This window comes from Zosterops lateralis (assembly GCF_965231275.1).
Source record: "Zosterops lateralis genome assembly, chromosome: 13".
NCBI classification, from domain to species: domain Eukaryota; kingdom Metazoa; phylum Chordata; class Aves; order Passeriformes; family Zosteropidae; genus Zosterops; species Zosterops lateralis.
In genome coordinates, this window is record NC_139773.1 from 14,610,658 (window position 1) to 14,752,254 (window position 141,597).

General features: G+C 46.6%; 2 protein-coding genes and 1 long non-coding RNA gene across 12 annotated transcripts; 2 read left to right on the forward strand and 1 right to left on the reverse strand.

Moving 5' to 3' along the window:
* The first annotated feature begins 3,848 nt into the window (after positions 1-3,848).
* Positions 3,849-34,330, forward strand: LOC310914731. 5 transcript variants are annotated; one of them, XR_014591083.1, is made up of 5 exons: positions 3,849-3,875; positions 23,643-23,715; positions 24,386-24,472; positions 28,515-28,575; positions 33,936-34,330. It is a non-coding gene; the product is annotated as an uncharacterized lncRNA (long non-coding RNA). The 5 variants fall into 5 exon arrangements; XR_014591084.1 differs by lacking the exon at positions 3,849-3,875 and adding an exon at positions 6,140-6,384; XR_014591085.1 differs by lacking the exon at positions 3,849-3,875 and adding an exon at positions 20,943-21,046.
* A 2,052-nt stretch (positions 34,331-36,382) lies between these two features.
* On the forward strand, positions 36,383-90,840 carry CHD2 (chromodomain helicase DNA binding protein 2). Of its 6 annotated transcripts, none has more exons than XM_083871097.1 (39): positions 36,383-37,102; positions 37,434-37,567; positions 50,871-51,078; positions 53,784-53,870; positions 58,745-58,806; positions 60,096-60,218; positions 60,531-60,677; positions 61,574-61,707; positions 62,368-62,593; positions 63,306-63,406; positions 64,045-64,089; positions 64,246-64,421; positions 65,102-65,226; positions 65,827-66,043; positions 66,667-66,756; positions 67,620-67,810; positions 68,807-68,995; positions 69,489-69,651; positions 70,020-70,172; positions 70,670-70,741; positions 71,845-71,994; positions 72,591-72,739; positions 73,236-73,332; positions 74,063-74,155; positions 74,640-74,813; positions 75,727-75,902; positions 77,364-77,405; positions 78,390-78,529; positions 79,233-79,374; positions 79,514-79,664; positions 80,919-81,041; positions 81,364-81,492; positions 82,233-82,373; positions 83,506-83,640; positions 84,716-84,894; positions 85,452-85,551; positions 86,031-86,247; positions 86,978-87,227; positions 87,338-90,840. In XM_083871097.1, exons 2-39 carry the CDS (start codon positions 37,506-37,508, stop codon positions 87,669-87,671), a joined length of 5,493 nt encoding a protein of 1,830 aa, XP_083727223.1. In that variant the 5' UTR covers positions 36,383-37,102; positions 37,434-37,505; the 3' UTR covers positions 87,672-90,840. The 6 variants fall into 6 exon arrangements, with proteins under 6 accessions (XP_083727223.1, XP_083727222.1, XP_083727224.1 ...); XM_083871096.1 differs by having other exon boundaries at positions 36,383-37,098; XM_083871098.1 differs by having other exon boundaries at positions 36,384-37,098; positions 79,236-79,374.
* A 2,525-nt stretch (positions 90,841-93,365) lies between these two features.
* On the reverse strand, positions 93,366-111,657 carry RGMA (repulsive guidance molecule BMP co-receptor a). Its single transcript, XM_083871071.1, has 3 exons — positions 111,060-111,657; positions 98,748-99,259; positions 93,366-96,516 (listed from the first exon to the last, which is right to left on the reverse strand). The coding sequence occupies exons 1-3, from the start codon at positions 111,139-111,141 to the stop codon at positions 95,821-95,823; spliced, it is 1,290 nt and encodes a 429-aa protein (XP_083727197.1). The 5' UTR covers positions 111,142-111,657; the 3' UTR covers positions 93,366-95,820.
* Positions 111,658-141,597: the final 29,940 nt, after the last annotated feature.

Below are 141,597 nucleotides of genomic sequence, written 5' to 3' on the forward strand. Positions count from 1 at the left end.
GCCTCTGAGCAGGATTCCAGATGGCCACGCTCACAGGCTTCCCACCCAACTGTCTGGGGGTCAAGTGGGAAGAAGGAGTTTTCAGGAGACACACAGAAACTTCTCTTCAGTTCTAAAATGTGTCTTTCAGGGGCAGTTGGATGTGGCATTGGAGCTTAAAGCGTTTTAGCAGGCACTGCCTGAACGTGCAGTGCAGCATTCCCTTCCCAGGAAAGCAGGGCTGGACTGGGCTGGCTGCTGTCTTGCCTGACTCCACAGAGCCTCTACTGCATCTCCCAAACATCTTCAGCAAGTCTGGAGCTGCAGATGTCGTCACACCAGAACAAGCTCCTGTTGGCTGGAGCCTGACCTGTTTCCAGGCTTTGCCTTTTCTGGGGTAACACAGGAATACATGCTGAGCTTAGGGAATGTGTAAATATTGAAACCAGTAGTGTGGTAACTTCTTTGTAAGAGTGAAAGAGTTTGTAGGCTCCCTCTTACAGGTTGTCTTCCTGCAGTTCCTCTAACATCTGGGGTGGCAATGCAGAGAAGGCCATGGGCTCTTTTTGCCTGCTGATTTCATGGTGCACACGCTGTGTGCTGCGTGCTGGATTCAGAAAGACAAACTTCCCCAAATCCTTGGTTCTGCTGGCTGCAGACATCTTGCACTCCTCTGTCTCAGTCCCCTGTCTCCACTCTGTGTGTGCTGGCTCCTGTGCTCATGGAACTGATCCAGCTCAAAAGTCAAGAAAAAAAGGAAAAATATGGAATTTGAGCCTGGATTAATCCATCAGTCTGGCTGACAGCACGGCCACTCCATAGCAAGTGTCTCCACAAGAGAAGGGACTGCTTTGTCTTTGAGCAGCAGCTGATCTAGAAGCCAGCTATTGAAAAACATGTTCCATGAGCATTCCTGCTTCCCTCTCCAGCCCCATCTGCTGTGTCCTAACCCAGCATTGCCCCTGCTCTGCTGTCGGGTGGTTTCAGCCAGGGCTGAGCTGGCTGGAAGCTCCTGGTGAGTCGTCAGCTAAATTAATTCCTGCCCCGGCACCCTGGGTGGCTGTGTGTCACCAAGGGTGGTGAGAAGGACATTCATCTCTTCCCTTAACACTACAATGGATTTGTGCCCAATTAAAATTACTATTAACTGTGGCCCTCATTAGTAGGGCTGACAATGGAAACTTTTAATCAAGTGTTTGGCTTTCAAAGAGGCGGAGGAGGGAAAGGATCACTTCTCCATTTACAACGGGTAAATTACAAAAAAAAAAAAAAAAAAACAAAAAAAACCAAAAAAAACCAAAAAAACAAAAAAACAACCAAAAACCAAAAAACACCCAACCTAAAAAAATTTCCCCGTGAGTAATTTGAGTGCAATACAGCTGAATTTTAAAATTCATGATTTAGGCGTGGGAGGGAGAAAATAAATTTTAAATCCCTGCTTTCTCCACCCAGCCAGATAAATTGAGCAAGGATCAGGTTAAGATGGTGACTGTTTTCCTTGTTGGCTCGAGTGTTTCTGACAGAACTGAATTTTTATGTCCCACTTATAAGGGGGCTGGAGCAGGGGAAAGGTGCTGTAATGGAAGTGCTGACATCACTTCAGCACAGGGCAGCCCTGCTAATGGTGCCCACAGAGCTGGAGGAGCTCACTTGGCAGCTCATACACGGCTTAGCCTGACAGAAAGGCTCTTTGAACATAACTTAGTGCTCCAAAAAATTTTTTTTGTAACAAAAAGTCCAATCTTCTTTACACTGAACGGGAGGCAAAACTGCTCTCAGCTTTATGGGAGTCCCAGGACATTGTCCAGGGCTTCCCCAGCCAGCTCTGCCATGGGATAGGGTTAATTGCTTGAGGCGTGGTGGGAATTGTTGGGTGTGATTTAATAACACTCTACATCTAAAATAGGAGGCAGGAAAAACCAGCTAAGCTGGAATAGCCCTGGCCTTGCTGAGGGTGCAAGGGTAAAGGTGTCTTACCTATGCTGTGTCCTTCTGTCCCCAAGGAGAGCTGCTGGCTATCAAATGTCCTCCCAGCCCCACAGCCCACCCATCCAGCCTGAACCCAGGCTGCTGTGGTTCCACTCTTGGCTTCCTCACATATTTTTCATGACTGTGATCCCTTTTGTTTGTGTGGAGTGGAAATCTATTCCCAGAGAGGAGGAACAAAGGCTGGGTGCTTTAAGCCACCATGCTGTGGGCTTTGGGAAGTTTCTGGTGATGTTTTTGGAGGAGCTGCCTTTCTCTTTCCTCCCGTTGGAATGCATGTTGTGCCACAAACCACAGGGCAGGGCAAACCCACTGCAGGTGTGGGTAGCAACCACCCTGCTCCACACAGCACAGACCCAGGAGAGCTGGGCTACAGCAAAAAAGCTGCTCTTTAACACTATATGAAAGTGCTTCAGCTGAGGACACCACCATTTATCTGATTTTTCAGGAAAGCAAGTCCAAAACTGAGTTTAAAGCAGTCAGCTGTTTGCAGAGGGGAGAACTGTGCAGAAATCAGGAAGTTCTCAGGGTTGCTGAAGCAGAAACACTCATTCAAACCACAGAATCTAAAGGGAAGTTTAACGGAGCATGGGCCTTTCAACAATAATTTGTTCTTTTTACATAAATGAGTGTTTCAGCAGGGAGGTGACAGTTCACCAGCAGGACTCAGAGCACTGGGAATCCGAGGGGTGCTCAGGAGGTGGGAGAGCTGTGGGGCTACCACAAGAGTTGGGAAAATGAATTGAAAATGTGTATTTCAAGTGAATTTCTATAGTTTAGAAAAGTGATGAGGTTATTTGAAAAGCAAGCTGTGAAGAGATGTTTTAAACTCAAACCACGTTAAGGTGAAGAGCCCCAAGACAGGGTTGTGCTCAGTGAGGCCCCAGCACAGTGCAGCACATTGTTCACTGCCTTGCCCTCCCTTTCTGTAGAAAATGTGTTTATTTAGTGGTGGCCAGTGCTGTGTTTATCCACTATGCTGTGACAACAGTGTCCACTGTGTGGAAACCCAGGTTGCATTAGCAAGCATAACAAAGCTGGGGCATCTTTGCATTCCTTCCCTTGTCTGTGTTGACTGAGATGAAACCCCTTTTGCTTTCTTTGTTTCAGAGCACAGCCTTGGAAATGCAGTAGAAAATCCCCTCAATTCCCTCCAGCCAAGTGGAGGCTGCCACAGGGGCAGGTCCATGCCTGACCACAGGTCCTCTGTGCAAGATGTCTTTATGTAACCCCAGCCTCCGACCAAGATTAGCTTTCACCGAAATGCAGGTCTGCAGCTATTCCAGGGAAGCTCTGCAGGAAGCCCTGTGTGCTGCTGGAGGGTTTTATTTCACTTCTCTGTACAGCTTGTAAAAAGCTTCTTGGAAACCAGATCTTTGCATTTTACTTTGAGTTCACTTATCTGCCAAAAGCTGTTTCAAGTTACTCTTTCCGAACCATATTAAATTAATCCTTAGGTAAGAAGGAAACAGCAACAAGTACTGTGTATCTTTGTTGAGAACTCACCGCTTCTAATTACGTTTCCCTCTTATAAGGTTTAATATCGAGGACTACAAAATGAGGTCAACCTCTATTAAATATAATGACTTTCCCTGTGGAGCTTGCAATGAAAACAGCTTCACAACAAAGGTTTCCATTTAAGAGAGAGGAAGTTTCTATTACAAAGCAGTCCCCTAACTTGGTGCAGGGGCTTTGTTTTCATTTGCTGGCTACAACAGAGTGAAAAAAGATTTGAGTTAAGGCTTTAACCAGTGCTTATCTGAGAAAAAACAGGCAAGTTAATACATGAAGATAGGGAAGAACAAAAACACTGTTGCTGCAGGAGCTGACCTAGCACCAGTCTGGCATGCAACATCTGTGATCCTGAGCCACACCAGGCCCACCAGGAGCTGCATGCAATGAGCAAAAAGGTAAAAGCAAGAGCCCCAGGTCTGCCTTTCTCTTTTTGCTACAGGCTGGACACAGTTCCCAATAGGTATCCCAGGACCAGGCAGTGTGGTGTGCTCCTGCAGGAGACGAAATGATCCAGGAGCTCCTTTTGAGGGCTGGGAAAGCACCGTTTGGTGCTCTGCTGTCTTGCTGAGCAGCTCCTGTGTGCTCCGGGGGGGCAGATCCTGCCCTGCCCAACCAGTAGATCTGCATAGCTCTGATTTTTTCAGAGGTGCAGTGGCTCAAACTGGCTGTTTGGCTGTAGCTATTTGTGTGGCTTTTTGGATGGATATTAAAAGCTAGGTAAGCACAATGCTGTCTTATTAACTAAATTCTCTTTTACACCAGAAATGGAGAAAACGCGGCCATTTTTTTTTAATTGCCGGTTTTTTTCTGATACCATCTTAACCACTGCCAAAGTTTGCTTTTTTTTTTTTTTTTTTTTTTTTTTTTTTTTTTTTTTTTTTTTTCTTCCTGCAGCCTTGCAGGCAGGAATGTGCCAGGCAGGAGGGTTATTTTGGCATCAGCCCGCAGCCCGTACCAACTGAGGTTGCCACATTCGAGCCGCGTCGAGAGCAGCTCGAGAACGGCAGCCCTCGGTTGTTCAGCTCCGGCCGATCTGCTCCCTCCTTTCCTCGCTCATTTACGCTCCTGGTCCCCGCAGCCGGCTGGAATAGCATGCAAATGATATTTCATTGTGTTAATGCCCCGGCGCGGTGACGCACTGCAGGAAACACAGGCTTGACCCCGAGGCGCGCTGGGGAAGTGGGATGCGGAGCAGCCTTCCCCGCCAGCGGCGGTGCTCGCCCTTTAAGAAAAAGCCTGCAGTAATTTTCCATTAGCCTGCACGGTCCTGTCTACGTGGCAGGAATTGTTTGTGGAGGCTGGAGCATCGCGGGTGAGGCGCAAGCCCCAATCCGGCTGCCGTTGCCTGGCTACGCGCTCGGCATGCCGGCAGCACGCCAGGCTCCTGGGAAGCACCTTTGTTCCCGAGGAGGGATTTGAGTTGTGTTTTCGTGCCGAAAGCTGGGGACAAATGCTGCTTTTCTCAAGCAGCCCGGCAGAACTGGGCTTTGCAAACAGCACGAGCCGGCCAAAATGCTCAGTAGTAATAATATTAATAATAAAAATACGCGTGGAGTCCATCTCTTGCGGAGGTTTCTCTTCCTTTGCACAAGGAAATATCTTGTAATGAGCTCGTGATGTTTGTTTGCTGTTGCTCTGATCATAACAGTCACTTAATGAAGGTAGAAGTACTGTCAGCAAAATCCTCCCCCGCTCTTGTTCTTTCCATCTAATAAACCAGACGGATCACTGTTGTTCTGCAACTTGATAAACAGGTTGGGGTTTTTTGGTGGTTTTTTTATGTAAGCTCTGGAGTCCTGATAGGAGAATAGTCTGAAATGCCTAAAATATTTCAAATGCCGTCAGCAGAATCTGCAGCAGCAGGAGGAGCAGGTTTGTGTGCTGTCCCTGCTTGCTGGGGCTCAGCTTTAAGTATGGCAGCAGCGTCAGTGCAACAGGCGTTTCCATGATGTCTGAGCACGGCTTCAGCTCCAGGATAGCTTGTTTTATCTGTTTTAGGCTTGATACTTGTCATTAAGAAGAGTTCTGTGTTCCTGCTCGCAGCCCATGCTGCCAAGGTCTCTCCCAGCATCAACAAACAAACTACACTGGTAGTTGTCACACAAACAAGTGTGCCACCCCACAAGGCCCCCCCACTTAGGTAAGGCTGCCACTTCCTTTCTGCAGCAGCTCCAGGAACCCTCAGAAGTTGCTCCCCAGGAGGAATGAATGAAGATGACTTTGGTGTGTCTGTCTACCACTGGAAACCTGAGAATTCAAATACTTGGTATAAAGTGGAACGTGCTGAGCATCAGCCTTCATTCCGCTTCATGGAGTATGCAGCCAGAGGGGAATTTTGTGCTGCATTTTACCATCCTTCATTGCACAGATGAGAAAACCTCACCCAACAGAGCCCTGGAACAGCTACTCAGGAGACCACCTACCCAGCCCCACTCCTTGGGGAGCTCCACTTGGGTCGTGGCTTTGAGGCATCTCTCCTGGGCACAGGCATAGCCCTCCCTGCAGCCCTGTCACCCTGACGCCTGTGTCTCCTAACCACAACCCCTCTGAGGTTTACAGTTAAGAGATGTCGGTTTCCTGCAGTTTCTCTCTCTCAAATCAGCAACGTTCTCTGCTTTCTGGGCTCCTTTTTGGTTCTGTTTCCTCACACCCAGCCTTTCCACCACCTCCTCCTCATCCCTGCTGCTGAGGGCTCTGTTGCTACCACCCAGCAGCTCGGTTGATGCCCCGACCATCTGGGGACTTGCGCAGTGTTCCTCACCTCCAGGACAGCCATGCAGGAAGGGTGGAGCAGGGCATGTTTAGCAGTTTGGCTACATGCCATCCATCACCTGGAATATGCTTGTCCTCCATCAGTGAAGTGTGCCTTGTCTGATGGGAACGACTGAGCAGACGTTTGGGAGGGTGAGTTTCCAAATCCCGAGGTCAATTTCTACCATATGGGTAACTTGATGGTTAGAAACAGTACCTTATCCACGTGACACACTGCTTGGCTCTCTGCTCAGTGAACTTTTTTTATGTGTCCTTGGATTGGTTTTTGTTTGTTTGTTTGGATTTTTTAAAGTAAACTACTGCCTCTTAGTATTAGAAAAATGTATCTAAGAAAAGATGGGTTTGGCTTTTGAAAACTGGTTGTTAGGAGTAGCCCTTTTCCTTTTCAGTGTGTTTTCAGAAGTGACAAGCTGTACTTGGGAATTCTTTATTTTTTTTAAGAAGGCACATAAACACAGAGGTGTGCAAAAGAAGGTCCCTTTCCAAAGTCCATCTGCCTTGTCTGCTATAACACACCACCACAACCGGCTTTACGTGGGATTTGCTCCATGCAGGAAAATGTGGAGGCTCCTAACTGCCAGAGGAGGGTTTGCCTCCCTTGTTTGTGCAGTTAGGAATGTGGGTGAGTCATTGCCTTTGAGGAATGAAACCTTCCATTCCAACCCCTTATGCCTTTGTTTGCTTTTAGAACTGCAGTGCTGTTGAAGGTAACTCACACTCCTGTGGCTTCTCTGGGGCTCAGGTTTAACATCTGGTGTCACGTTTTGTATTCCCTTCTTAAAAGCACAGAAATGGGACTACATGTTCCCACATGTGGTCCAAAATCCAGAGGATCCTGAAGACCTTAGGAGATCAGAGCAGGCAAACGCCCAGCCGGTCCCCAGTGAGCGAGGCTGGTTTCCAGCACCACCAGTGCAGCAGAATGTGGCTCTTGAACAGCAACGTCCCTAATTAAAAGAGGCAATTTTCAACTACAAAATTAGAACAGTTTTTGAGGTAATTTTGTTTCAGGAAGGCAAAAAAAGCAGAGAAAGAAAAAATGTGCTAGAAAGACATAAAACCCAGAGCACAGTTTTCTAACTTTTCTAGCTTTCGGTGATTTAAGCTTAGGGACCCGTGGCCATTTTACGAATCAATTATCTGATATCAAAGGTTTTAAAATTCCTTAAATGATATTCCTACTTTAGAGAATTAAGTCCTTACTTTATGGAAATGCTTAAGTATCAGTTTCAGTTCTTTCTTTTATGTTCTGCAGATTGAAATATATATATATATATATATATATATATATAAAATACTTCATACATAATTGTGCCATATTTCTCAACTGCAATTTGACATCTAAACCTGATCTTTTTTTCCATATATAATAGATGGTTTCATTCTTGGGTTGTTGTGTTTTTTTGGTTTTGTTTTTTTTTTTACACTGTAAGTCTGCAAGTTATTCCCAAAAGCCCAGTATTTATATTTATTCCATAGCAAGGATGTGAGTAGTGTGACTGCATAATTATATCAAAATGAATTTGAATTCCTTTTGTTGCAAAATGTTCTGGGGCTACAGATACGTTCTGAATGCGTAATAAGCTCCGGGTATTGAGATTACAAGAGAAACTATCTGCAAAATCCTACGGATTAAGGTCATGCATGAGATATTTAATTCTCTCTCCTGTGAGGTTTGATTGCAAGATAGTGTGCTCCCACTGACTTCTTAAAATGAGACAGCTTGAAAAATTGACTAGATTCTGTCAAATTTGCTTCGCTGCTAGTGGAACTGGAGGTGTTGAAGAAATGGGGAACTGTGAGGAAAGGAAGAAGCAGGGACCAGGAGGGTCAAAATCCCTGCTGGTTCACAGCTTGGAAGTGAGGAAAGACACCAAGATGACTCTTTTTTTCTGCCACAATTTGATCTACTATAGAATTCACTGTATGAGAAGGGGCAGCTCTTCTCTCTGTTGCTGTGACTGCAGCAGTGTCTCAAGGCTGCAGTTGGAACCAAGGTTCTGTTTTGTCGGGCCAAAGGATTGTGTCCTTGAGGGTAAAGGATGCAAAGTGTGGCTGGGAAAAATGCAAGGAGCAGAATGAAGGTTGTGGGGGCAGCACCTCGGTCCTGTGGAAATTCAGTCATATCTTTTCCCCCCACGCCCCAAATGGAGGTATGTTCAGTCAATACACTACAGAAACTTGATGGAAAGTAAAACTGGGTAAAACTCTCCGGGGGACCAGCCAGTCCCCAAGACCATTGCTCTCCTCCACATTTGCCAGGAGGTAGATTCAGTGAATTCTTTTTTTACATAGGTGGCTATTCTGTTGTTTGGTTGTTTTGTTCTGGTTTTTTCTCCCCATAAACTATTGAAAATCATCTGATGGGAATAAGTTCCAGTAACTGATTATGTCATACAAATGGGGAGTATCCTTATAGAGAACAAACCACCATGGGTTTAAAGTTAAATATGGATCAACTGCATGGACTCCCTCTCCAAAAAAGGTGTGGGTAGATATAACAATTTCACCCTGTTGCAGACACGATTAGTCACTTGTGCCCTTCATGCCGTCTGTAACTAGGGCAGTGCTGCTGCCTCACTGCCAGTCCCCAGGGGCCTGGGTGGTGTTTTTGCAAACGCGATTGGGCTGAGCAAGGGGTGGAGAAATGCAGCTCTCAGCCCGGGATATATTTAGTGAATGCAGCTGTGGGAGGCAGCACGAACAAGAGAGCTTTTGTATTGCCTGTGCTCTGACAGCTCACATGCCTAAATAATCTGCTAGTTTCTTACCCATATGTTTCCTTCTCTGGTCCCCAATGTTTTCAATTTGAATGTAAAGTTATACCTCAGCCAGAATCCTTCCTATAGCTTAAAAGTGAGAGATGTTTTACAGTGTCAGCCTTGGTACAGCACTTCAGCCAGGGTAACCTGCAACTTTCACAGGCACTGGACTTTCTCCATGGCAACTAGGGAAATTTGACTTCATCTTTTAGGGAAGGTAGTGATGCTCGAATATGCCTTTCATGTGCAATGCAGAGTTTGCTTGGGGTGGGAGCAGACCTGCAGTGCTGCTGCAGCCCCTCCCAAGCTAGTCAAGTCTGCTTCTTGCCTGGGCTGCTGAACTGGGGTGCAGAGCCTGCTTTTGGCACCCTGGGCACTTCATTGAGCTGTACAAACTGCCGGTCCTCCTGGCATCCCTGGGAGTCTGATCCAATATTCCCTAGTACGTCATGGGGGAAAAAAAAAAAAAAAAAAAAAAAAAAAAAAAAAAGGAGGATAAAAATAGGTTTACTGACCCGCTGGATCAAGCGGGAGCAGGTTACTGTTGCTGTGCATTAGGACTAATTCGCCTGTGCTCTGGCAGTGCTCAGACTTGCCCCCAGAGAAAAAGAACGAGGCTGAGGATTCCCTGTGCGTCTTCTTCCCTGTCAGTGGCACACAATGAGCCACGAGCTGGCCTGCCTCCGGCTTTAAAGGTTTATAACAAATTATACTGCAGAATATAATTTATTTTTTTTTTTTTTTGGTCTTGTTCTGATGTGGTTAAGGGGTTGAAAAAACGGTTCTGGTGCAGGGTAGTGCTGTCTGGATGACGGAGACATCACATTTAGAGGGAGACAGGCTCTGCCATTGCTTTCCTAGAGCTTGTCCCACCTTACAGTGTTTTTCCACCCACAGCAGCATTGCTGGGAGATATTGCAGTGACACATCCGTCCTTTGGCAGAGCAGCACTCTGACCCTTCCCAGCCGTCCATGGACAGCAGGGATTTGCTGTTCCTGTGGCAGGGACCCGATATCCGTATCGGAAATGCACCTCCTGTGGGTGGCTTTTATCGCTCCACCACAGGCTTACACTGATCCCGAAACACATCCAGCTTCTATTAAAACTGTGTGGTGTACAGGATATAGCTGTCCCACCTTTGCATGCTGTGATCTAAGGGAGTTTCAGTGGCCAGTTTGCCTATCCAAAGTATTTGTTATTAAAGTATAGGGGAAAAAAAGCATCTATGAAAAAATCTGTACGAACACGATGCCCTGGGGAGCCCACACCACCTTTTCTGTCTCCAATCCCGCGGACTGGTGCCTGGGGCTGGCTTTGTTTCCGCAGTTAAATGGTTAACTGGAGCACTAATTGGCTCTGGGCGCTGCAGCCCTTTGCAACAGATTATTGGCATGCTGGTGGAGCAGCTCCTTCCTTCCCTTCCCCCTTCATTATAAAAACATGTACTGTAGAGAAACCAAATACCACATGGCGCCCTGCGCCGAGCCCGTCACCGCTCCCGCTCCGCGTTCAGCACAAAAAGTCCTTTTATATTTGGGAAGCGGAGGGAGAAAATTCTGGAAAGGCAAGATCGTGGCGATAGCGGCTGAATCGGCACATTTATTTACGATGTGCAGGGGCTGGAGCCCACAGCCCCACACACCCACACCCGCGTGGGGAGCGGTCCCGGCTGGGGGGGCCTTTTATGAAAGAGAACTTTCCCCTTCAGGTTTTGCCTTTGCGGAGGGTTCTCGGGAGGTACCGAGGGGCTGAATGTGAAGAGAGAAAAATAAAAGCTTTGCGGGGAAAAAAACAAATAAAAAAGAAGTTGCATTTGTGTTTTCCCGAGGAGCCGGGGGCGTTCTGAGGCAGCTGTCTGCAGAGGCAGGCGCCATTTCGTGCGGCGGCGTTAAGGCAGCGGGAGGAGACATGTTGTGTTCGTGCGGTTGGGATTTTAAGCTTTTTCTCCTCGGTTTGAAGCAAGAGGCTTGCTCATTCCGCCTTCACTCTCCTTCAGTCCAAAGGCTTTCGGTTTTTAAAACTTGAAGGAAGAAAGTAATGACAAGCGGAGAAAAATAACAGGGAAAAGGGGAAAAGTTCTCTTGAGGGTATCACAGTGTGCCAGCTAAATCATGTTTCTCTCTAGGAGACAAAAAAAACAACCAACCAACAAAAAAAAAAACCAACAAAAAAAAAAAAAAAAAAAAAAAAAAAAAAAAAAAAAAAAAAAAACCCACACACAAAATCCCCCAATCTTAGGGGGGTACATGGTTCCAAAAATGCCATTAAGGGTGTAGGGAGGATAAGCAGGATGACAGTCTGGCTGTACACTCAGCCCAGGTGTGCAGGGAAAATGTGGTACATCAGGCATGTTTTAAATAGAGGAATTTTTTTTCTCCTACAAAAAAAAAGGTCTGACTGGTCTGTACACACACAAAACCGGCCTTTTGTGATTTACACGAGCTGACTTGACTTCCAGGTATTGAGATGCTAGTTTTGATCTGAAAGCCCAGACTACTGCTAGTGCTGCAGAACTGCTCCTTTGATCAAAGGAGAAAATAGGAATCATGGCAGGAGTGAGCTCAGGCTGATGCCCCTCAGTGCAGAACTGGAGTGAGCTGCAGCATTTTCATTAAGGGCCTTCGGTATGGGAGTTGACTTTTTACCACTCTGGGACCTTTCACTTGCAAAATGCATTATAAGGCTCATTTGTTTAACAAGTCTCTGGGAGCTAGAAGAGGGAGAATTAATGCTGGCATTTGGGAATACAACTGATAGTGCTGCATTTGATTTTGGTTTCATGTCATTATTTTCTGGTTTCAGAGTCAGGAAAAGCTTGCTCATTTATTTTTCATGTAGCTGTATTTTTTTTTTTTTCCCTCGGCTTCTTAAGGAGGCAGAGCTCATGAAATTGTGCTGTTAAAGGCCTGGAGCTTTTGATCTGATGTTCAGTTTCAACAAATTTCTGTTCTAGAGGTTCTGCACTTGAGGGAAGGCTGCACCTTCCTGTTATGAGATGAATCAGTGCACCTGATTTTGTAGAAAAGAACTACAAAATTAATGTAGAGGGTTCTGTTCACTTTCCTTGCTGACCCATCCATGAGCATCTCATTGCAGCTGACGGGTCCGTAATGTGCAGCTCGGAAATGTTGCAGCCTCTGCAGGCACACGATGTGGGATTGGGAATGGGAATGCTGCAGCAGTGCAGCACACTTGGGTGTGGGGCTGGAGACTCCTAGGAAAGCAGCCGTTGTTATTTCAGCTGCTCACAAAAGACTTGAAAACTTCCAGCCACAGTATTCAAATCCCAGCTAGGTTTGCAAGGAGTATTTAGTCATAATTAAGACTCCTCCATGTTATGCGCAGCTGAATTTTGCAAGGTCTTTGATCTTCTCCTCGGTCTGGGTCTAAAAGTTCCTTTTCAAGCTTGTCACCTGCAAAGATTTATTTGAGACGGTGGTTCCTTTATTACAGAAAAGCCTCTGCCTCCTCACGACCATTATTTTCTTGATTGCCTTTTTTACTCTGCTAAGGTTACATTCCATCTGCAGTTCAAACATAACCTGGGTGCAGTGCACCGATCACCAGCAATAGATTTAGTGAAGAGCTCTAGTGTGACATTCATGCATATCCTTGGTTTGTCTAAGACTGTGCATTATAATAATAATATAAAGCATAAAATAGTTTCCATATATAAAAATCACTTTTTCAGCACATACTTATATGCCTTTTGGAACCTCATAATTAGGTTGTTTTCTAAACTTAATTCCACATTATTAACAGCACTTGAGTAGACTTCAACATTCCAATTTTGGTTACAATTTTCATTCTGTTCAGTGTATGTATATATATACATATATGTACATACAAGAAGATAATCCTTTATTAATCTTTTGAGCAGAACAGTTTTCATTTGTGCAGCAAAAGTCCTGTGCCTGAATGTTCATTATCAGCACCTGATATGCTAGCCTGGAGCAAAATAGCCTAATAATTGGAGTTTAAGCGAGGAAAAAAAAGCTAGTTATTAAAGTCACAGTTTCATTTTCATGCATGTTACAATTTTAAATTATTCAAGCATTTGCCTTTAGCTCCTACACATACGAACTTATTCTCCCCACACATTTTTTTCCCCAAAGTGTCTATGGTTTCCTTTGTCTTACATCCTGGGTTAGAGTATTCAAATGTACTGTTTAGTACCAGTAGGATGTGTGGCTCATTACAAGAAAATCTGAGATAGTTTTTCAATTAAAAGCATTTGCTTCTACTTCTGTCTAACATTTGGTCTCTTCATAGTCAATATTCAGTTTTATGGAAGAGTTTTAAAGGTGTACTGAAGGAGAGGAGTAAGAGGTAAAGTACCTAGCACAATTTATATTCTTTCTTTTGCCATTATTAGTAAAAATGTGAAAGAAAAAGACGTGTTGGTGAAAATTAAAGGAATGGTGATGCAATTATAGCTGTATGTGCAAAGCTACAACATGCTTGATCTTACTCTTGAAATTTAGACCTCTGCTTCAGGTTTTCTTTCCCTTCTACAGACTGGATTAGTTCATTTCAGTTGCATTTTCCAAGTACTGCCATACATGTTCATCCCTAAATTCACTTCATGTGCTTCCAAATCCTTGGGACAACATTCGGTTTAGACACTAAGAAAAAACTGGAGTGGTTCCACGGGCCAAAATGTAATCACTCAGCCCTGATTTAAAGGGACAGGCACACAAGTTAAGTCCTGTGTGTTTGGAGTAACAAGAAGAGATAAAAATTCGACATTTTGTCATTGAAGTAAATGTTTCTACACTTAAGACACATTTGTAGAGAGAGATGATAGATTCTGGTTAGATGCATGATTAAATCTTGAATAAATAAATGTTGTTTTGGGCACATAGAACCTTGTAGGGATCTTCCTCTGGGTGAAATGGCAATAAAGGTGGCAGTCAGATTTTTCAGGTGGTGATCAAGCACTGTGCGTGTCTCAGCCAAGATGTCTTGTGTTTGCTCTGCTGCTTTAATTGCACAGAAAGCCATTGACCTAATTTTGTGACAGTTTTGTACCAACCGCATTTTCTAGGGCTGCTGATGTTTTGTCACAGCTTACCACCTAATACAAAACTTAGACTGTTAAAAAAAAAAAGTGCACTGTGGATGGTTTTAAGCTGAGACAAGATTGTCACCCTTAAACGGCTTGGTCAGAGAGAGGGGGAGTATTTGTTTCAGCGTGAAAATTTCTTGTCTGCAACAGTTAAGGCTGGTAATTCCGGAGTTTATGTGCCTGACATGCCTAGAGCTGCTCTAGTCCCTGGGCTGATGAGCTCTCTGAATTGGGTAAAGCTCTGGCAGGAACCAATTTATAATGAGTTGACTGTAGGAAGAACATATAAAAGCTCATGGGAAACATCAGCCTGACATAGAAGCTGTTTCTGTTCAGGTGACATTCTAATCCAAGTGTGTCTGTGCATCACTACAGCAAAAATTGATTGGACTCCATATCTAGCAAGTATTGACAAATATGAAGAAGTTTGTTTTGAGCTACTGCATAAGGCGTCTTTTATATGTATGGTGCATTACAACAGGGTGATTCAGTGCTTTGTCACACTGTCTGTGAAATAAAAAACGTGTATGCTCGTAAGATTTCAGAAAAAAAGGTACCATTTCTTTTCCCTGCATGTGGCAATTTACTGAATAATGCATCATTTTGTCAACTTTTATATAGCAATCAATAAATGCCCTACAGTGCTACCTGCACACTGGAGACAAGAATGAAGATCGTTATGGAAACAGGCTTGAAACTTGCTCGAAATAAAAACCCTAGTTCTATACTTGTGGTTTTGGAGGCCTGGGCTGTTTTTCTTTTCATTCTAGAGTAGCTGTAATTCATCTTGTTCAATCTGAGTGAAATTTCTCATGTTTGCAAGGCCAGTATGAAACCCTTTGCCTCCAAAACTCCAAGGGGATTTACCAAGAAAATATAGTTTTTGTTATAATCACCACCATAACTTTCCAAAGTCTCCATTAGAACTCAAATGGAGCGTGAGTAAAAATAAAAATTAGAGCTTAGAGATGGAAATTTTTTTTGCCCTCGATTTTGACGTGTAAACACATATTTTTGCTAAGCCTGTTTTCCCTTTTCTGAGTGTATTCCTCAAACACTTAAGCAATCAATCTATACTTGCTTTTGTTTGCAGGAAATAAGTTTCAAGGATGGTCAGGTAAATGCTTTTGGAAAATGAGCTTTAAATGTGCATAAGGAAGTAATCATGATAGAATTTCAAATTATCTGAACTTACAAAAAAACCCCAATGTCATTGTCTGTATCCTCTAAAAATTTGATTTTGCAGCTACATTTAAAATCCCGATATTCTAAAGATTTGTCTTAAAATTTATAAAATGTTCTGATTCTTTATGTAACAATTCCATTACATATTGGAAAATGGGAGAACAGTATCTATTTTGAAATGTAAGATGGGATTAGGCTCCTTTAATTGTGCTGATGTTTTCGAGGGGTTGTTTTTTGTTGGGTTTTTGGGTTTTTTTGAACAAACTCTTGATAGAACAACGACCACAAAACACTCCCGTGATTCTGCAGACTCTATTTTCAGCCGGAATGGTGAGATAAAGAACACTGCTTGCAGCTTCTACTTTTTAAAGTGATTTTAAACCTTATCACCATGTCTAATCCTTGTATGGTTCCAGTCCTGCAAGTTTCCAGGCAGGGAACTTGATCAGTGCAGAGCAGTTCAAGTGTGGAAGCAAGGTCACAGCACCTGCCTTGGTGTGCTCTACCTCTGGCATTACAGTCCCTGGGAAAGGTGCACATTAGTTTCTTATTTGTTTTCAAAGGTGATGTCAGCAGTAAGCAAAGTTGCATCATTATTTTTTCATGTAAGGAGACATGTAATACCTTGTTAACAGTTTTATAAATTCCAGTGTCTACGTGGAGACAGGTAAAATGGTCAGTATTTTTCTACCATGTCCCAGTCCTCTTATAAAAGTTTTCCAAGCCAAGCAGAATAGTCTGTTACCTAAAAGGTGACCTTGAGAAAACAGAACATTGCATACATGAAGCAGGGGCTAAAAGGGGGGTTAAAGAAACAGATCTGTTGTTCCAAGCTCCAGTGGTTTACTTTAAGAAGCAATTAAACATATTATTACCCAATTACCCACATTATTTAAGTTTGAAACAGTCTAGATTTTAAAGTGTTATAAGACTTCACCAAAATAAGGACTACTGGAGCTTTCTGACTTTTCTTATACTTTCAAGGCTGCCATTTAAGGCCATAACTGTGTGTTAGACATTGACCAAAACCAACATAAATATACCTTGACTGAGATGGTCTCTCTTTCTTACATCCAGTTAGGATGACAATAAGGGTTAGTTTGAAGATTATCTGTAATAAAAATGAAGAGCTTCAAATCTCAAACCTCCTTAAGAAGAGTGGATTTGATTTCCCAAGAAAAATCTGTGTATATTCCCTAGTGGAGTTAATATAAAGCATAATAATTAATCCTCTCGGTAGACAATACTTGCTGGTCTGTTATTTGCTTTATTGTATACAGGAACTCATGCAAAACTGAAACAGTGAGGTGTGTCGGTTGTTAAGGAGCTCTTAGAGCTAAAATTTGAGCTCAGGCCACAAGATCACGTGTACAGTAACAGTAACTGACTCTTTCATACACTGTGACCAACAAGTTTAAAAATTGCTTAGGAGAGACCATTAAATCCCACAAAATATGTTGAATCCATTTCTGACTTCTATTTTGTCTTTATACTTTTTATTAATAACTTACTTTTCTTTGAAAGCAGGTATAGAAAAAGCTGAATCTTGGTTAAAATTGCTTCATTTTGAATAAATTGAAAAAACACTGGGGTTTGGCTTAGACTGAAAGATTTTTTTTTCTTTACCATATGTTTATAACACTGATAAGAATTTGTTTCTAATTATTCATGCCAATAAATCTCTTGCTTGCTGCTCGCAAGGTTCATCGTTCTGTATATGAGCCCCATAAAAGTGCCAGCAAACCCCCCATATTAACATAATCTCAGTTTTCAGTGTTAAAGCCTAGGAACAAAAAGGGCATAGGTAAAAGTTCTCTTTATGTGTGTCGATGTGTTTGCAATTATTCATTACCGGCTGGAGCAAAAGTGTGGATTTCAGTTCCAGTTCCAGACTTGGAGCAGAATGAACAGCACAAGTTCATTGCTAGAACTGAGTTTTATCCTTGCTGCTGCTGGGTTTATTGCTTGTCTTGTGGCAATTGCAAAAAGCTTTAGCTGCGATCAATACACCCAAATCATCTTCACCAGTCTCACAGGGAATGTGGTTCCATGCTTAGACGGTGAATTTGTATCTACCTGAGCAGTTACTGTGATTTTAATAGTGAATTACCGAGGAAGGAAACAGAAGAGAGGGCGGGGGGATAAACAGATTGTTTGTTTTACCAACATGTTACAGGTTACATACAAAATCTGAAAACAGAGCGCCTGCTTAACTCAGGACAAAGTGACAGTTTCTATAAACACCCAGTTCACAGGAAGTTAAACCTCCCACAAACAGCTCGCTGTGCTCAAAGGGCATTCCATATCCAGTTTGCGTAGTCTCTGTCCAAGTATTCCAAATTACTCTGTTTGGCCTAGGAAATTTGCATTTATTTCTTCTGAAAAGTGAGAGTTTTGGCTGAAGAAAAGTTTGGTAACATCTCTCAGTCTTGTTCAGACTCCTGTTTTCTACTTCAAAAGGCGGATACAATATTTAACCATTTTGTCCAATATTTGCCTTTCCATTATATTTGTGTTTCCAAAGATCTGTGGGCTACGCTGTATAACAGAGTAAACTGCTTCACCAGTCTTTTGGTGTCCTCTGGTACAGAGGGCAGGTTAGGACAGGTGGGGAAGAGACACTGCCCTGTGGGATCACAGTGTGCCTTTGTATGTTGTCCCTAAGGGATAATAACATGGGAAGGAAGAAAGGTTCAAGAAAATAAGAGTACCAGAAAGTCAGGTTCTATGCCTCCATCTGGAATTCCAGCCACAGACACAATCTCAGAAAATAGTTCCCAAATTAGTAATGGAAACATTAACTTGTGTCATTATTTTCAGGCGTGTGGTTCATAAAACATGGCTGAAGTGTTTGGTCTAATGATACATAAAGGAAGAGAGTGTGTAATTTAAAAGAGAAGGAATAAACTTTATAGAAGAACTGCAGTGTAGAAATGCTGAATTTAGGAGGAAAATAATGGGCTAACTACAGAGGAAGTAGGAATGAGAATTTTGTTCTCAAAGAGTCTGTTCCTGGTAAGGAACAGCAACACCCTGTGAGGAGAGCCCTGGCTCTGCAGACAGTGACTGTACTTGTGTTCACCTCTATGCAACTTGCTCAGGGCCAAGGAACAGAGCAGGTCGTGGGTATTTGTGTAAGGTTTTTTGGAGCTGTATCAGGTCTTGGTACCCAGGAATCAAGAGCAGTGCTGCACATATTTAATGAAGATAATAGACTTCAAGTAATTTTTTGGTTACATGTAGCAGCAATAGAGTGACTTCCAAAAACATTTGTCTATAAATGTACATAGTTTGTTTTTTTTTTTTTTAAGAGGAACAGTCTATTACACTTGACGGGCTGGTATAGCTAGAGAAAATCAGAGAACAGTCTGAGCACACAGGTTAGGTCTTGTTCAGGTACAATCTTCAACTCTCCTGGCTGGAAGCACACTACTCTAACAAGGCACAATTATGTCTAGAATTCTTGATCTCTTTTCTCTCTTTCATGTGGTTATTGCAAGTGATCACACATATATTCTTCTAGGAACGTACTTATGTTTTGGGAAGAAACAAGATAAAAGCTGGAAATTGTACATGGAATTTCTAATCTTGGCCCTTGCTGTGAAGTTTCACCACACAGGATCAGCTGAAAATGCTGACATAAGTGCTGTTGCTGCACTCTGCTTTCATCTGGAACCTGCCTCATCCTTCCCCCTTTTTTCACTGCTGGTGGTTTTCCAAGGAGGACAGCATCTGGGTTCTGTACATGTAAACACCTTTAGAGACAGTTGTATGCGAGCAGTTACACTGAGAGCAAGAGGATTGGCCTTTGTACAAATCTAAATGGGAATGAAGTTGCAGAACAGGCTTTCTGCTATCCATAGTCTCCATAGACCAGAACTTCAATAATTCTTCTTGTGAGAGGGGAAAAAAAGGCCACTTTTCACTGAGAAGCTGCATTGGCTCTTTCGTACCACGACTGATTCCCTGACTGGAGGTTCCTGTGTTGTGGTACCTTTATGTGGGTCACCACCATCCCTTCTCTGAAGATTGTAACACCTTATCCCACTGTCTACAAGTAGTAAATATATCCTGCTATCCTATACATGAGGTCAGCTTTTCTCTGTATTTTGAAAGGAAATCTGTTGGCTCAAAGTCATAGGGATTGATTCTTTTCAGCTGGCCACTTCCCTGTGGGTTTTCCAGGTCTCAGCTCAGGAGAGAGCTGCCGAAGTCCAACTGTGTGATCTCAAGTGCCAGACTGGATCATAAGGCCTTCCATAATAATTTGAAGTATTGTTAGTTTAATTCTGTCATAATTACCCAGGTTCATTAATATGAAAAAGGAAGACTTAGACAATTTCTTTCTGCTTTTAATGGAGTCACCTGGGCAAATGAAAGAAGGTGAAAGGTGCGTGTATCATTCAAAGTGATGCTGAAGTGTATAAATATCAGTTCTGTCATGTTTGCTGTGTGTGCTTCTTGCAGAGGAGCACCATAACTGGGGCTGGGAACAGGATTCACGGCAGTGACCAGGAATGTGAGGGATGCCTTTCTGTCTTGCTGATATCTGAAGTGGTTTCCATGGCTGTAGTCAAAATAAGAGACAGTGTCCTGGTGAAGCTGGCACACCAGACAGTTTCTGTGGCGTTGGCTAAAAAAAGCAGGATACCTAGTTTTATTTGTGTGTCTGTGCTGTTTCTGAGCAGCAGTGACGGGGGATTGATGTGGCAGACAGGCAGGTGCCTGGTTGTGCTGGCTCTCTGCTCCAGCCCGGCTCGGGAGCTGAGGGTGCCCAACAGCGGTGTGTATCCCATCGGAATAGAGGGGATCGTGGCCCCACTCCTCCGTGGGGACCCTGGCGGGTGAGCTGTCCCTGGGCTCACATCAAGGGCTGATGACAGAGGTGGTGTCTGTGGAATGGCGGCAAACGGGGCTGTAAGATGCGGGGCGCCAGCAGCCAACTGAAGGGACTGAACCCCGCTCCATGTCAGTGCAGGCAGGCTGAGGCACGAAGAGATCTCTGTAGTGGGGTCTGGCAGCGCTCGGGCCGAGCGGGGTCAGAGCTGTGCCGGGGCAGGACAGGTGGGACGGCCCGGCCAGGTGGGGCTGGGAGGGGGCGGTGGCCGCCCCTGCTCCCACTCCCGCCTCCCCCTGAGGGGCGGCTGCTGCGGCCGGCGCGCGAGGAGGCGGCGGGAGCCAATGGGGGGCGGCCGAGGCGGGGAGCGCGGGCCAATGGGAGGCGGCGGTGGCGGAGCGCGCGGGGCCCGGGCGGGGGGAGGCCAATGGGGAGCGGCGCGCGGCGCGCGCGCAGCCGAGGGCGGGGAGGGAGGGGTGGGGCGCGCGCGCGGGGCCGCCCCTTCCCCGCCGCAGTGAGGAGCGACCGGGCGGCCATGTTGTGCGGGGGGAGGGGAGCAAGGAGTTGAGAGGAGACGGCGGAGGCTCCCTCACACACACGGCACAAGATGGCCGGGGAGCAGCCGCGGCTCCCGCCCGTCTCCCGCCGCCGTCCCCGCCGCTCGCACCCGGAACGCCCGGCGAGCGCCCTCGGTTCCGCTCCCGGGCGCCAAATAGGGCCCGGCGCTCTGTGGGCTCCGGGGCTTCGCAAGGCGGCGAGCTGGGCTGCCGAGCGGGGCTGCCGACGGTCGGGCAGCAATGGCGCCGGGCTGCGGAGCGCTGCCCGCGCCGCTCCCTCGCCGGGCGGGCTCGGGGCCGCCCTTGAGCGCGGGCAGGGAGAGCCGGGAGCGGCGCCCCGTCCTCGGGGCCTCGGGTGTCTGCCAGCGGGCTGCTCTTCGCCGGGTAAGTGCCGGAGTCTCCGGGCTCCTCATTGTCCTTTGTCCTTGGGAGGAAAAACAAAATGTCCTTGGAGCCGGGAGGGGGAGGGGGCGCTGCCTCCCCCTGCCCCCCGCTTCCCCCCCCGCCGGGCGCTGAGGGGACCTGCGGGTACCCTCGGGGACCCCCGCCCGTGTCCGTGCCCGAGACCGGGCTGTGCTGAGGGGGAGCGGCGGGACAAGGGGAGCCCCGGTGACCCTCGGCGGCTGCGGGCGCTCCCTTCCCTCTCCTGCGGCACCCGGCGGGCTCCGCACGCCCCGTCCCCGATGCCGCCCCGGGGGAGGCAGCGGCGGGTTTTGGCTCTCCTGGGCAGCACCGAGCACAGGGGGGCTGCAGAGCGGTTCCCCCCAGCACGGCGGGCGAGGGGGGTGTCTGCAAACCAGCCTGGAACTCCAATGCAGCAGTGCGGGGAGGGGGGAGAGGTGAAGGCTGTACGACAGCATCACTGAAATGTTTAGCCCCGTGTTTGTGCAAAAGAGCGTTTCTTGCCCGTCGCTGGTCGGATGGAGATATGTTTTCGTAGTTTCTAAGAACAAAGACGCCATGTCCTTTTCTCTTAAAAATAAAACTTGGAGTGGTTTTTTTGTGGGGTGTTGGCTTTTAACTCTTTGTAAACCAGCAAGAGAGAGAAACAGGCTGCGGATGAGACAGATAGGTACTTTATCAAACAATAGAGAGAATTTGACTTCACTGGAGAAACAGTAATTCAGGTGCAGAAGTTTAAAAGAAAACTCTAAGGAATTACGTGCAAATTTGATTTTGCAATTAAAACGGCAACGTAGAAACTTAAAAGCTTGAGAAAAACAAAGCTCGGTCATGCCAAGTCTACAGTTTAAAGTTGGCAAAATACTACAGTTGTGATTTAGACGACACTACAAAAAGAGTTACTTAAATATGAATTACGCGATAAGAAAACGGATGAGTTTGTTTCTGACATGGAAAGCCTTTAAAAAAACATTTAATGGGTATCAGGTTTGTTTTTAATATTCAGTTTATAGATTTTCCAGAGACCTCACTGTTACTTCTCTTTATGAAACATTTTAATCGTCGTTTCGGTGTTCTGATAATTTAGGAGTTGTACAACACCTATTGCAAGACTTTCTAAAAATGCAAGTTTAAATGTAATGGTTGACGTTTGTTTTGGGTTGGCTCGCGTTCAGCAATTACCGATTTAAGAGTAAAATTGTAATTCTAAATGTATGAAACGTCTTTGTAGCAAAGCAAGAGGTAAATAAGAAAAACTTTAGTTATAATTGGAGGTTGCGTATTTGTTGGATTTTAACGGTGTACGCTCGTGCAAGGTTATAAAACTCTGTGCAGATTTTAAATACTGCAGTTGGAGGTAAATCTACATTTTTCGGTACTTCCTCTGCAAATAATCTGTCATTGCAGCAATCGAAGTTAGCCCTTTTTTTGGAAATAGAAATACAAGTTTCAGCAACCATTGGACTTCTGTCACCTTTATGCAAAGTGTTCGGTGTCTTTATTTTAGATTTGGATTATGGTGGTTTTATAACCCCAGCAACAGTTCTGCAGTGTAGAACAGGTTCTGGCATACACACTTTGCCCTAAAGAAAGTTCTAGCTTTAGGTGGGTGTCTCCTGGATTTAAGTATATTAGAGGATAATTTTTAAGTAGTTTTGACAGGTTTCTTTCAACAGCTGAAAATAAAATAGCAGGTAATTGTCCAGAAAATAAATTATTTTTAATTCATGATGTGTTGTATTTAATAGTTCTGCGGCGGGTTTTTTATATTTAAGGTGTAGAGGATTGAATTTATTAATTTTTTAATCCAGCATTAAAATGTTGGTTTTTTTTTTTAATTGTATATTTACAGAATAATTCTACACTTCTAGAGTATGAAGTAATGCTGGTGATAGATATAATTGCTGGAAAATAAAATGTTATGGCTTTGGTTTGTTAAAGGCAAGAAAAGTTGGCTAGAGATAGTGCAAATATGGTGTTCCTTGTGTTAAAAGAGTATAGTTTGAGATCTTATTAAAGGTTAAGGAAGCTGAAGGCTTTCAAACTGTATTCTAAAGGGCAAAAGAGAGGTTTTTTTGGCAGATGAAGTAACTTAGGATTTAAAATTCAGAGAAGCTGATGACAGAAGCCATTTTAAAATAACCTTGCTATCAGTAGAGGTTTTATTTAATTTTGCATAGCCTACTTCTAACGACTTTAATGTGGAAAAAAAAAGTAAAAGGGCTGAGGGATATTGTGTGATAAATTACTCAGTTAAAAAATCTTAAATTGGCATTTTAGCTTTAAGTCTTTCAAAATTAAAGTAATGGGAGCCAGAAGAGCAGACTGCAGTTATTCATGAAAAACACAAATCATGCGTGTTGTGTGTCAGTCACTCAGCTCCAGTGGGTTTTTCTTCAGCCAGGAATGTGCAGCCACTCATACTTTTATTTTTAGAGTTCAGTTTGAAAGATAGTTACTGCAATCATAAGTTTGTCCCGACTTAATAATTATCTAAAGGCTGGTGAATTTCAGGCATATGACTTATGCTGCTTTTCTAAAGCAAAATACTGAAAATTTCCATACTTTGTTTTTTCAGGTAGAATTTCATGAACAGAACCTTATTTCATGACTGACTTCCAGAGGATTCGTTCATGCCTTATTTTTCTTAGGTAAGAATAGTTATACTTTATGTTCATATGTTCATTTCCTTGTTATTTTTTTTGAAACTGGAATTTGCCTTTTTGGTACTGTGCAGATGGGATGAAAAAAAACCAAAAAACCCCTCATTCCTACATGGAGGGGACACATTTTATAAATTATTTGGACTTCTAAAAAGCTTTCCTTTGCAGTTACAGGTAGACTGTCTTCAGATAATATCAAGTTTATGTGCTGCTTGAGTATAAATTTCAGTTTACTAAGGCTATTTAATAAGTGGATTGTTTATTTTCATAATCTATGGATATATATATTGTATTTGGTGGAAAAAGACAGTATTTGCATATAAACTGAAGTTCTCTATGTCCCATTTTACCAGTGGAAACCTGCATTAAACTTTGAAAATGATTTAGGGTTTTACTTAACGAGTTTATAGCATTAATGTTTGGGGAAATTGTAGAATGTACATGAAAGTAGTAACCCAGGACTTCAGGATTCATAGAGAAGATTTTGGGGACCTGGAGGGTAATACTTAATGATAGAATATTGGTTTTGTACTGTTGGTAAAACTTTAGTTTATTCAAAGACATTTCCTGTATGTGTTTTCAGAAAGTTTGTCAGTCAAAGAGCTTGTCTGTACCTTGTTTTCAGACAAACCTGGTTTTGTTGTTTTTTTCCTTTAAGGGCTATTACTGGATGTTGTTCTTCCCAAGATTCAGATGGCTGGTTGGGCAAAAGACCTTGAGCAAAATTCTGTGCTGTGCATGCCAGGTACGTTACACTGCGTTGTGGGGTTTTGTTTTGTTTGTGTTTTTTATTCTTTATTATCCTGAGAACTTTTTTTTTCCCAAATAAACATTAAACATTTAAGTTCCAGTGTTTTACCTTGTTGAATTTATTTTCTTTCGAGTAGTGCATTTGGAAATTGGTAGTATGTACGTACTACAGTAATGTTAATGTCTCCTGTATCTTTGAAGACTTTTATGGTCACTCACAAGTACAACTTTTTAACAATCTGCACTGACCATGTTGACATGTGGTGAAGCCAAAGGACTGTCATCTCCTAAGGATATTGTCTAATCAAACTTCAGGGATGCTTTTCCTTAATTCAAGGTATCAATTCATTAGCAAGGGACACTCATAAGCTTTTCCTTTTCAAGAAATTTTTTATACAATAAACTGAAAAATTCTGGTTTTGGTGTAAATTTTATTCTAAAAGCCTCAAGTGGTACTCAGTTGTTATTCTCTCCTCCTTGCAGTGTAAACAAAACAGCTTTTTAGTGTTTATTTTTTTTATTTTACACTTCAGATTCTGCATTTAGGATCGGAGTAACATGTTGCCTTTGAGTCAGGCTTTCACCGCTCTGTAATTAAAAGTGGGGGATCCTGTTTGCCTGTCTTAACTGGTTCCTTTTCACAGCTTCCCATGCTCATGTCCTTTGGTGCATACTCAGGACCTCAAAGCGTAAGGCATCTTCATGAGGACACGTGTATCAGGATTCCCAAAAATACTCCTGATGATTTGCGTTCTAAAGTTACATAATTCACCATCATAATCAAAGAATACAATTGTGAACCCCCACTTGAGTGCAGCTGGGGGTTTTTTGGCTTAGATGAAGCTTTCAGTCTATTCATAGGAAAGAGATTGTACGCAGTTTTCCATAGGCTCTACAAAATGTCTCTTTAAGGTTGTAATAAAGTTCTGTCTGCAGTGAGTCACTGCTGATGTGCAAGGTAGAGTTCAAATTATATTTATAGATATTGGACATGTGCCACCATCATGGATGTCCTGCAGCAAACACAGCTAACAAGCAAGGTGATATGACAGTATGTTCCTGCAACTTCGTGTGACTGTCTGATGAGAAGTGTGAGAACTACAACTTGGTGTCAGAAATTATCTCAGATCTTAAGAACGACAGGGCATATCTAAAATGCCACGTAAATTTTCAATTCAGAGGTCAAAAATCACAAATACTGCACCATCTATTCTGATGAGGGCAAGACCAGCCTGGGTCACACAAGTCTGATAATAGTGATGGGATTGAACCTGTCAGACTCAACTTACATTCCTCATACTAAATTCTGAAATGTCTGAATTTGCAATTTCTAACTGACCTGCTCTTAAAAAAAAAAAAAAAAAGTAGAAAAGTAAAAATTAAAAAACACAGCCCTCAAGAGCAGATCTTGGCTGACCTGAGCATTTTATGATAAATATGAAATTGAGCACTTTGATCTTAACAGTCTTGCATCTTCCCAGTATTGTCCTGATGCTGATTGTGCTGAATAGTCATTACAATAAAAAAAACTCTTAACTGTCCCTTTTGTGAGCTCTTTGGAGCTGCCTTTTCTTGCAAGAAGAGCTTGTTTTCATCTAACAGGGGCTTCACCTGTGGGTTAAGTAGACCTCAGTGGGTTAGATGCACACTGCTGGGACTCGAGGGGAGTTCCAGGTTTATGGCTACGCTACAGCGTGCTCGTGAGAATTGAGGGGGTCAGGAGGATCTCTCATTTTATGTCCAGACCTTTTCAGCTGAGGAAGCTGTTCCTCTCTGGGGATACGAGCCCATATAAAGTGTTCTCAGAGAATAGATTTTGGTAGCATTGACAGTGTACATGGAAACACGTTGGTGTAATAATACACGTCGTCTTTGCCAAAATAATTTGTTAATCAAATAATAAATACAAGAGAAAACATGATATCAGGTGATAGCTTTGGGGTGTCTGAGCTCACCTCTTGCTGTAAGAGGAGATGCACTGTGTGATGGTCAGTGCCAGCCTTTGGGGGAAGGAGCCATGGGCCCCTGATGCCCGGCACGTTTTGTGGGGCGTAAGCTGTACTGTACTTCAGGTGTTTGTAATTTTAAAACAAAAATAAGCTATAGCTATTAGATTACCTAGAAAATTTAATTCATGTTTGTTTTTAAGTAGGGGATGGATTTTTTTAATCACCCAGGCTACAACAATTACAGCAAATAGTCTGATTAAAAGATTTTGACATTAGATACAGGAAATACTGCTGTTACCATGAAAGATTTTTTTTTTTTTCAGCCGAGACTTGTATTTCTGGTTTCTGGCTTGTGGCATAAACCTGCAGCTTTGGTGATTTATACTGTAGTTTAAGAGTGAATTTGTTTTGGATGTTAATATTAAAAACTCGTAATACAGGGGTATATTCTATAATAGTGAAAAAATAACTCATGTGAATGAAAAGTAATATATTATCAACATCCTCATGTTGTTTTTACAAAATTGTTTGGTTCATCCACTCACTTCAAGAAGAGAAGTGTCACTACTACTGTGTGATACCACTCTGACAAATAAAAGATGCCTTTTGCACAAGTGTGCTGAGGTCAGAAGAGCAAAACTCCGGTGGAGTCTTCGTAACACTGTCATTAGAGGAAGGTGCTTTGTGGTAATAATCATATTAAATACCCTCATTAAAGTTTTGGTCAAGCTACCCTAGCTGTGTGCTTGCTCTAGAACTAAAGAAAACAACAACCAACTTGAAACAATGATGGATGTGTAGCTGTGCCATGAATTATTAAAAGTGGCTGAGAGCTGTAAGCAGAGTCTTCCAGTCATTAACTTTACCTGTCTTCATATATTAGATTGTAATTTCTAAACGGCCTTTTTTTAATGAAATTATGCAAAGGGCCTGAGTAACTGTTTCCCTGGTTCATATTTCATGCCTTGGATCACTGGTGGCTGCCTCGTGCCTGATCAGAGTCCAGCAGCCATGTTGTGTTTCTTCCGAAATGGTGGATGGGCACTTCATGGAACTTCTGTGCTTCTGTTTAATTGCAGCTGCTTGTACATGTTCAAATAAATTTTAAAATACTATTAATACATTTTTAAACCTCTAAATTTCACATGAATTAGAATATTTTACATACTTCTGCCAGTCTACTGCTATTTTTTTTGTTACTTCCCCTTTTAAAGGCTTTTTCCGTAATAAAGTTTCAAGTAAATTACATCAACAAATTACAGTCCTGTTCATCCCATCTTTCTTTCTACACATCTGAGTAGCTGTCAAATGGAAGGGAAGGATTTACAGGATTGCACATTACGCTGTCACTGGACAGATTCATTAATTTTTATGTATTTGAGGCTATATTTCAATATAAGTAGATTCTGAGAGATTATGAGATAAGTCATTTGCTTATATGTGTCAGGAAGATAAACTTGAATGGCTTGTTTTGTGTAGTTGAAATTTACAGTAAAAAGAGGGTTCATGAGTTGCTTTAGAGCTTTAGGTCTGTAATCTTGCTACCTTTGCTTAAGGTAACTGTGAATAAGAAAATATTGATAGAGCGTTTTCAAAGTCATATTTCCACATTTGGACCTTGCCCATACATGAGTAACTTTGAGATAAAGTAGATAATTTGTTCCACGTAAATGTCTTACATAATTGCCCTGCATCCAGCTGATACCTCCTCTCAATAAAAAGAGCTTTTTATTTTCTATTGTGAAGGGCAAGTCAGTTTGCTTAAGCATGCTTCCACTTGATGCCTGATTGATCTTTTTCAAAAACTTCAAAGACTGTATTTTTTGTTGTTTTTTTTCTCAATGAATTTGTGGACTGGGTCTGAATTTCTTGCATTGTCTGCAGGTTCTTTAATAACAGGTTCCTTAGTGATACTTTAATTTTTTTAAATAAAAATAACTTACGTGGGAATGCTTGGGTGTTTTGTTTGGTTTTGTGTATTTTTATAATAAAAGCTAATGCTTGGTCTTGCAGACCTTAAAGTTTATATCTACTTTATTTTTTAATTTATTTTAATTCAAGTGTTTTAATATCCCATTTTCCCTACAGATTTGTTGAGGAATTGATTTACTCACTGTAAGCAAAATAGCTGCCCTTGGTTGAAGCACTGGTAAGTTTTTATTCCTAAAAACATTTACTTTCTAGCTTTAAAAAAAACCCAGCAAGCACACATGGCTCTAATGTTGAAGTAGCTGAAGGGTTTGGCTGAGTACATTGTGCAGGTCCTCAGTGTGTGGCCACGTGTGAATGTGTGTTTGGGAAAAGCTCAGTGAAAGGGCCCCAGGACCATCCTGCCGGCTCTGGGGAAGGGAGCAGTCCTTGGGTGGGGCTCTCTCCCTGCCCGGCTGCCGAGAGATTTCACATCTGATTGAGTGCTGGCAGCTTCCCTGAATTGACTCCAGATTTCACTGAGAACTTTGAGATCATAGTTTTGCTTGTTCAGAGGGGTTTTTGGTATGTAGATGTCTGTCTCTAGAGAGGCACTACACACAATTTGGATGACAAATGGTATGGAAAGTATAGCAGGAAGAACTTGGCATACAGGCATCTCGTGTTGTCCTTACGCTTCTCAGAATCGTTGAGAGCCTTTGAGCAGACAGTTAGTGTCTCCTGTTCTGCAATTGTTCTGTTTCTGTTCTTCATTCATAAAGCTCTAGCTTTGCACAAAATGATAAATGCCAGTACAGTTTCCTGTATGTTTTTTTAATTAAAGTGCTAGCTGATAGACTTGAAATCATTCCTCATATAGTCAAAACATAAAATTGGCAGGCTTGAGTAGGTAAATTAATTCAGTTTGATACTGGATGAACATAGGGACAGAATTCTTTCCCATTTCCTTAACTAAAAGGAATTTGGTCTTGACCTTCTGTTGTCTCTGGCACATTTTGTGACTTTCTTGGGAGTTGCCTGTGGAAAGACTCAAGTTCTTTTGTCTTCCTCTGTGCTTAAAATTCAGACTCCTTGATTCTGCATATTTAATTAGGACACCCATTGCATTTTGTGTACACAGATTAACTTTTTTTTTTGTGGGAAGCTCTATTCCTGTAACACTGTGCTTTGGAATATATGCTTTTCTTGAAGAGACAGTTTCTTTCAATCTGACATGCTTACCTGAATGAGCAAGGCCTTCCTTAGGCTTCAGGTAGGTTGGAAAGATGTTCCAGAATCCAAATCCACTCATTTTAGTGGCTAGATGACAGTGAATTTTAGCTGTCCTGTGGCTGTGTTTGTTAGCAGAGCCATCCAGCAGCCACGGCCTTCTGCACCGCCTCAGGTGCTGGGAGAGAAGCTGGTTTTGTACTCCAAAGTCCTGTGCTTCTCTTCCTCTCCATGGTGTGGAGACTAATGTTGAGCCCTTCTGAAAAGGAATATGTGGGGATAAGGTGCAAACCTTGCCAGGGTATGTCAGTCTGGCCTCCTGCTTCTGGGTCCATTTCATTTTGGACCAGTTTTATCGTTTGAGTTTTCAGTCCTGAAGCAAAAGAAGTAGGAAAAGATTACCAAAGACTATATGGACTTTGAGGAATTAAGTTTTTAATGTGTGTACACAAACTCAGTTTTGATAAGTATTTAATCTCTTCTACTGTTGTGGTCTCTAAGTTTTATTACTTTATTCTTTCAGAAGTCTTAAGCTATTTTTCCCACTGCAGGTGTGTCGAACAGCATATCTCTTGGTATATTTCTTCTCCAGCTATTCCTCAAAGCTCTTCCTATGCTATCCGCTGATGCCTTCCTAGTCCCAGTCACCTGCTAGAATCTCTAAACATGTGACTTATGTGCCATTTTAATATTAATCTCCATGTGATTCCTACATCTTTCTGTGTGCATTTTTGTTTCTTCATTGGGTTATAAATTAGCTATTGTCAGATCTGGCTCTTTGAGTAGAACTTTTGGCTTTTCAGTTACACACTGAGTGATTCTTCCATCCTTTTCTGGTTTACAATCCTTACCTAAAGGGAAGAGGTGAACATGAAACCCTTAAATGACTTAATTGAAATAATTATCTACAAAAGAAGTTGCTTCAAAAAGCAATTGTGAAAGCATTCAAATGGATGGATCTTGAAAGTTCTGGTGTTGCATTCTCTGGTTAACATGGTGTTTAGTTGAAGCACTGATTTTTATTTTTAACTCTCTTTTTTAAGAGAAGAGAGAAAATACTCAAAACCATCAGGAACTTTATTAAAGTTGGCATACTTTGCTTAATGCAATAAAATTTATTATTTAAAAATAATGCCCACAAAAAGTGCATTTGTGAATAAAGCCACATCATATCTGGAATTAACCTTGAAATCTGAGAAACAGTCTTTCTTACCTAAAAATACCCAAACCTACATGAATTGTGCTTTTACTGCTCTGCTTAAGGAATGTCTAATGGTGGTAAAAGCAGATTTAGGACTGTCCAGAGCACTTAGTTCTTGCTAAAGATGGTACCCAATAACATAATGGATTTAGCTGCCAATAAAGGACACTTCTTTCCTCTGGTGTAAGAGTTACCAGGGATGTCGTTGAGAATAAAACCTTGCTTTAATGAAGAGTAAAAAAATTCAAAGAGTAAAACTTGAGGTTTGGGTTGCTCAGAACTTCATGCTGTCCATTCAGCTCCCTCTGTTGGAGTGAATTCCCTTTCCCAAGTAGGTCACCTTGTTTAAAGGTTTTAAGCCTCAGATTTCATTCTGGAATAGTTTGTAACTGTATTGGTGTCTTATGCCTGGGTGTTGTACATGTTTGGCTTCAGTCTCACACTTGAAGGAATGCAGGGTTACAGTGGACCTGAAATGGCTGAAGCCATGGGTTTGGCCATAAGGGATGTCTCTTATTGATGTGGTCTTTTAATACAGCAACAAAATAATTGCAAAAACTGAAGAGAAAAACTTTGTAAATTCAGATGTTTTGTAATTGTTGCCTTGAACCTTTAGGCAGGTTGGGAATGGATGGCATGGAGTGTTAACATGTTACCTATCAATGGTTTGAAGGAAACTTTGTCAGTATTAGAGGACTACCCAGGTCCCTGATTTATCTGACCAAAATACAGTGTTTGGAAACCAAACCAGTAACGAGTAGATAACAGATGCTTGAAAAATAGGTGGATGCCTAATTCATTTTACAGAAGGAATGGTAGACTCATGTCATCTAGAGAAAAAAAAAAAGGATTTTTCAGTATCTGCCTCAAATGTAGGATCACTGCATATGTCTTCATGGAGGAGTGTGTTTTCGTAATGTTATTGAAGTTTTTTAGTAAAATGTACCTTAATCATTAGTAAACAAATGCTGTGAAATCTTTTAAAGCAAATGTAAATTTCACAAGTGTAGAGGCTGCTATTAATATTTTGGCATCTTTTTGATGTATAATAACTTGGAGAACAAGGAGATGTTGTTAATTATAATACCTCCTCAGTTCTGTTTACTGCTAATTATTTTACGAGATTTAGAGAAGAGTTTAAGATGAACTACATGGGTTACTTGCAAAGTTCTTGGTCCAACCCAACGTAGGTGAACCTAGCAGGGAAATAGCTCTGAAATTGCTTCTGGCAGCTCCTGTGAGTGTCTGAGGCAGAGGGCTGACCCAACTGGAAAGAGCCTTATAAGGGTGACTAATATATAAATGAATTACCTTTTTCAGAGGTGGGGAAAGTTGATGTCAGTGATTAGATTTTTATATATTAAGCTTATTAAAAATAACTGAAAATTATTTTAATCGTCTTATTTATGGAGTTTCCATTGTATGCATGTTAGTACTCCTGAGTGTTTGATTGTGACAATAATGGACAACTTTGTGGTGGCTTTTTTCATCTTTTGATACTTCGGTCCAGGCTTTACCATGAAAAAATATTCAAAATTTTAATTCATTTTCAAATGCCTAAATAGATTTGAAATTAGTTTAGTGAGAGCTGGAATAAAAAGCAAACCAAACCCAAAGCAACCTCAAAACCAGCTTAGTGTGAGGGAAAATATTTTAAAATATTCAATACATTGTCTTAACTGAGGATGAGTTGAATGTTTGAAACAGAGCATTTCTTTAAACTTGAAAGTTCTGTTTCTGGAAACATGAGTGTTCTGGGGTTGAATACTCCTGCAGCTATGCACGTTTCACAGTGCAAAGTGAAATTACCAGATCCTGTATTCCACTTCCATGTGCAGTACTTTCCCATTGTATTTTAAACAAAGAATTCCATAGAACAGCATAAAGCAGGACACACTGGTACTTGAGAAAGTCAGACTTGGGGCTTGTTGCTTCCAGTGCCCTTTGCTTTGCTGTAACTGGTTATTTCGAGATGGGGCTGGGGACGCTGGGCTGCCGAGGCAGAGACCACTAGATGGCCCCACTGGTTTTTGCTGGGCTGTGGGTAATTTCAGCATCCCTTGTCAATCTGCCCGGGGTTATCAGGGAGCAGAGTGCTGGTGAACTTTGCTTTCAGACTAAAATGAGATTAAACCTATACATATTCAAAAAAATAAATTGATGCTGGAGTGCAGATACTCAAAATAATGAAGACCTTTTAAAACCCTTTTGCATGTCAGCCCTACAGTCAGCTTTGGTTTCAAAATGATGTTCTTGACACTTAGTAACTTCCTGTACCTAAGTTTTGCATGTGAGGAGGAGTAAGGTTTTACTTGAAGTAAATTGAGGTTATATTTCTTGGAAGAAGATAGGAAAATGGGAACATTGGTTTGTATTTATCCATGTGGATATTGTTTGCTCTCTTTGGTTTGTCACTCACCTGTGGGTTTGATTGCTGTTCCATGATGAGTGCAGTTGGAATATGGCTCAGGAGCCTTGCTGAAGGCAGCTAGAGTGACTTTTGACCATTTTCATCTGATTTCTGATGTGTCCTTTCCCACTAGTAACTAAACCAGTCATTCCATTTGCTTGTGTTTTTGCTGTTGCATTGTGCATCTTTTGTGAGCTGGAAAACTGGGTTAATGTTGGTTTTCTTATCCAGAATTCCAACAGATTAAGATGGTGGAATGTCTTGTGTCCAGTCACCATCTGTCTATAAGAAACCAATTTTCATTGGTTTTGATGGACCTTTGTCTTTGAAGAAAGGAACTTGAACAACACTTAAAATTTGGGCTTGTTATAAGAACCTTGGTGTTCTACTGAGCAAAGTCAGCTTCAGGGGATGGGCCAATGGAAATGGTGCAAGAGCAGATTTCTTAGATTTCCCACCACAGATTTCTCTAGTGGTTAAACACTGTGAAGAAATTTCAAAAGGAATTCATGGATCCTGAAAGGATTCTTGGACTTCTAATAATTTCTCACTTTTTTATAGTTTTGATTAAACTTTTATTTTTGATTCTTGAATTGATTATTTGACATTGTTTCTGATAAAAGATATTGTGGACTGTGTAGTATGGAATGAAGCATCATTTACATATTTAAATTATCTTCAAGGTACAGTAGTTGAATGTCTTAGTTTAAAAGCAATGATGTGTATTCCAACAGCATTTTTCTTCTAATTTTTCATAAAGAATCCATTGAGATGAAGAGTGTCAAAAGGAGTCTACGAATGAGACACCAAGATGGCAGTTCCACTGGGGATTGAGAGGTTGAGGAAATGGACTAATGCATGAGTGCTGGGATGTCTGTCCAAGAAAAGGATGTTAAAACGTGGACTCTCATGTTATTAAGCCAGAGAAGATCTGGGTTGTGATCATCCTATCAAAATGGACTTTGCATTTGAATTAATCAGTGACTGTCCTATGATGGATCTCTTTGAGGACTGGGTGGCTAAATTTTCTTTTTGGGTTGTGTTTGCATGACAAGCAAGTTAATTTGGTAAAATATCTGTTGCTACCCCTTTAGAGAAAATGTAATTTATAAAGTGACTTTAAATAAAAGGTTTTGGTTTATTTCGCACTTTGTGTTTGTCCTTTTTGGCTGAATATTTTTTATTGTGTTGATATTGAAGTGGGTTACACTTTTGGTTGCTATTAAACTGAGAAATACTTCAGCTAAGTGCTAAAGGCAAGGTAAAATTTTGTGCTATACTTGATATTAAATGTGGTTTTCATTTGCAAATTATGTTCACTTTACCATGACTTCCAATGAATTTTTATTCGCTGGCTTGTTCATTCAGGTGCTTAATAGTGGTTTTCAGAACTTGGCCTATTGTCAGGGTACTGCTGCTGAACTTTGTGAAGTTATTTTAAGATGGAATTGATACCAGTTGAAGGCTGAGAAAATATGACAATAAAGGAGTACTTGAATGTTTTGTGTAACTTTTTTAGGTATGTTCTTGGGTGTATGGGTACAGAAACTTTTCAGCAGATTTCCTGGACTACAGACTTCCTGAACAGTCTCTTTGGTCTTAAAATTGTTCCATGCAAGTGTCCAATCTGCTTCACTGCTCTTGCATGTAGCCTTAGTGTCATGATGCTGTGCCATGTGTTTGGTGAGAAAAAACTGAGTTATTTTTGATATTGCTACAGATGACATATTAACCTTTGCAAATGAATTTTTAAATGGTTCTAATATTCAAAGTCATGATTTCCTTACAGGTTTCTAGTAAATATTATAATTGAAACTGTAATAATTTATTTTCTACATGTTTCACCTGAAACTCAAAGTTGTCTTTGTTTGGTGTTGGTGGGCCATGATGATAAATCTGGTGCTGAGATAACCTTGAAATTATCTTTGAAAACCCCAACAAAATCCTGTTCATTGTCTATGTTTAACCATTTGCCTTGCTCAGACCTATTTGGAAATAGCCATTTTTGCCATGAGGAGTTGCTCATACCTGTTCCATCCCGCCATTTTGGTGGTACACACTTGCCCTGGTTTGGTTTTGCCATGTGTGTTATGGTGGAGTTGGATAGTGGGACCAACCTGAAGGGTTTCTCATTCAAATGAGTGGATTTCCTTAGTGTTTCCAAAAAAATGCTTGGAATGGTCTTGCATTGTGGTTTTTTAGTTCTTTCAAGTCAAGGTGCAAAGAGTCTTCTGTGAATAATTGGTGAAGTGGAACTTTTTAAAATGGCTTGTGGCATTGGAGAGTTGCTAATGAAACCCCTTGTGGAAAGAGGATAGATGGTTGTAGGAGATAAATGGCAGGTCTGTGGAGGAATTAAAGGGGATGATGTTGGTTCTACTGGTTGAAGCCAATGTTTTTGGGCTGTTGGGATGCTGTGTCGTGGATATTCCCATAGAACCCCAAACTAGCCCATTGCCCCTTTGTCCTCCAGTGGTCTCCCAGTGGCTGATGGCTCTGTCTTGTGATGCTTATGAATATGCAGGATGTCCTTGTGCTTTAAGGGGTTGGTTTTGGTCATGGAAGACAACTGGTGGTCATAATCAAGTGGTCAGGGGATCACCTGGATCACCTCCATTCCCTTGGTGGTACATCCTCTCAATTCCAGCATGTTGTGTTGGAGATGTCCAATGATTGATTTGCAATTCTGCACCTTGGCTGTTGTGCAGCTTTAAAATTAATTTGTTGTGTTAAAATCTGTAAATGACCATGAATGGGTTAAGAAAGTGCATTATAAATAATCTGTTTGATGGTGTTGGGCTGCCTTGACCGCAGTGCCTTGGTGTAGCCCATGGAAATGGCGAGGCTGTCGGGTTGGAGTTGTTGGGGGAACCACCAGGGAGGCGCTGTGGAGCTGAGGGCAATCTCAGCTCTGGGGGATTGGCTTGGGAGCAGCTGATGCTCCTGTTCTCCCCTGCCAGTGCCAGCACTGGGGGGCAGAGGGGACAGCTCTTGTCTGGGGATTCTGCCACCAAACTGGGGGGAAGCTGCCCCTTGGGTGGGGTGACCCGCAGGGTGGGCTCTTGCTGCCTGCATGGCTTTGAGCTCCACTTCCATGCCTTCAAAATGGCTTGTAACAGCACCACTTCCTGTCCAGGGAGGAAGTAATTTTAGCCCAGGCACTGAAATATTTAGCAAATCTTTAAAACAAAAGGCACAAATTCCATTTCTTTCTGGCTTCCAAAGGGTGTCTGAGCCACATGGGGTTAAGGTGCCCCTTGAGCTGGGGTAGTTGGAAGGAGCCAGGGCTGTGGGGTAGCAGGCACCCTTTAGGTGGAGGCTCTCTCTTTTTTTGGTAGAAATGAAGGGGTGGGTCTATGGTACATCACCTGAGTTGTGGGGTAAATGTAGAGAGTGTCAATCAAAGGCAGAGCTCAGAGCTGGGAAGGAGCTCTAGATGGCGGCTGTGCCTTAGAGAGAGCGCGCTCAGCTCCGTGCCTTCCCCAACACTTTACGCAACTTTCCCTAACTTTCAGGCAGCCTCAGGGGGCCCCCACAGCCCCTTGCCTCTCCTAGGCACTAATCGGGGGCCGAGCGGACCTTTTTCGGGCAGAAAAGCAGCTTTTGAGGGCTCCCTTTTCGTGCCTTGCTGGAAAGAAGAAGCCGTGGAGAGAGCCCAGGTCGTTGTTTTTCCAGCTTAGAAGCCATGGCGTACCTCCATTTTTGTGCGCTCTCCTAATGAGCTTTTTCCCCCGGACATTTTTGTACTAATTACCGCTTCTTTTGCTTTATCGGCAGCATATTTTTGGGATTAGGATATATATTTTTTTTTCATTTTCTGAAATTTGTATTTTATCGGTATAATTCTAAATATTTTGGATCTAATGTTTTTCCACTACCCGAAACTAATATCGACTTGGTCCTGGCGGCGGTGCATGGATCAGGTAGGTGAGCAATTAATAATAATAATTTTTAGATTTCTGCCGTTTTTAATACTTTGATTTTCGACCGATTTGTGCTGTATTGGGATGACGCAATAAGATACAGAGATTATTTGCATCCAGTATTACTTTGGGAAAGTTTGCAGGATGCTCCTCTCCTGTGTTTATTCTCGGATTTTTCTTGTAAAAATGATTATTTGTTTTAAATCTCCGGTTTGCCGTGTTGATCAGTGCTGTGTATTGTTATAACAATATCATTGCAGCGTCAGGACTTTGTTCCTGATAATGAAAGCCAGTGAAACGAACTGGGACCTTACCTTTCTTTCAACTTTTGACAGTAAATACCTGGGCACAGGACTTCAAAGCAAACAGACACCCCTGACCCCCTTTTAATATTTAAGAATAAAAAGATGATGAGAAATAAGGACAAAAGCCAAGGAGAGGAGGGTTCAGTCCACAGCAATGCATCGAGGTATGACCTATCAACTTTCTTTTTTTTTTTTTTTTTGTAAAACCTGTGAATACCCTGTTTACTTTGACAGCCTTGGGTTACTGTCAGTGCTTAATAGAAAACATTTTACTGATTTTGCTTCCTTTTTAAGGAATGACCTTGAGATTGTTAGCATGCCACACCCTAATTTTTTTTTGTAGCAATTTCTGAAACTTGTGTTGTGACTTAAGGGCCCATGTCCTAGGCAAAAGGTACTGTACCTTTATTCAGGGCAGCCCTTGCCCCTGTATGATGTTTTTCCAGCTTTTGAATTTCGGTTTTTAGGTTTTTTGTGCTGTGAAAAATGACCTTGTCGGTTTAGCCATTGCTGCATTGCACCATTTTACATACAAGGCAAATTTTTCTTTGAAGAATCTCAGAAGTCTAAACTTTAACTGAGGGCCATACAGAAGCCTGGTGTAGTAGTAAATTATAGTAAATAGGCACAAGAAAAAGTTACATGAATGAAAAAAAGCTTATTTTAAAATATAAACTGGAAAGTGCCTGTTTGTCGGATACCTCTTACTTCAAATTTTATTTGAGCTTGTAGAACTTTGATTCTGTGGAGGTATTTTAGAATATTTTTATACAATTTAACCAGACTATGTCCTGCTGGTGATGGCATTTTGTATCAAAAAATATACACTGGGACTGTGTTAACAAGAGACACCAAATGATTTGCTTGTTTTGTTTAACGTATTTTTGCTCAGAGTATATTTATTTACTTTTGTCAAGTAATGAGATTCTTTACGGATTTTTAGAAACTTAACCTTGATGTGGGAAAAGTATGAAATACTGAAAATGTTTGTTTGCTGGGGATGCAGAAGTACAATTACCAGATTGCTCATTTTGTATTTAAAAGGTCGATCTTCCAGAAATTAAAAATTAAACAATATGCGTTTTTTGGTTTTTTTAGTTTGTAAATATTACCGAGTTTTGCATTTTGTCAGTTTCAGTTGAATTTCAGCCTGTTTCTTTTTCTCTGGTGTTGTCTTCCTGCATTTTTAACCAACATTAATAAAAAAGAACTCTGAACTGTCTGTTGTATCACATGTGCTCTATGTGATGTTCAGGTGTTTGAATAGTATTCTTGATGTGTCCAGTATTTAACCTTCCTTAAGCACACAGACTTAAATTAGTGTGGGAATACATATATTATCAAATTACTGTAACCTTCTAGTATAAATTTGGATGGTATTCTGGGTGTATTAAAAATGCAGTCAAATTTTAAATTCTAAAGCAAATGTGGGTAAGATTGTTTAATTTGAAATGATTAGTAACTAATTTAGCCTCAGGGATTGTTGAAGCACTTAAACAGAGCTTTTCTAATAACGTAGTTTAAAAACACATCAGATTTTCATACTGTGCTTTCTTTACTGTAAATGCTGCACACAAAATATTTTGTAAAAAATCACTGTTTATAAAAATTATTTTTCAATTTATGTAAATTTTTATGCTTTTTTGAAGTGGAGATGATCAACAAGAGCAGCAATAGACATAATTTGTTGAGTAAATTGAAATTATTTTATCAGCGTTGGAAAGGAATTGGAGCTAAAATCTGAGCTGTGTAGCAGGAGTCCCACAGGGGGTTTTGTCCTTAGGGGTATGAGATTTGCATAGTGTCTCTGTGTGCTTTTGGGGTTTTCATTGAAAGGTTATTTATCATAATTGATCCATTTACATTTAACACCTGTTGTGTGAGGTTACCCTTCTCCCCCTTCACATCTTTTTTTTTTTTCTCAAAATAAACCTGCTGTGTTTGACACCAACATACCTGAAGTGTGGGAACAATCGAGCACAGGATATTTGCAAGTGAACCCTGTTGAGCTTATTTGTGAGCTGTGAGTCAGCTCAATGTCATAAAATGGGCTTTACTTCCTGAGGTTGACCTGAAGTAGGGGAAATGATTTCTAGGAAGTAAAGCCACCCCTTTGCTGTATTGTAACCCAGAAATGCACCGGTGTCTGCACTTCACATGCTGCTGAGACCAGACTGGGATCTGGGGAAGTACCTGAATGTGGAAGTGGCACAGTCCTGGTGGGAGCCCTGGGTGGTGGAGGAGGTGGATGTGGCCAGTGCCATCCACCTGGGCTGGAGAAGGGTGTTGGAGTGGAAGAAAATACAACCTCTTGCCCACCACTGTAGGGCCCTAACTGAGAAATTGACTCCCACCTCTCTAGTTCTAAGGAAATACAAAGGCCTGTGTGGAATAAACAAAAATGCCCAAGAATTGTCCCAAAGCAGATGATTATTCTTGGAGAGAGAGATGTTGTTAACTCTTTATAGTTTGTAAGCTGAGGGTTCTACTCCTTCCTTTCCAGGTGCCCAGGAACACCTGTCCTTTGTGTTTTGACAGTAAATGAACTTGGATCTGTGTGATTTCATGCAACTTTGCCCAACAGGGTGAAAGTTGCTCTGGGTCTGTTGCAGTTCCTGCTGACCTCCACCTGTGTGCCTGGGATTTGCATATTTGAACACAACCTGCTGCATTTTCTATCATCTTGTGTGCTGCATGCCTGAAAGGCAGGTGGTGTGCAGGGTACATCCATGGCCGGCCCTCATGGGAAGTGCAGAGGCCAGAGGCAGGCTGGGGCCCACCACTGAAGCCCAGGAGTGAATTTTGCAGGGATAGCAAGTAACAGGCATGGGATATGTAGTTTCCCTTTCCCTTGGCCTCTATCTGTTACAGTTGCTCTCCCACCTCAGAAATACCAGGCGTGGGAAGGGTTTGAGCTGCAGAGCCTTGCTGCCCTGCCAGGCTGGACAAGCCCTTGTGTCTGTATCCAGTTCTGGGCTTCTTTAGCATTAAAACATCCTTTTTTGGGGGAAAAATTGGCTGCAGTGGGTTAGCTGCCAGGCCGTTTTCTGTGCAGAGCTGGAGCTCGGAGGTCTGAAATGGCGTGTTTTTGCTCAGCAGCCACCTCCCAGCGCAGGGCTTTGCGCAGCACAACACCCTCGCCTGACGTGGCAGCCATTTTATGGAGATGTCGGTGCACACGAACCGGCGTTCGGCGGAGGGGGGAGAGGAGGAAACGATCCCGTTAAGCCGCACAAACCGCCCCCGGTGCGCGGTGCCGGGAGCAGGGGGCAGCCCGCCGTCGGTGGGGCAGCGGCGGGCCCGGCGCGGGCGGGCGGCGGCGGCCGGCGCTGTCACAAAATGGCTGTTCTTTGTGCCGCACCGCTCGGGCGCCGCGGGAAGCGGCCGCGGGGTTCAAAGGCCGCCCTGAGCCGGCCGCGCCGCCATTGGCTGCGCGCGCCGCGCGGGCCCCCGGGAGCGGCGGCCGCGGCCTCCCCCCCCCGCCCCGCTTCCGCTCATCTGCCGGGCGTGGGCTCGCACCGCTTTCATTCTGAGGGGTTTGCGTTTTAATAGTGCACGCTATTTTGAGAAGTCACTTGAAAAGAAGCAGGGCTATTTTTTGCTGCGGATTTTTTTTATTATTTTCTTTTTTAAACTTCAAAAGGAATTGTAGAATGCCATAGTATTCCCTGAACATCTGCCTCTTTCTCTTTTTTTCTTTCTTTATTTTTTTTTTAATTTTTTTTCATTTATTTTTCTTTTTTAGAGGAGTGGTACAGCTTTCAGTATCCTTAAACCACCAAAATTCACTTTTCGCTTTCAGTGTGCTTTTTACAACTGATTTTCTTTCAGCTGAGTAGAAACATTGAAAGCATTTTTTTAAATGCCTCAAACTGTGGGTTTCAAGTTTTTATCCAGGTGATGAGTTATTTTTTAGCTTTTGTGGCCATGTGCACGTGCCCAGGCTTTCAGTTTCGTTTGCACCCGCTGCATTCTTCAACAAGGAGTTTTTTTCTCCCTCCCTTTTAAAGCTTTTTAACCCTTGTGAAACTGCCCGGAGCCTTTTTTGCAAAGGAAAAATGCTTGATCAGTGCGGGACACAAAAGAAATAATGTGCAAGGAATTCAGATGAATCGTGATGTAATCCGTGTGCAGCACAAAGGAGATTGTTCTTGTTTTGCTTTGTTACTTCTGTTTCACATTACCCTTGTGAAGGAAGTGTCTCATCTAATTACGCATGCACAATCCTGAGGCTTTCAGCTCCTCTGTTCCCTGTTTTGTGATTGCTGCCAGAGATGGATACAGTATATGCAGTGCTATAAAAAGGCCTCACCAACTGGAAGAAGCTACATTTAGCTGTAATTCATTGTCTTCTGGATTGTTCTTTTTTTAGTTAAACATCTTAAGCTAATCAATCAAATTTTATAGATTCTCTAAAATGCATGACTTTTGCTGAATAAAAACTGGGAAATGGGAATGACCCGGGTAATCCTGTCACCCGGTTTGTGCGGCACAGCCTGTGCTGGGGCAGGGCGTTGCCATGGCTGAGCACATGTGTGTGCTGAGTGTTCCCAGCCCCATCAGTGCCACCAGCCAAGGGACGGTGACGTGGGGATGGCACATTGGAGCCTGTTCCCCTTTCTGTGGGATCGATGTTTCACCTGCCGCACTCTGAGGGCAACAGTTGCCCTTATCTGCACCTTCCCCCACTTCCTCCAGCGGGGCAGCCGAGCTGTGCCTCGGTGGTGGCGTTTCCGAGAACGCGGATCCCGCCTGTGCCTCGGGAACGGCGCTGGGGCTGCCATAACCCCATTTCTGCCTTCAAACAAACACTTCCACTGCTAGCTTCGACAGGGTTCAGGAAGGCCAGGAAGGCACCGATGTTATTTTAATCTCTCCAACTCGGTATAGGGATAAACCAATTCCTGTCTTTGTGTTTCACCCCTCAGAAAGTTGCCCACAGCATTAGCAGGTTACTGAGCTGCCAGACTTGTCTCTGAGGAATTTTTATACTGGGACATATTTTAATTCAGGTTTATCAGCGCTGGTTTTGAGGAGCAGGTGAGGAGGGTACCAGTGGCAGATGCAGACTGGCTGTGAGGTGAAGTACCTGAGACAGCAAGCAGGAGTCCAGGGGCTGAACTGGAGCTTCCGATGCCACGGACTGGCTGCTTTTGAACTCAGGACAGCCCGAGTAAACCTGCTTTGGGTGGGTTTGGCATCTTATGCTGTAATTGCATCTCCCGATACGTAACCTGGAGGTGTGTGTATCCACTGTATCTTGTTTTGTGTTGCACACAACGGTCCCAGCAGGAATTGCAATGTTAAATTAGGCTGCAAAGTTCTGGAGAAGGGAAAGGCTTCTAAATCTCTCCTTGCCTCTAGCTGAAATCCAGCTCAGGAAGGAGGTGATAATGGCTGGAGAAAGCTGTTCTGCTTTATCTCTTCTCTTCTTCAAGGAAAATAAATACAAACAGCACAGTACTGGGGGAGGGCACGGCCTGGATTGCCATTATTAGATAGAAGCAGCCTTCTAGCAAAGGATGTGCTGTTCTACTGACATGGTGTCTTACATCAATCTTTCCGGTGTGCTTTTATCAACACGTGTGCTGAAATGCCGTGTGAAGATGCTCTTTCAGTAGGTGCTGGTGTGTATGTAAAGTCCACCTTCACATCCCATAGAGGAGCCTTGAAATGAAAGAAAAAAAGCCCAGAGGAAAAGTTTACCCCTAGTGACTTGCAGTGAAGATTTTACAAGTCTGTCACACTGTTAATGCCTCATTTTCTTAGAGCAGGGAGTATCTTTTGGATATAATGAGGCAAATGTTGCTGAGTCTTTCCAAATGTGCAGCAGCTCATTTTACATTAACAGCTTGTGTAGCACTGCTGCTAAATTATAATTTTGAATCTCCACCTTCCTTTATATTTACCTGTGGGCTGAGATAACACACTCTGTACTACATGTGCTTTTCTGACCTTGACTAACAAGGGTTAAAAATTAAAAAGTTTTTCACAGTGATCTCAGATTCCTTTCTGGTATTGTGCTGGAAGTGCTGGCATGGCGTTTGATCTTGGCAGGACTCGGTGCAGTGTGTCTGCCAAGCTCCACAGACGGGATGTGATGGGATGCTTAACACTTCATTGCTCACCAACCTTTACCCCAGCTATGAATAAGGGTGTTGCAATGTCAAAAATCCACTGACTCCAGAACACCCAACTTCTTAGGAAAAAGCTGTGTTGCAACTATTTATGTTCCCTACAAGTGTTACTGTTAGGTATAGATGACTTAATAGACTTACTAATGTGTTAATTATAGGAATCGTTTGCATCTTTCTCATGTGGAGGAATCTCTGTGCTTCACTACGGAGTTGTCACCAGTTGAGATTTGAATGCCACGTGCTGTCTGTAAAATTTAGGCTTTGTGATGAGCCTTAAATCTCTTGGTTAAAAACAGCTTTTAAGAGTCACTTGGAATAACCCCCTCAGGCCAGATCAGGCTCCCTTTTTCTGAACTGCAGGTCATCTGGACCATAAAGGAATTTCTGCACCATCATGTTCCTGTTGATGGGGTTTGGGTCCTAAATTTCCATATATACTGCATGTCTTTAATCTGAGACGTTTTAAAGGAAGTTTACAAATGTTAAGGGAGAAAAAGCACCTACTTTTTCTGTACTAATTGTGTGTGCACGCTCCAGCCCCCCTCATGCACACACATGTCCTTTGCCACCTGTGTGCAGAGTCCCCTTTGTGCTGCCACTGAGCTTCAGCCTGGCTGTCCCCGGTGGGACGTGGCACAGCAGAAGGCACAGGGATAGCCTTGCCCGCTGTCTGAGGAAGGTGTGCACCCCCGGGCTCCTGCTCCTCTCCTTGCCTGCGGGTGAGAAGGAGCTGGGAGCTGCCCGCAGCCGGGCGGGGTCCTCCTGCTGATGGGGGATGTGGAGCCCGGAAATGCTTCGCTGCCTCCAGGGGAGAGAGAGATGGGCCTTTTCATACCCTGAGAACTGCAATTGTTCTTCCCTTTCTGTGCAGGGGAAGGGAAGGATGCTGCCTTGGAGATTATAAATGGCACTCCTTAATCAACCAGACAGGTTTTCACTCCTTTTGTCCCTCTGCTGGGTTTTTTGTTGTTTTTTCTTTTTTTTTTCCTCCTCTTTTCCCATTAAACATCCCTAGGCATTTTCAGCCTCTGGCTTAAAGATCAGAGGCAGATCTCCCCATCATGAATGAATTGCTCCTTTTGCATGCTTATGCAAGCACGACATAGTGTCTTTGTAGTGGAGGAAAAAACCCCACCAGCTTTTGGAAAGTCTGTATCATTCAGGATAGCCCAATGTGCTTTGCTAAGCTGCAGCAGAGCAGTGAGGGATATATTTAGCTCTGCCTTTGGCATTTGAGAGCTGGGGTAAGTAGCAGTGGCCAGAATAGGCTGGAAAGCCTCACAGCCTAGTTCAGGTGGGTATTTTGGACAGATACGTCTTGGATGCATAATCCCTCAGCTGGTACAGCAGCACCGTGGCTCAGCTGTGCCTAGTGCTGTGTAAATGTAACTAACACCCTGCAAGCCAAGTTTGCAGGCACAGGTGGGAGAAGTGTGGGTTCTCCATGAGAACTTCTCACATACCTGTTAAAGGGAAGAAAAAAAAAAGTTGCTGATCATAAAGTGAGGTTAGGGAAATATTTTTATGCTTCTTTGAAGAACATGTTGGTAATCTGGAAGGGGCAGCCCTGTCACCATGGGAGTTTGCTGTGCTCCTTTAAAGCTGTCCCGGATTTGGACAAATCTCAAAAATATTTTGAGTATTCAGAGTTGTTTGAGACTCACAACAGTATGAGGAGCCTGGTTGTGTTTAGGATATTTTAGTTTAAGGTACTGCTTGGAGACAGATCAATGCGTAAAAGTACCATGCATAAGAATGGAGAGTAGAGGAGCAGGAGTATTTTTCTTCTTTCCCTTCCCCCCATTTCTACTTTTCCCTGCAGGAAATAAACTGGGAAAAGCTCTTTCACCGAATGACCCTTCTCAAGGCTGCTCAGTCAGAAAATCTTCACCTTGGGAGACAGGCAAGCACCAATCACTTTTTAGTAGACTTTCAGAATAAAATCAAGGGAACTGAAAAAGCTAAGAATGAATTTATCTTCAGTGTCACAATCTGTCCTCCACTTGGCTCTCCCTGCACACTCCATGTGCTGTGTCTGTATGGCCTTGTCTGTGATTACTGTGGTGTTCTCTCAGTCCTCTGTGGTACCCATATTATCTTCTCTTTATCCAATGATCTATAGCTAGAACCCATCTTGTGTTCCTCTCCCTGGCTTGTTTAGCCTAAAGGTTAAATTTAGTTTAGTGCCTTTTTACAGCTACCCTGTGACTCGAGTGCACATATCAACATCGACAGTGCTTGTTTGTATTTGCAATATATGTGAATGTTTCATATATGTTTATATAGAAACTGAATGATTTGGGTTGGATGAGACCTCAAGATTATTCCAACCTCCCTGCCATAGGCAGGGACATCTTCCCCTAGACCAGGTTTCTCAGAGCCCCATCCAACCTGCCTCAAATGCCTCTAGGGAGTGGGGCATTCACAACCTGATCCAATGCCTCAGCAAGCTCACAATAAGGATTTTTTTTCCTAATTAATCTATGCCTACTTCCTTTTAGTGTGAAGCCATTCCCCTGTGTCCTGTCACTACATGTTCTTGTAAATAGTTTATCTTCGTAATAGGGAATATCATGTTTATAGATCAGGTATTCAAAGGAAATGTTTAACAGCAGCACAGTCCTCATCTCAGTTGGTGTGTTTGTCTTTTCTGTAGTTTGTCACCGTGCTTATGTGTCCCACAGTTTGTGCAGGTCACTTTAGGAAGACAGATGTATTTAAATACAGTTTTAAGTTGGTGGCCTGCACTGGCTTTGCTGGTCTGTGCTTTGGAGTAAATCTCAGGTTGGTTCTGCTGGTGGACAGGAGTGGCCTGGAGCAGCTGGCAGTCTGAAGAGCTGTGAGGGCCCAGGGGCTCCTCTCAGGTAGAGCTGGCTCTGCTGGACACCCCTGGTCTGGACCCTACCTGCTGAGGCCAGTGGGGCTGTAGGGACAAAGCATGGAATTGGGATGTTCACCCCCTTCCCAGGTTGTATTAGTTTGGAAAAGACCCCTGAGATCATTGAGTCCAAGCTATTGTTGCCTTGTCCCCTCTGCAACTCATCTGCACTGCCTAGTGCAGCTTATTTCCACTGTTCCTTGTTACTGTTAAGGCTTGGGCTGGTCTGGGTTTAAGCCAGCGGTGATCTGCTGTTCTCTGGGCTATTCAGGTGTGTTATCAGGAAGCCCGGAGGGTCCAGCCAGTGCTGGGAACGTGCAGGGTGAGGAGGGATGGGAGCGGGGAGGGGCTGTGTCCCAGCCACCTGCCCGGGGCATTTGGGTGTCAGTGAGCCAGGACGTGCACCTGGGTGTCCGTTACCCACAGCACTTGTGACACTGCAGCCAACAATGCACAGGAGTTAAACAGTAACGGTTCCTGCTGTCATCCAGCCCCTGATGTCATCCAGCCATGGGATAATCTGCCAAGGTCCTTCTCCAGCCTTCACAGGGTGGTTTTGCTGCTGCCAAATCCCTGCCGAGCTTGCGAAGCCCGGTGGAATGTTGCTGGATTCAAACTTGTTTAGATTCAAAACATTCACAACTGTTCTTAAAGCTGGGAGGAGCTTTGCTTGTGGGAGGGTCTTAGGTTATTAATCCTCCTTTATTCCCCTGTCTGAATTCAAGTTCTGTCCCTCCAAAGCCACGTTTTAAACACTGGGGCAGAATGGTCCCAGTTAGAGCCATTCCCCGGTCAGTTCTTGGTTTCACAAATGCATATTGGGGTCATTTTTTCAGCTGTCTCACACCTTCTGGAAGAATATCTACTGTTTGTTCTTACTGAGAGTTAATAAAATGATTTGCTGTTTGCGAAGATGATCCCCTATAAAATGAAGTCATGTGAAACATTAAATGCAAAGTCTGGAGGCTTCAGGCACATGGTAATTGCCTTTTAAACTCAGATGCCTCCCTGTAAAGGGTCTTATCGCTGCCTTTCAGCTACTTATTTCTTGGAAGGAATATGTCCTTCTTGGTAAGGAATGATTTAGTTTTGCTCCCCCTCAAGTCAGGAGCAGGCTCTTAATTAAAATAGACTTACAGCCTGAAGTATTTCTTAGAAGCCAGAGGAATGTATTTGGCTGAGTCTTTGCAGCTCTCAACTTTTTTTTGTTGTTGTTTCTCACTTCAAGTAAGTTACCAATGGTCCATCTGTTGCTTTCTTTTGGTGTTCATGGGTGTTTTTGGAGGAGGGTGGTCTGGCTGAATTGTGATTTTTTGTGACAATTAATTATATCTTATCCTTCACTTATAGTTTAATTGAAAGCAGGTCTTGTTTGGATGTTTACTCAAGGGCATTAAACCAGGACAAATTCCAAAAATAACTTCTGAAAAGAGGACTTAGGTCTCCAGGTATATAAAGTGTTAGGCCTTATTTGACATCTGATGTTGCTAATACATTATATTCTGTTGGCAGGTAGAAATGCTTCCTGATTGTCCCAGTGACAGTTAGAAAGGATTATTTTATGAATGTAGGCCCTTCAGTTGTTTTTTTTTTTTTTTTATTTTTTTTTTTTTTTTTTATCTGATCAACATAGAAAAGAAGACACATATTTTGCCTTCATAACAGATTGCTCATTAAAAAAAAGAATTATTTGCAACAGCCTTCAAAAGGACATTACCACTTCTCATCTGTGTTTCTTTCCTTAGTAGGGGAAGCAGGTGTGCAGGCAAATACCTGCACATACAGATGTATATGTCACCAGAGAAGTCTCCCTCTTTCCAGATGACACAGTTCAAAGCCTGGAAAAAAGAATTACAGTGTTCAGACAATGTTGTGGATAAAGCACATGAATTATGGCTATTGATGTGCAGAGAGCCTGTGTCCCTGTGTCCTTGAAATAAAGCTTAGGGCTTTGAGGAACAAAGAGCTCCAGAGCAGGAGGAGGACGCTAATTACTGTTCTGCCTCTAAACAAATACTGTCAGAGCTGTCTCGCCTCTGTCTTGCTTGGGCTGTTAAAATTCCTTCCAGCTATTACTCAGAAATCTGATTGACGGAGATACTTTCTTCCTCTTCCGTGTGTCCCTGTGGGACACAGGACACCAACATGCCTCAAGGAGAGCCTGATGTTGCCACTTAGTGTTGTGACAGCAGAGGCTTGGATGCCTCCAGATCCTGTTCCTTTGTGGAGGCCCAGCTGGATGGTGTCCTGCCCATGGACACGTCTGTCCCCAGGGCTGCTGGAGTGCCATTCCCAGAAGTAGTGGGGCATCACCATGGATTATGGCTGTGGCACCACCACAGGTCATGTGTGGGGCACCACCATGAGTTATGGCTGTGGCCCCACCACAGGTCATGTGTGGAGCACCCCTATGAATTATGGCTGTGGCACTACCATAGGTCATGTGTGGAGCACTACCATGGATTATGGCCATGGCACCATCACAGGTCACGGCTGTGGCAATGGAGGGCTGTGGTGGACAAGGGAAGGGGACTGTTGTACAGCCCACCGAACAAGGGGTGTTGTGGGACACCATGTGCAGAGCTACTTCTTTGGTTCTTGTGGATAACCTCCATCCATGGGAGGGGACAGGCAGGAGGGACTGGGCAGCCCAGAATGGCCGTAGTTCAACTGGAATTTCCAGCCCTGCTTGCAGTATGTGATAACCCCCTTCCCCTCAAACCCAGGTTGGGACAGTGAAACAACAGCCATGTGTGATGGCTGCCCCTACTCCTTGAGGAAGGGAGGGAATGGGCTGCGTTTGTGTCCCCTCAGGCCCGGAGGGCCGCGCTCCCCGCGGCTCCCCTTCCCTGGGGCAGTGCCCGGGGTCCATCCCGGGGCTCCATCCCAGGGATCGGGCACAGCCCCGCGGTCTCAAGATGGCGGCGGAGGGGCGGCCGCGAAATGGCGGCGGCAGCGCCTGAGGGCGCGCGGGTGCTGCCCCCTGCCCGCTCCGGGCCCACATCCCCGATCCCGGGATCTGTCCTGGCCGGGGGCGGGACGGGCCCACATGGGTGTAAATGTGCATCCCTCTGCAGGCGGATGTAAATCTACATGTACACATGCTTTGGGTTTTTTGCTTTAAGGTGGTGTTTTTTTTTTTTTTTTTTTTTTTTTTTTTTTTATATGTGTGTGTGTTTTGGTTTGCCTTTTTTATGTATATATTTTAAATTTTTAAATTCAGGTTGTTGTGTGGGCTTGTTTGTTATTTTTGCTTTTTTTCTTCTTCCATTATTTCTTCCTTGAATCATGAAATCTGAGCAAAGCCTTTGATGCACTTTGTTACTTTTGTACAAAAGCAGGAAAAAAAAAATAAAAATCTGTTTAATCCCTCTGTAAAGTTTTCCTGACTCTTCTTTCATAGTGCTGTAATAGATGAATCCTTAAATATCACAAACACATCTGGCTGCCAGTGGAAAGCCGACTGGGAAAGGGGTGCTCCTTGTTCCAAAAGTTTGTAGCATCATTGTCACAGTGTTTTTGTTTGTGGCAGTGAGGTTTGAATGCTGCCTTGTCAGTGTGTGTGTGATAAGGCATACTGAGATTTCAGTTTGCTTTTTGGATCTTAAAATTAAAAAAAATATCTATGTTGGGAGTGACTGGGCAAAGCTATTTGAACATTTTGGCCACCTAAAATAGTTTGGCCTCTCATTGTTTTGTTGAGGAGCCTTTATTTAAGGGGATACTTTGTGAGTTAACCCATTTTTATATAAAGATACTAAAGAAAAAAAAGGAACTACACTTACTTAGTGTTCTGCTCTCCCGTTATTGTCTTGAGAAGTGCAGTGTGTACAGCACTGGTGTAATCCTTTAAAGATGAGCTGCCCCAGCTACAAGCCCATATAAGCTTTCTTCTGCCCTGTCGCTGAATTCATTACTTTTGCAAAAGACATATTTAACATAATTCATGATGTTATGGGTATAGTGTTTGATATGGCCTCTTCCAGAAAGTGGATATTATTTTGAACCACTGGCCACAGTAAGATGCAGTGGAGAGCCATGGTGGAGCAACTGCTTATATTTAATATAGCAGGATGGTCTCTGGATGCTGCAGCTCCCACTGTGCCTCACTCCTCCTTGCTTCAGGACAGCCAGATCCTCCCAGTAGCACCTGGTACTGCTCGTGCTTCTCTTCACCTACCACCACTGCTTTTGTTCTGCATGAGCAGGAGATCCTGGACAGGGATTGTTGGGGCTGGACTCTCACCCGTGTTCATTGCCAGTCCTGGGAAGGAATCGCCTCTGCTGCAGAATGCCAACGTGGGGTGTTTGGGCCTGCAGGGTCCACACTTGTGTTCAGGATTTTCCAAGCCTGTTGTTGTGGCTCAAATATTTGTCTCAGGTTTGCTCGCTTGGTATTTCACAGCTGTGCCAGTGCAGTTAAAATGTAACCTCTTCTTTCTCTACCATTAGTCACTCGGCATCCGAAGAAGCCTCTGGCTCTGACTCTGCAAGCCAGTCTGAAAGTGAGCAGGGCAGCGAGTCAAACAGCAGCTCCGAGTCCTCTGAGAGTCAGTCTGAATCAGAAAGCGAATCAACGGGTTCCAAATCCCAGCAGACCCCTCCTGAAACCAAAGAAAAACCAGCCTCTAAGAAGGAAAGGATAGCAGATGTTAAAAAGGTATTACTCCTGCTGCTCTGCAGAGACACGTTACTCCTGTACCCACCATGGAAGGTCAGACAGCAGGACCTCAGTGGAGCTGTGCCCGGGTTCCTGGCCACTTTGCACATGGACCAAACAGCCTCTGACCTCCAGTGTCCCCAGAGGCTGGTCTGTGTGCCGGAGCCCTGCTGGTGTCACCTGTGAGAGCAGGAGCTGCTCTGTTTGTGGACCTGGAGCACCAAGTAGATAGTTACTGGGCTGACTGGTGTAAATGAGGGACAGCTGCCTGTCATCAGCACATGATCCTGTCATTTCATCCTCTCCCTCAGTCTTTCCACTCCTCTCTCCTGTCTCTCCCTCAGAAGCAATAAAACCTCCCCATGTGATAAATAATCAGGAAGGTTTGTCTCAGGTTTGAAGTTTGAACCACTTTGGGGTTTTTTACATCACTCTTCCTCTCAAAAAAGCATAGGAAGAAAAAATAAGAGGAAGAATGAAAAACCTATTTAACCTCTGCTATTTATTAAGTACAGAACAGTGCTTCTTTGTTGTGTTTTTTTCTCCCTTGCAGCTTCCCAGCTCCTCCCTAGAAGTACCCCTCAGATAGCCAGGTTTTCCCTCCACTTACTGTCCAGCAGGAAAGGGGATTGAGGGTGTTGCTGCATATGTTATCTCTCTGCACGCCCCAGGGCAGAAGCTGCACCTCAGGTACCTGAGGGATAGAGGCACCTGAGTAACACAGGGCAGTGTGAGGTGAGAAAGAGCAACCCAAATACCATTTGGAGACAGGAACTCAGTGAACTGAGTTCTCTTGGAAGGAGAAAATTCTGGTTAGATCAGCTTGTTTGTTTGTGGTGTGTAACTGTCTTGTTGTTCTTAGTAGTGGGTTGCACTGGGCACAGCTTGCTCCTGAGAGTGAGTTTTATGGAGAAAGCTGCTATGTGTGTAAAGGATAAGGAGGAAGGAGAGTACTTCCAGCCTGTGTTCCCCACAGACCTGCCAGGGACAAGTGAAGGATTTTGTTACCAGCTTCTCCCTTCCACAGAGCTCCAGGCTGCTGGCTCAAGTCGTGGCTAAATCCTCCAGTGTTTGGACTGGCAAGGGAGGATGAGTTTATACGGCAGTTGTGGTAACACCATATTAAAACTTGAGGTTTATTGTTGATAAGTGGGCACCAAAGGAAGTCTTCTCTCCCTGTGAAGGATTCTAAGAGCATGTCCCTAACAATAAATCTTAACATTATCCTGTGAGGAAGCACATCCATACACAGGGTGATAATTAGCATGGATGAAACATTAAAAGGTCAGGACACCCTCTAATAAGAAAGCCTCTCCCTTCCTTAATTTCTCTGTTAATGGGTGTCTTCCTTAGCTAGGTGTAACCTAGGCATGTTGATACCTCTTCCCTTTGAATAACCAATGCAATTAATTATATTATTGTTTATTTGGTGTTTGTTTAGATACACCCATGAAGGCAAGGTTAATCTGTTTCAGGTGCTATTAAGATTTGTCATGGAACTTGCTCCCACATTCAAAACCCATGCCATTTAATAGATGAAGACAAGTTCTTCAAATGGTTTGGGGACCATTAAATTTGAGGGTTTACTCTTTCATGAGAATGTACCTCAGTACTTGCATGCCCAACAGATACACACTGTCACGGTCTGTCCCTTATCCCATTACTCCTTTAACAGAGGCAGAGAAATTGCTGGGCTGCAGCCTTGCATCCATCACACTCTCAATCCCAATCACTGCTGCATCTGGCAGCGTATTTTGATTTCCTTTTCCTGCCAGTGGCTTGCACAGATATTTGAAGATTGGAGGGAGAGAGAATCAGAAGGAAATTAATAGATGTAGAAAACTAAGAGCTTTGCTGAGGGAGAGAGGAATTGCTCGTGTAGGAATTTGAGAGGTGTGGTGGTTTGTGTCCCCCCTGTAAATCTTGTGTCCTGTATCACCAACACAGCTCTGCATTCATCCCCTTCAGAGCCTCCACTTTTGTGTCCCCTTCTCCTGCCCATCCACAAGAACAATTGCATGCTCTTATACACAGTGCATTGAACTGGTGAGAGTCTCGTTTTACAGCAAAGAGCACAACCATTCCCAGCAGTCACCTCTGCACATCCATGTGTCCTGGGCTGCCAAACCACATTCCCATCAGTGCATTCAGGAGAGGAACCAGCAGCCACACTGTCTTGCCTTGCCAAAGGACAGGGTATCTTGCTCCATTTGCCATCCAGACTGGGCCATAGAATTCACCTTTGAAGCTGCAGCTGGCCAATGTCTCCAGGCAGCTGGTGGGGCATTCCAACAGGAAAGGAACTGTGCTGGAAGCTGTTAGTGACAGAGAATTGCCCTGTTGAGTTGATAGGTCTGTTCATTCCACGTCCAAGGTGTTGCCTCCATTCCTTGGGCACCGGTGCTGATTACCTCAACACTCTGTCCTTGAGCCTGAGTGCACTGGAGAGTGGTTTGTGCCTCGATGAAAAGATGGACCACTGTAAAGATAACACTGAGAAGAACACATGCTGCTTTAGAGAGGTGCCAAATATCCCAAAATAATAATAATATTTTTCAGCCAGTTTTTTAAACTGTCCATCTACTGGTTGCTAATACCCTAATGTTTTTTCATTGATTTTTTTTTTAAGCCACCATCAAACTTCTCTAAAATGTCAAAAATAATTGGGGTGAAGCAGGCCTTCTGATGGTCTGTTTATTTTGCAGATGTGGGAAGAATATCCTGATGTTTATGGGGTTAGGAGGTCAAACCGAAGCAGACAAGAACCGTCACGATTTAATATAAAAGATGAGGTAAGGAAAAAAAGGATGAGGGATTACTGAACATATAAAACCCAAAGAGGAAAGGGAGGTCTCAACTGCATTGCCTTGTAAACACTGAGTCCCAGCTTGGTTCATGGATTTTGGAGCTCACAGTTGAGGTCCCTCCCAGTCCTGCAGCTGCATCCTTGGCCTGAGACCTCTGGAGTGAGCGGGACCCTGCGTGAGCTGAGTTCTGCATGCACTGATCTGATTGCTGGAATGGGGTGTAATGCAAGGCATGCTCTGCTGTAGGAACATCCTGGAGAGGAGTCTTGTAATTAAAAAAAAACCAGAATGAAACCAAAATGCAACACAAATCCAACCAGGAATAAAGGAAAGTTCCCAGAAACACCTCATAGCAACAAAACAATAATTGTTTCCCATCCTGGAATGGATCCCACTAATAAACGCATTTGTGTGTGTGCAGCCTTATGACACATCACTTTTCTTTGGTTGAATATTGGGGAGTCTTTTATGCTTCAGCTGAAGATGACAGTTGGTCAGAGCCTGGCAGCCAAACCTTCTAATTGTTCCTGTTTCAGAACACTGTTGGTATTTTTCTCTGAAGATGTAGAAATTAGGTGCGGCCTTCATTTGCATCTGACAGGTTTTCTGCAGGGAGCATTTCATCTGCAGGTCTTCAGGAAGGTCAAGTAGCTATAGCAGAGGGGAAAGAGAACCAGAGAGAGGCACCTGTGGAGAGGCTGGGGCTTGGGGCTGGGAATCTGAAGATAAGGAGCAGACTTGGAGCAGAGCAGGAGCCCAGTGGGGCTCTCTGACTCGGGCTGCTTGTGCTTCACCACCAAGAAGTGTGTTTGGATGCTGTAAGGGTCACACGCAGGTCTCCAGCTCCTTGCTCTGGTTTGTTATTGCTGAGCCTTGGTGGCACCCCAGTGCCACCAGCTGCCCTCCAGACTCCTGTGCTGGCTGTCCCGCAGAGCAGAGGTCAGGAAGGGGCTCGGGGTGCACCATTGACATAGCTTTTGTTTTCCTTTTCAAGTTGGCAGAGGCTGGGCTGGCAGGCTGCCCCTCTGTGCGATGCCCCGGCATGCACTGTGCCAGCAACCTCACACCCACCCCAGAGCTCCGCTGCACACCCCCCTGCCCTCTTAGGGGCCCAGGTAAGTCCCTTCTTTTTTTGTTTTACAATATTACGTGGTTTTGCAAATGTTGTTTTCTTTTTCAATATCTTTATTTCTTACTACTTAAGGAAAAAAAAAAATTAAAAATCTGAGATGCAAAAACTTTGCTATACCACAAAATATTGTAAAAAACAAAAAACTCCAAAGGTCCTCCAAATGACCCCCACTGCAACTTCTGTGAAACAGCTGAAATTAAAAAAAATTGGAGCACCCTCTCACCCCTCTCTCCCCAAAGCAACACTGACTGGTCCCCACAGGGTGACTCCCATCTCCAGCAGAGTCTGATGGAGGGTGTGACCTGTCAGGAGCACAATGCTGGGGCCTCAAAGAGAAGGAGATGGAAAGTCTTGCTTTTGGAAGATTCCAAGAGAGAGGAAATATCATAGCTCAAGCCTGCGTGGTGCTGAACACTCTTTGGTGCTGCTGGAGGGGACAGAAACCCAAAGCACATCTGTTTGCCTTCGCAGGGTTAATCCTGTTGCCAGTGACCTGCACCTCTCGCTTGCTGCTTGGGACTTCCAGCACAGTGTCTGGGGGCTTGTAATTGCCTTCTTCCCTAATGCTTCTCTGCAGATTAGCAAAGAGCATCATGCAGGCAGTGTGGCAGGCTCAGAGACCAGAGCAAGGATGAGCCATCCCAGCTCCCTGCGCCACCCCTTGACTCACCTGCACGGGGGGAGATGGCGCAGAGGTGGAGGTGATTCAGGTTTTGAGGCCCTGCTCAATCACTGTCCTCTGAGAGCTGCACTCTGGGTAGGGTTATTTGTGTGTTAGAAATGGTTACCTTCTGGGGATTTCTGGGCTCCTTGTGTAGGTGTCCATGGTGCGATCAGGGAGGGCGATAACTCATGATCAATACCCGGGCGTGGGCTGAGCCTTCGGGGAAGCGAAAGTAAAGCTTTGCATAGGAGCACAGATCTGCTCAGAGGCCCAGAGCTGTCTCCAGGAACAAGAGAATGTGTGAGTTTTTTAGTAAAAACACTACTTCCACAGGCATTTTCTTTGCAGTTAATAAATCAGCTTCAGGTTTCAGCCAGGGAATGTGAGACGTGCAGAACCAGGTGCCTTTCAGAGTATGTAAATTGAAAGGAGGGAGATTTAGGAGATATAAAGGAAATTCTTCCCTGTGAGGGTGGTGAGACCCTAGCACAGAGAAGCTGTGGCTGCCCCATCCCTGGAAGTGTTCAAGGCCAGGTTGGATGGGGCTCTGAGCAGCCCAGTCTGGTGGAATGTGTCCCTGTCCATGGCAGGGGGTTGGAACTGAATGATCTTCAAGGTCCCTTCCAACCCAAACCATTTTATCATTCCATCATTCTGTGATTCCGGGGCAGTTGCGAAATAAATGTGCCCCAGCCAGACACAATCTTTTTACTATAAAAAGAATAGTTTCAGATTGAAATTGGTGACAAATGTCAGTGTATTTTTTTCTGTCAGAGAGAGGCCAGAAGTCACGCACCAGTGTGTTCTAAAAATACAGCTGGTTTTCTTACTGGAAAAAAAAATCTGCTCATTTGCATTTTGGTCAATGCTTTGCCTCATGTATTTGCTGAAAATTCAAACACTACTGGTCTCAATGGGAAAGAGAAGTTCAGCAGACATGAAACTAACCTGGTGAGCTGAGATTCTCCAGCTTTTCTGGAGCACTAGAGTTTGGTCTCTGGCTGTCCTCTGTGCTTTCGTAAACAAGGAATTTACCACCAGGAGACGTGAGGGAGCAGGGAGGAGAGGCTGAGGACCTGCAGCATGGCACTTCCCAGCACTCCATACTGGGATGGGGAGGATATGAGAGCACAAGGCAGGCAGATGACTCAGGCTGGGGACTGCCTGTGTCAGAGGTGATAGGGCTGGGCTCAACACCATCCAAAACAGACAATGCTGTCTTTGAAAAATGTAAGAGAAGGCGGCTGAGCTGCAGTCACAAGTTACATTTTTCAAGGTGGAAGAGTGGAGGAAAAGTCCAGTCATTTAGAGATTATCATCAGCTTTGTAGAGACAGTGACAGAGCAGGGGGAGAGTACAGGCATTAGGAAAATGGACACTAGAAACTTGGAAAATGGGATTTTGGCACAGAAGGGGAGTTAATTTCAAAGAGCTAAAGGTTGTATTTGGTTTTCTCTCAATGTGATCTCTGACGCAGAGCAGAAGAGAAATCCACCCCTCTTTACTTGTGGCTTGCCAAAAGACAGCAAAAGTAAACGTGCACTGAGGGGCAGCTGTTAAAATCATGCCCGATTGGAATGGAAAAGCTTCAGAAAAAGATAAGAGATTAAAATAGAGAAAAGGAAAACTGAGGACTTTTAAATTTTGTGTGTCAAAACTGAAATGAAATTCTGTGGAATGCTTGGCTTGTGTTGCAAGGGTAGGTAGGGCTCTCCAGGGTGTTTGCCAGGCGCTTGCTTCATGGTTGGTAAATGAAACAGGGATTTCATGCAGGGCCGTGAAACAGGTGGAGGAACATGTTTGTAGTGAGATATGGTGCAAAAGGTGTTATTGTGCCATATGCAAATCTGACACCAAATCCAGGAAAGCTCATGGTCAGACATGGCATCCAGTATTTTAGTGTATTTTAGTGGATGCACTAAATGTGAGGCAGAAGTTTCTGTGGGTGGAAGGAAAGCTGGAAAATGGGATGAAGGATGCATGTTGCAGCTCACACCATTTCACAAGATCCTTGTGTGCACAGCTGTGTGAGCTCTGTCCAGGAGGGCAGTGGGGGTGTCACAGGGTGCAAACTGTGGTACCCATGGTGATGGGCAGACAGTTCCTGGAGCCAAAGCTGAATACTGTGGCAAAAAGCAGCTGGAAGTGGGTGATTTCCAGTAAGTGTGTGGAGCAAGCAATCTTGGAGTCTACTTCTATCATTTTAATATTTCTTTAGAAATCTCACATGGGTTTCTTCAGTTTTGTCCCTGCCTATTTGTGTTTCCTGGGGGAGGCTAAGGAGAAGTCATGTTATCTGTGTGGTGATCTGTTTTCATGGTTGACTAGTTTTTATGAAAATGGGGTTGTGTACAACCAGCATAAAGAGATTATTTTAGCTCTCTTGGTCTGTGGGAATTCGTGACGCCCACTTTTAAAATGACACAGCGAGTAGTTAGAATAGCTCTAGATATATTTAGCCAGAGAGACTTCACTGGTGGAGACTACAGGACTGGGAGGAAGGAAAATAGCAGGACAGCTCTGACCCAGTAGGGTCCTTGGTGACTTTTGCTGTGGGAGAAAAAACCCAACAGCAAGACAAAGACACTTTTGATGAAAATATTGCCATTTATGACAATATTTTTATTTAATTCCTTGTAGGAGGTTTGTACAATGAAGGCAGAGCTCGTAATGCATTTGTTGGGATAAATTCACCCATGGGTTTGCAATCCCTGAGGTGTTGCACACACTGCAGGTCTGCCTGGCTGCTGCTGCCATGGTGTCTGTTGGGCACTGAGGGTTGGTGCTGAGGGGTGGATGGGTCCTGAGCTCAGGGACTTCAAGATAGGTGCTGTTGTAGAGCACTCCAGGCTTCCTGCAGAGTTTTCTTCTTCACAATGAGGGCAGAGCAGCAGGACTGAGCAGCTGAGGTGGCTGTGCTGAGAGGCAGCTGTTCTGCACCAAGGTGTCCTTCAGGCTGCAGGGAAAGGACCCTTAGACCACAAACATGTGTTTCACTTGCATCCTTCAGGAGCCAGTCCACAGTGAAACCTACAACTTGATTTTCTCTCTTTTCAATTAAAGGCAAGTAGCGAATCTGAAAATGAGAGCCCAAAAAGAAGACGCCAGAAGCAGTTAAAAAGAAAGTAAGTTTCTAAGGAAAGGGTTTTGAGTGGTGATGCTTTGGTTTATTTCTCAGAACAGTAGTGCATTGGATTGTTTGATACGAGTTGTCAACATGATGAGCTTGTAAAATAAGTACTTTAATAGTACTTTTGATTACTAAAATTGAAGTATGAACATGAACCTATAGGTGGGTGCAATTTTCCAGCTTTTGTTTGTATTTTCCTGCTGTGCCTGTGAGAGAACCTGAATGAGTCAGGTTCACTTTCTGTTGTGAAAGTCTTTCACTTTTCCATCAGGTTACTGATTCTCCTTCAGAGATACTTAAAACAGTTTAATCCCTTCTCCTCCCACCTTTTTGATTAACTGAGAATAAAGTGCCAAATTATTATCCTCTTTTATCTTTTATAACCCTCTGTTAAAACTAAAGAACTTCCATAAAGAATGCTTTGGATGCCTAAGCACCATAACTTGAGTTCACTTACTGCCTTTTCCCATCTAAGAAATACCTTCTAGTTTTTCCAAACACTAAATTGAAGTAGGGAACTATGAGCTGCCTGATGGAGAACATCTAAACAGAGCCCCACGATCCTGCTTGCTTTCTCCTGCATCTTGTCTTTTAGCTTTTTATTTAGTTGTACCCACCAGTGCAGGAGGGAAAGTGATAAAGCACAGGGAGGACTGTGGTAGTATGGACCTCTCCTGGGCAAGGGCAATGATCCTTGTGGACCCTCCATCTCCTCTTGGAGAGAGGAGAGGCTCCTCCAAAAGGCATTTTGGAGCTGCAGCTTTGTTCATAGTTGCCCCCAGAGAACGTGCTTCCTTCCACTAATGGTACATGTGAGTTGGCTTCACACTTGAAGACTTGAATTGGCAGGAGAATTTGGATGGCAGGAGACTTGTTCCATTTTCTGGGCTCCAAGGAGCTCATGTAACTCTGGATGTTGTGGCTCATGCTCTGTGACAGTCAGCACTTCTCTTCAGATCCTTCCAGCCCATTTTAAAAATGCAGAAGTAGAGAAAAAAAAAATCATCTTGCCCACCCAGGTTGGAGCAGTACAGCTCTGCCACCAGCATGTGGTAAGAGCTGCTCTCACTCAAGGCAATCCTGCCACTTTGTGAACAAAGCCCCAGGTGACTGAGACCCACCTAAAAGCAGAGAATCACAACACAACATCCCCCTGCATTGCACTGAACAGCCAAGGGTACAGTTTTGAACTTTTTTCCTGTAATTAAGGCCCTGATGGTTTGTTCAGCCAAGTATTTGTGTAGAGATATCATTGCCCTGCATGACCTACATTTCTGACTGCAGAATTAAATGGAAAAGAGAGGTGTCTGCTGGAGAAGAGGATGAAGATGGAGGGGAGCAAGGCACTAGTGGAGAGAGTGAGCCTGAACCGAAAAAAATTAAAGCAAGAAGACCCGTCCAAAGGAGGTAAGGAAGGGTTGGTTCAGTATCTTTTCCTGCCTGTGCTGTGTGGAGAGGAAATCCCTATTTGTCACTAATGAATGTGTATTTTTCCTGCAATATTACCTTTGTTTATGACCTAGTAAACTTAGGGCCTAGTTACTCCCTCATCTCCCCATCTCATGCTTCAGTGAGCACTAGGGTGGTTTCCATGATAGCTAGAGCAGATTAAATCCCTTAGGAGTCTAATATTTGAGATTTATGCCTCCTTAAAGACTTACTAAAGTGGATATTTACATAAACCATGCTGTATTATGGCTTTATTAACTCTTATTTTAGAACAGTGGCCAAAACTGGTGTTAAAAAGCCCCACAAAATCCAGCGTGGGAAGAGGAAGAAACCAGACTCATCTGAAGATGACGACGATGACGAAGACGATGAGACCCCCAAGAGACAAACTCGGCGAAGAGCAGCCAAAAATGTCAGGTGTGAAGAAGTGTGGGGTTGCTTGGGGGTGAGAGCTGGCTGGGGAAGGGGGACACTGGGTGCCCTGACTCCCTGTGTGGTCCTGCAGAGACCCTGCTCTGCCCTGCAGAGAGCTGTGGCTGAGGTGTGGCTCTTTTGACAGGTTCCTGCTGGGCACATCCGGGGTTTTCCTCATTTTGACATCTGTGAAGGAGGGAATGTTTACCAGTCCCTCTTAGAGGAACGTGAGGAGGTTTGCGTAATATTTCTAAAGCACTCTCAGATGAGATTAATAATTGCAAATAGTAGATGAAAATGAGCAAAAAGGAGCAGCTGTGCTGGGCTGGACCAATTGTCTGAGAGTGGCTGATAGGTAGTGCCTTGGGACAATGTGTTGAGACAGGGTGGAGGTAAAGCTTTATCCATTCCCCAGTGTACCTTCTCACCTTTGGGGCAGTCCCAGTAAGGGACTTGCAAAGAGCCATCGAAATTATATTTTGTGGTGGTTAAATATTCATCAAAGATCAGAAGTGTAGTTCCTAGGGCAGTGTAGGCACCCTGCAGCCTTTTTCATGCTCTGCAACCTTCATAGAATAATCTTTTCCTCAGTAGTGGAGATTTTCTCTTATGGCCTTGCTTCTGCTGCAGGGATTGTTCCACCTTGTGAATCATCTGATGTTGTCCATGGTCAGAAAAACTATAGGGGCAAGATAGAGGATTAGTCTGATAAAGTGTAGCTTTAAGTGTCTTGGGGAAAAATACTGAATGGAGGACTTAAGACATGTGTGTGCTGAACATGCACTGAACCACAGGATAAATGCTGCAGAAGGTGCTCCAGTCTGAGCCATTATCTGTGTTGATGGGCTGGGAAGAGTCAAGGGTTTTATTTATATCAGTTTGGTTTTGATCTTACTCAGCTACAAAGAGGATGATGATTTTGAGACGGATTCTGATGACCTGATTGAGATGACTGGGGAAGGAGCTGATGAACAACAAGACAACAGTGAAACTATTGAGAAAGTCTTGGACATCAGGCTTGGAAAAAAGGGAGGTGCGTGGCTCTGGAGGAAGCCTTTATTTCTGATGGCAATCGCGTGCGCTCACGGTTTCTCTTGAGCTGCTGCAATGCTTTTGCAACTTTAAAGTGGGGCCAAGGGTTGTTTCAGTGCTTTTCATCTTTTCCTCTATGCCTCTTATTTACGTCTTGTAATATGTAATAGCTTTTGTAATATATAATATTGAAGATCCTAACATCTCTGTAGTTTATGTGCTCGGCAGCTTTCATTTAGCCTGCACACATTTTAAAGACGCAGCCATTGTTCTGCAATTCCTGCTTTTCTCTGCTTTGAAATATGAAACAGGTCTAGGAGAGTCAGTTTTCATAGCCCCATTGACAGAGCCATAATGAAAATAAAGCCAATGTTTTGTTCCCAAAGCCTTACAAAAGTGTTTTTGTAAAACTGAACGGTTATGAACACTTTCAAGAGGCCTTTGAATTATACTTAAAGAAAAGCTACTTATGACACATTTAAAAAGATTCTGTTGTATGGAAAACTTTTGTGTGCCTGCCTAATATAGTGTTGCAGAATCTTCTGGATGTTCTTTGTGCTTCCACAAAAGATATATTAGGAGAGTGAGTTTCTGCTCTAATGCAGTTGATGTCCAGTGGTTGATGATGAGGGTACCAAGTGCAGGCTGGTTTCTGTTGCAGCCATTGGAGCTTCCACCACTGTGTACGTGACCGAGGCCAACGGCAACCCCAGCGCCGACTTCGACCCCGAGAAGGATGAGGGGGAGGTCCAATACCTGATCAAATGGAAAGGCTGGTCATACATCCACAGCACGTGGGAGAGCGAGGAGTCCTTGCAGCAGCAGAAAGTGAAGGGCCTGAAAAAGCTAGAAAACTTCAAGAAAAAAGAGGAGGAGATCAAGCAATGGTAGGCTTCACTTCAAGCAGTGATTTGGCCTTGGGCGAATTGTTTTTAGCCAGAGGTTTGAGGAGTCGTGAGTGGAAATGTTTGATTTCTTCATATAAAGTGTGTTTCATGTGCACTTTGGTCTCTCTCTGCCTGCTGAGGAACAACCCCCACACATAAATGATATCTGTGGTGTGGATGGCTGGAAAATGGAGAGGACAAAGCATGAAATCCACACTGTTGCCACTTCCTAGGCTTAAGAGTTGGGAAGGCTGATGACAAATAAATGGTGCACAGACTCACCTGGCCCAGGAGGAGCTCAGGGCTTGCAGCCTTATTAATCCTTAATTATGGGCTTCTCTGTGTGCAAGTTTTTGCATCAGTTTATGTCAAGCTTCCCCAGGAACTATAAGGGGAGCTACAATGTCTTGCCAAAGTGCTAAAGCTGGAGTAGCAGCTTCCATCTCTATTTGGTTCCTGTTTTGAGACTGATTCTTGCATCAGAATAAGACAACATTTAACAGGGAGACAATCTGAACACCTTTGACATTCGCTTCTCAGCAATAATTTATAATCTTAGGAAATTTAAGAAACATGTCATGTAATAGTAGTTTGCCCCTGTGACTTGTCTGACAGAAGGTAGATTTTCTATATGCAACATCCATGAGCACTATGACAGAAGCATTATAGTGTTTTCTTGGTTTTGTTTTGTTTTGAATTATTTTGCATCTAGGCTGGGCAAGGTATCACCTGAAGATGTAGAATATTTCAACTGCCAACAAGAACTGGCTTCAGAGCTGAACAAACAGTACCAAATAGTGGAGAGGGTAATTGGTAAGTGGAGCCATAACTTTGAGGGTAAAGTAGGAATGGGTATTTTATTCCATGTGACAGCTGAATGAGTGTGCAGCTCTCTCTTCCTCCCTGTCCTCCAGTATCCCTGAGGAAAACCCCATGGTGTTTACTGTATTTCATTGTGTGAAATTTAGGAATTTGGACAGTAGAAATCCAGTTTTATAGGTTAGTATTTACAAGCAATACAAATCAGTGGCTCTCCTTGCCTGGAGTCACACCAGTTTCCAACGGGTTGCTGAAATTGTTGCTACTGAAGTTCTTTGTCTTCAACCCTTTGGATATAAGATGTTTGTTTCCAAAGCAGCAGCACGGGCCTGGCTTTTGTTAGATCCACTTTCCTTGGTGTGGTTGAGGATATGGTTAGGCAGCTCAGGGGTGAGATTTTCATGATTAATTAATAAAAATAAAAACAGAACTTACTGGGCACTTTGATAATATCACAGTCATGTCAGTCAGAGGTGCCAGCACCCAGTTGCTTTGGGAATTGGCTGGGAGAGCTGTTTAACCTATTTGCAATTCCTGTAAACACGTGGGTGTGAGGCAGTGCTTGCCTGCCTTGCTCCCTCTGCTGGCCGCCAGCATTCCAACCCTCCCTTCCCTTCTCTCTCCAAACACAGCTGTGAAGACCAGCAAGTCTGCCACGGGACATTCAGATTTCCCAGGTAAAGGAACATTTTTTTGGTCTCTCTACACTTCTCATATGAGCCAAGACCTGTCTTGTGGCTGCCTGGGTAGTTCATTCAGCCTGTGAACCGTGTTTGTGGTTCAGCTTCTCAACCACAGGTGCTGAGGTTTGAGCTTTTTTGCATATTTTTCAGCAAACAGTCGCAAAACATCCTCGAATGACCCTGAATACCTGTGCAAGTGGATGGGGCTGCCCTATGCTGAGTGCAGCTGGGAAGATGAGGCTCTAATCAGCAAGAAATTTCAGCACTGCATTGACAGCTTCAACAGCCGTAACAACTCCAAGACGATTCCCACCCGGGACTGCAAGGTTTGCTGGCTTCTCTTCTCCCCTTTGCTGAGTTCCTCCAGGCTGGGGGAAGATGCAAGCAGTGGGAACATGAAATTTTGTCAGGATAAATGTCAGAGAACATTTTCCCATCCTCCCACCTGCGTTTGAAGGGTTGTTTGCTGCTCTCGTATTGTACTTCAAGCAGAGACGTGAAGCCCTTTGAGTTTCATTTACTCTGTGCACAGTGAGAACGTTATGTCCCCCTAGGGAGTGGGAGGCTTAATTAATCCTTGCAAAGTGCTTCCTCCTCAGAAGGAGCTGCAGCAGTTTTAATATCACTTGGATGAAAAAACAGCACACCTGGGAAAAGAGGAAGCCTGCAAGATGCTGATACAGTGAAGGAGAGGGACAGAAATAATGGGAGAAAAACCAAAAGAGGACAAAGAAGGAAGTGGAGCTTGTTCCACCTCCTATGTATTTTGTGCAGCTTACTACACTCCTGGGGGACTCAGAGCCCTGATCATAAACCAGAGGGCAGCAGGCACATCACAAGAAATGCAGACACAAGCACTGGCTAGGAAAAGGTGGATGAACTTGAACCAGTGAAGAGATACATGCTCTTTGCTGAATTCGCAGATTTCATTGCTGGATTTTCAGCCTTTCAGCCACTGAGTGTTTTTTCTTTCTCATCAGTGGACTTATGGCAGCATCTCTTTCAGGTGTTGAAGCAGAGGCCAAGGTTTGTTGCCTTGAAGAAGCAGCCCTCATACATTGGTGGGGAGAACCTGGAGCTGCGGGATTACCAGCTGGAGGGCCTCAACTGGCTTGCTCACTCCTGGTGCAAGTATGTACACAGGCTGTGATGTTCATTCTGTGGCTTTTTTGTCCCAGAAGGATTTGGCACTCCTTTTAAAGTGAGGTCTTTACCCGCCCTCCTTCTGCAGCTTGAAGGATTTCAAATGTTATTGCAGACACTGCAAGCAGGAACTACCTAAAGCATGAACTTAAGAAACCTTGTGTGGAGACAAAAAGTATTTTCCCTGTCTGGGCCTGTTCACATGATGAATTTGGCTGTTGTGTGAGCCTGGTACATATCAGCCCTAGATTTCCATTGACTTAATGGGGAAAAATGGTTTTTGGCTCAGTGTGCTTATATACTCGTTGAAGTCTTTGAGAGATGTTCTTCTAAAATTAGGCCACTGATTCCCCTCTGCTTTTGCCTATTTTCCTCCAGTTTGGAGTCATCATAATTAATTTTTGTACATTATTGTGCCGCTTTCAGTCTGGCTGTCCCTGGGATCCATTTGGAAGTGTTCCAATAACTGTTTTTGCACTGTCCCTCTCTGTCCTTGTCGTGGACTGCTGTTCATGTGGAGCACAGTCAATTAGTAGTGGCAGAAACATGCGCTCAGACAGCATTTTTGTTTGTTCTCCTCTTTCTCAGGAACAACAGCGTGATCCTGGCTGATGAAATGGGACTGGGCAAGACCATTCAGACAATATCATTCCTGTCATACCTGTTCCATCAGCACCAGCTCTATGGCCCTTTCCTGGTGGTCGTGCCCCTGTCCACCCTCACCTCCTGGCAGAGGGAGTTTGAAGTGTGGGCGCCTGAGATAAACGTGGTGGTTTACATTGGAGACCTCATGAGCAGGAACATGGTGTGTAATCAGAGAGCAAAGGGTGAGGGCTCAGGGAGAAGCACTGGGTGCAAAGCAGCAGCTTGTGCATGATGTGTGTGACACACAGTCAGCTGGAGAGGCTGGTGGATAGTGCTGGAGCACTGCAGGCAGCTGGAGCTGGTGTAGCTGAGTGTGTGGGTGTAACTCCCTGCTGCAGGGAATCTTCTGCTTTATTTTGCCTCTTGGAGTGAGTGCAGCAGTACTGGCTTCTCTCAGAGTCTGGAAGCCAGTACTGATCTGGACTGAAACATGCAGTGAGAAGTCCGGCAGAGTAAAAAGTGCTTGTCTTCAGTGTTTGGAACTATTCAGAGAATGGAACACAAGAGTGTTGGGATTCTAGTGGTGTCCTCAATGAGGTGATGTTTTCATTAATGTCACAACAGCAAGTTAACCTTGTTTTGTTACCTGTGCAAGGGCAGTTGAACCATGTGTGCTCTAAAACAAATTTAGAGAGAGGCGCCTTTAGCTCATCAAATGGCACCTTGGAGCAACAAGGGTTTAGACTTGGTTGCAGTCTCTGGCTTACAGCTACACTAAAATAGCAATTGTTGATGCTTTCCTTTGGATAACATGTTCAAGTTAACTGTTGTCTCCCCTCACAGATACGTGAATATGAGTGGATCCATTCTCAGTCTAAAAGATTGAAATTCAATGCGCTCATCACAACGTATGAGATCCTCCTGAAGGATAAGGTGAGTAATGGCCCAATAATGTTTTTACTTAGACTTCCTCTCATTTTCAAAGGGGAAAGCCAGTTCTCAGCTAGTGGGTTTCACCTCTTCTCTCTGTGGTGATGAAGAACTGCAGCCACTATTTGCTTTTCCTTCCCAGTAATGCAAGCCAATGTAGGACACATTTTACAGTGTCTTCACTCTTGTACTGACAGTTGTGCTATTCTTTTTACATATAAGGCATCTGTCAGGTTCAGCAACCTGGATTTTTACCTGGTTTAATTTAGCCTTGTTACGAGGACAAAACATTACACTGAACCTCTAGCCACAGTATTAACACTGTTTGCATTTTTATGTCTACAAGAAATCTGTCTGCTTAGGAAATATTATCAGCTCTGTCAGTGTATTACTGAGTCCTAGCAGAAAACAAAAGCTTAAAAAAAGAAAAAAAAATATATAATCAAGACTCTCTGAACTTTTTAGGCTTGTTCATCTGCTCTCCTGTTCTTGCTCCAGTGGGACCCAGGGCTTCAAGGGCATGGAAAAAGGGGAGAATAAAGAGTTAGGGAATGACTGTGCTTTGTGGATAAAGCAAAGGAGGATTAGGATAGGTGTACTTGCTGCAGGACTATTGAGATACAGCAGGAGTGTTGTACAGCATGGCTTATTTTCACCTTTTCCTTTCTGGGAAGGCACCCTGCTCCCCAAATTTTGTTAGCAAGAAAATCCTGTGAGAGTCCAGCCTGAGGGCTGGGTCAGGACACCCTGGACAGCACACACTGCAGGGCTTCCTGGCCTTGGAGAGAGACACATCTGCAAGGTGGTGGGGCCTGTCTGACCCAGCGTCTCCTCAGTGCCTGTGTTTTTTCCTTCTCTTCCTGCAGACTGTTTTGGGAAGCATTAACTGGGCCTTTCTGGGTGTGGACGAAGCCCATCGGTTGAAAAATGACGACTCCTTGCTGTACAAAACATTGATTGATTTCAAGTCCAACCACAGGCTGCTGATCACGGGCACCCCACTTCAAAACTCACTTAAGGAGCTCTGGTCCCTGCTGCACTTCATCATGCCGGAGAAGTGAGTCTCCTTTCAAGCCTTCCAAGAAATCTGTATTCATTCTTGTCTGTTAAATAGGCTCAATGGGCTGCAGAATGGCAGAAATCCCTGAATTAAATCCCTGACTTAAACTCAGTGGAGTGACAGCAGTGATAGGAGAACAGACATTAGTGGAGAAAATCAAAGGTTAAATAACTAACACAAGGAGTATTTCTGGCAGCAAACTGAATGGGGAAACCTGATACATGCCTTTCAAATCTGCCTGCTGTCTTCCAGTCATCTCTAAAAAGCTAAACTTGTTTTAAGCAATCATTTCAGCCACTTGTGAGGTTTCCAGTACACTGTGGTTCAGGCACATTTCATGGCAGCTCTGGGGATGCTGTCTGGCTGATTGTATGTCCACAGGGTAACAAATGTTTTGTTTTCTTTAAAATAAAATGACCTATGGGCATCTCTAAGGCTAAGGCAGGCATGCCCCAAAGCTCACTGAAATTATGTTTGACTGCAAGAAGAGCTGTCCCCCAAATTCTTTTTGTTGGATCACAGAAAGAGTGAAGGAGAGGCTTGAGGTCTCCCAAGTGGAGGAGAGCAGATCCCCACATTTCAGAGGAGCTGTCAGAGGAAGCAACAATCCCAAAAGAGCCTTCAGAGCAGGGTAAAACAGTCCAGTTGTCAAAGCCATGCCTGGGAGAGGCACCAAGGAAAGTTCAGAAACTGCTGCCAGGTAAATGCCAAGAGTAAAATAGTGGGAGACTTGGGATTTTGGGTCCTGGAAGTCAGTATGGAGGTCAACTATAAGATGTTAGGAAGATGCCCAAGCCCAGAGATCTTCTAGCTTTGCCACTAATCTGTTCAGTTAACCAGAGCAGAGGGAATCTCTTATCTTTCACTATCTTTCCATTAAACTGCTGGTCTCCTGTCTTGTGGTGCAGCAGGAGGGTATCCAATAGATGCTGTTTGGTGCCGTAAGACAAGAGTTATTCTGACTCCTCCCTTACTTCTCCTTTCTCTTGCCAGGTTTGAGTTCTGGGAGGATTTTGAGGAGGATCATGGGAAGGGTAGAGAGAATGGCTACCAGAGCCTTCACAAAGTCCTGGAGCCGTTTCTCCTGCGCAGAGTGAAGAAGGATGTGGAGAAATCTTTGCCAGCCAAAGTGGAGCAGATCCTCCGAGTGGAAATGTCTGCTCTGCAGAAGCAGTATTACAAGTGAGTCACTGAACAAGTTACTGGGAGGGCCAGTAGAAATGGGCACATCTTTCTGTGGGCCTTGGCAATGTGTTCCAGTGTTCTGTGCATGCTGTGGCCCTCAGAGTGCAGTGTGACACCATCACCTGTACTACTGGGAGCTTCCCAGTCGGAATACGAGGTGGGGTAGTTGATATCTTTCCTTCTGGAAGATGTTTTTGTAGAGTGATACAGTTCAGCTGGCCAGTTTCACGAGACAGAGGTTATGTCTTTCTTGGGGGCATGACAATATGCATGAAGTTGGGATTCTGTTCAATATTAAGCTGTGATAATATCAATAGGAAAGTCAGGTCAGGGTTTTTAGAGAGGAAAGAGCATCCTGTAAGAGAAGTGAGGAGAGATGAAGGGAGGGAAGTAGATTGATGCCTGAATGAGCTGTTCCTGAAGGTTTTGTTCCTCCAAGACTTTGCTCTGTGCTGAGTAATGATCTGGACTTTAATTTTCCTGCCTGCAGGTGGATTTTGACAAGAAACTACAAAGCTCTTTCAAAGGGAACAAGGGGAAGCACATCTGGTTTCCTGAATATTGTGATGGAATTGAAAAAGTGCTGCAACCATTGCTACCTTATCAAACCTCCTGAGGAAAACGAGAGAGAGAATGGCATTGAGACCCTGCAGGTTAGTGGTGTCCTTGGTCACCACCTTTTTTCCTTAAATTTCATTCTTTTGTCCTCCCAACAAAATAATATCTAGTGAAGCTTTAGCTTCTGTGGCTTCTTCTTTAAAAATAGTTCTCACAGCTAAGCCATTTGAACCCCCAGCCCTCCACTTCCATTTTATGGCCTTCTAGAGCAGGAGCTGTGGGCAGTGTAATATCTATATTATCTGATTCATTGTGTGTGTGGGCTCTGCTGTGTAAATCCAGATGATTAGATTAGAGATGTACAAGAGATGAATGACCCCAAAAAGAGCAGGTCTGTGCAGGTCTCTGTGGGATACATAAGAGTACATAAGGGTAAGATTGGAAATGATGGTTATTTCTTCAGTCTTTGATCAGGAGCAGTGGAAAGCTGATTCTCTTGGACAAGCTGCTGACCAGGCTGCGGGAGAGAGGCAACAGGGTGCTGATCTTTTCTCAGATGGTGAGGATGCTGGACATCTTGGCAGAGTACCTAACTATCAAACACTACCCTTTTCAGGTGAGAAACATCAGCATGGTAAACAATGGGGTCCCTTCAAAAGTGTGGGAAAAAGTGGAGGGAGCTTGAGCACTGGGAGTCACTGAGTTCCCCAGAAGTTGGGAATTAAAGGCACTGGGATTACAGGTGGCACTTACTGGATGGAATTGGGATGTCCCTTCATTTCAGTGTGATCCCATCTCTGCAAAACTCCTCTGACAGGCCCCTGCTTTGGTCTATGTCATGTGATAAACCCTGAGGACAGTGAGCACAGAGGGCCTGGCTGGGAGGCTGTAACGGGAGCTGCGGTGTCACCCGCCGTGTGCCTGTTCCCCGAGCATCCCCCAGCCCTTGTGACACAGCTGAGGCAGTGCAGTTATTTTTAATTGGTGGCTATTTTTAACAATTAAACACTGCAGGCAGCAAAAAGGGGCTGTAGGGCTGACAGCACTCGGGTGCAGCAGTCCCTCAGGGCTCCTTTACCTTCTTGCTTTTATGGTTATTGTTGATTTTTGCAGCGCTTGGACGGCTCGATCAAGGGGGAGATCCGAAAGCAGGCGCTGGATCACTTCAACGCTGACGGCTCCGAGGTACTGCAGACCTGGGCAGAGAGGGTTTGTGGCTGAGCCACAGGTTGTGACTGACCACAGGGGATTTAGTTCAGTTGAGTCCTTTTAACAGGACCCCAGGTACTTTTAAAGACACGGATATGGCAGGTTTTGCAACCAGCCATATTGCTTATTTTAAATCTCTCACATCCAAGGAGCAGGGCTGCAAGTCACATTTCCAGAAAGTCATGAAGAGGCTGGGAAGAGCCAAAATTTAGCAATTCTCTCCCCTATTGGTCTGGAGAATGAGATGGTTGCTGAGTGATTTCAGTCTGAAGCTGGTTTTGGATGTGAAATGAGAGAGACAAAAGAAGGATTTTAAGTGTTGGCAGGCAGTGGAGTCTGCTGCTGGAGGTGAAAGTCTCCAGTGTAATAGGAGAGGGCATCCGAAACCTCTCATCTGGGCTTGCTGACTCACAGTGACTGGTGCAAGACACTTGTTTTTGTGTCAGTCAGCCCAGCTGTGAGAAATACCTTTCCTCACTCCAGAAGCCTGGGCTGGAGCAGAATTCTTGGCTCACACAGGAATTGTGAGAGATCGTGGCTGTAGGAAAGTTAACAAAAGGAAGTGGGAGGGGGAAGGAGCAAGAATCCCCACAGAACCTGCCCTTCTCCCTGTCCTGAGGACATCCATGGTGGCTCAGGCATCTTGGCTCTAATGTAGCACAATCTGTTCATTGCTGATCTCATTCCTAACAGGATTCGGGCAACAAAAAGCAGGTGTTTTCCTGCTGCCTTTGTAGGAGTCTGGTGGGCAATGTGGTCTGACCTTCAGAAGTGACTCCAAGGTGCCCTTGCCTTGAGCTGCTTATGTTGCTCTCCCATATTGATTCATGTGTGGAGTAGCACACCCTTCACCTGGGCCAGCACTGCCTCACCCTGGGTCTGGGCTTAAAGACTGCTGCTGCTCAGCCTGCATGAACAGGGTTTCTGGGAAGGAAATAATTTTTCTGCTTTAAGAAGCATGAGTGCAACAGAGCCTTCCTTCCATTTCCTTTTACAGCTTTTGAGTCACCATTGCTATTTTATGTCCACAGTTACAAGCTGGTTAACTCATGGATGCTTTTTTATTTTTTCCTTCCCAGGACTTCTGTTTCTTGTTGTCAACACGAGCTGGAGGGCTGGGAATTAATTTGGCCTCTGCTGATACTGTTGTTATCTTTGACTCGGACTGGAACCCCCAAAATGATCTTCAGGCTCAGGCCCGAGCCCATCGGATTGGACAAAAGAAGCAGGTCAGAAGAGCTGCCTGGGTTGTTTTCACTGTGGCTTCAGTGTGTGGATCTAAACATCCTCTCACCTCACCAAAGCTTCTGAAAACATGGGCCTTTTGTCCCAGCCCTTGCTCCAGAGAGTGCTGCCCAAGGGACTCTCATTTCAAAACTAGGAGACAAAAAACTAGCCCAGATTTGCCAGGTGCAAAGTCTTTCTGTTGGTTTTGAGCAAACCCAGAACATAACCCATGGCACTGCACTTCTCAGCCTAGTCCTAGTGGACTCTGTTCTTTCTTGCCCTGAAAAATTTAAAAAGTAGAACATCCACCTTTACTAGGAGTTATTAGGTATGTGAAAAGCTAGTTGGGTGCTAGTTTGAATTTAGAGTGATTGTTTCAGAAGATTTTTACTCTGTGGTTAGGCTCACCACAGGATCTGTGTTAACCATCCTGATTTTAACTGAATCTCCTGAGATACAGAGAGAATGTGCTTGCTTTCCTTCTGAAAAGGCACATGAAGAGACAATGTCAGCAGCCCAGTGAAAACAGCTGAGGGATGCATTGCTGTATCAGCAGAGCTTGTCCAGGAAATAGCTGTGTTCTCTTTTTCCCTCTCAGGTGAATATTTACCGCCTGGTCACCAAGGGGACAGTGGAGGAGGAGATCATTGAGAGAGCCAAGAAGAAAATGGTGCTGGATCATTTGGTTATCCAGCGTATGGACACCACTGGCCGGACTGTTCTGGACAACAACTCTGGGAGATCCAAGTATGTGACTGTGTCTGGAACATGTGGCATAACTAGCTTCACCTGCTGACATTTCCCAGTATTTATTTGATAGGGTACAGGGCAGAAGGCTAATAAATAATGGCAGCTAACATTGCTGACTGATTTGGCTTCTGCAGCCATTCATTTGGACACATAGGATAAAGATTAGAAATTTAAACCTAGTTTTAGGTCATTACTTGTTTTTGTTTCTGTCTTCCACCCAGAGATCATCCTGGTCTGAGGGAACCTGGCTGTGGAAAAGCTGCATTTTAGCAGTGACCTCAGATTCTCTTCATTTCCCCCAGTAGATGGAGGTGGTTCCCATTACAGTCTTTGTCTGTGCTAGAGCAGGAAAGAGATTAATAACAAAGCTTTTTATAGAGCTGGGTAGAAAACTTACTCCTTGCTTCAACTAGGAAAAACACTGGTATGGTTTTGTGCTGTAGCAGTTCTGACTGAACAGCTCAAAACACTTTTCCTTCTTTTGTTCTTGCAGCTCAAATCCCTTCAACAAAGAGGAGCTGACAGCTATTTTGAAGTTTGGAGCTGAAGATCTTTTCAAGGAGCTTGAAGGGGAAGAGTCAGAGCCTCAGGTAGTTTGAAATTGAAATCACACAGCAGTTTGTAGTGCTTTGCAGGTCTGCAAAAGGCACTGTGTGTGGTTGCTCCTGCTTTGTTCTTGCCCTGTGCATGAGAGCAGGTTGTGAATAGGACGTGTGGGAATCTGGAGAAGCTGAAAGTAGAGTCTGGGATTGGGGAATCAGGGGTTGAGGAGAGCCTTGTTGTTGGGGATTAAATAGTAATGGTCACCAAGGAAGTCCCTTGCCTCCTGAGGATTATTTGCTAGTGACAGCACAGCCTACTGAAGGCTCCTCTCCCTGCCTCTTCTGAGCACTTGCTCAGCATCCTTTTTTGGTGGTTCTGAGTGAGGCAGGAGTCAGCACAGTGCAGTGAGCAGGTCTCTCTCTCCTGCCTCAGTGCAACATTGCTTGACATTTTAGCATTGACTGTTTTGACCAATTCTCTTAATGGCCCAAGCAGCAGAGCTTCCCCCCAGGGAACACAATCTACAGTTCATACATCTCACTGCCTGGAAATTTTCCCCACTGTTCAGCCTTGCTGGTCCTTTCCTTCTCTTTTGTCACCTTATTTGTACTTCCCTGTACCACTTGAGACAGTTCATCCCTGCCCTCTGGGACAACACCCTGCAGATATTTGCACTTTATTTAGCTCATATCAGCACACGAGTCTGTCCTCAAAGCCTCTTACTCCCTGCTGTGCCCGGCACCCTCCGCTTTATCCCTCCTTCTCCCTGGCTGGCAGGAGATGGACATCGACGAGATTCTGCGTCTGGCTGAAACACGGGAGAATGAGGTGTCCACCAGTGCCACCGATGAGCTGCTCTCCCAGTTCAAGGTATGGGACCCCCCAGGCTCTGCACTGGGCTGTGGGGATGTGGCTCCCCACACCCTGCCATGGTGGTGAGGTCAGGAGCAGGCAGGAACACCTCAGAGAGATCACAGAATCACAGGATGGTTTGGGTTGGAAGGGGACTTAAAGATCATCCAGTTCTAACTCCCTTGATGTAGGTATTAATTTAATTTCAAGAAAATGGTTTTGAAGGCTGTGAATAAAAAAGGCAGAATTTACCAAATTTGGAGACAAACCCAATAATTTACAAATACTCAGCAGTACTTCTTAAACTGCATGTACTTCCTCAAAAGCTGTTAGTCCAAAGATGTGGCAAGGAGCCAGGAATGTAGTGACATAGGGATCAATTATAAAGTAGTTATGGAAGTGTTGGCAGAATTCCTATGGAGAAGAAGTTGAGGCTTAGCAGACAGCTCTGAGGTGTTCCTGCCAGGGGAGGGAATTGCTAAAACTTCTTTACTTGTAAAAGGTTGCCAACTTTGCAACCATGGAGGAGGAAGAGACAGAACTGGATGAGCGGTCCCAGAAGGACTGGGATGATATCATTCCAGAAGAGCAGAGGAAAAAGGTGGAAGAGGAAGAAAGGCAGAAAGAATTGGAGGAAATCTACATGCTGCCTCGAATCCGGAGCTCAACTAAAAAGGTACAGCCCATCTTGAGGGGATGAGAGGCTGGAGGAGAGAGCTGGCAGAGACAATGCTCAGGGGAAACCTCCTTGCCATCTGAGCATCTTTCCCTCCTCCAAAGTTGGTTGGGAATTAAGCACAGAGGTAACACAGGGACCTCTTGTTGGCACTGTGCATTGGACCAATGGTTTAGGATGCAGCATGAGGCCCTGGCTTGACTTGGTGCAACTCATCACACCTTAGCAGACAAAATAAAAATAATCTGTAGTGACCACAAAGCAAAGTATCCAATTGTATTGGATTTTGCTGCAGATTTTGCCATATTTTGGCTGTCTCTTTTCCTTGGGCTCTATAGCTCCCTGGGTGGCTCTTGCCTGAATCTAGATCCTGAGGAGCAAAAGAGATGGTGACTTCCCAAATTCTTCTTTCGATAATGGGATCTATCCCAATCCAAAAGAAACCTGACTGTGCAAGGATGCTCTGCTGGGACATGGGACTTTAAGGAGTTAGAACTGTTCTCTGGCATGAGCTGGGGAAAAACATTGATGTGAAAAACACAGAGAGGGATAATTCATATTGGATGAATCCAGATTAATTTCTAAGGTGTCCTGGTTTTCAAAATACTCTAAGGGACTGTGGCGCAAACCCATGGAAATTAATATTTTAACGTCTCTTAGTAGATCAAAATGCAATTGTAAAAATGGTGGCTGTGAAAAGGGGATGGCCACCACAGCCTCAGCCAGCTGGGAACTGCAAGGCTGTGCAGCCTCTCTGGGCTGGTCACACAGGCTCCTGCATCTCCAGGAATGGATGCTCAGGTGTTTTACAGTCCATGAAATAGTGCCAGTGCACGGAGGGACAGAAAAGGTTGTTAGCTGATTAAACTGGCAGTTGTTGTTAACTATACTGCTGTTCCTCTGGTACGTGCAGGCTCAGACAAATGACAGTGAATCTGATGCAGAGACCAAGAGAAGGCTTCAGAGATCATCTGGATCAGAAAGCGAGACTGACGACACCGACGACGAGAAGAGACCCAAGCGCAGGGGACGCCCTCGGAGTGTCAGAAAAGACACTGTGGAAGGATTTACTGATGCTGAAATCAGGAGGTCAGTGCTGGGCACAAGAGACAGAAAACAAATATAGAAATCCCACACAGGTGGAGAAAATCTCAGATTAATCCAGGATGTGTTCACCTGTAAGCACGTTAGTGGCTAGGCAGAGCTGGTTCACTGGCACAGCTTCTGCACCTTTATATAATTCAGTTTGATCCCAGTCCATGACCTTAACATTCAGGTCAGTGCAAAATGGACTTAGGTTGTCTTTAGTCAGGCTACAGTGAAGCTGGTACCTTCCTAAAATTAATCTGTGCTGGACTGCCCTTTGTGGGCCAAGTGGATTGAGCTAATGTCATATAACATGTGAGGTCTTAGGTGCCATGAGCTGCAGAGCTGGACAAGCCAAGGGCTCTGGCCTTCCTGACATTTTTCTGGCAGTCGTCCTGCTGACTTAAGCTCTCAGTGAAAGGCTGGCTCTGGCAAAATGACCTCATGAGAAGAGACTGGTCCTGTTGATCCGAGTAGTTGTGTGTCAGTCTCTGATGTCAATTGGGGATTGAATTTTAGAACATTGTTTTTTTCTCCTGTCTTCTAGTTCTTGAGTCTTTCCCAGAGATCTTTGTCTTGCAGCTCTCCCCAGATGTTCAGCCAAAGAGGGAAGAGAAAGGGTTATGAGTTTTCCTTAACTCTTTCTATTTCTGAGCTGGTGTGTTTTTATGCAGGAGATATCAGAGTTTTTGGGCTGTGATAGCTGCCCCATAACCCTCTTGAAACCATGGAGCAGGAAGGACATGTTACAACATGCAATGTAACAGCCATTTATTTAAGTTATTGTGATGTAGCAGAAAGAGGCTGAAAGAATAAAAAAATGAATAAAAGAAGGCAAAAAATGAATTAATTTTAAAAATAACCTGTAGTTGTAGCCATTGTGTCTACTCCCAGCTCAAGGCAATGTTTGATTGCAGCAACTCTTGCCCTAAAGTTGTGTTAGCCACAGCAGGGATTTTCACAATAAAAATAAGACATGAAAATAAATAGCAAACCTCATCTGCAAACCTCTGTGATGGATTGAACCACATTTGGCTCTTCTGTGATGGGTTGCCTGAGCTTTAAAATTACTAATGACATTGATTTAATGCCTCTTTTCTTCCTGGAAAAATGAAGTTAATAATTACCAACATGGTGTAAGCCAATGCTTTCTTCTAATTTTTTTTTTTTTTTTTTTTCTGCCCTACAGTTACCACTCTCCTCCTTTTTTTTTTCCCCCTCATGTGTCAAACACTCAACATTCATAATAATGTTACGTTCTTCTTCAGCCAAGGTCACAAAACTCTTTGTGGGGGCTAATGGATGAGGCTTCCCAGTGCTGAGGGATGCTGAGCTGATCAGTGGGGAATGCAAGGGTGATAATGTGACAGGCTGTAATTAATATATCCAAGTATATTTGTGATATTGGACCTACTTTTTATGACAGTTATTTTAGGGGGTTTTTAATTTTTTTTTTCTCCTTAGGTTTATCAAGGCTTACAAGAAGTTTGGATTGCCTCTTGAACGGTGAGTCCCAAACTGGCCCTGCTCCAGAGGGGAACCATGGAGGCACATTGTACTTCTGAGCACAGCCAGGCACACATTGCTCTGGGTGTTGGACACAACCTCCACAGACAGCACTTTCTGTCCTGCCATCAGACCCCAAGCTCTGCTGTACAGAGTCCTGTACAGTCCCTGGTGTCTCTGTTGATGGGCACTGACGAATGCTGGCTAAAAACCAGCTGGAGCAGTTATGGCGCCAGGCTGTGACACTGCAGTGTCCTGCTGGCACAGTCCAGCCCTTGGGGCATTCCCACTCTGCCCAGAAAGGAGAGGGAGCAGCTGTCAGGACAGCAAGTGCTACCCAAAACACTGGCCAAGCTTCTTTAAGCACGTTAGCCTCAGGACTGAACTTGGAGCATCTTTCCCTCCTCTATCCCTCCTGAAGGGAAACAAAGAGAGGCACCATCCTTGAATGTGGATCTGCAGAGCCCCAGCCCTGTGCTGGCTCTGGAAAGGTGTCAGGGCTGAGGCAGAGTTCCCTGAATGTATTGTAGGAGAAATTCAGTGCTTTTTCAGCTGGTTCTGCTCTTCTGGCATGAAACACAAGGCTTGCGTGTGAGTCTTGGTGTTACTGACTTCAGGCAGACAAAAGGGACAGCAGATGGCAGCTTTGGACCATTAAATGGAATTGATGTGGAACTGGAAAAGCCTGAGGGAATATGGGACAGTCATGGAGGGTCCCCTGTTGTCCCTGTTGTCCTCAAAGGTGTTCTCACCTTTGCTTTGATAAAAAAAGAAATTCAAAAGATTGGATCAGTTTTTCTACATCTGCACTGCAGCTGTTAGACCAAAAACAAGGACAAAATCCGGGTTGTTTCCTGCACGAACCCAACTCGTGCATGTTTCATACATTCATATTTGTACAGCACAGAGCTGTGAAACAATTGACTAGGAGGGGATTGAGAGGAGATCGGCTGTATCAAACACAAAACTCTCCCTGTTTCCCAGGCTGGAGTGCATTGCCCGGGATGCTGAGCTGGTGGATAAGTCGGTGGCTGACCTGAAGAGGTTGGGGGAGCTCATCCACAACAGCTGTGTGTCAGCAATGCAGGAGTATGAGGAGCAGCTGAAGGAAAACCCAGCAGAAGGTAGGCAAGGGGGTTGTGTGTTTTGGGAGTGTTCCATGGGGCTTGTGAGGAAACCATTCCCATGCTGGACAGGGAGGCTACACTGTGGCCTTAAAAGCAATGAACAAGAACACACTTAAACCAACCTCTGCCAGGCAGCTCTCACCCACAGAGAGGAGCCCCTGAGCTTTCTGCTCAGACTGAACAGTGTAGCTTGAGTCTGACAGCTTCTGCTGGACATGAGTTTTTGTGGGGAGAGGCTGAAGTTACCAGCTTATTGAATGCTGGGACACAATGCAAAGCAGATCTTATTTTAAGTGCTCCTGGGGCTGGAAATCAAACTGGTGCTGTGTACTCCACAATTAAGCTGGATCCACAGTTAGCAGTTCCTGGAGCTGGAATCACCACCCACTCTCTGTCTGGCTGTTCTTTGCTGTTTGTTCCAGAGTCAGGGATGGATTTCCTGCTGGATCTCTACCTGTTGCAGCTGATCAGGGCTGCAGAATCAACAGCTCCAGCGTATTTAGAAGTATTTTTAAGAAAGTTATACTGGGAGGTGCTTAAATTCAAGATCTAAGTGAGATAGTGGAAGAAACCTTATCTTTTGGGCCTTATGTTTAAATAAGAGGTTGCAGGCAAGGTCTTGATCATTGTCTGTGAAGACATTTTACAGAGACTCTTCCTTCTGTAAGAGTTGTCTTAATTGCTGTGTTTTATTGCTGAGCAGGGAAAGGACCTGGAAAGAGACGAGGTCCTACCATCAAGATTTCTGGTGTCCAAGTCAATGTGAAATCCATCATCCAGCATGAAGAGGAGTTTGAAATGCTGCACAAATCCATTCCCTCGGACCCAGAGGAAAGGAAGAAGTGAGTTTGGCTAAGTAGGCAATGCAGAAAGAGGCTCAGGGAATTTTGGATTTTGTAGTGAAAAGAGAATAGCCTGGATGTGTGGATTTGCTTTATCCTCCAGAGCATTAAAAGTAGCTCGTGTTTGAAATGCCTTTAGGTACCGCCTGACGTGCCGTGTCAAAGCTGCTCATTTTGATGTAGACTGGGGAGTGGAGGAGGATTCTCGCTTGTTAGTGGGAATTTACGAGCATGGTTATGGAAACTGGGAGCTAATTAAAACAGATCCGGAGTTGAAGTTATCTGATAAGGTAGGTTGCTTTGCTTGGTGCTTCCATTGGGACCATTTACAGTGCTCATAGCAAACATGCCTCATTTACTCCAGAAACAGATGTTTATGTTTGTATCTACTCCAGAAATCATGATAAATAATAATGAGGGAAACAGTGACCTTCATGAAATGTTGCATGCTCGATGGAAAGTAGAGTTGTGTCATTTGGTGGGCAGTACCACTCTGAAAGGATGCAGGCAGAAACTGGCAGTGCTGACATGTGTGGTTCCATGCACAGGATAAGAAGAGGCTGTGACTTGATGTTTCCTTGAGCATCTCACAAGAAGCTGAGTGTGAATTTCTGAGTGGAAATAATTTTTCACAGATTTGACACTGCTCGTGTCAAGGCTGGTCTGTGTTAGCTTTGAGGGTATGGTTACACGACTGGGAATGGCAGCACAGCCAGTTGGAAAGCCTCCATCTAGCTCCTCTGCTCCTCAGGCATCCCCACAAGAACAGTTTACAGGCACCATGTTGAAATGATCTGGGTTAAAAATAATCCACCATACGTTGTGTCAGTGTGGTGGAAAGAGTGTGGAAAGTGTAGCACAGGGCTGAGGAGCATTGGGAATCTCCACAGCAGCTTTGCTGCCAGCATGCAGCATTCCTGTGACATCCCTGCTGGTGCTTCTAGCAAAGATCAGGCTCTGCCTGAGAACCCTCCATGTGTGGAGCTCAGAAAGGCATTTTGCAATGGAAACAGCTGCCTGAGACACGCCACCCATTTTCCAGTGAAGTATGAAGCAAACCTAGCTGGCAAGCTGAGATATTTCCTCCACATAGTGTCACCTTTCAGCCTTGTTTTCCACTAAAAATTGTGCATCTGTGCCTCTGCTGTAGCAATGTCTCAGGTTACCAGAGTGACTGGGCTGTTGTGACCAAGCTGTCACAAACAAATCTGATGTGTCAAGGCCAGTGGACTCAGTTTTGCAACTCGAGGTCCCAATTATAGCTTGTAAAGGATTTTTTTTTCCTTCAAGAGAACTTAGCAAGCCTTGGGATCCGTTAACTTCTGCAGGATTCCAAGGGGAGGGATGCTTGCTTGCTAGGAGTTTTGCTTTGGCCAGACAAGGACAGTCTGACAGGGAAAGAAGACTTGAACCTTTTTGTTCCCCCAGAAAGTGCAGCATCTGCTGCCCTTTGCTGAGCCTGGATGGGCTGCTGCTAATGTGTAAATCTTTTGTCAAGCTTTGTGCATTGGGTATATGTATTTTTTTTTTCTGCTTTATCAAAGATCCTACCTGTTGAGACAGATAAGAAACCTCAGGGAAAACAGCTCCAGACCCGAGTTGATTATCTACTGAAACTGCTGAAAAAAGACCTGGATAAGAAAGAGAACATGAAAGACGGGGAAGAGGTGAGATGTAACTGCTTGATTCTGGGGGTTTCAGGGGGAGTGGTTGGCTGATGGCAGGAGACACCTTGTGTTCCCAGGTTACAAGACATCATTTATGGGAGGGAATATGGACTTGTCTATTGTCTGATTGCATTGTGATATTTCTCATTTAAATTATAATTAATAAGGAGAAGGTTATTACTGCACTTACTGAAGGATTTGGGCTCATCCTGCCAGTCTGCAGGACCTGCAGCTGTTTACACAGTGTTCAGGAGATGGGAAATGTCCCCAGGAAGTAGCTGTAGCGATTTGCTTTCCTTGACTTGTTCTATGTTTTTACCAGGGCAAGCTAAAGAAGAGGAAACCACGAGTAAAGAAAGAGAACAAGGCTCCCAAAGTCAAAGATGAGCATGGGAATGAACTCTCCTCTCCTCGGCACTCAGACAACCAGTCAGAAGAAGGTGAAGTCAAGGTGAGTCAGCCTTGGTGAATTGTGGCTTTTCCAGGTTTCCTTGGGTTGTGCTGTTAGGGCCCCAACTCACCTTGGGAAGCATTCCCAGCAAAGCCCTCAGGAGTCAGAGACACTAAGAGCAAATTCCCACAGGACTGGCAAACTCACAAAACCACCCAAACAGCTGTTGGTGTCAAAGAAAGACCTTTCCCACCTATTCTTTTAGGTCAGTGCTTTAAGGGATTTGGGGCATCCCAGAATGGCCACAAACATCCACATATTGACTCAGGGAAAAGGTTGTCTCAGGACAAAGCCTGTTGCCCTTATAAAGGAGAGAAAGAAGAATTGTTTCCCTCTCCTTTTGGGCACATCAGCTCGTGGTGAAGCTGGAGTTTACCAAGGTCATCCTGTTGCTTAGAAAACATTCAGTCTTTGAGTGGTTTGGCTTGTAGTCTGAGGCTTTTTGTTCGTGTGCTGATCAGTATCTACCTCAGAGGCTGAGAGTTCTGGAGCGCAGCTGGCACAGGAGAGCAGGGCTGCTCTGCCAGCTTGTCACAGAGTGGGGCTGGCCTGGTTTTCATACCCTTTTGTCACATGTGGGGGGATGGCAGCTGCTTGAGCAGGGCTCGCTGTCTGCTTAAAGAGGTGTGAGGGTAAATCTGGATGGACCTCAAAAGTTGCCTGTGTTTTAAGGATGTTTTATGGAAGAAAATGTACATGAGGTGAGGGACTCCAACTTTTTGCTGTGACTGATGTTCTAGGAGGATGGCTTGGACAAGAGCCCAGTGAAAAAGAAACAGAAGAAGAAAGAGAACAAAGAGAACAAGGAAAAGCAGACATCCTCTAAGAAAGAAAAGGAAAGCGATAAAGAGAAAAAGAAGACAAAAGATAAGAAAGAGAAGGTATGTGGTATTTTCAGGAGCAGCTTGATAGGGTAGTCCCTGAGCAGGATAAACTGTAAGATTTAGGATTCATTAAAGGCCCTGTGTGAAGAGACATCAGTGAGGTGGGGTGAAGGGGTATCCTTTTTTCAGCCCTTCTGAATTGCCACAGAAAGTAGAAAAAGGCTGTATGTCCTAAAGCTTCATGGAATGTGACCAAAACGGAAGGGATTTTGTACTTTAAAGTACAGCTGTCCCTGTGACATGGATATGGCCACAGAGCTGATGTTAAAGAAGACCAGGGAAAGAGCCTGGAGCACTCAGATCAAAGTTCTGTCCAGCTGTGATTTATCACAGAGTTGGCAGCTCCTTGACTGTATTCCCCTTTAATTTAAACTCACCCAAATGACCCAAGTGTCCACACCATCAAGACTGTAAGTTGTCATTGTCACTGTTCAGGACTCAACAGAATGAGTGTTTCAACATCATTGGTATGTTGGAGACTCAAATGTCTCTTGAATTTTGGGTACAACTGCCCTGAGGCTGGGTGGAAATTGGAAGGGGGGTAAAAGCTTCCATAATAATGACCTGAAGTACCTGTCCAAGGAACAGGTATGAACTGCATGCCCAGTGTGTTTTGACACTGAGGTCACAAGTGCAAACTAAGAAGTTCTGTTGCCTGTGTAGGGGAAAGTTTGCTTTCCAGTGATTTTTTGTATGGCTTTGACTGCAAATAAGTCATATAGGTAAAAATGTACATGAACAGGCCATGATTTGAGAACTAGTGATATCACATAAAGTTGCAGATCCTTGTAGATATGAGACTACCCTGAGCTCTGTCCTTTGCAAGGGAGAGACACTCTTTATTTTAACCTCTCTTCCAGGTCTTCAGCATTGGTTTCTCCCTATGAGTGTGAATATTGTATTTGTGTCCAAACTGTTGGCTCTGGCTTCTCCCTGCTCCCTCAGGGATGATGTAAATCTAAACAGAGCCATTGCAGCTCAACAGTTGGAGATTTTAGGAGGAAAGCTGTAGGAACTGTGCCCAAGTTTAGCAACTGCCAGTAACAATAGTGTGGAGGTTTTTAGTTGGGTCACTTGGGATCCTCCATCCTGGCTCATTGTGTGACGTGTGTAATTTGTCCTTGTAAAGCCTAAAGGTGGTGAGGCCAAATCTGGAAGCAAAGGGAAGAGATCGCAAGGTCCCGTCCACATCACAGCAGGGAGTGAGCCAATCCCCATTGGAGAAGATGAGGATGATGATCTGGACCAAGAAACATTCAGCATAGTGAGTATTTTCCTCAGCAAATGGGAGGGCAGTGCCAAGAACCCAGCGAGGCGGCCAAGGTTTGCTCAGATGTCATCCAAGGACATGTTTTAGGTGTTGGGGTGTGAACCCCCTCCTTGTGCCCCACAGGGGTTTCCTCTGGCTGATCTGAGAGCAAGGCAGGAAAACCCTGGACAAGAGCTGCCCACAAGTGCTGCCAGCTGATAGCCTGTCAGCAGGGCATGCACAAGGGCTCTGCTTCAGCTTCCCACTGCTCAGCTGGCAGCCCTGGGTTACAGAAGACCCTGCAGCTTTACATTCCCCCTCCTGTAGAAGCCAAGGAGCCACTGAAGCTCTTTCAGGCAAGGAAATGCAGGAGAGTTTTGAGGGTGACCTTGTAGGAGGTGCAGAGCTGTGTAAATGCTTTCACAGCAAATGTGCCCACAAGGCTCATTGTGAAAATTGCATTCTAGTAAAAGTTGTCATGGCAGATTCTCCTTGGCTGAAATACCACTTCTTTAAAGCAGTTCTCTCAATGCAAATCTCTGTATTTGCTGCAGGTCCTGTGGGATTTTTTGTCTTTTTCTTTAACTTTCCTTCTGTGATGCTCAAAAGATCCAGGCAGGATGTCAAAAAACTTGTCTGATCTCCTATCTGTGCAAAGTGTTGATGTGCCCAGGCCGAAAAAAACATGGTACTTTAATCTCATATCTGCCAGTTGTGGTAAAAACAAGCATTAAAGTGACCAAAGATGGGATTGGACAGGATTGAGTTGAGCAGTCTTTCAGCTGGGGTGGCTGGTTCAGTGTGTGGAGGTTTGGATACCCTTCCCTGCCTGCCCTGGGATCTGTGCAGGGGCAGACCAGGGGCAAAGCAAATTGTTCCCCCCTAAAAGGCAGGGGCAGTGGAGAGTGAGGAGACTCTTGTCTTTTACTGATTATTGTCTGCAGCTTGTCTAACCATTTGCTATTTTATAGCTGATTTCTCCTTGCCTAATGGCCAGATAAAGCTAAACGAGCTTCTTTTCAATTAACAGGGCACTGATGTAGAGCCCTCTGCCAAATTAATCACTTTCTCCTCTCTATTCTCTTCCAAGTGCAAGGAAAGGATGAGACCAGTCAAAAAAGCACTGAAGCAACTTGATAAGCCTGATAAGGGACTGACAGTTCAAGAACAGCTGGAGCACACGCGGAACTGCCTCCTAAAAATTGGTGATCGTATCTCTGAGTGCCTTAAAGCCTACACTGACCAGGATCACATCAAGCTATGGAGAAGGTGAGGGATCATTTTGTTTTCTTTAGCTGGCCTAGGATATTTTGAAATGGTAGTTCGGAGGCTGCTGGTTTTTTTGTGGATGGATGTGCCATTTGCCTCTTACTTAACCCATGAAATCTTGTGTTTTCTGGTCCACCCAATCTATGTAATCACAGAATCATGGAATGCTTTGGGTTGGGAGGGACCTTAAAAATCACCCAGTTCCAACCCCCTGCCATAGGCAGGGACACAGTTCTCTAGACCAGGTTGCTCAGAGCTCCATTCAGCCTGAACCTTGAACACTTCCAGGGATAGTCTTCCATGACCAGTCCCAGGAAAGTGTTTTGTCTTCAAGTTGTCCTGGTTTTATTAAAATTGATTTCAAAGCTAAATCAAATAAATCACTGCAAGCCTTGTTATTTTACTTTGAAGAATGTGGTTCCAGCCCTCCTGGTCATCCTGTCCTGAGCTGAGACTCTTTTCCAGAGAGGGCAGAATGAATTTGATGTTGGTTTGGAAGCCATTGGCAATTAAACTGCTGCTGTAGCACTTAACAGAAAATGTTCATGTCCTTCTAGGAACCTATGGATATTTGTGTCAAAATTCACAGAATTTGATGCCAGAAAACTACACAAACTCTACAAGATGGCTCATAAGAAAAGATCACAGGAAGAGGAGGTGAGAGAGCTGAAGTGCTTTTCCCTTTGATTTCTGTCATTAAATGTTGCTGCACTGCAAGTGCCAATTCTTTCTGCCTCTTACTGTGGGTGTTCTTTGTTGTTGTTGGCAGTGTGTGATTTTCTCAACATCTAAACAGTCTGATTGCATTTGCCTTCTTTCACATGTGGCATTTCTGGTCACTTTGTCCTGGCTGTTCTGACCAAGCAAAAGCATTGTTTGGTGTGGCATGTGATGTTCAGTTGCCCTGTGGAGTGAAAAGCCTGGGCATGGTGCCCTGTAGAGATCAGGTGTAGAAAGCAGAGCTACCAAACTGCGCCGTCCTCCACCACGTTTGTGCCATTCTTGAGCACAGAGTTGGCTCACCAAGTCCCCAAAGAGGCAGGAAAATCCAGAGCCTGGCAGACAAGGCCATTGCTCACAGTCTGGATCTTTTGGTGGGAGAGCAGCTGAGCTGTATCCTCTGTTCCACCTTGCAGGAGCAGAAGAAGAAGGAGGACATGTCCAGCATGAAGAAGCCGTTCCGCCCAGAGCCCTCAGGCTCCAGCCGCGATTCCGTGATGTCCCAGTCCCACGTGCCTCACAATCCTCATTCCCAGAAGATCCACATGCCCCCTTCCCACACCCAGCAGCAGATGCACGGGCACCCACGGGACAACTACGGCCATCCAAACAAGAGACATTTCAGCAACACAGGTGAGTGCTGGTGAGCCAGGAGAAACCTTCCCTTCTGACCTAATGCTCCTGGACACAAATCCTTCTGGGACTTGTGACTGCTCAGGTTAAAGGTGATGGGATAGAACATACACTGCCACTGCACTTACTGCTGGGCTAGATAGAAAACATGGTGATGTAGTGAGGAAAAGAATGTGAGAATGGGAACAGGATAAGATTTGCAAGGGTGATAAATAGTGATAAAGAAATTCAAAGAATAAAATATTGTTACAATTCAGGATGATTCATGTAACGACACGTAGAACTCCAATTTCTTCAGAGGGCTTATAGCAAAGTTTATTGAAAGACAGATTCTTTTTATACAGTGTTTCAGTACAATGAATAGGATTGGTCCTTTAGGGCACCACCTTTTTGTAAACATCTCTACCAGTAAACAAGTTGGAAAAACACCAGGTGTCAGGAGGACAGCATCTACAAGATTGTTTTGGGTTCCTCCTTATGATTTCCCAAGCCAGACTGAGAGAGTTCTGCACTTGCACTTTCCCACAGGCCTCAAGGCACTGCCTGGAGCCTGAGAATCCATGTCCTGACCACTGTCAGTTCCCACAATAAAATGGAGCCCACATAGTTCACAGGGAGGAGAAAGTTAAAGGGGCATCAATCAATAGCTATTATTTCTTGGAGAATTCAGGGAAGTAAATGGGCTTAAAGCATGAAAGAGACACTCAGAGGTGCTCTTTGCTCACGGCAGACCGAGGAGACTGGCAGAGGGATCGAAAGTTCAACTACGGTGGCAACAGCAACCAGATGTGGGGCGGGGAGAGGCACCACCAGTACGAGCAGCACTGGTACAAGGACCACCACTACGGGGACCGGCGGTCACGGGGAGATCCCCACCGGAGCTCTGGGAACTACAGACCAAACAACCTGTCCCGCAAGAGGCCCTACGAGCAGTACAACAGCGACCGAGACCACCGGGGCCACCGGGACTACTACGACAGGTGAGTGATTCCCCCACCCCGACTGGGCTGGGCTGGGGGTGTTTGTGGGGGTGGCTGATTACAGAGGCCAGGCTTGGGGTGCTGATCTACGTCTGCTTTTCTCTCCGCAGGCACCACCACGATTCCAAACGTCGGCGATCTGACGACTTCAGGCCTCAGAACTACCACCAGCAGGATTTCCGGAGGATGTCTGACCACAGGCCACCCATGGGCTACCATGGCCAAGGACCTTCGGACCACTACCGGTCCTTCCACACAGACAAACTGGGGGATTACAAACAGCCCCTCCCTCCTTCTCACCCTGGCGTGTCGGACCCTCGCTCGCCCCCCTCTCAGAAATCCCCCCACGATTCCAAGTCACCTCTCGATCACAGGTCACCTCTGGATAGGTCATTGGAACAGAAAAACAATCCAGATTATAACTGGAACATTCGGAAAGCGTAAAGTGACTGAGAGGGGGAAGCTCACGTCCGGAATACTGGGATTGATGCGACGGTGGCTTTCTCCAAGCCAGCAACGAGAAACTCTGAACATGCTGCTATCATCTGGCTGGGTCAAGGAGGATTTTGGGGGAGTGGGTGGAGGAAGATTTTCCCTAGTTCTTGATTCTGGTTTAGATTCCCATTTCCTTTCCCCATTTTTTTTACCATTGAACTGTTCTGTCATGGAACCATCCTTGCTGCCTCGTTCTTTGTTTTGTTTTTGTTTTCCTCAGTCCAATGGACCCAAGGGAATTTTCCCCAGCCAGTGTTTCCTCAGAAGGAGAAGGCAGATTGATGCTGCTTAGGATGGTGCAGAAGGCTGTGTGCCTGCTCTGACTTGATGTTATGTGACAGATGCTGCTTTGGGGTTGGGGATAAACTGGTTGGGCTGGGATTTGTGTGTCACCAGCATGGGGCAATGGGAGGATATATTCAAGGAGGGACAGGAAAGTCCCTCAGCAGCCAAACTTGGTTGAAAGAGGGACTTGATGTCCCCACAGAATGACTCCAAAGGAGCTGGAGCCATGCTGGTGACAATCCATCACTTTCCTGACCATGTTATCATTTCCATGTCTTTATCCATTTCAAGAAACTGGCTCTGCTTTGATTGCTGTTGTGTCCCTGCAACAGAAGAGGTGGGGGGGGATCTTCCTCCCACCTCCAGAGCTGGAACTGGCAAATCTTTACTCTGGGGGTAAGTGGGAGCTGGGATATGGGAAAAAAAGGTCAACTTCCTTAGCAAAGGCTTAGTTCACTTCTAACCAGAAGGAAAGAAATTGGGGTGAGAACAGTATTTCCCAGTGGACAGGGCTCAGGAATTCATAACAAGGCTCTTCTCTTCTGGCATGAGCAGCTTGGGTGGTCCAGGATCTAACAGATGCTGGCTGGGAGGTGCAAGATCAAAAGATGGCTCTGAGGGTCCTGGAACTCCTAATTTTCCTGCCACTAAAGTCTCTGGTCTTTGGGCAAATCACTTCTCTCCGTGCTTCACAAAGCAGTGATCACAAACCTTTACTGTAACTAAAGGATAATGGATGCTAGAACAAAGTGAAATAGGAATCCAGTGGAGAGATCACTGTTCAGGGAATGGTCACCTTGCTGCCACCTCTCCAGCAGTCAGCAGTGATTCTGAATTGCTTCACTTACAGACCTTTTGTTTGTCTAAATTGGAAATGAACCTGAGGACTTAGCACCTGAGTGAGCAGGGAGAGAATGAGGAATTCAAGATTGATCCGTAAAGATCCTTGGAGTAAATGTCTTAGAGCCCGGCATGGCAGAGGGAAAAGAGGAATGTGCAGCCCAGCTCAGTGGACTTCAGGGCAAACACTCCAAGTATTCAAACCAGCGTTTGGCCTGGATGTGATGAGAGGGGTTGGTTGTGCACATGCTGCTGGCCAGAAGCACCTTGGGTGATGATTTTTTTCAGGCTGGAGCTCCCTGGAGACCACAAGATCCAGGCTGCCCTGAGCGTGGTGTCTGGGGCTGCTCAGTATTAAAGACCAGGCTGTTCCAGACTCCCCTTTGGTGGGGCACAGAAGCTGGGCCTCCTATAAAGATGCCAGTATTTGACCCTAATAAGCTGTGATGTCCCTTCCCCAAAAGACTGAGGGCAGATGGGTGTTCAGGGCTGGCTTCCTGACTCCAGCCAGTGCCTTGGAAGGCGCATGCAAACTGACACTAATACTCCTCCTCCATGCTGTGTATCCCTGGAAATCTGCTGCCATCACTCCTCCCCATCCCGCTGCTCTAACGGGACACACGGGAAGTGTTTTGTTCCCCTTTTTGTTTTTATGTTGCAAGATTTCCACCAAATTCAGGGCAGTTTTGTTTCCTTATAGGGGCGCTTGCTGCCCTGATAAAAGTGTTACACTTGTGTTTACCTGTGCAGGGCGAGGTGAAGGCAAGTCTTCCACAGTCCCCCTCGGAGGGGTGGGAGGTGTGGAGGGAACACCTTTCTGTGGCGTTTCCCACTAAGCTGTGATTGCAGGCTGTGGTATTCAACAAAGAGGTCCTTTCTTTTCAGAGGTATTAGCTTTTAATGTGAAAATGGGAGCAACCTTGGAGGGGCAGAGAGAATTGCTCTTTTTGTCACGGTGCGGTGCTGTCACGGTGGGAAGTTGGTGCCATACTCGTGTAGCAAAGGCAATACTGGCCCACCCAGTGTTAGGGTTGGTGCAGGAAAACTTTGGACCCCAGCAAGAGGCATTTTCTGTATTGAGATGTGGGGATTTCTGCTTATCCCAGGCTCCAGGCATGAGGTTGGTTGGGATTTCCTTGTGCAACAGCAAAGTTTTACCCATATCCACTGGAGAGCTGTCCCCACTTGTCACTTTAGGCTGATGTTGAAGTCACACTCATGGTGGGTGGGTCTTTGCTGGGTTTGGCTTTAGTGAAGCTGGAGGAGATGTGGGAGAAGGTCTTCCCTGAGCACACACACACTTAGGCATTTTATGTCCCCTCAGCATAGGGACCATAACCAGACACAATCACGGGGACATGAGTGGGATCAGAGGGGACACATCCACAGCCATAAACTTCCCTGTGGTGTTTGTGTCAGCATCTGGTACAGCTCTTTCTTCTGAACCAGCTGCAGGATTCCCTCCAGCCTCTTGGCAGGAAAAGCAGTAATTTGCTTTTTACTGGGGTTCAATTAAAAAAAAAAAGAAAAAAAAAAAAAAAAAAGAAAAAAAAAAAAAAAAAAGAAAAAAAAGAGTTTTTCAGCCTGACCTGTTGGGAAATGGTGTAAAGTTATGAATTCACATGGTGGAAATCCTGCAGACCAAAACCTGCTTTGGGGACAGGCAATGTGGTCCCAACCAAAATGGGCACGGAACCGAGTGCTGAAGCCCTTGTGTGAATGGTTTGTGATCCACACAAAGATATTATTCTGCTTTCACCCGTTTCCTCCCCACCTCTGCCTCCCCTCTGGGGAGAGAAGGACTCTTACTGTAAAAATACGGACTTTTAAACCTCTTGACTAAAAACAGTAATTAATATTAATTTATATTTGTGAAAGAAATGCCACTGTCCTAGTGATTTCTGATGTAAATATGTTGTTTATATAGTATGTATGAAATTTTCCTACATTGTAAAACTGCTGTACTTTTGATTCTTGTATATTAAAAAGTGTTACTGAGATTTTCAGAAGGGCCCCAGCGTGGTGTCTCTGGGTGGGTTCCCGTGGCAGGTTTGGGGCTGGTTTGGGATGTCAGGGCCCTTTCCTGCCAGCCACAGGCACATCACCATGGATGTTTTTGCTGTGCAGGAATAAGCATGTTCTGCTTGCCTGTTTTTACATAGTTTCACAGTCTGTGGTGATAGAGACTTGGAAGCCTCTTCAGATGGGAATTTCCAGCTGATCAGAAGGAGCTGTACGTTCTCTAACCCAGCTCCACGAGGATTTCACTGGGATGATACTGATGATTATGTGTTTATCCCACCTCCACATTTTATGGATCTCTGAGCATGTGTGAATTTCTTTTTTTTACCTTTTCTGAAGAGAATTCTCCTTTCTCTAGAAGTGTTCCTCCTGTTGCATGGGAGAGTTCTCTCTGTCCCCAGCCCCTCCTGGGCAGGATGTGCCTCTCCCCAGCTGGGATGTGATGGCATCCAGGGGCTGCTTTGGTTTGGTCTTTACCCTCCACTGCTCACACTGAGGCCCACACGGCGAGACACGGAGCAGGCATTGGAGCCATTTCTCCCCAAGTTATAAAAGCTCATTGTAAAAAGCACTTTTCACACCTGCAGCCACTGGGTCCAGCCCTTCCCCAGTCTCTCTGCTGCTGAGCCAAGTTTCAGCCAAGAGTGAAATTTCACAGCTGAGTTATATGCTCCTGAAAAATGGATTTCCTAATGGAAAGAATGACTGGCTGTTAGCCATGGGGCTCAGCAGGGAGAGGGGCTCAGCTGCAGGGAGGCACAGGGGCTGCAGGGAGCTGGGCTGGGTGTTGTGTGCCTTGGTGAATCTACCTGAGGCCAGTGACTTTTGAATATTTTTTTTTTAATTATTTAAGCCAGTAGGTAAGGATATGGGCACCCTGATGCCAGGTGTCTCCCCAGCACAGCTCAGCCTGGCATCTCCCTGCACACCCATGTCCACTACACTGAGAACAGTTCAATCCTAAAGCCTTCTCAAAGCTGATGAGGAAACGACCCCTTCCCACCTGTCCATGGCAGGCAGGTGTGGTCAGTCCCATAGGAAGGTACCATCCATGAGGAAATGGTCCATACAAAGCCCTGTGCTGGCACAGGGAGCAGGACCCCAGTGAGGGGACAGGGCTGTGCTTTACAGTGGGGCAGAGCCTCTAGAGGGCAGCCGGTTCCCAGCAAAAAGCCAATTTTTGGTGAACAACATCCTGCAGTTGTGGCTGCTCCCGGACAGCCGGTCCTGGCTCACCCCGAGCGCTCAGATGTGAAGCTCAGAGCCCAAGACAGTGGCCACAGGCAGGGGATGGGCAGGCACAGCCAAAGTGGGGCTGGAAATCCACCCCAGGCCCCAGGTGGTGGCACTTGAGCTGTTGCCCATCACAAGGTGATGGGACAGGACCCTGCATTCCCCCAGGGGCTGCCCCCTCACCAGCCCTGAACGTGGTCTGGAGAGCAATTTGAACCTCCCCCAGGTGCCACCACTGCCACCACTAATGTCCCTGCACAGCCTGTGCCTTCCTCACTTACCCTCAGGGGATGCTTTGCCCCCTTGTCCCCCCTAATGGGGACGGGGCATCCTTGTGCTTCAGGGGTCACCATTCCCTCACATCAGCACTTTGTCCCACTGGAACATGCAGGTGCTGCCTGCTCACTGTCCCAGGCTGGACAGCAGGGGACCATTGGTGACCTCCTGGCAGAACAGTCAGTGAGGGACACCCCTGGCCCTGCACTCTGGGCACTTTGTAGATGAGTTTTCGGGTTTACCCATTTCAGGTGTAGCCATTTCATTTGGCTAAACCTGAGCTCTGCTCCAAGGAGTGGCAGAGGGAGTGGATTTGGCTCTTTACAAATGCTGCCAGTTCTCTGGGCTTTGAAGGAGGGGAAGGCCAGATGTCAATCACATCTCTGGTGCTGGGCATCACTGCATGGATTCACCCAAATAATGTGTGTTTTGAGTTGGTGTAGGTGCCCTCAGCATCTCCTTGTCCCCAGCTGTTGTGACAATGAGCCTCTATAGATTTCAAAAACTGAAAATGTAACAGAAAAAAAACCCGCAATTTTGTTTTTCCTCTCTAGAGGGCAGCAACAAACCCAGCTGGGACAGGAGAGCTGCCCAACAAAAGGAAGACCATGGAGAGGAGGAATTACCATTGCCATGATGTACACCTCAATCTGCTGGGGTGAGCAAGGGAAGGGTGGTGGTCCATTCCTGCACATCTTTCCCAGTGAGGCAAGGCTCCAATGGTTTATTATCTATATCCCCCCCACCACTCCCAATCCTCTTTTTAATTTTCTCATTTGGCTGTAGATAATTTGAACTCCAGAGTGAAATTCTCAGGAGAATTCAGGACAGACATGAGTTGTCAGAGGGTCCTTCAGGTGGAAGAAAGCTGCTTTGGAGTGAGTGCAGAAAGAGGGCAGCACTTGCATCCTGAGTGGGGAACAGCACCAGGCAACACATGGGGGAACAAACCAAGACCCACTCATTTATTGTCAAAAAAACCTCAAACTTTACTTGCGTTTCTCTCAATAAATAATTTACAGTATTTACACGCGGTGACACTCCCGGGTCTCAGCGCAGGGAGGAGCTGGGGGGGCCTTTTCACAATGCCCCCCCTTTGCCTATGTTTTTGTTTTGTTTGTTTCCAAGTATCGGGTCCTTCTTGGCCACACTTCACCTTTAACCAGAACTGGGTCAAACACAACCAAAATAAAGTGCTTCACTGTTTGCTTCTAAAATAGGGATACCCCAATCACCCTGCACCATCAGCCACACTGGAGCGCCCACCTGGACAGAGGCAATGAGCCACACCATGACCAGACTTTCCTTGGATGGAAACTGTCCCTCAACCACAGCGTGTTGTGCCGTAGGGTGACTGTTTTATAGGAAGGGAGGTCTTAGGGGAATTATTGACCTGTTGGCACGCTGTGGCTGGGCCAGCTCAGGCAGCTTTCAAGCAGCACTGTGTGCCCAGAGGGAAGTTGTGCACAGCTGCATTTAGCTGTGGGGTAAACCTCCTCTTTGCCCAGAGACAGATTTTAGCTTTTAAAAAGGTGTATTTTGAAGTTCTAGGGAAGATTAAAATTTTGTTTTCTCCAGAACAAAGGGAACAGAAAGTTCAAATCAGCCTGGCTGAGCATTAGTGCATTTGGAAATGAATCTGTCCGGTGCCCTGGTCCAGTGGCTGCTCCCCTCAGCACCTCCAAACTGTGATATCCTTATTTCAAAATCTCCCTAAACAGAGTATCTGGGGCATCAGCAAACAAAGCAAGGAGCAAAGTAGTAAACACATCTTTTTGTTTCTTTTCTTTCCTTAAACATTTAAAAACCAATTACATCTTTTCATCTGTACAGTCACACGAGATCAATGCCAGGGCTCTATATATTAAAGAGACAATATAAATTACATCAATTGACACAAGTTTGCATTTCTCTGCTGCTTTACAAATGGAGCTCTAGAGCTGTAAGGACACAATGAATAGTCATGTTCAGTATTTACACCAGGCTGCCTCTCTTGGCACCAGTTCAGATGGCCAAACCAAGCCTGTTCCCACCTCTTTTGGTGCTAGCTTGTCTCATCACGCCCAGAGACCTCCCTTGTTGAGAGCAGGAGGTGCCCCCAAGTGTGACGTGTTTTGGGGCTTGTTTCTGGGAACTTCCCCCTGAGGAAAGGTGGGGGAAACCCACCAGGAGGTCCTGAAGGCGCAGACCAAAGGTGGTCTTGATGTTTGTTCAGTGAGCGATGGGGTGAACCACAGAGGAACATGGAGTGGAGGAGATGGGCAGCACTACGTGGTGGGGGAAGGAGATTATTGATGGTTTCGAGGCAGGGAACAGACATCTAGAGGCAGCTGGGGGGGGGTCCTCTGCTGCATCCCATCTCCTGGCTGAATTCTGACATTGCCCCATTTCTGATTCAAGCCCAAGAGGGCTTAAGGTGCAACTGGTCTGCAATGGGGTTGCAAGTCGCGGCCCCAGGATGGGGAGCAGAGCAGAGACCTAGCAGCAAAATAAAAGAGCACCACACTCCTGCTCCATCCCAGGGCTGGGCCACAGGCAGGGAGGGGCTGGAGGGAGGTGCAGGTGGGGTCTCCCACTGAGCAGCCACCCTGCTGCCAGTTTCAGGGGACCAGAGAGTGAACGGTGTGAGGAACTCATCCAATGCTGGGCAGAAGTTGCAGAAACTGCTTGAATACTGGCCAGGTTTCTCCCGTTGCCATCAAAGTCCACGGTGGGTCCAGGCAGAAACAAGGGAGAAAGGAGTAAAACTACTAAGTGAATCAGCCAGGTGAACCTGCTGAAATAGGGGATGCCTTTGAACCACAAAAAATGCAGGCCAAGGCTTGAGGAACTTGTCCTCCTTCCACCCAGAAGGTGCCTGCCACCAGCAGCCAAGCAAGCGTGGGATCATTGCCCACCATTTCAGCTCCTTGCACCACCTTCTACAACAACAGGGCTGTGTGGGCAGAGCAGGACAGGCCAAAAAGCAGAACCCAGCCCTAGTGAGAAGAACATCCTGCCCTGCTGTGCTGGCCAGGCTTGGTCCTGTCTCACTGCTCCGTGCCCTCCTCATGGGCTCTGCTCTCTGAAAACAAAGCCACGTTCACACACGCCAGTGTCACAGTCACCATGTGCATGGCTGGGACCAGGGGATGCTACAAGGAGAGTAGCAACAGAGGTTCCCCAACACCCACTCCAGTGGGAGCAGGAGGATGGGGAAGTGAGGAAGGTCCAGACAAGGTACAGTCCAGCAAAAACTCCTGACTGGTCCCACTGGCAGCACATTCCTCCCAGGCAAGCGCTGGGAAGGTGGAGGACTTGCACCAAGAGAGAGACTGAGGTCTGAGGACAACCCATGTGGCTTTGATGTCCAACCTCTTTGTTTTCCAACACCTGCATCTCATCCCTGGTTGCCTCCTGCTCCCCCTTTCCCTTCTCTCCAAGGTGTGAAGGAGCAAAACCTCTATAACAAGCACAACCAACACAAACACAGCAGTGCTACCCAGAGGGAGGGATGCGTTCCCGTGGGAGCCGTGTTGCCTGGGGCCAGCACCCGTGTCCTTTCATAGAGGTGCAGCTTGTCTTTGTTGGAGTGAAGCATCTTCACATCCTCAAAGGCATAGTAAGCAGCCAGCATGAAGTTGACATCCCCTGTGGTGAGGAGGTCAAAGACACAGGACTGGAAGTAAAGGTCCTCCACGGGCAGCTTCTCCCTGCACTTGGCTGTGGCCGTTTCGTAGGTGAAAGCCTCAGGGGGGGCTGCCAGGCTGGGCCCCTTCCTCCTGGCACGGCCCTCCGTGGCCTGGGCCGAGCGGACGGCCTGGAAGTCAATCTGCTGGTTGAGGGGACACCCACGCAGGCACAGGTAGAGGCCCTGGCTGTCCCGGTCCTCCACGGCGTTGACCACCTCCTCGGGCATGCGCACGGCGAAGGTGAGGTACCGGCCCACCTGCCGCACCACGATGGTGGTGCCGATGTACTTGGCCTGGATCTCGATGTGCTGCCCCGACACCTTCTCCGTGATCTTGAGGCTGTTGGCCCCGTGCTTGTCCCCTCCGTTCTTGGAGCCGTCCACGAAGGCGGCGGGGAGCTCATCCATCTCCGCCTGGTACACTTTCTGGTCCACACACTCCTGGAAGCTCTTGAAGATGATGGTGAGCTGTGGGGGAGGAAAGGAGGAATGGTTACAGACAGTGATGACCACCTGAGAGCACACTGTCCCCACCAGCAGCGGGGTGGGAGGTGGAAGGGCTGGATGCTCAGTCCAGACAGGAGTGTGACCTTCAGCTCATGGGTAGTTCCTTCATCTTAAAGAAGCGGCCCCAAATTTTAGCCCCCCAGATGTGGTCATCCTGCTCCAGCCAAAGATACTGTGTAGAGATCTGACACCCAGAGGCCTGACTGAATGCACCACCTGGATCTGCCTGCTATCTCCAGGCCCAACACAGGAGCTTCCTTGCAGCTGGAGCTGGGTGGAGTATCCCTACTCACAGGCCTGTGGCAGCATGCCCCTGCACGCAGCACTGCCTCGCCTCCAGGGCTGGCAGATGGCAGCAGGGATGAGCCCCGACTCCCCTGGAGGTGCTGGAGCTTCTCCTCTGACTCCCATGACATTTACATCCCAAGGGCTGGACCAATTTGTTTCCCTAACCAACTGCAGACCAACAGGATTTCTCCCATGGGTCCTCAAACATGTCCTGCTCCATCTCAGCCCCACAGACACACACGTGTTCAGCCTGTTCCAGTGGGGTGGCCCTTCTAGGGGTGGCCTTGGCAGTGCTGGGTTAATGGCTGGACTCAATTTAAAGAAGTTTTTTTCCAACCTTATTGATTCTGATTCAAACATAGCCCAATGTGCCTCCTCAGCCCAGCTGGGCTCAAACACAGGCCCCTTTGCCAGAGGAAGGACCTCCCAGTGCTTGCTTTTCCCTTGCTGGCCTGGCTTTTGGAGGGAAGATGTGGGGAGGAAAATGGGTAGAATTTGCGAGTACAAACAGTACAAACTACATTTTCTCTTTCAGCCCCTGCAGAGTTGTTCTTGCAACTTTCTGCCCATGAAGGAGAAGTAGCAAAGGGGACCTCCTGCCATGTGGGCCCCATGAAGGGGGAGACTGAGACCTGGGCAGAGTGGGGCAGGGCTGGAGAAGAGAACAGAGAACACAAAGAGCCCCAGAGATCATCCTATCCTTTCCAGCAGCACAGTGCCCACAGCAGTGCTTCCCACAGCTCACACTGCAGATCTCATGACTAATCCCTCCTCACCACAAGCCTGTGAGGCAGATAAGGAGAGAAAAGGCTCAATTAAGATGGTGATCCTGCGATCTCAGTAGGTCCTGGGATCCTTAACGATCATTTTCCTCAAGCCAGACTTCCTTGCAAGCTTCAGCACTTTCTGATGTCTTTAAGTGGGTAAGAATTTCAGAGCATCAAGTATTTTTTAGGAGGTTTATCAAGGCCAGGTCAGTACCTCATTGTCAGCTCCAGCTCAGAATAAAGGGGTGCTCAGGATCCAGAGCAGAGAAGCAGCCCCTGTCCTACACATGCTTCTCTTCTCTCCCCACACACAGGGAGAAGCAGAACTCCCAGACATGGTGGGACAAGACATTTTCCAAAAGCCAAGTGGATGCTTCCTGCTGAGCCTACCTTTCTCTTTGGCACAAAAAGCACCCTGTTAGCTTTAGAGCTTGTGCACCAGGGGCAGCACACAGTTCCTCAGCTCCAGGTCCCTCCTGAAGCTGAGACTGTGACACACAAGTCCTGCTGTACCACAGCAGCACATTTTCACTTGAGCTTTCTGTGTTTGCCTCGTGCCTTCAGGATGTTTATCTAGTTTGTCAAAGCACCTCCAGAACAGACTGTTCCCCACAAAATGTCTTGACTTGGCTGCAAACCACAGAGACAATTACAAGCCTGGGTAGAGGGGAAGGCAGTGTGAGGAGCTCAGCTCCCTCCAGGCTTTTCCTGCAAGCTGGAGCCTCCATGGAGGGCAGTCCTGGGTTTGCTTGGCCCTTGGGGGTCTCCTAAGAGGTGCCAGCATCATCCCTGGTCTGGCTGTTCACAGCAATCTGGAGTCCCAAGGTGGGAGCCCTCAATCTGCAGTACCCAGCTTGGCCACTTGGCCACAAAGGCCCCTTGAGGTGCACCACCTCGGCCTCCTCACTGTGACGGGGCTGGATGTGCTCAAAAAGAAACCACATTTCAGTGAAGGCTGGGGACAAAAGAAGGATGGACACCTGATACTGAGGACCAAACATTCAAATTCACAGTAGCTCACACTCTGTACTACCCTCCCCAAGGAGATGTGGAAAAGGGGGAAGACACAGAGCAAAGAAAGGCTGTTGTGAAGCCTCTCTGCCCTCGCCCACTTCCATCCAGGGCGACAAGGCTCACCTTGCTGGTGGCGGTGGCAGAGGAGCCGGGCAGCACCGGCGTGTTGGTGACCTGCACGTTCAGGTAGTTATTGTCTATGAGCGGCCAAGCCCCCTGCACCTTGCAGGTCTGGAAAGTGTCCGTGAAAGTCCTGAGGTGGGGGTCCCCAAAGAGCCCGCAGTGGGTGTAGTTGGGGGCGGCCGAGTGCTTGTGAAAGCTCTTCTCGTAGTGGCAGATCTCAGGGCTGTCCGAGCGCTCCTGACTGTCCCCGGGGGGCAACGTCCGGAGGCGGGGCTGGGACGTGGGGCCATCCTTGGAGCAGTTGTGCTGCACCATGAGATCGTCTATGCCATGCACGGCGGAGTGGTAGGCCAGGTCTCCCCTGCAGGTGCGGGCGGTGCGGCGCGTGCAGTGCGCGTAGGCGCGCAGCGCCGTGCAGAACTCGGGGGCCTCCTCCGCGCCCACGTGGTGCGAGCCCGATGTGGCCGCCCAGAACTCAGAGTTGCACTTGAGGATCTTGCATGGAGATGTCACTGTGGGGAAGCAGAACACAAGGGGGTCAGTGCTGCCCAACTCTACCCCCCATCCCAAGGTTGCGTCCCCCCTCCCGTATCCCAAACTCGTGACACTGGCCCGGCCATGTGACGGGGCCTCGCTCACCAGACATGACCCTCTCACATGACCCAACCCTCACGCATCAAAGGCAAAGAAACCACCAGGATCTGCCCCAACCGAAGCCAAAAAGGGAAAGAGCATCCAGCCTTTAGATGAATGATCATGGGGGGAAACCGTGGTGTGGAAGAATGGGACGTATTCATAAGCAGTGATGAGGGAGGATCGTTAATGTGGGGGGGAGATGCGATGGGGTTTTTAATGCCCTTTTAGGGTTTGACATTCTAAGCTCTGTGCTGCGTGAGTTACTGGGCGCTGTGTCCAGATTGAGCTCTACCAGCACAAAGCTCTCTTCCTTTTCCTCCTCTGGGAAAACTGAGCAGCATCACAACCACTGTGGCCAGGTCAGAGCAGGACCAGTGCCGTGACCCACCCTGCAGCACAGCCAGGGGCCATCCACCACCCCCAGCAGTGACGGCTGCAGCACTTGTCCCTGTCCCTCCAGAAAGAAGTGGGAGCCAAAAAACCTCTTTCTGGACGTCTCTGTAGCTCTGCCCAGCCCTGGGAGCCCATTCCCCATCACAGACCGCTGAGGGAGAACAAGAGGTGGAGGGAAAAAACCGGCACAGCGGGTGCAGGGATGCCAGAGAGCTCCCGCCTCCCCTTCCCAGCCCTTGTGTGCTGCCCGGGTGGAGGCGAAGCCAGAGGCTGCAGGGCCTTTGCCGGGCTCAGCCGCAGTCCTGGTGCTTCCTGGCAAGGCAGGGGAAGGCAAAGAAAATTCAGATCTTGTTTTCTTTCCCCTCACACACACAACGTCTGCTCCCTGGGGCAGTGTGGCTTCCCCAGAGCAGACTTGAAAGCAGCTGTGCAAAAAGCACATGGCCATGGCTGAATGTCGCAGACACTGCTCTGCCCCTGCCAATTTGGAGTCTTGCTGGGTGAACCCAGGCTCACACTACTTAAAATTCATGGCATTTTCCTTCCTCTCCTCTTAATCGACCCCCTCGGAGAGCTTGGAAACAGGATGGGTTCAGGCAGAAAAGGCAGCAGCAGGAGGAGAAGACAAGCCCCACCATTTCCAGATGCTTTCATGGTGCCTTTTGAAGGCGTACCCATATATTCCTGTCTCGGGACTTGTTTAGAAGGAGCCTGGCAGGGCATCTGTGCCAGAAGTATCTCAGATTTGTTTAGAAAGTTACAAAACCCAGTATTGTTTCAGGGAAAACAGTATGTTTGAGTTTTAAACATCACAGTGCTGGAAACCTAAACAGAGTTGGTGCTGGAAAATCAGAAAGGGAGACTTAGACTATAAAACACTTGAGCAGTTCGGCTGTGAGAAACAAGCCTGTCTCCTCTCTGTTTCCAAGAAGACTGAAGTGCAAATAGGAAATGGTGACAGGTTCCTCACAGTTTTAAAATTCATGTTTAACAAACTCAGATGCTAGCAACAGCACTGAGAACCTGGGAGCTGTTTGGTCTTGGCAGCATCCCACTTAAACCTGCAAGAAGCTCTGTGGAAATCCTTTAACTCATCATTGACCAGAGGTGACTCAACAACAAGGTTCTGACCTGGGACATGGCTCATGTTTCTGCTAAGTCTTCTGCATGTACGGGTCAAATTGAAAGATGTTTATTATTTCACATCCCTCTCTTGTTCATCCCAGGAGTGTGGTTTTCCGGGACTGTCATAATGGAAGGGAGGAGTGTGACCAGTGCCACCACTGCTGGTTATCCCAAACCCTTGTGGCATCAGGCAATTAAAGTCATTGCTCTCCTAGTTGTTATGCTAATGTACAGCTTGAGGACGCCTTGGGGTTTGTGTGGCAGAAGGTGCTGTCACTGCAGCCCGCACAGCCCCAGGAGAAGCTGGAGGACACATCCCTGGACACGCAGGAGCCACACACCCCACGGCTCAGTGAAGCATCAGGATACACTACACAAAGCATCCCATCCAGTGAGCAGCCTGCAGAGTCCTGCCTGCAGCACTTTCCCTGCTCCAGCTTTTCAGGTGCTGCTTAGAGAGGATGTTTTCAGTAGGAATAAACCCACAGCCTCTTGCTCTTTAAGGACTCACTTGGATGAGATGAGCATGAGCTGTGGCTGCCAAGGGACAGAGAGTGCCCTGCTCAACAAACAGCCCCCCAACACCCAGTGCTGGACATACCCTGGTGCTGAGCATCCCCCAGTGCTGCCCTGCCCGGGGTCACACATGACTTTATAAGGTACTGAAATTTAAAAATCCCAACCGAAGGGAGGGAAGGGAAGCCCATCTCCTTCCTCCCTGTGCCTGAAGGGGGAGCGTTCTGCTCTAAGATGTTATCGCTCCACTTTTGGCACCCGTCCCCTTCTCGCTGTTTCGCTCAGGGCCCCATATAAGGCCAGATCTCCCAAGGCAGGTGCCCCAGCCTGGGCGGTGTGTGAGCTCAGCCTCCCCGGCCTTTCCCATGGACATTTCTCCAGCCACCCCATGGCAAATCCCTCATTGCTGCTGGGGAGAGACCACGGCTGACAAAGGCCATGGAGGAGAGCAAACACGACCCTTAGCCCTCCCTCCCAAGCAGCCTTGCCTGGTCCCCTCTGGCAGAGGCTTTGGCACAGTGGTGCAGGCTCATTTGTACCCTGGCCAAGAAACGATGTTTATTCAATTTCGCATAATCTATTTTCCATCGACTCACAATGGTTCTGTTTTTCAACCGCAGATGACTTAGCATGGAAACAAATCCCTCTCCTGCAGGAACCCAGCTTGGCTCTCCGGGGCTCTGTGAGACATCCCCAGGTCTGAGTGATTTCTCGTCCATGGCAAAGCAGCCTTCATCTCATACACAGGTGACTTCAACCCCTCCAAGCCGCCTCCCAACCCTCCCCATGATCTTCTTTCAAGGCCTTGGTGCCACTCAAACCAGAGAACAAAATTGCCTTTGTTATCTTGAAACCAACAGTTTCAGAAAGTTAAAGCCAGAAAAAAAAAAAAAAAAAAAAATCAGAAAACCACCTGGACTAGGACAGCCCCCTCCCATATCCCCCATTTGTTCAGGGACACTTCCCGTGAGGACTCCTGAGGTCTGTGTGACTGAAAAACCCCGTTCCTGGGGCAGGCTGTTTCAAGAGTTTATCACCTTTACAAAACACGGGTCTTGATTCTAAGTGGATTTTATCTGACTTCATTGTAAGGACATAAAAAGAACCAGCGATTTTCTCCAAAGCAGTAAAAGGTCCGTTAGTAACGAGTGTGTTTCCCACAAAGATATTTACACACTGCAATCAAGTCCCTTGTCAATCCTCCAGATAAGCTAAACGGGTTGCACTTTAAAGTTCTCGCTGGAAGGTGTTTGCCCAGCCCCACCATCAGATCTCCCTCCAGCACCCTCGTTTCCTGCACAACCCACCACCCCGACAGGACACAGGGAATAAAGGACACGCTCACAACTCTCCCGAGGTCACCCCTTTAACCAGGACATTGCACTGAGCAGGGAATGAATTGTGACCTTTTCCTGAGCTCCTGGTTTGGAAAGCCCTGTGGTCCAACATTCAACAACACCCCACAGACCACCAAACACACACTCAGGGTTCTGGGGTATCACACCACCCCAGTCCCACTGCTCTGCCCTTGTCATCGGTACACTGCGTTACTTGATGTCAAAATTAAGTGTTCAAACATATGCACACACCTAATTTTAATAGCATTTAATTATCAGGGCCCCTCTATTCTGCCATTCAGCTGGTGTCAAGTAACCTGGATTTCATTTACCCAAATCAGGCTCTTTCAGAAAACTAGCACAAAACCAGCATTACATCTATTCTCCTGTAATTCCTGTAACAAAGAGAATTACTGGAAATTAATTTCTGTAAGGAAAAGCCAATTCTTTTAAGACTCTTGAGTGCACGTTCACCAGACCTGTTAATTTTAAAGTGTTCACTGCTAAGCAATGTGTTTTAATATCCTCTTGGTTCCTAACGGGCTGGAAAGTATTTCATCACCCACATGTGATGCAAATACATCATCCCGCGTTTTTCCAAATACATGGATTGAAGTGTAGATGTGCAAGCCTCACACATGCAGTAAAGGGCCTTTTTGGAGAACACAGTAAAACGTAATTACCTTTGGCCTCAGATCTGAGCACCCAGACTTAGGCTCCTAAACACATATTTATTTAAGTAATCTAAATAAACATATTTATGCTGACACCTCAATAGGAAAGGCACGATTCTCCAAGGTGCTAAATACCAGCAACATCTGCCAGCTCCAAGGAGATGTGGGCTGCTCTGCTCACGGGCAGGCAGCAGTCACCACCAGCATCAAAATGACCCCAAAATAATTTTTTTTTTAAAAAAAATATATATATATATATATTTGCATTGCTCCTTAAAAACATGGCACAAGGGATTGCTTCCACTAAGGTTTCAGGAGTCCCAAGCAAAAACAAAGGGAATGAACAGTGTGCTTTGCATCCAGCTCCTGGTGCTGTTGCTGTCCCAGGGGGTGTCTCCATGAGCCCCATCCCTCATGCTGGACCCATATCTTGATGCCCATGAGGTCAGATATAAAGAAGGAATTATTTTACACTGAGACATTGGCACAGGCTGCCCAGAGAGGTGGTGGGTGCCCCCATCCCCGGACACATCCAAGAGATGCTCGCCCATGGAAGGGGGGGTTGGACCTTTAAAGGTTGGACCCCTGTAAAGGGGGTGACCTTTACAGGCCACTCCCAACCCAAATCATTCCGCGATTCAGTTTTATGACACGGATCAGCCGGCGCCTTGTCACACCAGGGAGAGAAAGGAGGGACTCGGCGCAGCCGTGATGGATGGGATGTCACACGGGATGTCACACGGGATGTCACAGCGCTCCCGCAGCCCCAGCGGGCACCCAGACCCAAGGGCCACCTGACCCAGCCCTGGTGAAAGGGTTTGTGCGGGGAGGCAGCGCCGGGCTCTTCCAGCGACCTCCTTTGAACTGTTAATCAAGCACAATCTTTCAGAATAATAGCCTGGTTATTATTGCCTTGTTTGCATAACAAAGAGGCCCAATAAAACTGATTTGACTGTGCTCAGAGGGGGTGTGAAAGATCAGCCCTGAGAAAAGAGCTGCAGGAATGCAGCAAACTGCTCCAAAGCCTCAACCCAGGAAGAAAGACAATGCAATTTGCCATCAAGAAAAGCCCAATAGACCAATAAATTACCCATGTGCAAAGGGATTAGATCAGGTTTCAGTTGCACTGAAGTGGGGGGAGGACCGGGAGGAGGGAACTGAGGGAGAAAAATAAACCTGACTCTCTTAAAGAGCTGGGGCTCAAGTTTTGCAAGGGTATGCGTGGGGAGGTTGGCTCGGAGGGGCCACCTTCCACGCTGGGGCCGAGGTGATGTGCTCATTTCCACCGACAAAAGCCGCAGATGCATTAAATCCAGGCAAAGGCCCTACTTTGTGTACGATAAAGTGATCCCAGAGCACACCTCAAACTATGCACAGCTTGCTTTAACCCAGTCCTTGTCCTGCTCAAGAGGATGCTGGGGGAAGGAAAAAACAGCTCCTTGAAGTCAGAAGAGGGACATAGAAGTGTTTTTCTCCTTTCAGCCCGTGTCCATCTCCAAAGCATCCGGAGGACCCGCCATGGCCAGCTCCTTTCTGTCCTCAGCGCCGAGTTCACGGCCCCTCATCTCTCCTCTGCAGGCATTGCAGAGACACGGGGCAAGTACAGGCAGGAAAGCAGCAGAGTCAGTGTCTCCACCAGCTACAGCACAAACTGCTGCTGCACTGCACGCTGCCGAAGGAGCCCTTGATTGCTCCTGTCACTTAGTCAGCTCTTTTGGCTCCAGACTCGGCTCAGGGCTGACCCGGCATGCTCTGCGCCAGCCAGGGCAGCTCTGCCAGCCCCCGGCCAGCGCTGCTCCTCCAGCCTCACCTCGGCATCCTCTGCAGGGAGAAGGGTGGGCAGACACCACCGGAGAGGGCACCAGCCGTGGAGCTGCTCTGAGAACTACCAGCAAAATCCTTGGGGAGTTCAGTGTGGGCTGAGAGGGGGAACCAGCACAACAGACAACGCAGCAACGGAGTCACAGACTTTGTTCTTGAGTCTTCCTCCTGGGATTTGCTGCCTCTGCCGCAGCTGTTGAGTTTTTGCCTGCTCAGAGGAAGTGGTGCCAGTGGGTGGTTCAGAAGATGCAGGTTTTACTCCTCCATGAGCTAGTGGATGGAGGACAAGCAGGGAGGGAAGCGACAGGGCAGTGATCTCCCTCTGACTCTTCATCTGCAGAAGGGCACTAACAAAGCCGGCTCTCCAGCACAGCATGCTGCAGGCTGGGACGCCGTTCTGGAGCTGCACACCCCACTGGAAGTGCACCTGGACACTTTTCCAAACAGTTCCCAAGAGCAGGTAAGTTTCCTCAGGCAAATGGTCCAGTTCAGAGATGAGGACACTGAAGGATATCAAGGCCTTCACCCAAGATGAGCGCCATGGGAAGTGAGGTGAATCTGCCGTGGGAATTTGCACTCTCATGCCCTGCATGAAGCATCACCCTCGCCTTCCTCCTCAGCCACCACCACCCCTGTCCCCATCCTCCCCATCCCCCTGGAGCAGCGGTGCCTGGGTAAGGTCACCTCTGCCAGCCACCTCCAGCGCCGAGTGTTTCAGGTTTCTAGCAGACATCACTCTCCCCACGCCAAAGCTGTTTTCCCAGGGTGCCTTTGAAGGCAGCGCTGCCACCCACCAGTGCCCGGGGGCCCCCCAGGTGTGGCAGCGGGTCCCTCGCCCTCCTCCCCCTCGCCCGGGCCGCGGCAGGGCTGGCAGGGAAACGCTTTCTGCTCACAGGTGTGGATTCCCTCTAGGAATAATCATCCCCGCTGTGCTCTTGTGAAATTTCAACCCTTCAAACGCAGAGGTAAATGAGATACAAAACGAGGAGATGGAGAAAAGCCCGGAGCACATAAATCTGGATGAGGCAAATTTATACAATTAGATGTCTGCCAAAAAATTGCGGCATCTCAATCGGAGGCGTTGGCTTGCGCAGGGTGTGGGGTGGCAGCTGCCCGGCTGGAAGGCAGCAGCCCCACAAGCCCATCAAGACACCTGACTGATGCTGGAACCCCACCTGGGATTGAAAGGGGACCTTGTAGATCCCTTCCTGCAGCCTGAGCTCCCACCCAATACCAGGCTCCCACCCCATGGAAGCCTGTTCATCTTTCACAGCCACAGACCTTCAGGGGTTTATTTATTTATAAATGCTGCCTCTCCCGGGACTTAGGTTTTAATTTTAAAAGGAAAAAGTGACTTTCTAACTGGAACCCACTCCCCTAGTCCCACTGCTCCCCCACTTGTATCCCAGCACAGTGATGCTTTCTCATTGCTGTGGGCTGGCAAAGTTCGGAGTCATGTCCTGCCACATGCCCTTGTCATCTCAGAAAGGGCCAGCTGGATTGTGTCACACAGCAAGAGAAAAAGGTAGCTTGTCCAAAACCCAAAATGACATAGATCATTACTAAGGCTTTGGGGACCAAAGTCAACAGCTGTCCAGGAAGGAGAGGAAACCAAGGGAGGAAAAAATTCTTTGGCCTCAAGTGAAGCTTGCTCTCTGCCTGACCCATAAAACCTGTATGTCAGGGACAGCTCTGTTTGCTGGGAACTGAATAGCCAAACACTTCTGGATGCTCATGCAGTGCAAAGTGGGACTCGACACCCTTCTGAAGGGCCTGCTGTCCCTGCAGCTGTGGGGACACGAGACCCTGGGCACCCCACACAGCACGGCCAGGCCGTCAGACAGAGCGGCTCAGTCTGCGCCTACCAGGGCTGTGTGTGTGTCGGAGCCAGCTTGTTCTCCGCAGTGAGAGCCCGATGACTTCATCAAGGGGATGGCATCTGGTTTTGCAGTTGGCTATAATTCAATTCTCCCCCTTGCTGCAGGAATTTCAGCTGGTGGAGCAGTGATTTACTCAGCCGGGCTGCACTTGAGTGCAAAGCAATCTTGAGGCTACAATCGAAGGCACTGTTATTTTGAGAGCTCATGGACAAGGGAATAAATATCCTCTCTTCTTTTTATCCCAGTAGCTGCCAAGTGCAGGCTACAGAGCTTTTTAAAGGCATTTAGGAGCTCTCCTCTAACAAGTGCACTCTGGATGCTGTGCATGATCAGGCAGGACCCTGCCTCCACGGCTCCCTCCTGATCTGTGGCATCAGGAAGGGATTTGCCAGGGCAGCCAGAAAGATGCCAGGGCACCCCCTCACCTGCCCCACCACAGCTGAATCTCCAAGCAAACCCCATCCTCCCCAAAAACCCTCCCCCATCACCCCAGGACACATCATTCCTGGATTCCAGCAGCTCTGAGCTCACTACAGCCCCCTTCAAGCCACCTGGGACCCTGAGGCTCTTCTGGGTTGCTGCACCACCTCTTACTCCAAGTTTGGTGTCTGCTCCAACAGGAAAAGCAAATCAAACCAATCAAATCCCTCATCTTCCACCTTTTTTGCTGTCTCACGACAGCAGTAGGGAGCAGCAGGGCTTGGCTGTGGGATCCCCTGAAGGACTGATGGGCTGAGGAGGGGCTGGGCCACACACTGCCAAGCCAGAGCTCATGGATGCTTTATGGGATGTGCCCATCAGGGAGCCAGAAGAGAGACCACAAAACTCATTGTCACTGGGGCCGCAGCCTGGCTCTCCAGGGACAGCAGGTCAGTGCAGAGCCCAAGAAGAGCCCCCAGGTCAGGAAGTTTTTATGGCTGCCCAGCCCTGTGAGCACTTTCATGTGCACATCCGACTCAGCACAGCTGTCCAGGCCACAGAGAAAGAAACATCAGCTGTTCCCATGATAAACCCAAAGTCACTCCTAACATTGCCTTGTCCCCAGTAACCAAGGCCCGAGAATTCCACAATTTTCTGTGGAAAAAAGCAACATATCCACCCCATCTATATTAAAAACAAGGCGCCTCCTTCCAGCCCTGCAACGTGCCTTGCTGGCAATGACAAAGAACTGGTACGAGACCAGCTCCCTGTTCCAAGTACGAGACCAGCTCCAAGCCTGCAACAAAACAGGGAAGCCAAAATATTTCCAGGTTTACGTTTGAATCTCTCCCTTCTCCTCTGCCCTGACAACATCCCGCACAGGCACGTTCCTTCCCAGCCTCCACCTTCCCCAGGAAGGGCTCCCTGCTCACAGCACTGCAGGGGTTATTTTAGCCTCTAAGCCCCCATCTCAATTTTGGCTTAATGCTGCCATCACCTCCCTGCTGCTGAGACAAAAGGCATTTATTGACTACTCTGATAAACCTCCAATAGGGTTGGATCCTTATCTGGAATCCACTGCACTGCCTGGATGGACCAAAAGCAGAAAACTCCAAATTTTTATGGCGGCAGGAGTGTATTACAGCCAAAACAGCCAAGCTGGAAACAAACAGGGAAAGCCAAAGCAAACCTGAGCCTGCCGCACCTGGGGCAAAAACACCGAGGGCCAGATTTTGGAAGTACAAAAGGATTTGCAAGAAAACTAAGCACAACCTGTACTGGGAGGCACAGATTTGGTTCACCCAGGAGACCAGGGTCTCTCAGCTGGGAAAGCACCCATGAGCATCCAACCCTGGGACTTGGCACAAGCTCCAAGGAGGATTTCTGCCAAGGAAACTGAGCAGTGCCCTCCTTCCCCAGCTACCCCACGGTCACCCTGACCCACGGCCAGCGGACCCAGCCCAAGGGCACTGGACAGTGGGGGCTGCCCAGGAGGCAGCAGGGCGAAGCCACCAGTGTGAGAGCAGCACGAGCAGGAATCCAGCCCGGGCTGTGAGCGTAGGGGGGGTTAAGCAAATAAATAAATAGGGCAGGACTCGGCAAGGCACTGATCTGACACGCCAAGCGCCCGCTTGGGCAGCCTCCAGCAGCCCTGCTCACCTGGGGCTCCCTCCCAGGAGGGCTCCTTGCTGCTGGGGAACCTGCTGTGAACCCACAGATTCCCAAGAAGAGTAGGGAAAAAGGGGTAAAAGGATATGGCAGGGAATAAATCCCCCTTTTTTCCTACCTTCCCACCCACAAAGCTTTCAAAAAAGCCCCCAGCCTGCTCCCAGCCTGGGGAGCCCCGTCTCCGCCTGCGCCCCGCTCCTGCAGGCTCTGGATCGCCTCGTTCTGCCAGTTCCTTGCACCTTATTTGACTGCTGAAGGGAGAATCAAACAAAGCAGCCAGCCAGATCTCCTATCAAGTTCTTTCTTGCACCGTAAATCTCACAGCCTCGACGCTCTGCAACTCAACCGCTCCGAAAAAAGGGCGTTAAGCAACACATATGGGAGCAGCTCCAGAGTTTCCAGAAAAAAAACAAAACCAAGGGGTTCAGCTTCCAGCCTGGTGGGAATTTTCATAGGAAAAGTGGGGTCCAGAGAGACACCTCGGTGCTAAGGGCAGCGCAAAAAAAGGTTTTCCTGGAAGAGGGCGAAGAGGGCAAAGATGGGAGGAAGGGCGTAAAGCAGTTATTTATTTATTTCCTGCATGTGTGTGCAAGACTACTTCACCTACGGTTATGCAAAAGAAAGGCAGAGGCGATTTAAAAATTAATACATTAAAATAAAAAAAAAAAAAAAGGAAAGTTTTACTAAAATGAAAAGAAAGATAGGGGAGATTTAAGCTTCAGAGGTTTTCTTTCTCCCTCCTGTTTTCTCTCCATTTTTTCCCCCCTCTTGCAAGTGAGAAAAAAAAAAAAAAAAAAAAAAAAAAAAGGAGGTAAAGAAACTGGAGAGTTTTGGAAGGAACAAATCCGCCTCTGTGGACTGGGTTTCCCCTCCCCCAACAAAAACAAGCACTCAGGGCTTGAAGGAATTTGCAGGCAGAGATCTGCCAAAAACATTGTGAAAAACTATGGGGGATTCATTGGAAACAGATGGCGTTTTCAGCTGTAATTCTGAAATTCTCCCCTTTTCTGACACAATACAAACATCGGGGCCGGGGGCGGCGGGGGGGCGATGCGGCCCGGCCCGGCCCGGCCCGGCCCGGGGGTGCCGATGCTGGCGGGACCATTTGGTTGCCATCCCGCCCTCAGACAGCACAACAGCTCCCGGCCCGGCCAGGGAAAGGTTTTCCAAGCAAACGAGGGTGTGCTGAGAGCCCCCAGAGCCGTGGGGCGGTGAGGGAGAAGGGGCGGTAAAGGAGAAGGAGCTCTGGTGAGGGAGAAGGGGCGCTGAGGGAGAAGGGGAGGCCGCGCTCCCCCCGCCGGGGCCCTGCGACCCCCGGGCCCCCCACCCACCTCAAATCGCACCTCAACCACCCCCCGAGCCCCTCCGCCACCGCTCCCCGCCTCTCTGCCCTCCACTGCTCTCATCACGGCAGAAATTTAGGATGGGGGTGTTCACATGTGGGTCCCCCCCCCATCAGGGTCCCCCCGTTCCCCTCACGGCGCCCGGGAAGGGGAGAAGGAGGTGACCTGGCGCTGTCAGCAACAAACACCTCCCCGCTGCCTCCGCCGCTTTGATTTCCACCATCTCCTTCCTTGTGGGATGAGGAGGAGCGGGGAGACAAAGAAGGATGAGGTCAAGGGAAAAAACACCCGCCGCAAAACTGCTCGGGGATGGGGGGATTGGGGGTGCAGGCGGCAAAACTGAGCCCCACTTGCTTGTTTTAAACATGTGGCGAACTGCTGCGAGGAGAGCGAGAGGGAAAGAGGCCCAGGGACAGGGGAACCGGGGGCGGCGATCCAAGGGCTGCCAGAAACACAAGGAAAAAAAAAAAGTCTGCAAAATAAAGAGGCTGTTCCTTACCTGAAGGGAAGATGCAGAGAAAGACAGGGAGGATTTGGAAAAGTCCCAGGGCTGTGGATCCTGCCCCTCTCCCCATACCCATCCATCCAGCTCGAGCTTTAACCACTATCCTCTCCCTGGAAGAAGAGTTTAAAAAGGGAAAGGAAAAAAAAAAAGGAAGAAAAAAAAAAAAAAAAAAAAAGGAGAAGGGAAGAGAGGAAGAGGAAAAAAAGGGGGAAAAAAATAAATCAATCGAAAGAATTTTGAGGGGAAAAAAAAATGAAATCAAAAGCCCCGCATGGCTCCGCGGAGCGCGGCAGGCACGGGCGGCCCCAGCTCCGGGCTCGGCACTGAAAGATTACACAGACTTTTTCTCCTTCTCCTCCTCCTCCTCCTCCTCTGCGTCCCCTCCCATTCCAGCCCAGCCCCAGCCATCAATCATCCCGCTGCCTCCCAATGCCGGCATCCTCCTCCGCGCCTCCTCCCCCGGGCGCGCCGCCTCCCCGGCCATGCTGCGGGAAGGGGCGGGAGCGGCCGCGGCCGTGGGAGCCCAGCCGGGAGACAGCGGGGAAAAGAGCCGGGGAGAGCCAGGCCAAACCCCAGGCCGGGGGGTTGTAGCTGTGGATGGACTCACCGAGCTCTCCCGTGCCCCGGGGAAAGGGGGTGGCGGTGGTCCCGCGCAGGATGGGCAAGGGGAAGGGCTCTGGGAGTCTGCCCGCTGTCACCCATCGCAGCTCGGGGGGGATTTGGGAGAGGGGCTGCCTCCCACCCTTCCTTCCACCACCTACTCTGCCTTCCCTGCCCCTCTCCCATGGGTCTACCAATAGCGCTTTGGATCGCCCAGGAATTAAGCGATTTGGGGTACAGGGACTATTGTACAGCAAAGGAGGGAAACTGAGGCAGGGAGGGTTTAGGTAGCTGGTGCAGGGTAGGGGTGGTGACAGTGACACTGAGGTCCCCGGCCTGCTGGGGGGTGGCGTCCCCTCCAGCACGTGGAGCTCCTTCGTGTCTTTCCAGCCCTGGCACCAGGGTAGGTGAGAGTTTCACAACAGTTCCAGGTCATTCACCCGCACCTGCACTGGCACTGGCAGCGGTGAAGTAACCCCGGGTGACTCAGAAACAGCAAGTCTCAGAGATCCTTATCATAGACTGGCACTCCTTACCAACAGGGATGGCTGTCAGGGACCCCAAATCCAGCTGCCAGCCCACCAAGGACTGATGGGGATGACTAAACAATACCTGCACTCTCTCAGGACCTCCACCCCTGCCTCCTCTGCACCACAAGCCACATACAGACCTGGATGTTCATCTTTCTCTGGGGGAAAGTCTCACCAGTTACATTGGTAGGGTTGTCCCAGGGTGTCACTTTAGAGACCCTCTGGGCAGTCCCAGGCAGAAACAACCCTGGGAGAACCCTGCCCTGCTCACAGACCATCAGATGGAGCAGCAGCTTGGAGCTGATCCTGCTCTTTTCTTCCTCCTGCAATGCCACAGCATGTGGAGGTGAGCAGATTGGATCTGCATCCCCACCATCCCAGGGGTCTGTGCCACCCATGAGAGGGATAGGCCCTGAGGAAGGCATCCACTTAGCTTGGATCTCTTAAAGATTTCCCTTGAGGGATGTTTTAGCCACAGTGAACTAAGACCGCTTCTGAATGAGGGTACCCACGGGTGTAGGCTTTAATAACTTCCCTGTTTTGGATCATTAGCTCTCCTTTGATGGCGTGTCCCCTTGCTATCCTGGTGTTTCATCTCCTTTCTTTTGGGGTTCTTATACAAAGAATAAAAGGATGATGGTTGTTTTTCACCTGTTTTTCACCACCCTTCTCCCAACTCTCTAAGACCATGCGTGTTTCCTCCAGCAGGTTGGTTAGGCTGGGACACTCCTTGATACTTCTTCTAATTATTCTTGGAAACCTCCTTTTCTACCTCATAAACATCCTTGAGTATGCTTTTTTGAGTAACCATGGCTTAAAGTCTCTAACAAGAGTTTGTGATCTCCTCCCTGTCATGGATTGAACCTGTGATCCAACAAATATCCCATAGAAAGAGGAAGAGGCGATGGGAATAAATATCCAAGAAGCAAAGATATCTTTTAACACCTATTTCTCCATGAGGGGAGTGAGCCCCCATGCCTCCAAATGAAGGAGGAATTACTCTGGGGCTTTATCCAGGCTGCAACAGGAATTAAAACACTGCAGCTTTTCCATCTGGGACCCAGATGGGATCCAAAAATCCTGTGGCCTTGCCTGCCTAACGGAATATCTGTCTTGGTCCTGCTGGTCCTAGAGCTGTGCTCAGATGGTGTCCACTAAAGTCAGAGGGAGCTCTGTGTGCAGAGGAGCTGCCAGAGTGGGCAGAGCTGGGCAGGAGATGAAAGCTGCCAGGCCGGATCCAGACCTGTAGCAGAGGCAGTGTGGGAGGAACGCCGACTCGAAGCACCTCTTTGTGGGGGATGTCAAACAGGGGCAAATATGTCCAAACCCTGCCAGCTGCTCCTACCACCCAAGAAGAAATGCCTGCTGATGGGATGTGTAGGCAGCTGGAGCTGGAAGGGGCCTGGGGGGAGGAGAGAGAGGGTCTGTGAGCTGGGGAGAGCCCAGGGAAGGGGAAGGGGGCGGGATCCAAGGGATGGGGTTCCAGACCTCAAATCCTTTCCTCTTGCTCCCACCCTCTCCTCTTGCAATGCTACTTTTGCTTTTATTTCAAAATGAAAAACATTATTTCTGCTGTTATCCTGACTGATGACATCTAACATGATCTGTTTAACTAAAAAAAAACCCCATCTGAATGACGAACTTTTAAAGCCCAGCTGTTAAATAGCTGCTGCGAGGCTGCTTTGATGGTTTGACCTAAAGCACCACTTTGGTATTGCCGTTTTGGGGCAGGCTGACACGATAGCCTGGAATCCAGTCTGAGGCATTAGAGTTAAAATAAGACCCTTGATGGAAATTCTGCCTTTGGTGTAGGGAAAACTGTGCTGCCATAAAGCAACGGTCGGATGCCCCTGGCTCCAGTTTGTAAAAATTTCTCCTTGATTTTGCTCCGTTGCATCATGCATTGCAAATGGGATTGCTGTTCTTGGCACGGATCAAAGCAGCGGATTTCGCTGGAGAAAACAACAGATGTGTCCAAACCGTAACTTCGGGGAGGAAAAGACCCCAAATAAGGTGTGTTTCTGAAGTCCTGCTCCCCCTTACAACATTTTGGAAAAAACCTTCACCTTTCTGTTTAGCTGAATCAAAGATCTGGACTTTAAATCGCCTACTGAATCAGAGGCTGTGTGAAATTCCCATCTCTGCCCTGCTTAACGGGGATATCTAGGCTTGGAAATGTGGAGAGACTGCATTTCCCCCAACTTCTTTCCTTCTCAGAGCCCGTCCAGGACTCCTGCTCAGGCAGCCCGATGCAAACAGAATGTGGGAAACCACCCACCACTGAAATGCAGCCACTGCAGCGGCTCAGCTCCGGGGCACAGGCACCTCCGTGGTCATCTGCACGTTGATGCCGTGTTTGGTGTCATTGTGGAAGGGTGGCACAGCCTTCTCTGGGGTATTTGCAGGATGCTGGAGGAGTCATAGTTCCCATGGGATGCTCAGCTGGAGGATCGCTGGGCTGAACTTTTCCTTTTCTCTGCCCTGTGTGGCTTTTCTCACACCGTGCGTGGCTGTGGGACTTCAGTGGGGCTGAGTGAATGTGGCTGATTTGAACCCGGAGGTTTGCAGATGAGGGCTCCCCTTACAGCCTTCCTAATGGAATCATTCACTACCTGTAATTATATGGCTAAAATAGTAAACACGGGCATTTCTGAGGGCTGCAACTGGTAGTTAGAGGAGTGGATGTTGGGGCTCCTGGTCTGCTCCTGACTCTCCCATGAACTTTCTGTGTGGCCACTTTTCCCACCACTATCTCCACACTCTGCCTTTGCCTGCTCTGCCTCAGGACACGGTGTTCAATTCATGGCCTGGCTGGGATAAGCCATAATCACTCCTTGCAGGAAGCTAATCCTGAAATGCTCTGCAGGGATATGTGTGTGTTTGGGGTGAGCAGCGAAAAGGAAGCTGCTCCTTAAAGGAGGAAGAAAGGAAGTTTGGAGTATAAACCCCCAAGTTGTTGTCTGGAGAGGTTTGACAGCTGATCTCAAAATGTTTGTGGAAATAAAAGCAAACACTTGTGCTCTGAACAATTCCCTTACTAAAGGAAAAAAAAATCTGAAGAAGAAGAAACAGAAAACCCCAACATTTATATGCAGAAACAGCCACCTCTGATGTCTGCAATTAATTTTAAAGATCTTCCTTTTACTCATAATTCCATTTTTTATCATTTTGTCATTTCTCTGGCTGGCCAAGGAGACACTGTGCACCAAAGCTGCCAAATATGCATCTAAACCCCCTTCCCTACCAATGTTTCCTTGCAGGTAGAGCAGGAAAATGTCCCCCCAAGATCTCCTTAGTGCCCTGCACTGAACTTTGGCATCAGCTGGACGTGGCAGGCAGAGGGGATGGCACAGAGCTGGGCTTTGAGGAGTGACCCATTCCTGCATAGCAAAGTGTAGAGAGGAGTTTGTTGGTTTATCTAAATCCTCCTTCCCACAGCTGCCCCTGTGAACATCAGCCTCACCAACCTGGCTGTGCAAAACGAGGCCAGTTGTGAAAGGTGGAAAAAAAACCCAGCTTTGTGCCACCAGTAAATGAAATTTAAGAACTCTTTGTTGACCTGCATCCTTGCATCTGCAGATTAACTGATTATCAGCAGCCCCCACTGAAGTCACACTGGGTAACCTTCTCTCCTTGAATTGCCTGCTCCAAGCTCACAGCCATAAAAATCACCTCTAAAGGCTGAAAAACAGCCAAAGCTGCACAAGGGGAAGGGAAGATGGGCTGGTGGAAAACTTTCAGTCTCACCCATGACAGAAAGCAAAATAAGCAGGGATATTTTAAGGCCAAGTTGAGTTCATCACATCAGCCTTTTTTTTTTTTTTTTTTTTTTTTTTTAACTTGTAACATTCATTTGTGTCTCTCCCTTTCCCTTGCTTGCAAAGCTCCTGGTGGGGTGAGGCCTAATTCCTACATATGGGAGCTTGTAACCATCCCTGTTCAACAGTGTTTGGAGGGCTGGCTGCAAATCTGTATATTTAATTCTCTGCAGGGAGCTGGTCTTCCTGGCCCAGTCTCCTCTTTGGGGTAGATATCAAGCAATATCTCTGCAGTGTATCTTCTTCACATCTGGGCTCCCCTCTAAGCAAAAATAGAAGATGGGCTGGGAGGTTCCCAAGAGCAAGTTCAAATGGCCAAATGTCACCTCAGCAGAGAAGATGGATCAGTCTGAACTGCCAAAAAATGATCAGAATCATAGAATCACAGAATGGTTGGAGTTGGAAGGGGCCTTAAAGATCATCTTGTTCTTATCCCCCTGCCATGGGCAGGGACACCAGGAGAATTGCAGAGAACTGGGTGTTTATCAGCAGAGACAGAAGCCAGTTTGTGTGATGGGACAGTCTTTCTCTGCTGCTTTTAAAAGCTCCTGACATCTCGAGAAAGTGCAAACATAGCTCACTAATTCCCCTCCTCTGATTGACAGGTCAGCTAAGGACATCTCCTCCATCCTATTTAAAGGTGGGAGATGGCATCAAGTGTTTGCAAGTCTCCATCTGCAGCCCTTTCAGCAAGGAGTGTTTGAAGGATCCTCTGGAAAAAGCTCTGTGAAACCCAATCACCTTTGCCAGGTGTCCTTCTGTCAATTCGTGGCAGCAGTGGCCAGAAATACAACCCAACACAGGATGCTTCTCCTGTGTTCTCAGTGGTGAAACACTGGGTGACAGTGTCCTCAGCTAATTTAAAACTTTGTCCTGAATATCAGAGTAAGTGACATTCCTTCTTATGACGGGGAAAAAAAACCAACCCCAAACCAAAAGAACTTTAATCCAGCACTTCTGTGGGTATTTTGGCAAACGAAAATAGGAGTTTTTGTGGAGGGGGAGCATCTCGGAGTTGGCACCAGGAATCTTCCTGGGTGTGCCTGACTGGGGCTGGGCTGGGTTAGGGTTGGGCTGGGATTAAGGCTGGGACTGGGGTTGGGGTTGGAGCTGGGACTAGGGCAGGGTTGGAGCTGAGCTGGGACTGGGGTGAACTGGGCTGGTACTGGGCTGGACTGGGATTGGGCTGGGCCGGGGCTGCGGCCCCACTGGGTGGTGCTGTTATCCCTGCGCCGCCTGCGAAAGTATCCAGTTTATAAAATAAATGCAATCCAACGCCGCCTTAAACCACATGACATAACAGCAGCTTGCGAGCTCCCATTAAAATCTCAATTTGGGGAAATTGATTCTACCTCTGAGCAATTGCGATGCAATTACTCCAACAGGCAGCAATCAAGAATCACATCAAAACAACACCAAACTTTCATCTCCTGCCTCACAATCACCACCACAACAAAAAGCACCTGTCTTGCAAATGCAGCCCGGTTGCCATAAATATATGTAATTTTTAGGAAGGGCAACGTGCACGTCCCGGAGTGGAAGCTCGGACAGAGCCTGCTCTGGCTGGTGCTTTCTGAACTGTCTTGTCTGGCGGGTGTAATCTGTCCCCCCCGTCTCCTGGAGGAGGTTTTGGGCTATTTACGGACTCAGAACATCAGCAACGAAGTCGCTCCCCCTGCCCCTGCCCCGCTTCCAGCTGCCCATCCTCTCCCTGCTCACAGACGTGCCCATCCCAGCCGTGTCCCACATCTGTCCAGCTGTCACCCTCCACCTTCCTTCCCTCGGAGCTCCTAACCCCCCCCCGAGCACTTTGCAACCAAGGCAGTTCAGGGGGAGCTTTGTGTCCCCGCTCCGCTCCCCATTACCGCGATCAGCCCCGGGATGAGCCATCCGAGGGAAAGGGAAATATTGGGGAGGATGTTTACAGTCCTCATCAGTGGTCTGCAAGGAATTACTCGATTGACTTAGCGCAGCGGGGAGCAGCTTTAGTGGCAACCATCAGAAGGGAGGATAAATGAATAACCTCATGCACGCCAGCCAGCGCCGAGCTGGGCAGGGAGCGCTGGGCAGGGGAGGTGGAGAAGAATCGAGGTTTCTTATAAAAAAGGCCGGGGAGGGGGGAGCCAGGAGGGGACCGGGAGCCTCAACAGGTCCGGAGGAGGAAGGGCCATGCAGGGAGCCGGGGGACATGCGGCCGGGGGGGTCCCCAGCCCCCGCCCCGCTTACCTTGGCGGCCGCATCAGCCTCTCCAGCCCCGCGGGGGTCGGTGCAGGCAGCGGCGGCTTTTTAAATATATATTATATTTTTTTTCCAGGAGGGGTAAATAAAACAAAAAATAAAAAACGAAATAAAATTAAACCCAAACGAAATAAAATAGTAAAAGCCCCCGAGGGTCGAAGTGGGGCTGGCGGGGGGGTGGAGGAGGCCGAGGGGCGCGGGCAGCCCCCCGCCCTGCGCGCAGCCCCGGCGGGGTGCAGGCGGCCTCGCTCAGCGGGACGCGGGGAGCCGCATCGCCCTCCCGGAGCATGTGAGAGGCAGCAGAGGAGATAGAGCCAGATAGGGAGGTCCCCTCCCTCCTCCCTCCTTCCCTTCTCCCTCCTCCCTCCTTCTCTCCGCACACGCTGAGCAGCGTCGTTCGCGAGGAGCGGCGGAGGGAGGGAGGGAGAGGGAGAGGGAGAGGGAGAGGGAGAGGGAGAGGGAGAGGGAGAGGGAGAGGGAGAGAGAGGGAGGCGCAGCCCCGGCCCCGCGGAGGGAGGGAGGGGGGGCTTGGGGGGGTCTCCGCTGCAACACCCCCCGACCCCCAGCACCCCCTCTCCGTGTGCAGGCAGACAGCGCTGGGGGACTGGATGGATGAACAGTTTTCCCGGAGAGGTGGGGATGCTCCACCTGCAGCAGGAGGGGATGAAGGGGAAGTGGGGTTTAGGGTCACCCCCCTGTCCAGCCCCTGGGTTATGTGTAAGTGCTGAGAGCATCTTTGGGGTGGGAGGAGGACCCTCATCAGGACTGTGTGGTGGGGAAGGGATGGAGACCCCGGCCTGCCCTAAGAGCCCCTCAGTGTGGTCGCCCACCCCAGCTGCCCCAGCACTGCCGAGAGCTGGGCAGTGTGGCAGATCACCCCCAAATCCCCCCACCACTCCTGGGGTGAGCACCCATCTCCCAGAGAGGCCTGTGGGGGCTGGTTTTGGCAGGCACGGGTAGCAGGGTGATGGGAAAGCTCTGGGTGCCAGGCTGTGCCAAGCAAAGTGTCAGACACACAATTAATTACTGCAGCCCCAGAGCCACAAACACTAAATATGCTGTCGCTGTAGTGCGTGGATAATAGCAGCCCTTTGCAAAGTGCTTCTTTCTCCTCTTTCTCCTCTGTGTGCAAGAGACAGCGACTGCAGAGAGCAGCTCTCCACTGCTTGATTAAGTCAGCAGTGAAGACAAAATGTGCCTGAACAGCTCAGGCTTAAGGAGGGATTTGAGTGTGTGTAAGGTACAAATTAGAAAATGGATGTGATTTAATCACAACAAATCTAAACAGCCCTGCTACAGAAACCTTGCCATCAAAGAGGGCTTTCTCCTAAATGTGGACACAGTAAATGTACAGTCCTGACAAAGGAACAACGTGTTTGGGGATGAGTTATTAAAGCAGGAACAGAGAGAAACTGGGGAAAGCCTGATGTATACCAGATAAGTTATCAGTTATAGAAAGAACGGCTTCCTTCCGTAATAATTATTTGCAAATCAGTCCTCAGTTCTGGATACTGTGGTGTCTGGACACCACAGCAGAGACAGAGCAGCTTCTGTCAGGCTTGGGATGCTGCACAGACAGGAAACCAGGCACAGGCCCTGCCTGGGAGAAGGTAAACTGCTTGTTTGGAGGAGCCCAAGTGAATGCAGCAGACAAAGAAGAGGGGGGAGAAGTGATGGCAAGCCCAGGCCTTCCTGCAGGTGTGCACAGTGGGTCGGGCGTGAGTCCCAGGCTGTAAAATACTGCACACTGGAGCGTTACTAATCCCAGCTCTGGGGACTGTGCCCCTGCTGGCTGGGGGGGCATTGCCACCGCAACCACAGCAGCTTTGGGCTGTGCTGGGGAAGGGCTGCCCTGAGAAGACAAAGCACAAGACAGAAGAATGCTAATGCACAGGGCGCTAAGGTGCCTTGGTAACAGCAGCAGAGCATTGCGGCGGCAGCACTTTGGGGCCGAGCCTGATTCCTGTGGGGAACCAGGAGCCCAAAAGAGGGGAGGCTCCAGCACGGCACAGCTGCATTCGTGGGAACTCTCAGAAGTCTCCGCTGGCCACTTCTCCCAGCCCTTATCAGCGCGCCCGTTAATCTTTGGCATCACAACAGGAGTTGGCACCTCCAGCTCCAGGTGCAAGGTGCGTGTCTCTGACCTTGCCATTTCCTCCATAAACACCCTGAGAGGTGCAGGAGCAACAACGGCCCTTCTTGGGCACCTTCTGCCTGAGCTTGGCCCCTGTGGTGACAGCAGCAGCCGGCCAGGAGGGCTTTGCTGGGAGTGACTGCGGGTCCTGGGGCAAGAGAAGGACTCCATGGGGAGTGGACTGTGGTCCTTGCAGGGAAACTCCAAGGGTGCTGATGTAAATTTGGTCTCCATTGTGTAAAGTACAGCCAAATTCAAAATTAGATCCAGCATATTCAGATTTCCCTTTTCTTTACTTGTCTGATGCATCCCCAGTTTAGTGCCTGTGACCAGTTTCTTAATCCTGGAGGTGAATTTGCCACTCTGCCTGTGCAGGGCCCTTCCTGGCTACAAACCAAAGCAAATAGTGCCAGTAGAGTTTGTCCTTCCAGAGATGATTGAGACAACACAAGAGAACAGGCAGTTAAAGGAGGAGCTTGGCCATGGGAGAAGAGGAAAAGTAGCACGAGACCCATAATCAGGAGGCAGGTGTCTGTCCTGAGAAACAGGAGGCCTCAGGTGACCTGGGGAATATTGATGGCTTGGGACATGCTGTAGAACCATAGAATGGTTTGGGCTGGAATGGATTTAATGATCATCCAGTTCCAGCCCCCCTGCCATGGGATATGTGGCAGAGATCACAGCTCGCTGACACTGATGGGAATCATCTTCAAGAGTTTGTAGGCACCACCAGGCTGACCTGCAGGTGCGTGAGGCACACCAGCTTTTCATCTGCCATTTCCATCCGTGCATGAGGATTGCCTAAACCTATTATTTTGAAGGCATTTTCCATGCTGCAGCTATCTTCCTTGACCTCTAAAAGATGTGGCTGATCCTGATCTCAAGATGAAAGATTGCCACCTCACGGGCTGTGAACACCCGTCTGTGAGATTAGGCCCTGAATTATTAATACAATCAATGACTACCTCTTTTCATCCTGGAAGAGGCACAAAGGAAAGCTTCGGGGGCCCTGAAAGGGAGGGAGGATTCTCAAGCAAGGGGGAAGAAGTCACCAGTGGAAACTGGTTTTCTTTGGGTGGAAACGCCTCCTGTGTCTGTTTTATTTTGGAGGCAGGAACAATGGCACCATTCAGGAGGTGACAACCCAGCTGTGCTGGTAGGGCTGATGGTGGCACTGGGAAAGCTCCTGTGGGGACTGTGTCCCCAAGGGAGGGCATCCTTCCTTCCAGCCCCTTTCTTGCATTCAGTGCATCATGGGCTGCACTAAAATGGGGGCTCAGAGAGCCTGAACTGCAGAGCTAAAGCATGTGGAGCCACTGAGGAGAGGAGGAGCTGGGGAGCAGGGGGATGTGTTCATCCATCCAGTGCACCAACACTACCAACACCTGCGCTCACAGGTGAGACCTGGCCTGCGGGCAGGTGACAGAGCCTGTGTTTTGTGGGGTGCATGGTGGGGTTCCTTCACCATGGGACACCAGACTGGAGTGAGGGATGGACTGCAAGGAGCACAGTAACCTTTCCTTTCCCATCTTCCCTGTGGAAGCTTCAGTGTGGAGATGTTGTGACTGCTAGATCTCTGTCCTGATCTTTACATTTTTCCTTGGCTTGAGCCTGACCAACCTATTTGGACATTTTGGTGATATTAGTTCCTTTCTCCTTTCCCTGTTGCATTTGGGAGGAAGGTACCATGGCCCCATCCTCATCAAGGACCAGAGCAAACTCCCCAGTTCTGAGCCCCACAAAGAAAATGAAGCTAGTTGGAAACCAAAAATAAAATACTATCTTTGCTCCATTTATCAAGAGGTCTAAAAAAATTTATTGTGCTAATGAAGCTATTCTTTCTGGGTAGATAATGCAAAGCATTGCTTCAGTGCTGGCCAAAATGTCTGAGAAACATTTTTTTCCCCTCCTTTTCATTAAACTTCATATTAACATTGCAAATAAGATAAGAAAAGAAGTGTTCAGTTACAATTATGTAGCGCTTTGTGATCACAAACAGATTCTGTAATCCCTACTCAGGGGGTTTCAGAGCTGAATTTAGCTTATTTCAGAGTACAAAGTTGAGCTCAGCCAAGACTGCTCTCCTACTCTGTATGATTCTCATCTGTGCTCTGGTCACACAAGGGACCCATGGCAAGCCAGGCTGCACAGCCAACATCTCACAGATGCCTCAGCTGCCCTGGCTGGGGACCAAACCTCCTTTTTGCCTATGCAGCTATTTATTAATTTTCTTCTATCTGTTAGTTTTAAACTAGTGCTCGTTTCAAGCATCAAAACCTGGTACTGGTTCAGCTGCAGCTGCTGATGGGCTCATTCCCAGAGATGTGAAGCTCTTCACTGTGGCGGAAAGTGAGCATTTATGGGCTCTGACCTGGTCAGTGTTGTCCTCTCCTAAGTATGGCCATGGCCCATGGGCAAAGGCAGGATCCTGAGCAGGTGGAAATATTCCTTCTCCCTCAGCTGTGCTTCTAAACCGTCTGACCTTAAAGTATTTGCAGCAGGCATGGGAGTAGTCCCTTGGCCATCCTGTGTTTAAATTTAGGCATGAGTTGAAATACCTGACTGAGAGCCTTGGAGTGACATTTACAGTAGAGCAACCCGTGGCACTTAATGGACTTTACAGAGCAACACAATCCACAGCAAATGTGAAATTCAGTGCCAGGCTGTGCATGGATAAAGCCACAGAGACAGAGAGATGGACAGGAGTCAAGTGCATCTGGACTTCTGGAGAGCAGCCCCAGCTGCTCATGGCTTCTGCTGTCATTCCTTGACTTCATGTTACGAGATGGAAAGAGCAGAGGATGGAAGGTCAGTGGCAAGAGGATGCCCTCTCCACAAAAATAGTCCTTTGCTGTGCTACAGAGCTCTACCTCCATTTCCAGGCAGCTGTTAGAGAAACATTTTTGCATCATTATGTCTTCTAGAGTGATCCACAAAGAGCAGCTTAGGGAGGCATTAGGGTTTTATGTGAGTTTAGGTTGTAGTTTGCAAAAGTGCTTTGTTCCTAAAATGCTGATTAGGTTTGCTGCAGACACGGGGGCGTTAGAGGCAAGCCTGGCTAGAAGGTGAGTAAAAAGTCACCTGCCAAGGAGTTTGGAGAGCTTAAACCTCCCCAGATAATTCAGTTCCATCAGGTGGCTCGGGAAGGACACCACCAGGAGAGTCTCCAGTTCAGAAGCTGCATCTGGAGAGTGAGTGGGGAGGTAAAATTAAATTCAATTGAAAAGTTCTGCTAACGATTTTGGGCTTGTTCTGGAGAGATAGTGTTAATTTCATCCTCAAACGCTAGAAATAAAGACTAATGAAGATCTGAGCTCCAAAAAGCAAAGGAGCAATGTGGATGATCTCAATACCAGCAAAACTGCATGAAGACTCCGGAGAAGCATCAAATAATTTACACAAATATCTGAAGGCACCTTAGACCTTTTTCCCCGTTTCAGGCTATGCGTTGCAGAGAGATGAGCCAAACATCCCAAACCCTTGTGCAGGGCTGATGTCCCCCCTGGCCGGGAGCAGCCACCCTCCCCTCCTCATCCCTCCCTGCTCCGCTCCAGCGCCTCCTCACCGGGGGAATACAAATTGGGCAGCACTGAAGCATATGGAGGGGAAGAATGCTCAGCTGTGAATTTCGGGGATGGGTATTATACAAACCCAGCCACCAGCACGTCACCTTTTCAAAGGCTTCAAATCCGCTACAAATTGCTTCTGAATGACAATGGGAATTTCTCGCCCTTCACAAAGCCCCCCGTATTAGCATCTTTATTGGAATAAACTAGCTAATTTCTGCAGTCGCAGGGCTGGCCTGGAGAATCCGTAATTCTAATTAGATGGATATTCATCAGCACCCTGATGCTCGCGGGGTGTCTGGTCCAGCGAGGGGCTGCCACCTGCCCAAGTGTGGATCAGACAAAGGGAAAGGGGAGCGTTCAGTCCCTGGGGCCAGCAGCAAAGCAGGACATTGCAGGGACGGAGGGGTCCTTGTAATCCTCAATTTGTTCTTTGTGCCATTTGTTAATTCCCAGGCACAGGGTGGGGAGCCCGTACTTGCAGGAATAATGATAAATCTGTGCCCTTCCCTTTCCGTCAGGTCACTGTATGGCAAATAAACCTACAGCTAAGCCAGGCTGACTGACTGAAACACTTCAGGAGTACAAGGAGATTCAGTCTGTCTGTCTGTCTGTCCATCCTGAATAACTGTGTAACAGCTCGTCATTAAAATCAGCATTCGTCTTGGAGGATGGTTTCTCCAAACCAAGGGCTGATGCCTTGCAGTTGGCAGTGGTGCACAGATCAAATTTCTTCTTTGTTGCTACCAATAGATTCCATAAAGAGAAAGGAGAAAGAGGAGAGATAAGCAAAAATCCATAAATATAAATACCTCAAAAATAAACCTTGATGATTTTGCAGGGAAGCAGAGCTTATTTCTTACTGTGCATTGGAAATGTGAAGACTTGGGAGGGCTTTTCCTGGACGTGTGCTCCCTGAAGCATTGATTAATTGGGCATTCACAGGGCAGCACTGGCCTGGCTCACAGCCAGGATGGCTCAGGACTGTCCCAGGACTGTCCCCACAAAAAATATCCTGATCTATAACCCAGGTACCAGCCATGCTGTAGTAGCTGCAGTGTTATCAAGAAGGAGAATGAGTGATGTGCCTTCCCGTCTGTAGCAGGTATCTTTAATCTCGGATCTGTTTGGCCAGAAGTGGCTCAGATCAGTTGCATTCAGTGGCTCTCAATGTCAGCAGGACAATATTTTCCCTTTGTTTTTATGTTAAACTCTTGGATTTAACCCATGGGGCGTGGCTGTTCAGGAGCATTGAAGTCTCCACGATGCCATTTGTGGGGGACAGATCCTTCAGATTTTATTCTCTTCCAAGGTCAGGCTTGGTGGAGGAATGCTGAAAATGTCTCATCTCTGTGCTGAATAAACACAGCCTGAGGGCAAAGCAGGGCTAGTTTTGACACTGTCTGTCTAATTGTCAGAACAGTGAAGCCCCCCCAGATGTGCAGCATCAGGGGCAAAGCTGGTGGCTCCAGAGTCCCCATAACTGCTGTGCCTCTCCCAGTGTGCTGTGGACCAGGCAAAGCAGCAATCCCATGCCAGACTGCTTTCCCCATTCTTCCCCCGTGGATAAATCTGTGCCCGTGGTGTATCCTGAGAGCAGAGCACCAACCACCCAGTGTGCAAACCCACTCCTTTCTCTGCCTCCCACCTCTCCGAGGGTTAATGGAAACAGGAGATGGGCTGCCGAAATGCCAGTAAACAAGGCTCAGCTGCTGAGGGGGAGAAGGTCAAAGGACAAAAATGAGAACAAGTCTGTGCTCAGCCCGGCGGCTGCTGCTGCCACCTGCCCCGGCCCCAGGATGGAAATTGCTGCTTGACTCTCCCTTCCTCCTGTTGAAGGTGTCACCCTTCATCCAGGCTCTGTTTGTATTTCAATGGATTTGCCAGAGGCTTTCCTCTCCCCCAGACCAGTGGCTGAGGGTCCCATGGATGCAAATTGTCTTGTTCTGGGTTTTTCTGAGATGGAGACATGGGGGTTCCTGCTGAGGAGAGGATTTGACCCAAAACGTGCAGAGCAGTGAGGTTTGCTTCCCATCACCCAGAAACTGCCAGGCCAGCCCCTGCCTGATGCAACACCTTACACAGGCACATTGCAGAGCCTGAACCTGTTTTGTGATCACGGGTGAGCCTTGCTGCAGACTGATTTATGCTGCAAAAAATTATATTTAAGAATATTTTCCCCAGGCACTGATAGGCAGCCACTGCTGGGGTGGGATCTGGGAGCCTTCATATAGGTTTTCCTACCCCTTGCCAGTGCTCCTATCCCAAGTATCAGCCATCTTTCAGCAGTGCTCTGGTGATGGGATTAACGTGCATTAGGAGGTTTTGTTCTCATCTCTCCTTGGGAGGATCAGATGCAGTGAAATATCTCATTTTGCTGGTTGCTTTTTGAAAAATGTGTGGTATGTGTTAATGTTAGAAAGGCAAGGTCAAAGGAACAGGACCGCAGGACCCAGGGCTGGAAAAACCCTTTTAGGGCAAGGATTTTGGTCCATGTTATCGTAGCTCTGTTTGCACTGTTTTAGAAGCAGTGCAGTTGTTTACCCCCAGCACATGTGCTGCAAGGCTGTTCCTGGATCCCAACTGTTTGCTGTGAAGAAATGTGGAAGAAAAGCTGCGGATCTTGTGTCACTTGTCCTTCAACAAGAGAACAAGCCCTGTGCCAACTCAGCACAAGCTCCATCTGCTGCACCTACAGGCATTATCCTGCCTTGGGAGGTTTCTGCTCTACCCAAGAAATACAAGTCGTTGCTGATATTTATCCCAAAGTTTTTCATTGGCCATTTTGGTTAGAGGAATGTGAATTTGAGTTTGAGCAGTTTTGGGAGAAATCAACCCTGAAAGGAGACTTTCTTCAGTTTCTAGAGAACACTGATGGCATGGTTTAGGAAGGATGTTAAGCAATATGAGCAAGTTTAAACACCAAAAGCCATTTAGGCAGCATTGATACATTGCTTCTGGCATCAGGTACAGCTGTTAACTGAGCCCTTTGATGGACAAAGTGTCAGTGACATCCTCACCACATATTCCTGCATGCTTGATCTGTGACCCATTTCTCCTGTGGGGCCAATGCCCCCAGCTTGACCTGCTCGAGTCAGAATCACCTCAGCCTGAAACTGCTCCTCATGTGGAAGCAGAAGTGGTTTTAGGTCAGCTGCTTGGGGATGATTTATACCTGTGGTACAATAGAAGTATGGAAGGAATACATCTGTACTTCTAGGCACTCCTAGTTTTGTGGGTATCGTACCAAGAGCTCTGGAGAATTCCCTAATAATGATGCCTCACATATTGCTTTTCTTGCTTTCTCCCTCCTGAAGTTCATCCTCCTTCCTGCACTGAAGTAAGGGATAGGTGTCTGAAGAGGGTTGCACCTTCCTCCAAGCAGATGTGACACAACAACCAAAGGTGACCGCTGAGTGCACCTGGGCACACACACCTGCCCTATGGCCTGGAATGAATCCCACACTGAATGGTACAAGTGGCAGGGTTATAAACCCTTTCAGGAAGCAGATTTACAAAGGCAGGAGTGTTTTCCCAAGGCTGAAGTGAAATAAGTGGTAGCAGTGGCAGAAACGTTGTTTTTTGTGGTGCAGAAAACATTGTGTGGCCAATGCCAATACAGCGTGACCGGCTTCCTGGAAGAGTCTTTGAGCAATTTGTTTCCCTTTGGCTGTTGGCACCCTTCTCCATTCTGTTCCCTAGGGATTTTAGCTGAGTTGGTATGTTTTCAGAAGTCTCCAAACCCAATGTAGTTGTTGAATCAGAGGAACACTTGCCAGAAATGCCTGGACTCAAACCTGGCTGTGAGCTCTGTCCAAGTCATGCTGGACCAGAGCTGTTGGCCCATCAAAGTCAGCAGCCATGGATGGAGTGGGTGAGGTGCTGTGGTGGTATTGGCTGATATTTTGGCTGCCAGGCTGGACTGGGAGGACACAGGTTATGTTTTAGGAGGGATGAGTCTTCTCTCCCCAAGGCATGAGTGTTGCTGGCTCCAGCTCCCTCATGTTGAAAGCTTTAAAGGTTTGACTGCACACGAAATATTAGAATATCCTGAGTTGGAAAAGACCCACAAGGATCATTGAGTCCAACTCTTGAGACATGGGTCCAGGCACCCCTGGACATGAATATTGAACAGAGCCTTCTCTGACATTTCTTATAAAAGGGACATACCTTGTGTGTCTTTTATGTTCTTTATCCCCACAGATCCCCAGCTACACCATGGGACCAAAATTACCCGGGGTGAACAGTTCTTTAGGGGATATGACTGGATCTGGAACAACCCAGCTAACCACACAGTGCTTTAGGGGATGAAAAGGACCTGGTGGTCTTGTGGAGGTGGAGTACAGTCCCTCCCCAAAACCCTCTGAAGGCAGATGGAGCACTAAAGGGCATTTATCACAATGCTGTGATTAGCAGCTCTGACTCTGCTCGTGAAAATTTTCCATTTACAAAGTTAATAATGCACTGGTAGGAGGCAGAAGGCAACCAAAAGCTGACTTTTCCAACTGTTAATTATCAAGGTTACACTGCATTTATGCTGGATTTTCTTGCTGTTGTGTTTTAATTTCATTAAATTGAAAGTTGTGTTTGTCAGGATAAAATCACAGAATGATTTGAGTTGGAAGGGATCTTAGAGACCATCCAGTTCCATCCTCACCACTGTGAGCAGGGCCACCTTTCACTAGCTCAGGTTGCTCACGATATAGCTGGGATGAGCATGGATGAGCATTGAGAGAATTCCCCATGCAGAACATTTATTATTTTTCCTTCCCCCAAACAGGCACTGCTTGTTCATAGCAACATATTTCTGGAAGACAAGTAATTTTCTTCTCTTTAAAAGGACTTGGGGAAAAAAGGACCATCATTTCCAGGCAGAAATTTTTCTGAGGAGGATATTTTTGTGCCTGGCTAAGGAGAGACGTAAAAAGGTCACAGAAAATTAAAATCACATGCTCAGAACATTTTGGGGCAGGTGTTTTTCCTAAGCCAGAATTCAACATTTGGAGGGTGTATCCCGGGATTTACATTCCTCCTAACGTTTCACCTGTTGCAGCAGTACAACTGGAGGGCTAATGGTTTCATACCCCAGGCAGCCTGGTTTCCCTGGACCCAGCTCAACAGCAGTGCTTTACAACCCTGCAATTCCTGCAGCTCTGACAGTGCCTTAGACCAGCACTCCTCTCTGGCTGCTCATCGCCGCATTTTCACTTTGGCATGTAGGCTACGGATGAGGAATGCACAGAATTTCCTTTTCCACCCCGTCAGATCCTCTGTCTCGAGCCTGGCCCAGCCCCAAGAGCACAACGGATGCAGCTGGAGAAGGGCAGGTCCAATCTTGCTGCTGAGCCCCAGTGACACTTCACCTCCTGTGCTGCGCAAGCCGCCAGCAGCTGGAGGTGGATGCGAGTGAGCGGCCGAGCATCAGCTGCTGCCTGTTGAAACAGCTCTTTTCTGAGGGAAGAGGAGGTTATTTCCCAGGCTGGAGGAGGTGATGGAGCCTAGGGCTCCTGTGGGAGAATAAGGAGGTGGCCTTGAGCCCGAATGAAGGTGTTTTCCTGGTTTTGCATCTTGATTTCTCTGTTTCTGTTGGGCTGCGTGAGCAGCTAATGGGACCAGAGGCCCTGTCTGCTGAAGGTTGCTGCCAGCAACCCAGGGGGAAAACTGACCACAGCTAATTGTAATTCCTTTGTGTCAGCAGTAGCTGGGAATCAATAGGGAGCTTTGAGCTATCAAATAATGAGAGCAGTTAATCCCTGGTGTTGCTCCAGAAAGGTGTTTGTGAGGAGCGTTCGCCCTTTGGGGCAAACACTTCTTGGTGCCACTGATGCTCTGTGAGAGGGAGAGGCTTTCCCACAGGTCTGTTGGCTTGGCCTTTGTTGCAATGGGGGCTGTAAACACGGGATCAAATTCTGTCTTATCTCATCCTTAAAAATTATTTTTCTTGGCCTGGGATGGAACATTAACTGGCTTCTTTCCTAAAGCAGCTGTACAGCAAAAATGAGATTGAATGAACCTTTTTCCCTTGAGCTTAGGAACAACTCAGGATGGGTAGAAAGCTGCTATTGCATCACTGGTACAGAAATAACTATAATTCACACCATGTACAAAGATACCAGAGTCTGATTACTACCAGCAATGGCTGTGTTGGCCACAACTCTCTTTATTGCATCAGGAAAGCAAGTTATATCCCGAGGATGTTGCTGAGAAATGAAAAAGGGGTTTTAGTTTGGTCTTTCCTTTCCCTTTTTTTTTTTTTTTTTTTTTTTTTTTTTTTTTCTTCCCTGCAGTGGAATTATCCCAGAAAACAGTGTATAAGTTGCTGGAAGAAAGTCAGACTTCAAAAGACATTAGAAAGTATTCTTCTTCCTCCCCAGACTATAGATTTCCTTTACTGGAAGAACAGTGCCTTGAAAATAGCCTGTAATAAAATTTGCTGTTTAATTAGACTTCATTTAATTTATGTATTTAATTTTGCTAGAATGGTTAAAGACTGCTGATGTTGAGGGAATTTCCTTTTTGTTTTTTCCTGTCTTTCCTTATCTTAGAATTTTTAGGACTGTCAAAATGTTCTCTTCTGGTTTTGCTAGGAGGTCTTCCTTAGCTGTGTAAAGGCAAGTTTGCCTAATAATGTTTATTAACTTAATCAAAATATTAACAAAGACCTCTTTTAAACAAAGTGCTGGCTAGACATTGGAATGAAATAACTGTTAACAAAACCTATGAGTTTAAACTAGAAAGGAACTTTCTGCATTCAGCTTTGTGTTCCTAATAGTGTCATTATTTTGCTATTTAGTAACCATATAAAGCACAACCCTCACTTGAATTTTTCACATCAAAAATTGCAGAGAAATGAAAGGTAATTTCTACAGAGAAGTTTTTCGGGCTTCTCTCGCCAGCAAAAAGAAATCTAAGCTTAATCCTACATATTGATGTCTCTGGCCTCTTGGCCAATTGGGTTGGATTTAGTTTAACCCAAAGCAATCATCAGGTCATGGTGACTCTGGAAACAATTTTTTTTTTTTAACTTAACTACTTTGTTCTTGTCTCTTCCCTCCAGTTGCTATGAAGCAAAAGGCTTCAGTTATCTTTTCTCCAGAGATTTCAGCAGCAGCAGAACAAGTGCTGTGCTAATGAAATCCTGTCTTGGTTCAATCTAAGCAGGGATTTGGGATAAACTCTGTTTATTCAGTGATCCCCCAGCACAAGAGTGCCCTGGGGATGGCTCAGGCTGTGGGACAGACCTTTGGAGAGCCAGGCTGGAGGCTGAAACCAAGCAGTGCTTTGCAGTTATCCCCAGCTCCTGGTGCTCTGTTGGCTATCCCAGGGATAGAATGGAGAGGGAAAGGTAACTCTGGTCTCTTCTGTATCACTGGGAATTTCTTTGTAAGGTGATCAGCCACCAAAGCAGTCCCTTGTCACCCTTCTCACTGTGCTGGGGATGTGAGCACTGATGGTGAGGAGGAGGAACACTCCCATCCTGCTGCTTGGCAGAGAATCCCAGGGCCCTGAGCCACCTGTGCATGATGTACCAAATTGCCTGCAGCAGGCAGGTAAGGGCACCTGAGCAGTGTGTGGTGTGGAAAATTCCCTCCCAGCCTCTGAAGCACATTGCAATGATGCAGGATGTAGAAAATGGACAGCATTTGAAGTGTTTCCTTATAGGATAATCAGAGGAAGTCATTGTATTAAATATCCATTTGTGTCATTAGCCTTTTATTTGGTGCTTTGTCCAGACATCCTGTTTGCTTCCCCTTTGAAGTAATGAATATATTTCCCGTGTGCCGGGTCCCATCCAAAGCTCCGATGGAAAAGCGAAGTGAGCTGAGACCAGACGTGTCCTCAGTGGGGAAGGACATCTCCAGACTCACCTTGTGTGAGGAGTTTTGGATAAATGTGGAGCATTGTGTTCATTGGTTGTCCTTAAACCACACTCCTGCCCTGCCCAGAGGTCACAGGTCATTGTGCTACAGGGAAGGAGTTTCTGGCATTTGGGACCTCATGCTGCTGTGGTGGGACATTGCAGCAACATCATTGGGTCATCTTAGCTAGCCCAGAGATCTGCTCCAGCCCCCAGGGTGCACAGAGCAAATGCTGAACCAGAATTCTGTACATTAGGAGTTATCAGGTGCAAAGAGTTTTCACCTCTCAGTCTGTAAACTTGGAGAGTCACAAAACTGCTCTACATCCCTCTCCCTGTCACCTTCCAGTCCTCACTGAGGAAGCTCCCACCACCTTTCAGGCAGGCAGGATCACTGTCCAACTCCTTGTCTGCAGTGATTGTTTCATACCTGCTGCCTTAGCCATCCTCAGGGGTTGAACCAGCTGGCAGCAAAAGCTGCTGTTTCTAAATTCCTGTCTGGGAAAAGAGATGGAGGTTTTGTAAAAAAAGGGGCCTAGAGGAGGGGGCATGACATCACCTAATGAATAGTGTGTAGCCACATCCAAGGTGCACCTTAAATACCATGAGGAATGTTGTGTTGGGGATCCTGCCCAACAAACAACTGGAGGAGCTGCAGAACCCCTTTGAGGGCCTGACCAACTCTTGGTACCTATCAAACAAGTGCAAGCCTCTTTTGCGCCGGGTCGGGAAGGGTTAACCGGGGAAGCACAGCCCCTGAGGACCCGGGGCTGTTGTTCTATGCAGATTGGCTTGTTCTTGTTTCTTCTATCGATCGCAATCACTCAGAGCTGTGCCTGTAACAAACTGCCTTAAATCACTGCAATCATAATAAGCACACCTTGGTAAATAATGCATGAGATGTCCGTAAGCCTATATTCATTAGGAGGAAGGTGCATATGGACCTTGGTAATAATCAGGGCTTGAGATGGGGCTTGGCTGGTTGGATTGAGATGTAGTAGCTGCTAAGGATGAGCCCTGAACTGAGCTGGGTTTCAAGAAGGCTCCCCAGCCCCTCAAGATGTTGGAAACATAGACAGGCTCCTTTTCACACTCATGAATTTTGCAGGAGATGTTTAAAATGCCTCCAAGGTTCACAGCATAATACAGGTTGGGCGGAAGCAGGCTTGTGGCAAGTCTCCAAATAGCATAATAGCAAGGCATCACAATTAATAGTGTTTAATATACCTTAGTGACAACAAAACATGCAGTGGGTAACAAGTTTTGCTGTGAAAGCCTCGTAGCCAAGTTAATGGTCTGGATATTAGAAGCCTTTGTTTTAAAATGCAAATTAAAAATGCTTAGTTTTTCATTTGTCTTGAGGAGTGGCGTTAGGGTGTGGAGCTTCTTTAGGACAATTTTGCTTAGGCTGGGGGTTAGTGTAGTGCTTTGGCCAGAACTCAGGGCAGGCTCGGGTGCTGTAGCCTTCATTAAAAGGTTTCACAAGGCAATTTGCGGGGAAAAAATTGGTTATGCGGTAATTTCCACCTCCTTTTCATTCGAGGCAGATGACTTTTTTTTGTTTGTGTTAAGTGGCAATGATAAGTTTGGCTTTTGTATGGTTAGAGGAGACAGAGGAGGAGGCAGAAACATTCCTGGTTGTATCAGACAGCTGCGGATGGTGATGGGTCATTTCACTCCATTATGGTTTCTGGCAAGTGAGTATTAAAGGGGGTGTGAGGGCATCGTGTCTCAGCGATGACTTCATTTGGCTCTCTAAACAAACAGCCGTTCCTCACCAGGTGCAAAAGGTCTTGTATTTGTTTTTTTCCTCCATGAAGGGAAGAGAAATACCTCAAGTTAAAATAGCACCAGTGGGTCATGTCTGCTGGACAGCCATGGTGGTCCCTGCTTCCTGCAAAGCCTCGGTGATGTGAGCAGGGAAAACTCACTGATCTGTGCTGAGTCCCCATGGGGTGCCTGCATGGACAGATGGAGGGGTTCAAAAGCCCAGAGCCCCCAATTCAGGCCTTGTGCTCACACTGGTTGGCTCTAGGCTGTATCCAACATACTGGGAGCACCCACAGCAGGCTGTGTGAGGTCTGAGCTTGCACAGGACATGAAGGGCAGTGGTCACTAAGCCCCTGGAGGTTTGTGCTGGTGGAGGGATGAGCCTCTGGTGTGCTTGATCTACCTGAGATTAATTGGCTTCTCCTGGAACGCAAGTGTGGGGACTGATCCTGTGCATGGTCAATGGGTCTGACCTGGAAAATGGGTGAATCTGTCTCGTAACTCAATTTGCAGCCCACTTCCAGCTGTCCTCCTGCCCCATCCTTCACTGGTACTCACACAGAGAATCACAGCGTGGTTTCAGTTGGAAGAGACCTTAAAATTCACCTATTTCCACTGTCCTGCCATGGGCAGGGATACCTCCCACTAGAACAGGTTGCTTAATGCCCCATCCAAGCTGGTCTCGAAAGCATCTGGATTTGCCTCACCATGAATCAAACCTCAGCAATCCCACTTTTCTTTAAGTCAGGAAGCAGGAAATTTAGAAGTGCTGAGAAGTCCACAGTCCTCTGTAAAATGTCCTCTTTGAGAGTGCCAGGAGATCAGCTGATTTGGAAGCTTCACTTCTTCCTCAACCAAACCAGAGCACTTTATAGATGTAAATCATTTAAACCTATGTTACACCCCTAAGTGTCATCTCAGATAAAATTCAAACCCCATCTCTCCTGTTGGCAATCACTTCTTAAACTATCAATAAACAGCTCCACCTTCATCTCCAAAGCTGCATTTTTGTCCTTGATACTGTTCCCAGAAGGCTGTTGCAAAAATTCACAGCTAGTGGATATGGTTAAATATAAGGAAGAATAGCAAAACTTTTCCTCTCTGAAAGTACATTTCTGAGTGCCAAGCTCAGCCTTATCTCCAGGAACAGTCTGAGGAGCTTGAGATGATTTTTGAGTTCAGGGTTGTTTTTTTCCACAATCAATTCTTTTTGCTTCTTTCTGATGTAATTAAAGAAATAAATCCCCCAGCAGCTCAGCCCACGTAAAGCAGAGTTCCCCACAGAAAACTGATGATCCTAGCTAGTTTGTACTTAAACTATATTTTTCCCTATATTTTTTAGCTGCTTCATTTGTCACGGGGAGTTTTAGAACGACAAAGAGAGAAAGGCTCAGTAAAATTTCAGCTGGCCCGGTTGGACTGGAGAAGAAAGATCAGCAAACCCAAGGAAAACGAAGGGGGAAATATTTCCCAGCCTTTGGGTGCTGCTGGCCTTTGCACTGGCAATTTGTAGCCGTGAAACTGTCCAGTCTGGCCAAGTTCCCCAGGAAAGTGGAGATGCTCTGCAGGGATGAGGGATGCTGGGGCAGGGTGTGGTGGGCAGCACATCTGCCCGCTCTGCTGCTCGGGGAGGGAGGAGCGCATCAGAATCGCTTCCTTTGGTAACCTGAGCCCTGCTCTGAGCCACGGCCTCCAGAGGTGAAAGGCTAATACTCAGTGCCTCCTTCCCTGCCAGTGAGCTGCCCTTCTGCTTTGTTAAAGTGATGCTCTAACTTTGGGAAATCACTGCTGCGACCCGCAGCCGATGGAGAGAGAGAGCCCTGCTCGGGGATAACGTGGGCTCTTTGCTCTGGGATGCTCTGAGAGTCCCTTGCAGCAAACAGGCTGCAGGGGAATCTCAGCCCCATCCTGGACAAAAAAAGAGGATAATCAACTGGAAAACTTGCTGGGTTCAATCACGGGCTTGCTGCCCTCACCCCCAACCATTCCCACCCATCCCCTCCCCACCAAAGTCAGTCTCACCAGTAGTTTTCTCTGAGGTCTCAGCACAGCATGTTCTGTATTAGCCCCATAAAGGGTTTCTCATTCACACAAAGTCCTGTGGATACCGTGGAGGCTTGCACAGATTGCTTCTGGGTGAGGCCACAATGCTGGAAGTGGAAGGGGCTGGGATGTTCTTAAGGCTGGGAAATTCAGGCTGCAAAGAAAAGAAGGGTAGTTAAAGCCCATAAATAGTTCTCAGCTAATGAAATTGCTGGGTGGGGAAAAGGGGAAAATAGCTCTTTTTTTTAAAAGCAGATGGGGCAAACATGCCTCCCAACATATTTCCTGCTCATAAAACTCAGCTTGGGTTTCTAGGTAACTAGTGGAGATACCCCAGGGAGAAGTCTCTGAGGGTTTCCCACAGTTGCCAGCTTTGAATAACCAACTGCTGCCTATCAGGTTAATTTGGCACAGAGCTTGGCTCACCCCATCCCACCTCTCCTGAGACTCACTTGTGTATGGAGCAAACCTGAAATCTGGGGGTCCTTCACCCACTGTTGGGATCCAACATTCACCAAGTGCAAGAGCAAGAGAGATCATTTCTATATGACCCAATCTGACTTCCTGGCTAGCTCTGCTGATATTACAATTTTGTCCTCTGTCTGAGCATTGTCCTGGCTCTGAGACTGCTCACCCTCTCACAGAGCCACGTCCCTTGGATGCTCATTCACTTGCTAAATCAGAAGCTGGTGGACATTCAAAAGATTCTGATCCCACTCTGGATCTTACTGTTTCTTTCTTTATATTGTTTGACTTCTAGATTACTTTCTAATATTTCCTTTTACTTCTAAATTGCTTTATTTCTAAGCAGCTGTTACTTTCTGGAGCTCAAATTCTCTGCTGATCTCAGACTCCCCTTCAGTTTTGCCTACAGTCCTGCTGTGCTTTGTAATGAGGCAGTGAGTCAAGTCAGTTATCAAAGGCATGGAGAGGTTCAGATGTGGGATGGATATTTTTTCCTTGCTGGCCATGCTTTTCTTGCAAGACTAAGTGCAAACAGTGGGAGTTAAGCAAGGAAAAGAGTTCCTTTCTTCCAATGTGAGCAATGGAGCTGGGAGTGACCAGTGCTCTTATTAAAATTATTTTGAATGTTTCTCTCTGACTCTTTGAGATATTTGGGTTTACCCCAGTCAGTGGAAATAAGCCGTCAGATCCCAGCTGAGCCTTGACATGAGCTGAGACATTAAAAACAAATCAAACTGGATGAACATTTGGCTTACATGGGGCTTTTTACATACTGGTTCCTCATCTTTACTGGGATTCAGACAAGCTAATTCAGTGTGTGAATGATTATCTGGTATAAAGCAGTTTAGTGTAAAACAGTTTAGGGATCTTACCTGTCATAAACTGAGTCCTGAGTCCAGGGAAGCCCCAAATGGCAAAGAGGGGAATCCAGGTGGGTTAAATGCACCAGTGCTGCTTTGTGCACTGGGACAATTTAAATCTGGGTAACGTGTTTTATGTCTTAGAAAGCAACTATAGAGAAAATAATGAGTTGGCTGATCACCACTGTGATGTAAGAGGGTTTGGGGCTGCAAAAGACACAGATAATTTTCCTGTGGCAGAGACAGAGATCCTTTACCCTGGTGTTAGAATTCAGTATTACTCATATGCCCGTGCACATGGGTGGCCACACAGTGAAGTTGCCAGGCAGTGCCTGTTCCCTTCCCGTCGGGTGCAGAAAGGTGAGCTGCTGATGTGTGTGGGCAGGTTAGGAGGGCAGAGATGGCATGAGCCTGCTTCCAGAGGGCCAAGCCAGAGGCAGGGTGGCTGAATATGACTGCAGTGAAATCTGGTGATAAGAGCATTAAATTGTTTTTCTGCAGATGCAGAGGTCAGGTGTGACTACAAAGGCTGAGAAAATTCTCAGCATCTCAGGATTAATTAACACATTCTGCCAGTCTCTGCAAACACAAGCTGCTCTCCTGTTTGCAGAGTAGAAGGAGCTGTAAATGAAACAACAAACCTGTGCACTGACAAGTGAAGAAATTTTTTGTCTTAATCAAAGTATCAAAAAGATTATCTGGTGAACGAGTTCCAGACCAATTTTGCCAGACTTGGGACTGGCCAGTCTGTGGCTGGCAGAGGTGCTGGGCACTCCCACCAGCTGCTCTCACCTTTCCAAGGTGTCCTGTGCTGTAGCAGTGCCCTGTGCTGTAGCAATCCCTCTGGGTCTTGTTCCTGCTTGTTTTGCCCCACTGGCCAGTTTCTGCTTCCTGACATGGCTGTCCTTGTCCTTGTCCCTGCTCCCAGCCAACCCACTGTGCCAGGCCAGGCCAGGCTTCATGGTTCAGGGCCTGTCATTCCCTCCCAAAAGCCAAGGAATTCACAGGATGGTGTGGTGTGGCTGAGCCTGTCTCTCACCTCTCCCTTGCTCTGCTACACCTGCTCTCTTTCTACTTCCTTGACTCTTGGCTTGTCTGAGCATCCTTTACCATAGGCTTGCAGTTCAGTACAATCCCAGATTATTGTTTTCTGATATCTGCTCTAAAACCAGTTCTAGTTGGGCTCTAACCACTTAGGCATAATTTTCTAGCTTCCATGATAGTTTGGAGCCCACAGGAGTTAAGTGTTAAGGCCTGTTCAGGTATTCAGCAGAGGCTGATGTGTGTGGGGAGTGGAGGACTGTGTGTTCTGTACATCCCTCCCACCCCGAAGCCATTGTTTTTATCCTCAGATCTATTTTATTCTCCCCACTAGACACTTTGGGAGGACAGATATAAATTAAAAGCAAATTATGCAACCCGATACCATCAGTCAACAGACACCTATCTCTGCCCACATACCCCAAATAAATGAGACAACCATCATATCTGACTGCAGACTATGGAAAAGCTGAGAGAGAGGTTTGAAGGTCAAAACACTCAGACACTGTATCTATCATGTGTTTGGGCATATTTTGAATAGTGCTGCATCAAGCAACTGTCTCTCTCTGTGGTTGTGCTCAGAAGCAGTGGCTGTTTCAGGTGACAGCTACTGGATCAAAAAGCAGAAGCAGTGGCATGAAATTCCCTTCAGAGGGAAGATGGATGGTGTGCATTTCTGTTCAATGCATGGAGCAGCTGATGCAGTCTGGGATCTGCTTCTGCTATGGGGAATTTTCTCTGCAGGTGCACAGACCTGTGGAGAGTGCTGACAGCCAGGTGAGGGGGTGCAGGACACCCAGAGCTCCTTTATCCTGGGAAGAGGGTGCAGGATGCAAATTTTCTTTGCACTATGGCCCTCCTGCTCCTCAGGAGCTCAGTTCTACCTGTGCTAGCAATCAGGGTTGGCAGCATTCTGACCAGTGAGAGATCCAGTGTCTCTGGATCCATCCCACAGCATGCACTCCATCCATCCAGGCACCCACCACTTGCTCCCAGCTGCAGCTCAGCTTCACCTGTGGAAATGTGTTTCCTTGTTAGGGCTGTGCTTGCAAAGCTTGCAAAGACTCCAGACATGGAAACCCAAGTGCTCTGGGCTGTGCTGCAGCCAGCTGGGTGCTTTTTATTGTCCCTGAAGCTCTCTGTAATTGCAGGAGCTGGGCAGGGCCGGACTGCAGGCTCCTGTTTCATGGGAGGCAGATGAGCACAGCAGTTGTGCTCTCACGCTTTATTCAACACGAGTATTTTGTGTCTCTGCAGGAGGTACAGGTCTGGCTGCTCAGTGTGAACTCACAGAGATTGGCAAGAGCCCCTGGCCCTGCTTCATCTCTGCCCAGCCTTTCCTCATGGGTAGTGAAGGGTAACCCCTGCGTTGGAGGGAGGCTCCAGCTCGTGTCCATAAAAGACATCCCACATTTTGTGTTTCTGTCCTGTTCTCTGCAGAGCTGAAGAGGTGATTCTTCCTCTGCAGACCCACTGTTCTGCTGGAGAAGGGTAAGGCCAGGCCTGCCCTGATTGACTCTGCTCTCCCATGGTGGAGGGTGAGGCATAAAATCAGGCATTTGGAAGGGGATAAGGGAAGATAAGGGTGAGCCCAGAGGTGCAGCTTGAGGGGCCCATGGAGCAGAGGCCTGGAAAACTGCGTCCTTGGCACTGAGGACAGCCTTCTCCATGGTCTGCTCTCCGTTGGTACCTTCCAAACTTCTCCATTCTTGATTTAGCTGATGACACAAGCAGCTGCCATTGTCACAATTTCTGGAGATGTCATTCCTTTCTTAACACCTGCTCCTGTGGCTGTGCAGTGAAGGAGCAGGAGGATATTTCTTCTACTTGGTTGAGAAAATCATCCAAGCTGTCTCCTTGGTATTACTGCATTTCCCAGGAGCATCCAGCTTTTGAAATGCCATTTCCCCTGGTGTTAGGAGTTCTGGAAGCTGCAGGCAGCCAGAAGATCAGTATCTTTAACCATATCATGAGGACTTCTTTTGGGAAAAGGCAGCTGTATAAGGAATTATTCATGGGTGAGTGAATGAAGTGTTGAAAATCAGATGAGGGGCAGAGTTTACAGGGAAAGGTGTGTCTTTGGGTGTGCTGAAAGGAAATGTTATCTCCAAATTGCTCATTAAAAATCTTCATTTTAATGTCCTGATTCAGATCCTGTTTATTCCAGTGCGATCAAGAGGACCAAAGCTGGTGCCAGGGACGTTGCAGTCCCCAGGTGGTGCAGCAGGAGGAATTTGGGAGCAGAGGCAATCCCTGCATCTTGGACTCATTACTCTGTTGGAGCACACAGCAACTAAAACTCGACCTCAAAATCCACCCCTTTTTGAGGGAATTTTGCTGTCAGCATTGAACACAAGCCCCAGCTGCTGAGTCTTTGGTCTACCTGGCTCTGTCCATCAGTGAGTCAGTCCTTGCTCTGCTGCTCTGGAGCTCCAGAAATGCTGTGTTGGCAGATTTTCGAGGCACTTCACGGGTAGTCATCCAGACACTGTTCAAAATTCTCATGTAATAAGTTAGTAGTAGCAAGGCAGCTCCCAGATCTATTCCAGCCAGCCAGAAATTACACTATTTTCCAACTTCATTATTAACTCTGTTTTTTATTATAGCATCGTTATAGTGAGAAAACTGGAAAGGAAGCAGGGATTGTATAATGCAGGAAATAGTGAATTAATACCTCTACCATATGATGGAACAGTGCAGAGCTGTGACTGTGTCAGGAAAATATAAAGCAAATAAAGATCATGCTGGCTGGGTGAGGATGGGACTTTTCCACTTGCTCAGAGGAGTATTAAGTTGCAAAAAAGAATTATTTCTCAGAAATGCAAGATCTGCATTTTCTCCTCTCATGCACGTGCTCTTGCTTTTGATTAAAGCCATCGTAGGGATATTGAATGTGGAGAGGAAAAATAAGCTTTTATGGTATGTAGATGGGCTTTAGCACATCAGCAAAAGAAAGCTGATTTATTGCTTGAAAAATCGTGTCAGGGCATTTTAAGGACGGGGCTATGTATGGTAATAACAAATAATTGTCTATTCCTTATCATGTGCTTCTCCAGGGCTAAATCCTGAGGAGTTTATTGGCTCTAGAGCATTTATAACTACTGGCTTTGGTGGGCTGGGATCTGAATAGGAAAGTGCAGCTTATGACAGCCAGGAATGTAGAGGAGTTTGTCTTTTTTATTCTGAAAGAGTAGGCAGCACTAAATAGTGCAAAGCATCTTTTTATTCTTTTCCCTGACACTTTTTGAATCACATTTGTGTTTTCAGGCTCACTGACCTTACAGTGACATACACAAATCAGACAAATAACCTGCTATTTGCTGTGTCCCCCTGAAATTTCTGTTGGAACATGGAAATTCCGCTGCTATAATAGATGGAAATGGCTTTGCCTGCAGTTTCTCTGGATGCTCGGCTAAAATCCTTCTTAAAATATATCCCTTAAAACCCCCATTTTGTTTGTAGCAACACCAGCAGGTAATTAAATGTGCACATGTATCATTTTTACTTTGACACTGTCTTTGGAGAAGTGCAGGGATAACTGAGGGCAACCAGCTCTGCAGACAAGCCCTGTGTGTTCTGTGGTGCAGAATTGTCAGACCAAAAGCAAAA

Excerpts from the sequence above, each read along its gene's own strand:
- CHD2 (XM_083871097.1), top strand. The coding sequence starts at position 37,506 with ATGATGAGAAATAAGGACAAAAGCCAAGGAGAGGAGGGTTCAGTCCAC. Across the intron at positions 53,871-58,744 it reads GATTTAATATAAAAGATGAG|GCAAGTAGCGAATCTGAAAA; the intron begins GTAAGGAAAAAA and ends TTTCAATTAAAG. Across the intron at positions 82,374-83,505 it reads CAAAAGATAAGAAAGAGAAG|CCTAAAGGTGGTGAGGCCAA; the intron begins GTATGTGGTATT and ends GTCCTTGTAAAG.
- RGMA (XM_083871071.1), bottom strand. The coding sequence starts at position 111,141 with ATGGGTATGGGGAGAGGGGCAGGATCCACAGCCCTGGGACTTTTCCAA. Across the intron at positions 99,260-111,059 it reads TCTCTGCATCTTCCCTTCAG|TGACATCTCCATGCAAGATC; the intron begins GTAAGGAACAGC and ends GCTTCCCCACAG. Across the intron at positions 96,517-98,747 it reads CTGCCACCGCCACCAGCAAG|CTCACCATCATCTTCAAGAG; the intron begins GTGAGCCTTGTC and ends CCTCCCCCACAG.